The sequence below is a fragment of the Alnus glutinosa genome, chromosome 2, assembly GCF_958979055.1.
Source record: "Alnus glutinosa chromosome 2, dhAlnGlut1.1, whole genome shotgun sequence".
Lineage (NCBI taxonomy): Eukaryota > Viridiplantae > Streptophyta > Magnoliopsida > Fagales > Betulaceae > Alnus > Alnus glutinosa.
In genome coordinates, this window is record NC_084887.1 from 11,663,985 (window position 1) to 11,808,163 (window position 144,179).

Below are 144,179 nucleotides of genomic sequence, written 5' to 3' on the forward strand. Positions count from 1 at the left end.
TCAGAGCAACACCGTCCGGACACTAGGTCAAGCTTTTCTAATTTCTACACAGAGTTGGATTTCAATCAACACTATTTGGGAAGTCTCTACAAGACGTCTAGACGACGTGGCAACACATCCGGAAGCTGTCCAGCATTTCAGAATATTTTGGACTTCCTTTTCGAGGGCGAAAAGGAGTTACAGCGAAGACCGTCCAGACGCTCGGCCAAGCCGTCCAGATGTGGACCTATTATGGAAAGAATTGAGCTATTCTAGAAAGCGGTCGTAGAAGACCATCTGAACGAGGCTAACTTCCGTCCAGACGCTCGATAGCCAGAGTTTGAATTTGAACAGATTTAGGGTTTCTATAAGCCTATAAATAGAGGGCTCTGGGCTTGTAATTTGTAAGAATTTGGTATTGAATTATCTTAGCTTTCAAAGGGTGTTTAGGGAGATTTGAAGATTCGCTAGCTCTCAAGCCGTTGCCGGTGTGTGCTCAATAGTTCGTGTAAAGTCTATCTTAAGGGTCGACCCTAAGGTAAAGGAATCCATTAAAGACCCCTTCAAGTAGAAGACTTGGTTGGGAACTGTTCACGATGGGCTTCGTGTTATAGTTAAAGGTATGACTATTGCATTGGGTTTTGTGAGTACAAGTGCTTTGTAACTTGCTTTATTTTTGGATAGTGGAGTTCCTGGGTTTGGCTGCCCCGGAGTGGTTTTTCTCTTCATAGAGTTTCTACTTCGTTAACAAATATCTTGTCTTCTTTAAATTCCTTATTTAAGATATTTTGTTGAACACAAACACACACTTGGTTCTTTCAGAAGTCAATGGTTATTTTCAATTGGTATCAGAGCTTGGTACACTCTGTTTAAGATTTTTTCCTTGAGTGTGATCTTTTTTACTTCAATTTTTTTTTTATATATAATGTCTCAATCTCTTCATTTAAGTCCTGCCTTTGATGGCACGAATTATGGGTATTAGAAAGCTTGTATGTGCTTCTTTTTAAAATCTATTGATGTTTGGCAAATTGTAGAAACTGGTTGGATTAAACCAGAGGCTACAACTACCGAACTATCTGTTGCTCAAAATATTGCACAACTTTGTTAGTTTGTGATTGGCCGCATTCTGTTTGGACAAAATCACTTGTATGTAAAGATGCTTTTTCACAGGGATTCCACTATTCAGAGTGATGTCAGGAGATTCTGTACTGCTTACAAGTCAAAAGAATTTGGTTCCCTGTCAGCCGTCCGGACGACGTGTCATCCCGTCCGAACTATCATCTGTACACTGTTCCATCCGTCTGGATGACGTGCCATACCATCCGGACGTCCGACAGACCAAGCATCATTCGTCTGAACAACGTGGATTTCCGTCCGGACCCCTCAATGTATCGAGAAGCTTCTGTTCTAGCTTTCATCCGTCCGGACGTCTCAGCAGCCCGTCCCGGAAGCCTCTCAGTCGATCAAGCTTCAGATTCTTTCCAAAGTTCAAATATGGGAAGATCACCTCAACCGTCTGGACAATGTGGTATACCATCCGAACACGTGTCTCTTTAAGGCAAGTTCACAATTCAAACTCAATCGTCTGGACGACAGTCTGCCATGGTCCGGACGCACGCTCATCAGATATGGAAATTGCGTGTTGAAGATCAATCGTCTGGACGGCCATCCCCCTTGGTTCTGACGCCCGAAGCCTTATATGGAAATTACTTGCAACGGACGTGCGACCGTCCGGTCGCGGCTCTCAAACAGGAAAGATTTTCATCGAAAATCTCAAAAATTCTTGTCGTACAGTTGTCCATCCGGACGACCCATGTCCACCGTACGGACGGTGCCCGTATATTTTACTGCAGTCACCCATTTGAACCTCAGCCTATAAATAAAGGCCCCTGGGCATTAAGAACTGCAAGAATTCAATATTGAATTCCATCAGAGCTTATAGAGTATTTTGTGAGATTATTGGAGCTGATTTGTTCTCTTTCAAGCCATTGCAAGTGTGCTGTTGCTGCACTACAACTGAAGTTTATCTTAGGGGTCGGCCCTAAGGTAAAGGATTCCATTGAAGACCCCTTCAGGTAAGAGACCTGGTTGGGAGGCATTTGTGTTGGGTTACACGTTAGAGAGCAAGGTATGACCACTGAATCAGGAGTATGTGAGTGTTACTGCTTTGTATCTTGCTTTGTCTTCTAAATAGTGGATATCCTGGGTTTGGCTGCCCCGGAGTGGTTTTTCTCTTAATTGAGTTTCCACTTCGTCAACAAAATATCTGTCTCTTTTAATTCGGCATTTGATATTTTGTTGAACACTATTGCACACACTTGCTATTTATTTTTAAAAGTCAATTGCGTTTTTCAATTGGTATCAGAGCTTGGTACACTCTGTTGAGATTTATTTCTTGAGTGTTATTATTTTTTACTTCTATATTTTGATATGTCTCAAACTTTTAATTCGGTTCTTGCCTTTGATGGTACGAACTATGGCTATTGGAAAGCTCAAATGTGTTTCTTTTTAAAATCTATTGACTGCTGGAGTATTGTTAAAACTGGTTGGACTAAACCAATGGATACAACCCTCGAGGCAGTCCTTCAGAAAAACACACGGCTTTCCAATGATAAAGCCCTCCATGCTCTGTGCCAAGCACTTTCTCCATCTGAATTCGCCAAAATTACAAACTGCGAATCAGCCAAAGAAGCATGGCAAATTTTGGAAACAACATATGAAGGCACTAAACTTGTAAAATCTGCCAAACTTCAAATGTTGATTTCAAAATTTGAAGAAATTAAGATGTTGGAAGATGAGACATTTGGAGAGTTTTACTCCAAGATGAGTGACCTAAGGAACTCCATGGTGAGTCTAGGAAAGCCTATCTCGGATGTAAAACTCATCCGAAAAATTCTACGATCTTTGCCTGAGCGTTTCAGGATCAAAGTGACCACCATTGAAGAAAGCAAAGATCTAGAAGAGATAAAGATTGAAGAGTTGGTGGAATCTCATCAAACTTATGAGCTGTCTCTACCCTCGGTCAAGAAGTTGAAGACCATTTCCCTAAAAGCTTCCAAGAAGAAGGTAGAAGCTTCATCTGAAGATGACTCTGAGGAGGAAGAAAAAGACGTGGCTATGCTAGCCAAGAATTTCAGAAGACTGATGAGAGATGATCGTTTAAAAAAAAAAAGGTTTTCTGAAAAGGTGAAGAAAGCTCTCAGAGAAGCTGAACCTGAGGAAGAAGAAAAGAAAGATCCCAGATGGCCCAGATGTTTTGAATGCTCAGGTTTTGGGCATATCCGAGCCGATTGTGGGAATCTTAAGAAGGGCAAGGGGAAGGCTTACAATGTGACTCTCAGTGATGAGTCAGAAGAAGAAGCTCCAGAGTCTGAGAAATTCTTGGCCTTTGTAGCCCCACACGTAGAGGAAGAAGACTCTTTTTATTCAGAGCATAGTGATAATGGGAAAGAGCTCAAGGAGGCTTACAAGACACTCTACATAGAGTATGAGAAGCTAAGGGAAAATCGTAAGCAGCACCTTTATGATTTGAACAGTTTGCAGACTGAGAAGAGTTTATTGCTGCTCAGAATACAAGAGCTCGAGGAGAAGCTACTAGAGACTCAGCTCCAGTTAGAAAGAGTCACTGATGAGAAGCTGATTCGAATGCTGTCTATCCAAAAGAGTCCAACTGACAAGACCGATCTCGGGTATGTAGCTCCCTACTCTGAAGATAAAGGGAAGGACAAGGTCAATGATGATGTTCCAGGTGCTCAGAAGCCTCATTCGATCAGAAGACCTCCCATATGCCATCACTGCGGTCTAAGTGGGCATGTCCGTCCTCAGTGCTCCCTCCTGAAAGCACAGAAAGCCAAGGTCAAGAAAGAAGTGCCTAGACAGGCTAATCATGGCACTAGACCTACGACCCAGTTTCAGACTCCATGGTATCAGGCTCCTCATCATCATGTACCAAGATATCAAGCTCCTTGGTCTCAAGCATCGCGATACCAGGCATCTCAGCATCAGTGGCCTCAGCAGAGATTTGTGCTAGCCAATCACAGTGGAAACCCCAAGAACAAATCCAAGCAGTTTAGAAGGCCTCGAAAGGTGGAAGAAGATCAGTACCACAATGAGCCACCTATCTGGATGCAGAGCATGATGGAGTGGATGATGTCCTGCCAGCAACCGTACTCAGGAAGGCAGGCTTGGGTCAAGAAGGATGGTCACCCCATGAAGGGGAACAAACACACCTAGCAGGTTCGGGTGTTCATGCCTAGGATTTGGTTCCTAATCCTACGGCATCAGGTTTTATTGCGTATTTCTCTTGCTACATTTTATATGCAATCTAGGAACCAGTTGTGCTTTTACCCCCTATTTCTCTTGAGAGAACTCAGCAGGTATTTGTTAGGGGAAGACAGAAAAAGCAAGTCGAGTGACTGTTTTTCTATATTGGCATCATCAGGTTTGATATTGCCTTGCATATGATGTTTCTTTTCCATATTGTATGTTTTTTAATAATAATAATAATAATAAAAATTAGGGAGAATTTGCAGGGTTTTTCTTTTCTCTTGGTATATCAGATATTGCATGTGTTCTCACCTGATCTCTCAATTCTTTGTGCATTAATCTGCTCTGCTTAGATATAATTAAGAGTTTATGACTATAATCTGCCAAGTGTTTTCCTGTATATGCAAAAGTAGGATAGCTTTTTTTCTCATGTGATGAAAATGTGCACTATCCCAGACTCCCCTAAAGGTACATATTTCCTTCTCTGACTCTTTGTTTCTAGAAATACTGGATAAGAGAAGAAGTTTTTGGTAAGATGTCCAAATTGACCTCATGCTAGTTGAACCTAGAGCCTAAAAACTCTGGCACTCTTTCTAGGTTGCAGCACCATAAGGATCAAGCAGTGAAACATATGATGTCTGTTCTTTCTTTGTATAATCACTGTTTACGTACTAAATTTGCATTATACCTTGCCCTCTACATGCAAGTAAAAATTTACCTTGTCCTTCATGGTACAAGTAAAACAAATTGTGTGCTGCACCTTAAGGGGAGTGTATCAGATGAGGGTGACTAGGCCCTAGCAAGATTATAAGGTTTGACTTTTGGCTTATTTTCCACTTATTTTCTCTCATGTCTGGAAAATCTGGTTGCTATTTGTCAAAATATTGAAGGTCATACCTTATGGGCAAAGTCTTCACACAAACACGCATTGCATGAGTTGAGTTGTCTATTTAAATTTTCTATGTCCAGGAAAGTATTTGTGCAAATTGCTTTCTCAACTCTCTTTTATATCTCTGCCTAGTCTTGAGATGCTCTTTGATTGTGTTATCAGTAGATTATACATGCGTGTTCTGAAACTGACTTGAGAAAATTTGATTTCTGTGAATTTTTCTCAGTTTTCTGATGTTTCAGTGTGGAGCGTCCGGACAGTCACTCTTGACATCCGAACGGTGGAGCTTAGTCGTCCGGACGGGATCAGGATATGTCCGGAAGCGCGCGGCAACCAACAACCAGACAGTAAGGATAAATCGTCCGGACGCTCCTGACCTGTCCGCATGGTTCCGAGGTAGAGCGCGTCCGGACGGCATTATTACACCGTTTGGACGGGGACACCACAGAGGCTTTATATACCCCTGGTCGTCGCCTATCCACTCTACCCCACCATAATCTATCTTTTTGGCATCTAGTGAGTTCTTTTTGCAAGCTTTTGGAATTATCTTGTTGTTTCTTGTCTTTTTGCGCATTTTCACACATTCTAGGTATTACTTTTAGCCTTATTCTCTTCAGTTTGAATTTAAATTGTTAGAATGTTGGGTTCTATAGGAATGATGTTGAAATTATGTGATGCCTATTCTCCCATGTTTAGACTGTTTGTGGTGATACTGTAGGACTCCCATGTGATTTCTTTAGAAAAAGTCCTTTTTACTGCTGTTATTCTGCCCAATTTTTTATGTGACCTAACAAGAATATTTTTGGATTATTTTTGTAAAATTCTTGTTGGTTTCTTGTTCAAGAATCATGTCTGCTGTCAGTTCCCAGCGCAGGGTCCGCTAGAGGACAGAGGAAGAGAGGAGCGTACTACAGACTAAAATCATGGACCGCATAGTCATTGCTGAGCGCAATGCGGTTTGATCTAACATTATGGTGCCTCCGCTGGATAGTATTTATAAGACTATCCAGACTTATCACTGGGGATACCTCTACACCTGTGCCTGCATTGTCCTCACCAGGCTTGTCAGACTCTTCTATGCCAACCTAGAGGTAGCACAGGACGATGATCGTGGGTTGGTATTGCAGTCCACTGTTGACGGGCATATCATCACTGTTAATCCCCAGATCATTAGTCACTTCTTCGGCGTAGCAATCCTTGAGTTGCCTGGCAATCCTTATAATGAGGTGGTGCTTCCTCCCTCTATGGACGATCTCCGAGAGTTCTTCCATGCAGTTCCACAGGGAGAAGAGCGGGCTACTACCATCCGGATCGGCGCCTTGTCTCCCTCTCATCGCTTGCTGGCCAAGATAGTGCAGCACAACTTATGGCCAAATGTCAGGCACAATGACCTGATTTTGAAGAAGAGCCAGTTTGTTTATGCCATCCACCTCCGCTTGCCTTTCTGCTTGTGCAAGCATGTTATGAGCGTTATGTTGGAGGCCCGTGATGAGGGTAATACCGGTCTCCCCATTGGCTGCCTGCTCACTCAGATCATTCTTCAGTCAGGCATTAATATTATTGGAGAACCAAAGGTGAAGATTCAGTAGCCCATTAGCAAGCAAACTTTGATGAAGTCAAATACGCAGCTGTGGAGATATGACTTCGATAATGAGGCGCCCATCCCTGCTGCCATGCCAGTCGGCTTTCCAAACATGGCTTCATCCTCTCAGTCAGTCCCGCCCTTAGAGCCAGAGATCAACTTTTCACAGATAATGGAGGCCTTAGCTGCCATTCAGGGAGGCATGAGCACCATGCAGCAGTCCATCACCTCTATGCAGCAGGAGGTACACTCCATCAACAAGAGGGCGGAGCAAAATCAGCTGGATCTTAGGGAGTGCCTCAAGTACCATCATCCTGGTAGTAATGATGATGAGGAGGATGCACCCATGGAAGAGGGTGTTTGAGTTTCTTTGGTTGTAATTTTTTTTTGGTAGCTATCTTTTCAGTTTTTTTTTTGAGACATTTATGTTATATTTAGCTACTTTGTTAAACTTTTGGACTAATATTACTCTGTTTACCCTGGTCCTTCTAAGACCGTTAGGGTGAGTAATTTTTATTACAATCGATTTTTATTACTCTGTTTTACCCTTTGTCCTTTTGTGACAAAAAATGGGTGTAATTTTTATTTTTGGACCGAGAATGTGTTTCCAAACCGGTCAAGTGATTTTTGTCCCAGAATGTCCAAAGGGGGAGTTTGTTAGTTTGTGATTGGCCGCATTCTGTTTGGACAAAATCACTTGTATGTAAAGATGCTTTTTCACAGGGATTCCACTATTCAGAGTGATGTCAGGAGATTCTGCACTGCTTACAAGTCAAAAGAATTCGGTTCCCTGTCAGCCGTCCAGATGACGTGTCATCCCGTCCGGAGGCTCATCTATCCACTGTTCATCCACCCGGACGACGTGCCACACAGTCCGGACATCCGACAGACCAAGCATCATTCGTCCGGACGACATGGATTTCTGTTCAGACCCCTCACTGTATCGAGAAGCTTCTGTTCTAGCTTTCATTTGTTCGGACGTCTCAGCAGCCCGTCCGGATGCCTCTCAGTCGATCAAGCTTCAGATTCTTTCCAAAGTTCAAATATGGGAAGATCACCTCAACCGTTCGGACGATGTGGTATACCGTCCGGACGCGCGTCTCTTTAAGGCAAGTTCACAATTCAAACTCAACCGTCCGAACGACAGTCTGCCATGGTCCGGACGCGCGCTCATCAGATATGAAAATTGCGTGTTGAAGATCAACCGTCCGGCGGCCATCCCCCTTGGTCCGGACGCACGAAGCCTTATATGGAAATTACTTGCAGCAGACGTACGACCGTCCGGACGACAGTACCTCACCGTCCTGACGCGGCTCTCAAACAGGAAAGATTTTCAGCGAAAATCTCAAAAATTCTGGTCGCACAGTTGTCCTTACGGACGTCCCATGTCCACCGTCCGGATGGCACTCGTATATTTTACAGTAGTCGCCCATTTGAACTTCAGCCTATAAATAGAAGCCCCTGGGCATTGAGAACTGCAAGAATTCGGTATTGAATTCCATCAGAGGTTAGAGAGTATTTTGTGAGAGTATTGGAGCTGATTTGTTCTCTCTCAAGCCATTGCAAGTGTGCTATTGCTGCGCTACAACTGAAGTCTATCTTAGGGGTTGACCCTAAGGTAAAGGATTCCATTGAAGACCCCTTCAGGTAGGAGACCTGATTGGGAGGCGTTCATGTTGGGTTACACGTTAGAGAGCAAGGTACGACCACTTGATCAGGAGTATATCAGTGTTACTGCTTTGTATCTAGCTTTGTCTTCTGAATAGTGGATATCCTGGGTTTGGCTGGCCTGAAGAGGCTTTTCTCTTAATTGAGTTTCCACTTTGTCAATAAAATATCTGTCTCTTTTAATTCTGCATTGTGATATTTTGATGAACACTATTGCACACAATTGCTATTTATTTTTAGAAGTCAATTGCGTTTTTCAAACTTTCCAATGATAAAGCCCTACATGCTCTATGTCAAGCGCTTTCCCCATCTGAATTTGCAAGAATTTCAAATTGTGAATCCGCTAAAGAAGCATAGCAAATCTTAGAAACAACATATCAGGGCACTTAACTTGTTAAATCTGCCAAGCTCCAGATGTTGATTTCTAGATTTGAAGAAATTAAGATGTTAGAGAATGAGACATTCGGTGAGTTTTACACCAGGATCAACGACTTGAGAAACTCAATGGTGAGTCTCAGAAAGAAGGTCTTTGATGCAAAAATCATAAAAAAAGATTCTAAGGTCTTTGTCAGAGCGTTTCAGGATTAAAGTAACTTCCATTGAAGAAAGCAAGGACTTAGATTCTCTGAAGATTGAAGAGTTGGTGGGATCTCTTCAAACTTATGAGTATTCCCTACCCCTAGTGAAGAAAGCAAAGGGGATGGCCTTCAAAGCAACTAAAAGCAAAGTCTCATCAGATGACGACTCAGACAATGAAGAAGAGTTTGCCATGATCGCCAACAAGATCAATAAATTGATGAAGACTGATAAATTCATTGAAGGACTAAGGGAAACTCCCAGTGAAGCCAAGCCAGAAGAAGATCCTAGAGGTCAGAGATGTTGTTAGTGCTCCGGGTTTGGGCACATAAGAGCCGAATGTACAAATCTTAAGCAGGCTAAAGGGAAGGCCTACATTGCAACTCTCAGCGTTGAGTCTGAAAAAGAAGAAGAATCGCCTGAGAATATTCTAGCCTGTGTGGCTCCACATGAAGACCAGGACGATCTTCACTACTCTGAGCACAGTGACGAAAAGCTAAAAAAGGAATATTGTGTCTTGTACATAGAACTCATGAAGCTATGAAAGTCCAATCAGAAGAAGGTGATGAAGATGAACACTATAAAGACAGAAAGAGACACCTTACTTTAGAAGATCACAAAATTGGAAGATAAACTAATGGATGCATAGTTACAGTTGGAGAAGTTCTCAGACAACAAGATAACTCAGATGCTGACAGGTCAAAAGTGCTCATCTGACAAAACTGGTACGGGTATGTAACTATTGATTCCTCCAACATTGCTTCTACTTCCAGAACTGTGTCTGTGAAGGATTCAGGTTCAGAGCCTCAGAATAACAAAGGTAAGGCTATTATGGTTTCATGTGAGAATGATAATACTATACCTGCAAAATCTGAGCATTCTGCAGAGAGAAGCCTACCTACATGTCATAATTGCTGGATGGTGGGACATATTAGACCAAATTGTGGTCAGTTAAAATTCTCAAGAACTTGGAATAAGAAGAATGCTCCTAAGAAAGAAAAAGATGTTGAAGAACATTCCAAGCCAAAATATGTTCCTCCACATAGGAGACAACCCACTCAAAAGTTTGTCCCTATTTGCCATCACTGTGGGTTGAGCGGTCACATCCGACCCAAGTGCCCGCATGTACTTGTTCAGAGGTCTAAAGTGAAGAAGGAGTTGCCAAAGAAAGATTCTGCGAGCACCAGACCTCCTAGGCAGCATCATGCTCAGAGGAAACTATTAAGGTATGTTTCTGTGTACAAAACTCCCATATGTCACCAATGGGAGTTCATAATCATGTCAAACCCCGGGGTCCTCAGCCTCAGAAGGACCCACCTAGAATGTCTGGACCTCATGTAAGAAATACTGCTCCAAGGCATCAACGACAACAATAGAGGTTTGTTCCTGTAAAACAGGCATGGTTGCCAACGAAGAACAAATCTCAGCATCATTTGGAAAAGCCGCAGACGCCTAAAAAGGATCCATCCTATGAAGAATTGCCCATTGCTGGCAGCTTTATGCGGAGCTTGATTAGATATATGGGACTGCAGCCGAAGGATGGATGACAGGATAACACACTCACTTCCCAAGGGGGAGCGGACCCACCTAGTAAGTGAGGTCACATATGCCTAGGATTGTGGTTCCTAAATCCTAGTGCATGTCAGGTACACTTGCATTGCATCTTTTATATTGTCATATCCTGTTCTTGCTTTGCATAGTTGTTATGGAACCATTTTGTCTATCCCTATATAGTTTCTCTTGTTGTCTTAAGAAAATTTTGCAGGTATTTCATAGGGATGACAGACAAAGCATCGGGCGACTGCTTTTCTGTCTTGGTATAGGTAAACCTCTCTCCCTGAGGTCAGGTTTTCCCTTACCCTACATGCTTAGACTGATTGTCTTGTCTTTTCCTTTTATGCATGTTGATTTTGCAAGGTTTCTTCTAAAGTTTTCAGCTATCTCATGTATGTCTATCTGTTTTTACTGTTCTCTGTGCTTTCATAGAATATGCCTGCATATTATTGAGATTCTAAGTCAGATTTGTGCTAAGTTTTCCTGCTGCATCTTTACTAGATAGTTGCTTTTCTCATGCGATGAAAATGTGCACTATCCAAGGCTCCCTTAAGGTACATTTTTTTTTTCCTCTGATTTTCTGCTTCTGAAAATTCTTTTAAAAAGTGCTAAGATGGTCAAATTGACTAACTCGCTAGTTGAACCTAGCCCTCAAAATTATGGCTTCCTCTCTAAGTTACAGCACCAAAAAGAAACAAGAAGTTATATCTCTGAGCTTATTGTTATATGAATGAATTCACTGCTTCTATGCTGATACAACTATATATCTTGTCCTTTATGGTGCAAGTAAAATAAAAAATTAGTGCTGCATCTTAGGGGGAGAGTATCAGATGAGGGTGACTGGGCCCTAGTATGATAAGGTTTGACTTTTGACTGATCCAACTATGAAACTTCTCACTTTAGTAATTTTAGTTGCTTTAAATCATATCAGCGAAGATCATACCTTATTGAGAAAGTCTTCACACACTCACAAGCATTGCATGAATTTAGTTGACTATTGAAAAATTTCTGTCTCCAGGGAAATTTATGCTCATTGATTACTGAACTCATCTTTATATGTTTCCGTATTTTTGACGAGCTATCTGACTGTTTTCTTAGGTTCAGATACATGTGTGTGCTGATTTCTTGTTGAAGACCTAACCTTGTTCTTTTCTCTTATTTTTGTTTTGGTTATGGTTTTTCTTTATACTCTGTTTACCCTTTGTCCTTTTTTTGACAAAAAGGGAGAGTATTTTTTTGTTTTTGGACCGGGAATGTATTTACAAATCGGTCAAGTGTTTTTTGTCCCAGAATGGCAAAATGGGGAGTTTGTTAGTATGTTATGTTGGCTGACAAAAACACTTTATGTAATGGTTGTAATTTAAACAGGATGATCGGTTTCTATTCGGAGTCTTCATGTAACATGGACAGTGTTCATTTTAAGTCATGTGATTGATCACAAGTTTCTAGAAGATGTCCATAAAGATTCCATGCTGTTTCCAAGTCAAAATAGCCGGCTCCAGTGCAACCATCCGAATGGGCCTTTGAAGGCATCCGGACGCCCCGCAGTGTCTAGAAGCTTCAGCGTGGAAGACGTCCGGACGTCAGAGCGACATTGTCCGGATGCTAGGTCAAGCTTCTCCAATTTCTACATCGAGTTGGATTTCAGTCGACACTCTTTGGAAGTCTCTACAAGTCGTCCGAATGACGTGGCAACACCTCCAGACGCTGTCCAACATTTCAGAATATTTCGGACTTTCTTTTCGAATGTGAAAATGAGTTACAGCGAAGACCGTTCGGATGCTCGGCCAAGCCGTCCGGATGTGAACCTGTTATGGAATGAATTGCGCTATTCTAGAAGGCGGTCGCAGAAGACCATCTGGGCAAGGCTAACTTCCATCCGAATGCTCGATAGCCAGAGTTCGAATTTGAGCAGATTTAGGATTTCTGTAAGCGTATAAATAGAGGGCTCTAGGCTTATAATTTGTAAGAATTCGGTATTGAATTCTCTTAGCTTTGAGAGGGTGTTTAGGGAGATTTGAAGATTCGCTAGCTCTCAACCCGTTGCCGGTGTGTGCTCAACAGTTCGTGTGAAGTCTATCTTAGGGGTCGAACCTAAGGTAAAAGAATCCATCAAAGACCCCTTCAAGTAGGAGACTTGGTTGGGAAGCGTTCACGATGGACTTCGTGTTATAGTTAAATGTATGACTACTGCAATGGGTTTTGTGAGTACGAGTGCTTTGTAACTTGCTTTGTTTTTGGATAGTAGAGTTCCTAGGTTTGGCTACCCCGGAGTGGTTTTTCTCTTCATAAAGTTTCCACTTCGTCAACAAATATCTTGTCTTTTTTAAATTTCGCATTTAAGATATTTTGTTGCACACAAACATACACTTGGTTCTTTTAGAAGTCAATATTTATTTTCAGAGTGGAACATGTGTAAGTCTAGAGTTGATGCTCCTAGCTACAGAAACAATAAGTCTAGTGTTGATGCATCTGGCACAATGAGTTGTAGGGTCATAGGGTCAATGCTCTTGGTGTGCGAAATGATCCCTGCGGGTTTGATGCTTTACGGGTGGAACATGTGTAAGTCTAGAGTTGATACTCCTCGCTACAAAAATAGTAAGTCCAGTGTTGTTGTATCTGGCATAGTGAGTTGACGTTCCTGCATTCCATGTGTAAGTCTAGGTTTGATGCTCCTAGCTACAAAACAATAAGTCTAGAGTTGATGCTTTTGGCACTAGTGTAACGATCCTAGCGGATGGATGTCCTATGGGTGGAAAAGGGTGTAAGTCTAGGGTAGACGCTCTTAGCTACAGAAACTTTAAGTCCAAAGTTGATGCTCCTGGCACCAGTGAGTTGATGCTCTTGGATTCGTAAATAAAATACAGAATAAAGGGAAATAGAATAAAAGCATGCGTTGTATGGTTATGTATGATGTGATTTGAGTTAAGGTATGAGTTTGTACGTGAGTATGTTGGAATAAGAATAATATTATTATGTTATGTCTGTGTTTACTCTATCTGTTATGATGTGATTTCAAAGGACGGGTTTTCATGACTAAAACATTATTTGTTATTGTAAACAAGAGACCAAGTAAAATGCCGGTTTTACACGAAAACTTAGTGAGTTCTATACCACTGAGGCCTTGGTATTATGTACTGAGCCGGTGAACTCATACTTTCACCTGTGCGAGTGTGGTTAACCCCACATCCGTGAAGACATTGATACTTTGGCTGCAGGTACTTCGGCTGTAGTCGATGATCCCGTAGCATTGTACTTGGATTATTATGGCTGAAGCTCACCACGAGGTCATAATTGTTGGACCATGGGTTGTCCACTGTTTTAGAGGTTTTGTATATGGCTTGTGACACTTGTGTCACTTTTTCTTTGTGAAACCATTCTTGTTATATAATTAATATATTGATTAGACTTAAATGAATAGATGTTATGTGACTCTTTGTTGTAATTAATTTGTGATAGATGTATAAGTTGTGATTTCTGCAATTCAGGTTTATGTTTTCCGTTGCATGGTTAGATACATGTTATACTTTGATTTACCAGGTACATATTATAGGGTATGTACCATATATTGGCTTTGCGACGCATCGTTGTACCACCATGATAGTCCATTTTATATGTTGTAAAAAAAAAAAAAAAAAAAAAAAAAGGGTCCCCCAACATAACCCTATATAATATTGGGGTTTTACATAAACATCATATCCATCTATCATTTCTATTACAATATATATTACATCAATCCCGTATTCATGAATTCGAGAAGCAGAAAGATCCAAATAGAAACTATTAATTACACCCTAAATCTTGAGGACCCAGAGTTTTGGCATTGAACTAAATGATATAAGTAGCTATAACGTGTGCTGTTAACTCACTTCTTTATTACAAATATGATTGATTCCAGTTCTGAATTTCAGGACCAAACATCAGTAACTCATCGTTGACAGGGTTATGATGATGTTGTCCTTTGCTAGAAGGTTGATACCATCTGTGGCGAACATGATGAAAGATGAATATGAAGAGAGCAATGGTGGATGTTCCTCCAGTGATGACAAAGAGGCCCCAGAAACTATTCAGTCCAAGACTATCATGAGTATCATCAGGGTGAGCGGTGGATCCGGAGCAGTTGAGGGATGAGGTTAAAGAATGCCAAAGCTTTTGCAATTTTCCAGTTTCAGACACTCTAAGAATTGCTTCGGAAATATCAGGTAGATAAGGAGAATTCCTCGCGAAAGCCTGAGGAATGAGTATATTCTTTAAGCCCACACAAATATGTATATCCAAAAACACAATTTCATTAGAAAAGGAAGATGAAGGATTAATTCAAAGCGGTCAATGGCTCATTGAACACTCACAAATCCTAAGCCTCCAACTTTGAGTGTTGGTCCCGAAGTGGTGAAACCTTCACAATATTTGGCGAGATACATTTTAACATATGGGACCTGAAGAAAGGCTGCTTTTATCTCTCCCTTTTTAAGAGCCTCTGGATAATCATCTTCTGCACGGATTTTCACTATGTTTTTGTGATCAAAACCAACGACCGACGACAAATAATCCACAACAAAGGAATTCGCATCGCACCCAACTTTGGCTCCACTCTTTATAAGTGTCTCGATGTCGACTTTTATTGGATCATTTCTTTGAACGGTAAGCAGTGTTGTTAGACTGGCAGTGAAACTTTGTGTGAGGACTAACGCAACAAATAGCCATACTGCCATTGCCATCCGTGACAGATTGCTGTGTAATTTCTCTCCTACAAGTAAATACATAACATACGTGAGAGCATTCCATAGCTTGGACAACAAGATTCTATTTATGGATTCTCTGATGTAGTTTAATGTTATTTTGATTCGTTGTACTTGACACATCCTCCCTGTGTCACACAGAGATCGACTAGTACTGTTGATATCCTTGCTTAGTAGGTTTCAATTACTTCAAAGTATCTTAAACTCCCACGTCCTCGTTAACTCATCATTTATTTTAAAAATTTTAAATTTATAAGAAAGAATAAATTTAATTATTTAATCAATATTCTAACATTCTTGGTTTTAGAAAAAGGGCCCTATAAAAGTATCTTTATTACTATCTTTGTACTTCAATGGCTTCATATAAGTAATTAATTAAGACAAACAAAGACGGAACATAAATATGGTTACCTCTTAGTGAGAAGAGTGTTGTGAAGGATAAGGAAAGCATGGTTCCAATTTGGTTCCGTATACTGCCTCTAAAATCTGGGCGGTGATTCCGCTCTATCAACCACACCACAAATCCATTATAAACATTAATGACCCCTGTTAAGGCTCACAGATAGATGGTGAATGGTTTCTGGAACAACCAAGCTCTATCTGACTTTTTAGGTTTTATATATATTAGCATCTGGAGACCAGACTCAGCATATGGTTGCGAAAATTCTACATGTTCACAACGATGGGAAATTATGGCTGTATCTCCAACAACTGCATCAAGATTCTTCACAGACACAAGGAAAAAATTCAGTTGAGGCAACTTAAAAGGACATAAAGGTGTTCAACTTGTAAAAAGTTACCCTAACATGCCAATCAAGCATTCCTTTTTTTTTTACATCGGGGGTACGCATTTGGCCAGGGCTTCGCCCCAACTAGATCCCCGAAACACCATGCAAAGTGCCACCTATATACGGGTTGCGTAAAGTCCAGGCTTTCGCTCGCAGACGTGGTCCCAAAAAAATATTTGCACTCAGGGGAATCAAACCTTATATCTAATTATACTTCATAAGGCACTACGGCTAAGTGACTAACCACTCGAGCCAGCCCCTTAGGGTCAAATGATGCGTGTAATCATAAGGTGTAATCCTAAATGAGATCAAATAGGTTCATTTATGTGAATCTGGAACAAAGTTAATTAAGTTGCTTTCACTACAGTATTGTATTATAAAGTTCTATGTTGTAGGTGTATGGATTCAACACATGCGCGGTTAAGCTAGAACAAGTGTTTAGTACTGTACGCCTAAATTGGTATGAAGTACAGAAAGTATGCAGTAGATAAATAGTATTTCACCTGAGCATGAATTTTTTCCACCAAAGAATCATAGGTGCCTTTCAATGGTATAAAATCATATGGCAAGTGATATGGTAGAAACGCTAATGCGGCATTGAAGACTTCGATGGAAAATCCACTGATGATTGCATTTCCACCGGGACGATCATATGCTACATTCACAAATTCTTTAAATGTGCTCCCCTCAGGTACTCCTATTTTCAGTCGGTAGGCAGGACTAGTTGGTATCGCCCATCCTTTTGGCACTGGCCAGGGGCTGCCTGGCCAAAACACTTGTCCTAGAATGTTCATCGACTTGCTGTAATTGCTCGGCTTATGGATGCTCTCTGAGAAGCCCAATCCCTCCGTCCAGTATCCAAGCTTCCTGTAGCTCTTTCTGACCACATTAACTAAGCGAAAAATGTGAACTGGAGCCAATTTCCGCTCACGACTAAAATTGAATGCACCAGTCAAGCCCTCAAAATTGCTTTTCAATATGTGTTCGAACAACTCTTCTCCATTCATTTTATCCACACAACCATTCCTACTGCTTTTCGAATATGGATTTCCCTCTAATGCAAGAGCCACTGCCCATGCAGCATCATAGGCCTGCAAGGTAGAAGTTCCTGGTTCCGGAAGTGGCCCATCAGGATATTGCAAACGAAACATAACCCGAAACCTAGATTGGAAATCTTTTAAGCGTTTATTGGAGGTGGAAAAGTAGCTCTTGACTCCCAAGACACCTTGCATCGAGGAGATGGATGATGCATTAAGCGAATCTATCTGACTAGTAATATCATTGGTGGTGATCCACACAAAGTCTTTCCCCATCATTCCCATCTCACTCGCTTCCTTGAAGATTTTAGTGGCTAATGTAATGGAAGTGTGAACAATGAAAATTCTGCATTGTCCATTTTTCAGGCTCTCCAACTTTTCTGATATAGAAGGGTACGCAGAAAAAGGAAAGAGGGGCAAAAGTTCATTAATCTCCGCGTCCACTGCTTTTATAGCAGTAATGATGTTGGGAGTGATGCCACTGATAGCTGGGTTGAAGTCTTCATAGATGATGTTGACTTTCCGCCATTGCCAACTCTGAATTATAGCCGCCACAGCTTTCATCTGAGCGTCTTGGCTGCGAGCCGCGCTAACCAGGAATGGCCATTGGCAAGAGGCGCACAGTGGCGGGGCTTTATTTGCCAATGATACTATAGGGACTTGGTATTCATTGCCAAGCTGAGCAACTAAGATTGCCTCCTGCCATGTTTTGAACCCTATAATTGCCTTTGCATGATGCTTCTCGATTAGGATCTTAGCTGCAATCAAAATTTTCAGTCTACAATCCAATAACAACAATCTACTTGATGCTGAACGAAAAATAAATAATCCAATCTTAAAAGTTTTATTAATTAGTCTTTAATTTTGTTTTATTAGTCAATGTTATTTTATAATTTAACAATGCTTTAAGGTTATGATTTTTGTGTCGTTCGTTCAATAAGAATATCGTATGAGAGCTTTGTAAGTTTTGTACTTGTTATCGTACGAAAGTCAAATTAAGCTGATCATGGCCTGTATGTTGTTTAATTTTCTTGTTAATTTGGATTTTCCACATTAAAAAATTATTAGTCATATCCTTGAAGAAATCTCAAGCCTGGTTAGAGGATAATATATATTCTTAGTCATATCCTTCCTATTTTACTTAGGGAGCAAATTCTCCCTAGAGTCCTAGACCCTACTTTGGTCAGGTTTTATCAATAAAGAAGTATCCTGATTCGTTCAAATTCTCGGTCCTTTTAACAAACATGTCTCTTTTATATATATATAAGAGACAAGTTTGTTAAAAGGACCGAGAAAATAGACCATTCTAAGTTAATTTCTAACGAAGGCGTCGATGGAGGAAAAGAAAACAAAATTTCCGAACCGTCCGATCGTAGAATCCAAATTTTAGAATAGGAAATTGGTGTTCAGTCAAGAAAACGATAGAATCTAATTGTTTTCAGGCGCAAAATTTCCACCCTCATTTAAGGCCCCTGTCCTTTAATTTTTGAATTCGTTGCTTCGGATCTCTTGACTTTTGGCCGAGAATTTTGTGGAATCTTAATTCATGTGCGGTTGAAGCTAGATTCAGTGCAACGGACCTTGCACTAATAGTGAATTATGTAAAACTTAGTTTTGGCTAGAATAAATAATGAAAGTGTCAAAAAGTTCTTCATTGACTTATCTATTCAAAAGCTATAATAGATTTAGCCTCCATTTGTGAACAGTGTAACTATACATGTGGAATTTCACTACTGTTCACAAATTTATAATTATTTTCTTATTTTTTCTTTCACCTTTCACCTTTCCACTTGTTAATAAAAAATTAATAAAAAAGTAATAAAAAAAAATAAAGAAAGAATATAGAGTTAAGAATAAATAATTGGATGTATGATGTCTTTTAAAACCCATTAGCTAAACTAAATAAAGTGAGTTTTGATTAGTTATTCTAAATTGAGAAATACATAAGCCATTGTGAGTGCTATTACGATGCTCCAGCAATATCCACGGATAGACATTTACTTCAATCTCCTATCTGGTTTACAGTCTGTCGGACTATAATTACGAGAGGTTACCAATGAGGTTACAAGTTAATGCAATATATGTGATGATTATTGCGTTAACGTGCCTATATGAGTGATTATAGTTAGCCAAGCAATTATTATTTATTCATTTTTTTCTAAGAAAAAATGGTAGGTGGAAAGATCAACCGTAACTATTCTAACTGTGCTAGGAGCGTATAAGAGGGCTTAGATTGTGAGAACTGTAGGCACTCCTTCAAATTCGACTGAGCCATAATCTGACCTAACTCATCAAGACATGCATCAGTGGGACCTAAGGCAACTAATACTAATAAGATTGAGAATTCTCATTTCGTGAGTGGAACTCTCACCCTAGTACATGTCCAACCACTTTAAAAAAAGAAATAGGTTAAATATAAAAAAGCCCCATGAACTAACAGTCAATTTTAAAATAGTCTCTTAAATTTATAAGTGTGCTAAACTAACCCATCAAACAACCAACGTGTTCTAAAAAGACCATTTTTTCCCGATAATATATATCATTGCCCTCTAAAAGACAAAAACAAAAAATTAATTAAAAAACTATTTGAAAAAAAAAAAAAAAGGTGGCTCGCAGGCGACGCCCAAAATGGTTGCTGTCCAACCGGTAGCCCCCCTTTTCCTTCTTTCTATTTTTCTTTATTCTTTTATAAAAAAAGAACATAATAATAATATTTTTAGGTTAATATATTTGTATTTATTAATTAATAGCGAAATATGTCGCCATCTTATTAGTAGGAACCTCTGAGTTTATTTTGACATGCTATAGAATTAATTGTAAATCAAGTAAACCACATAATTATTTTTTTCTTTTTTTCTACTAAGAGTGACACATCTCATCATTTTATAGTACTGACATAAATATTAACGGAATCTATCAAGTGTTTTGAGTACTGGAACTAAATTATTATTTTGGCATACCCTAATGACTTCTGAATTATTTGTATACCGCAATGAGCGATTTGTAATTTAGGCCAATTATAAGGACTGATTTTTTTTATTTTTTATTTTTTATTTATTAATCCACACCTTGGTCAACATCACTAATGGTAGTTAGCCAAGCATATTGATCATAACAATATCAAGATCTTGAGATAACTATTCATATATGTATTGTGTTTATAAATGACACGCATGCATGGCATAATTGGTCTTAGATATTTATGTAAAATTATTGTTGATCTAGATCAATTAGCACCAGAGAATTCATATATTGAACTGTTGGGCGATAACTTTTTTTCCCTTTTGTCCTTTTTGTTGTAAAATAGTTTAATAGGACTTTCTTATCCCTCTCTAGACCAGTAGACCCGATAGATACTTGTGGGAAAAATGCTTGTTGAATTAAGACAAGGAAAAGTAGTTCTCACCAGAAGAGGCTGCTTGGATGAGGTCTCCTCGAGAGTTTGTCACATTTAGAGTCAGGTAATGCCGGTGACCGCTCCCCAGGGCATAAAAATCCTTAAGCGCCATCTCCATTGCTACTTTCTCCTTTTTTCCGGCAAGGGAGGTGGAATCTACAACAGCACCTAACCTGAGCTCGCAGTCAGGTTGGCGTTTCTCCAAAGCATCACCCAGTGCGTTTGACATGCCATTTGATGAACTAAATACCAAGATGATCAACAAAAACATACTGAAATAGTGGACTGCATTTGCATACAATCCTCCTGCTCTTTTGGGCATTTTAGACAGGTTAACAGACTCAGAAGCATACATTGGCTTTAGACTCAGTAGCATATATACTGCAAAGTTTAGAGAGAAGAGAGAGTTTGAAAAATGAAATTTCTATTGATCACAGAATAATAAACTTACAAGAGTCAAAGTATATATATAGTTGATTACAGAAACTTGCTCATCAAGGAAAAGAAACTTGCTCATCAAGGAAAAGACTAACCAAATATCTAACTAGCAATAAAAATATCTTTCTAACTGAGCAAAACAGAAAACTGCTATACAGCTATACAAGAAATAAAGCACGGGTAAAATGAGAAGTAATACAACTATAATATATACATTGGATTTAAGCAAAATATTAACCCAGTCAGGTAGATACTGGGTTGGAAGACTACCGCATATATAAATATATATATATATATATATATATATATATATATGTTGATTCATGTCAATCTGACTGAGGTCAATATCGCAGTGCCTTCTCCGTTATTACCATAAATTGATTGTTCCATGGACTACTTTACATTTTCTGTGCTATTTTTGCTTAAAACATTAATTGTGAGTAGATTGCTGAGTCCGAGAAGAAACCGTGCGCAATGTCAATTTTAAGAGGGATTTGATTCTTGTACAACACTAATACAACAACCTCTCACATGAGAATGGGACACAGTATGTGGAACCCACCCTCATGTGAGAGATTGTTGTACAGTTGTTGTATTGGTGTTGTAAATCTAACATTTTCCATTTTAAGAGGAGTTATTAATGTACAACGTGCAATTGTTGTACACCTTTTTAGAGATATGAGGTAAAACTCATGAAATAGGTCTCTCCAAATGGATCCCACATGAGACTCACTTATGTCTCTAGTCTCCTGCACAACCGTTTATTGGAAGTGGAAAAGTAGCTCGACTCCCGAGACACCTTGCATCGAGGAGATGGATGATGCATTAAGCGAATCTATCTGACTAGTAATATCATTGGTGGTGATCCACACAAAGTCTTTCCTCATCATTCCCATCTCACTCGCTTCCTTGAAGATTTTACTGGCTAATGTAATGGAAGTGTGAACAATGAAGACTCTGCATTGTCCATTTTGCAGGCTCTCCAACTTTTCTGATACAGAAGGGTACGCAGAAAAAGGAAAGAGGGTCAAAAGTTCATTAATCTCCGCGTCCACTACTTTCATAGCCCTAATGATGTTGGGAGTGATGCCACTGATAGCTGGGTTGAAGTCTTCATAGATGATGTTGACTTTACGCCAGGGCCGGCTCTTTTCTTAGGCGACTTAGGCGGTCGCCTAAGCCCCAGGTGAAAGAAGGCCCCAATTAGCCATTCGTGATAATATAGAATAACAAAAAATATATATATATATATATTAAGACAAGTTTGGAAAAAAAAAAAAAAAAAAAAGGCCCAATCTTTGGAGAGTCTGTAACTCCCGCATAAAAAAATCAACCCTATAAACAAAGCACACAAATCTGATTTAAAAAAAAAAATACAAAACAGCGTCTTTCCAACAAATTACTAAAATCACTACCTATAATGCACCGCATTTTGACATTTTCCTCTAGCAGCCAGAAAATAGGAGATGCAGGAACCCATCTACAATCTGCTACTCGGTACTCGTCCGCTTGACCCCCAGCATCAGCCAGCTCTACCTTCTAGCTTCTCTCTGCCTCTCTCTTGCCGTTCTCCGCTTGACACACAACACCAATGAGGTATTTGACACCCATTCGACTCTGCTATTTTTATTTAGATTTGTAGCTTGCCCTTCTAGGCATTTCTTTTTCTGAATCCTTCTATAGTCATTTCAAAGTTCAAACCATACTTGTGTTGTCAGAGATAATGATAAAAAGATGTGGTTGTGGACTTTTCTACAGTCATTTCAAGCTCTTCTTTCTTTGTTTTTTTTTTTTTTTTTTTTTTGTTCATTGCAACGTGAATTCATGAACTTTTTTTTTTTTTTTTTCCCCTAAACAATAAGGAAAAGGAGGAGGTGACTTGAGACTTAACTTTATGATTTTTTTTTTTAATAAAATAGTATTATATATATTTTCAACAAAAACGTAAATTAATAAATTAATATTAAGTATATCAAACTTTAAAACACACTAGCTAGTCCATTAATTAGTCATTGATTATCAATTATAAAGAAAAATTGTCTTTATTTATACAGGTTAAGAGTGTTAAATGATTTTATTTAAAAGTAAAGTGACTTTGAAAAACTAGGTCCAATTATTCTTTTATGTAATTTTTTTAATTATATATGTGTGTTAGAAAGATGCAAAGGATATGGAAAATTTTAAAAATACAAAAATATTGAAAAAATGAAATAAAATTATAATATATAAATTAAAAATTATTTAATATTTAAATATAAAAAAGGCCCCATTTAAAATTATCGCCTTAGGCCTCACAATGTATTGAGCCGGCCCTACTTTCCGCCATTGCCAACTATGAATTATAGCCGCCACGGCTTTCATCTGAGCGTCTAGGCTGCGAGCCGCGCTAACCAGGAATGGCCATTGGCAAGAGGCGCACAGTACTGTCGGGGCTTTATTTGCCAATGATACTATGGGGACTTTGTATTCATTGCCAAGCTGAGCAACTAAGATTGCCTCCTGCTATGTTCTGAACCCTATAATTGCCCTTGCATGATGCTTCTCGATGAGGATCTTAGCTGGAACCAAAATTTTCAATCTACAATCCAATAACAGCAACCTACTTGATGCTGCATGAACAAAAAATAAATAATCCGGTCTTAAAGTTTTATCTATGTTTTATTAATTAGTATTTAATTTTACATTTTATGAGTCAGTGTTATTTTATAATTTAAAATCATTCAAAGTAAGGTTAAGATTTTTGTGTCGTTTGTTCAATAAAAATATTGTAGGAGAGCTTTGTAAGTTTAGTACTTGTTATCAATTGCGCTAGCTAGTCGCTAGATGACATCCTGTTGTTTTTCTTTATTTGGATTTTCGACATTAAAAGATTTTCTGTCTCTGTGTGTGTGATGATGATGATGATAATAATTGCGTCAACATATCTATCTGCAGCCAGCATCTGCAATTTGAGTGGCCAAATTAAAAATAAATAAATAAATTTGAGGGGTCAAAATTAAAAAAAATAAAAAAAAAATTAGGGGTAAAATTTTTATTTTTTATTTTTTATTTTTTGGGGGGATAACTTTGGGGCTTGCTAAAAACGCAGGCGGTAAGACTAACCGTAAGTCGCTATTTTAGCTGTGCCAGGAGCATTACAAGTGGGACTAGACTATGAGAGCTGTAGCCACTTCCTCAAATTCGACTAAGCTATAGTTTGACATAACCTTATTAAGACATGCATAGTTGGACTAAGGCAACTAATACTAACAAGATTGACAATTCTCATTTCGGGATTGGAACTCTCACACTAGTACCTGACTAAAAATGTGTTAATTAAATATAAAAGGGTTGTAAACTAACAGTCAATTTTAAAATAGCCTCTTGAATTTATAAGTGCGCTAAAGTAACACATCAAACTACCATCGTGTTTCAAAAAAGCTATTTTTTTTTTCTAATAATACCCTTGTCCTCTTAAAAAACAAAAACAAAAAATTAATTAAAAAAAAAAACTTATTTTATTAAAAAAAAAAAAAAAACAAAAGGTGGCTCCCAGGCAACCCCCAAAAGGCCAGGGTGGCTGGGCAGCCACCCCTTTCCTTGTATCTATTTTTCTTTTCTTCTTTTTTTTAAAAAAAAAAAGGAAAAAAAAAAATTTAGTTTAATATATTTGTATTTCTTTTTTAATAGTGACACGTGTTGCTATCTTATTGATGCTGACATGGAACCAAACGGAATTTGAAATTTTTTTTTACGAAATTTGATTAGAATGAGTGATTTGTATTTTTGGCATACCATAGCAGGGATCTCTAAGTTCATTTTGATACCCCATAGAATTAATTGTAAATCAAGTAAACCACATAACTAATTTTGTATTTTTTCCTTATTTTTTATTTTTTATTTTTTTTTTTAATAAGAGTGACACATGTCATCATTTTATGGTACTGACATGGACATTAACGGAATCTGGCAAGTGTTTTCACTGCAGTAACTAAATTATTATTTTGGCATACCCTGATGACCTTTAAATTATTTGTATGCCGCATGAAGACTGATATTTTTTTTTTTTTTTTTGGAAAACTTCACAAAAGGGTACCCAACTATAGCTCTTTTTCACTTAAGGGTACTAATATAGCAAAACGTTCAATCGAGTGTATGAATTTATCAAAACCGTTCAATGTAGGGTATTCTGTCACCCTCCGTTCTAAATCGATGACGGAACTCAGAACACGTGCGTTTCACATGATATTTTAGCATCGAACTACCACTTTTGCCCCTCATCTAAACGTTCGGATTTTTTAAACTTAAGAACAATCGGCCGAAAAAAAAACACAACTCAAAGCATCTACTCCCTCGAACACAATTCGCCCAATTCCTTCTTGCGACTCAGAACCCTAATCTGGTGCATTCCGTTCTAAATCGATTCGGCTTGCGGCTGTATACAGAAGTGTAATACACAAAGAGTTGAGAAAGGTAATGTACCGAACTTATGTTTTAGTTTATTTATGTAACCCTAATCTGTCAAAGTTTACTATTTTGTTAATGGGTTAGTGGAATCCTGTTCAGTTATGTGATTTTTGTATGTTAATAACATCATGTTTGTAGTTGTTTGGGTTTTCACATACGTTTTCGAATATGTGGTTGACTTTGTTTGGGTACCATGTTTAGCGCCACTGTCAACAACTGGTTGTGTTTTTATGTTAATGAAAAAGGTATATTTTTTACGTTTTGTGGTCCCTCATGTTGCTGGTTTGTTGTGAGTATCTTGTTTGGGGTGTGTTGTGATTGGTGCTGCAAGCACATGGGTGGGGAAGACTGTGCAATGTGCTGGTCTGAATTTTGTATACTCTTGTGGTCCTGTGGGTCTTTTTGATGACTGTGCAATGTGTTGGTCTGAATTTTGTATACTCTTGTGGTCTCGTGGGTCTTTTTGATGACTGTGCAATGTGCTAGTTTGTTTTTGTCTGTGATGAAGTAGTCCTAATGACTTTAAATTCGTTTATTTTTGTCTGCTCATTGAATTTTCAATTTCATTTTCATTTTTGTTTTGGTCAATTTGTAGGACACATAATGTTTAATGAATGTCTTATGTTTGAGGTGCACCACGGAGGTCGGTTTAATAGGGAAAATGGGGTAGCATATGTTGGTGGGGATGTAACAAATTACCCAGACCTGTATGACAAAGATGAGCTGTCATTTTTTGAGGTGGAGACTGTAGTTAAGTGCTATGGGTATAGTCCTAGTGACATAATTTATTACAGAATACCTAACAAGAGTCTAGATGAAGGGCTACAGCTTCTGTCTTCTGACCATGATGTCATTGAAATGGTGGGGCACCATAATGGTCATGGAGTAGTAGAGTTATATGTGGTTGGGTTTATTTTGTATGATGTAGCTGTAGATTTACCTGGAGGAGAGGAAAGTGTTGATGAGGAATATGAAGAAGAATATGAGAGAAATACTGTATATAGGAGAGATCCATTTTGGAATGAGGTTCTAAGTGATGACTCCGACGCCTTAGAAGTAAATGCTGATATGGGGTATGGAGAGGCAGGAGCTTCTGTCGAAGGAGAAGATGTAGGAGTAGATCAAGAGTTTGTAGGAGAACCATCACATGCAGTAGAAGAAGAGTTGGAAGCAAAAGTAGCAGTAGCTTTAGCTGTAGCTGAAGAATCTGAAGCTGCACAAGGTGTGGGTAAGGGTAAGGGTAAGGGTGTGAGTAAAGGAAAGGGTATGGTTGAGGGTGAGGATGAGCCTGTTTCCGATGTGTCTCGGAGTGAAATACTGATCACTCCTAATAATACTAGTGGAGATGATGAGCCGGATTCTTCAAAAAGGCCGTGTGTCACCAAGAGGGTGTCATTTTCAAAATCTGATTTTGAGAAGCCGACTCTGCAGAAAGTTAATACTTTTGATAGTGTGTATGATTTCAGAAAAGCCATTAAACAGGCCAATATATTGAAGGGGAAGGACTTGGTTTACCAAAAGAATTCTAAATCGAAAGTAATTGCAGTGTGTGGAGAGAAGAATTGTAAATATAGGGTTTATGGAAGACAGTTGAAGGGTGAGGCCACATTCATGCTGATTTCGCTTAGGCCCAAACATACATGTGCTCGGAAATACAAGAATCATTTGATTACTTCCAAGTGGATTGTTGAGTGGTGCTTGGACAGTTTTAGAGATCAACCGAACATGCTTGTAGAAGTCCTGAAGAAGAAGGTGAAGAAGAAATGGAATGTTGAAATCCACCCTAGTACCCTGTATAGGGCTAGGAAGAGGGCACAAGAGTTGATTTATGAGAAGTTGAGTGAGCAGTACCATTGTCTATGGGACTATTGCGCGACAATCAGAAGCACAAATGTGGGGAGTTGTGTTCTTTTGATGGTTGAGAGACCTATGCCCGAAATGCCATGTAGATTCCAAAGGATGTACATATCCTTGGCAGCAATGAAAAATGGCTTCAAGGATGGTTGTAGGCCTGTGATAGGCCTTGATGCGTGTTTCTTGAAGGGGGTTTACAAGAGGCAGTTGATGGCAGCTATTGGAAGGGATGCCAATAATAACATGTATCCAATATCCATGGCAGTTGTAGAGGCAGAGACTAAGGATAGCTAGTCATGGTTTCTTGAGGCACTATTGGCTGATCTTGGCCCCAGTGGTGTATCTAAATGGACTTTTATTTCAGATAGACAAAAGGTATATTTCAACTTATGCTTTTTATGCTGGACATTTCATTCCAGATTATGTGGTATTTTTCTATGTGTTTGATTTGCTTTTCATGTCTGTAGGGTCTTGTACCAAGTCTTATGGAGGTGTGCCCTAATGCTGAGCATCGGATATGTGTGTGGCATTTGTACGCCAATTTCCGAAATGACAGTCACCGGGGGGTGTTACTAAAGGACTTGTTGTGGAGAGCTACTGCATCTTACACACAGAATGAGTTCTATGCTGTAATGGAAGAGCTTAAGGGCCTTAATCTGCCAGCATATGAGTACCTTTTGAAGGTTGACCCTGCAACTTGGTGTAGGAGATGGTTCAACACATATGCAAAGTTTGACCTCTTACACAACAATTTGGCCGAGTGCTTCAATTCTTGGATCACCAAGTTCAGAGATAAGACCATTTGGGCAATGTTGGAAGGCATTAGGACAAGTTTGATGAGAAGGTACCAGCGGAAAAGAGAAATTATAGCTGTGATGGAAGGCAATCTTGGGCCAAAAATTAAGGAGAAGTTGGAGATAGAGGAAGATGAGGCCGGACATTGTACGCCAACATTTGCTGGTGATGGTTTATTTGAGGTCGAGTGCAGGGGTAGAAGGTATGCTGTGAATTTACCTACCAAGACATGTGGGTGCAGAAAGTAGGATGTTTCTGGTATTCCATGTGCTCATGCCATCTCATCAATATGGCATGGTGGAGGCAACCCTGAGGATTATCTGAGCCCATACTTTGGCAAGGAGATGTACCTAAAGGCATACACACCCATCATCTACCCTGTACTCAATGAGGAGCAATGGGCTAGGACAAATTAACCCATCATTGAACCACCTAAGGCAAGGGCATCTTCGGGAAGACCTAAAAAACTGAGGAACAGAGGGGCTGATGAGACCTTAAATCCCTACACAGTTAGAAAGGGTAGTACGAAGAACCAATGTAGGATGTGCAAAAAATATGGTCACAATACTAGAACATGCACTGCGAGGATGTGACATGATGAAAGACAAGAACGTAAGCAGAATTCCTATAGAAAGCATGCAGCAGATCTTGACTGCAATCTTGACAGGGTAAGTGTTTCCTATGTTATATTTATGATTGCAAACTAGTATGTTATTAAATATTGTTTACTAACTAGTTTATTTGCTTTTGTTTGTAGTTGGATGGTTCATCCAGTGCCCCATCTGTGGTCCAATCTACTGCATCAATGCCAAGTGCCCCATCCAGTGCCACATCCAGTGCCCCATGTGTTGGTAATCCTACTCACCCAACAGGAAGTAGGGGTTAAAAGAGGAATAGAGAAGAGGGTTCAAGCAGTGCATCTGGACAAGGTCAGGAAAGGGGTGCAAGCAGTACATCTGCCCAAAGTCGAGGTTAAAGGAGCACAAGAGGAAGGGGTGCAAGCAGTACAACTACTGCACAAGGTAGGGGTCAAAAGAGCAATCTCAGGCTGGCCACCAGGACAAGAATATCTGGCAGGTTCAGAACTTATGTTTTACAAACAAGAATGCACAAGAGCAAAGGAAAACTCCTTGTCGATCTCACTGGAAACCCTGCTGGACCACCGAAAGTTCCAGGGGGTCGACCAGCATGCTCATGGGGTCCTCCTAGAAGTGCAATTGGTATCACTTTTAGAGTTGCTCCCCCTGATTTCGACATGCACAATTTGGTTGCTGCATCCACTGCCATTCCTGAACCAGAAGTACAAGGAGTTGCAAAGAAGAATGACAAAGGGAAGAAAAAGATGTGGAGAGTTTGAACAATATTTATTTTGTTATGTTAAATTGATATGAACATGGTTTATTATTATGTTAACATATGTTAAAGTGTGATGAACAAGTTTGCTAGTTATGTGAAGTTAAAGTGTGATGAGCAAGTTTGCTAGTTATGTTATGTTATGTTATGTTAAAGTGTTATGAACATGGTTTATTATCAATAATGAAGTTAAAGTGTGATGATTTATGTTAAAGTAATTGGTTATGCAGATTATGGTATGGAAATATTTAGTTGTGCAAGATTGTGGTCAAATTTGGAACAAAATTTGGTACCAAGTATTTACTGCATAACTTGGTACCAAATTTGGTTATGCTACCCACTTACAACCATTGTTGTAAATTGATTGGGCAGGTTATGGTATCAAGTGGATTTGTGCAGGTTATGGTATCATTGTGGTGGATTTGTAAATTTGGTTCCAAATTTGCAACAAAATTTGATACCAATTTTGGAAGAGCCTATTTACTGCCCATTTGCAGATTTGGTATGCCAAGTGTGCAAATTTGGTACAATTTGATACCAATTGGTTATGCTGCCCACTTGCAACCATTGTTGTAAATTGATTAGGCAGGTTATGGTATCAAGTGGATATGCGCAGGTTATGGTATCATTGTGGTGGATTTATAAATTTGGTACCAAATTTGCAACAAAATTTGATACCAATTTTGGAAGAGCCTATTTACTGCCCATTTGCAGATTTGGTATGCCAAGTGTGCAAATTTGGTACAATTTGATACCAATTTTGGAAGAGCCTATTTACTGCCCATTTGCAGATTTGGTATGCCAAGTGTGCAAAACAAAATTTGATACTAATTTTGGAAGAGCCTATTTACTGCCCATTTGCAAATTTGGTATGCCAAGTGTGCAAATTTGGTACAATTTGATACCAATTTTGGAAGAGCCTATTTACTGCCCATTTGCAGATTTGGTATGCCAAGTGTGCAAAAAAAAATTTGATACCAATTTTGGAAGAGCCTATCTATTGCCCCTTTGTGGTATGCCAAGGAAAAGAGAAATGCATAATGTTAATGCTCAAGCATATGAAGATTGTGGTCAAATTTGGTACCAAAGTTGTGGCCAAAGATGCTACAAAATTTGGTACCATATTTGCTGCACACTTGCAACCATTGCTCATAATTGAATTGTGCATAATGAATTACCATACCAAGCACATACAATGTCAACAACATCAATATTAACAATAACATTACAGAATCTTGCACTACAAAATGTTCAGAGCATTACAAAATATTACAACATTAGCATTTGATCAACAACAAAATTGATCAATTGATCATCCTACAATTGATTAGTTGTTTCACTGCAACATCATTCTTGATGGAAGAAACTCTCTGCTGTACGAAGGATATACCAGCAACCACATCAACATTACCCATGAACAGACCAATGCAATTTGGTACTTCCTCTCTACTGACCGAAACTTATCTTTTTGTCTCTGTAGTTTGAACTTGTATTTCTCAGCTTCAGCCCTGCATTTCTCAACTTCATTCTTGTACTTTCCCACTTCATCCAACCTATTTATTCGACTCAGTTCATGTTCGGCCTTCAGTGCCTTCAGATTCTCGTGCCAATCTCTCAATCTCGACACAACTCTCTGACCGTAGACGCATATTTCAGGATCACGCCATTTAAAATAATCACATCTCACCTCTGATTTCTGAATAATCGAAAATAAAATAAAATCAACCAATTTCACAGTAAGTTAGAGATAGAACCCTAAAGGAAAAAATTTGGGGGAAATAAAAAGAAAAAACTTTGGGGAAAATCAAAAGAAAAAACTTTGGGGAAAATCAAAAGGAAAAACTTTGGGGAAAATCTCTTACCTTGTAATCTACACATGAAAAAAACCTCCTACCAAAATTACTTAGGGTGAACGACGTTCAAGATGATGATATCTTTCCACATTTGCATACTGGACCATTTGATCTGGACTCTGTCGACTCACTGTCGGACATAGGCTTCATTTCACCCCAGCGCCGTAACTGCACAAATGGGTCTCCTCCAAGAACGAAAATAGGAGTGAAGTTTAGGAGGATAATGGCCAAGAATAAAAACCCACCTTTACACGGTGTTGTTCAGCTGTTGGACGTAAGTGTTTGAGCCCGATCTCTCTAGTTCGGCTGTTGTGTTGCGTTGGGAGGGAAGAAGAGTGTGTTTTGAGTTCGAGTATAACGGGTCTTTTGATCGTTTAGATGAGGGGCAAAAGTGGTAGTTCGATGCTAAAATATCACGTGAAACGCACGTGTTCTGGGTTCCGTCATCGATTTAGAACGGAGGGTGACGGAATACTCTACATTGAACGGTTTTGATAAATTCATACACTCGATTGAATGTTTTGCTACATTAGTACCCTTTTGTGAAGTTTTTCCTTTTTTTTTTGTATTAATCCACACCTTGGCCGGTCACCATCACTAATGGTAGTTAGCCAAGCATATTGATAACAATATCAAGATCATGAGATTACTATTCATGTGTATTGTGTTTATAAATGACACGCATGCATGGTATAATTGGTCTTAGATATTTATGTAAAATTATTGTTGATCTAGATCAATTAGCACCAGAGAATTCACATATATATTGATCGAACTGCATGTTGGGTGATAACTTTTTTTTCCTTGTCTTTTTTTGTTGCAATATAGTTTAATAGGACTTATTCATCGCTCTCTAGACCAGTAGACCCGATAGATACTTGTGGGAAAAATGCTTGTTGAATTAAGAAGCAAGACAAGGAAAATTAAGCATATCTAGTCAAATATTAACCATAAATAAAAAAAATAAAAAAGGCCAAATATTAACCCAGTCACGTAGATACTGGGCGGAAAAATAGCGCATGTATATATATATATATATATATATTGATTCAAGTTGACCTGACTGAGGTCAATATCACAGTGCCTTCTCCGTTATCACCGTAAAAATATATATATGGACTTGTTCAAAGTTCTTGCAAGCCTCGAGATGTAATAACAAAAAGAAGATTGCGTATGCAGAACTTTTTAAGAGTAACGCTACATATCATCTCTTTGTCTTCCTTTTATTCTTTTAAAATTGATGTGGTTCTTAAAATTACTATTAAATTTATGATAGATCATTATTAAATTTTGATCTAATGATAATTTTAAGAACCAAATCAATTTTGAAAGGATAAAAAAAAAAAAACAAATGGATGATACGTAGCATTACCTACTTTTTAAATAAGTTGACATCAAGATTTTGGTAGACAATAGATCGAGTCTGACGGAGGCCGATTCGAATCCCAATACTACCTCACTTTCGCGATGTGATTCTTCTCTCGAAGTCAATGCTAGAATATTGCAGACTATGGCACTTGTAATAGATCGAGTAACCGTTGTCGGAACTAGGGAAGACTTTATTTGCAACTACCTAGAAATACTAGGAACAGAAATGAGTACTAATACTAAATATATAAGATCGAAGTTAGAGTAAAATGATGATGGAGCGTGGCATTATTAGAAAGCTGAATCTATATATAAACACTATAACTCGATCACGATTATGACTAATAAATTTTTACACGATCCACGAACCCAACACGAAATTAATGAATTAAGGTCGAGAGGTCTAACTTGTTTAATTAAATGGATCGAGTTAGGGTTGATCTATATAGTATTATACACATGTCTCGACACGAATCGAACCCAACGTGTAACATTTAGGACTGACAATTTTGTGCACTACTCGCAAATTGGACACGAACCCAGTACAAGTTTAGAGTGTTAGGATTGAGAGATCTAACCCATATAATTAATGGGTCGAGTTAATCTATATAGTCTTATATTCATGCCTTAACATGGACGAATCCCTACATGCAAATATGAATTATTACCCCTACTTACAACCTTTCTATAAATCTTAGAAAACTCTAAAAATTATAGAAACACCGAAGTAAAATCATTTACCGAGTGTTTCTTATTGAGAAAACTATTAAATACTTCAACTCTAGTTGTCAAGCCGTTCTTATTGAGCTTAGTTACCCTAAAATGATCATTCCTATTTATTCGTTTGGTAATAACATAGCCTGGCGATTGGCTGGCTAGGCAATGGCTGACCACCCTCGAAGGCTCGATTGGGGTTCAGGGATATTATTCTATTTTTGAGGGAATACTAGCTTATATCCCTACATTTTTTTTAGAAGAATAGTTACTCCTCATTTTAAGGAAATAAATTCCTAGTAAAGGTGGCAGAGCCAAAGCACAAAAAAAATAATAATAAATAATTAATTAATTAATTATTCCAGTCCTAAGTCTATTAGTACACACCAAATGTTAGACTAAGATTGTTGTTATTTTTACTATTTGTTTTTGGTTGAAAATTGATCGATCTTGTTCCATGGAAGACATTCACGGATTCTAGTCTCTAGCTAACACTACTTCACATTTTCTGTGCTATTTCTTCTTGATTGCTGAGTCTTACAAGAAACTGCGCGCAATGCCAACTTTAAAATTAGGAGTTAGACAAAGACTAATATTAGTGCTACAAGTCTACAATTATTGTTGTCATCTAGCGTAGATGTTCAAAGTACACGAAATTGATTTCAATTTTTATTTTTGTTTTACAGTGATTATTTTGATAGGAAAAGTTGGTGAGGAAATTGATTGAAAACAGTAATAAGAAAAATCAACGTGACTTTGAGGCGTGTATGAATACTATTTTTGAGGTGATAATTGTCTTTACTTGAAAGAATTTGTTGCCGGGTTACAAGCAATTTACATTCAGGATACAATAAAGTCATCAACTGCATATATCATTTCTGAAAGTTTGTTCTTCAAGTGTTTTTTACAAAATTGTGTATTTTACTTGAAATAATGAGGCAAAATTGAGTTTCAAATCCATTTTGATGAATCTCCTATTTATAAATTTTGAAGGGGCGGTAATGAAAAAAACAATACTTTTCAACTTAGATAACTGCCGGTTAAGATTTAAAACTTGCATTTGGTTCATTTTGGATATAAGAGCGTATAGTTGGCTTAACAGTCAGGCCTTATCTCCTTTAACCAGTAGGTAGTGATTCAAAACCCCTCATCAGCATGCACCTCCTTCCTTTTTCTTCTTTTTTCTATTTTCTTTTTTTTTTCTTTTTCTTCTTCCCTTTTTTTTTTTTTTTTTTTTTTTAATTTATTCTAATTGAACAAGGATAAAAGAGCTACAGGAAAGGATATTTCTAACTGTTTATCCGAATGGACGTGAGAATGGGAGATTTTATGGAAATGCTTCCAAAAACAAGATGGAAAGCGGTCAATTTAGCTAAAGCGTGTGCACATAATTAGCACTTCGAGACACCTTCATAGCATCCAACTTTCAAAGGAGGATAACTCTACGCTAATATCATAAATACAATTAGAAAAATACCAAAAAAAAAAGAGAAGATTATTAATGGCAAGCACCACCAAAAGAGAACCATCCTCTAGAAAAAATAAATAAATAAATAAATAAATAAAATTAAAATTGAAAAAAAAAATTAAATTAATGCTCCGTTTGTTTCAGCGTAAAATGATTTTCTAGAAAATAATTTCGGCATTTTCCTGTGTTTGGTAGGGACGAAAATAATAGTCAATCGAAAAATGATTTCTGTTTGACAAAAAATGTTTAGTAAATTTCGGAAAATGATTTATGCTTTTTAAAAGCGTAAATCATTTTCCGAAGACGCTACACGCATTCAACCCTTATTAAACGACAGAGTTGACCTTCACTTCAAGCAGTTGACTATCACCTAAATCTTGCCGGTACCGAAATCCGACAGCATCCGGTCAATGTCGTCAGAATCTGGCGACGGAATCCGGTTAGCCCAGATTCCGGCGACAGTATTCCGGCCAGATCAGGCCAGAACGGCCGGTCGGCCGGATCTGGCCAGAACAGCCCGATTCCAACGGTTCTGGCAGATTCCAGGCAGTATGCTGGAGGCCGGCCGTTCTATGCCGGAATCCGGTAAAAGTGGCCGGAATCTTGTCCATCAGTAACGGAATCTCGTCTTCAGTAATTTTTATATTATTTTACATTAATATTTATATGTTTTGAATAAAAATTGATTTTTATAGGTTAATATGATTGAATAAAAATATTAAAAACATTTGTGATTTTCTGTACGCGCCAAACACCGAAAAATGCTTTCGGTGAAAAATATTTTCCAGAACAAAACTTTCCTGAAATCATTTTACGACGGAAACCATTTTAAATCGAAACAAACGGATCATAAATTAAATTACCACAACCAACCGAACAGCAAACAGAGCTGCCAACGCTTCACCTTTAAGCACATTACATTACATGAGTTCAGTTTTTGAGAGGCTGCTAAAATAATGTTACCCAAATCATCACTGATAACCGCTACAACAATTGCAAAAGAATCTCTAACCACCACATCAAAATTACCTTTGACACAGCTGAATGAGGGGGAAGCCAAAGAGAAGGCAAAGCAGCATCAGTCCATGCAGAGAGGTAAAGATCCAAGGAGATGGAAACCTGCTTCATGACTTTGGACGGCATCGGCTGAACAGAATCATGATTGAGTTTTCTCATGGACATCCAAATATTTACAATCTAAAGTGAGAGTTTTCTCATGGATCTGAGCAAGATTAAGAAGGCCATTGATTGAATTCCTTGCAACAGGCAGACAATTCCTACTGTAAAAGACAGCAGACTTGGCTACATTGATGCACTGCCCAGACCAATTAAAGTAAGAAGTAAGACAATTGAGAATAGACTGAGCTTCCCTAGCATTGGCCTGAGAGAACTTCAACACATCATCCGCAAACAAGAGGTGGGAAATAGGAGGACTCCGTCTAGCCATTTTAATACCATGAAGGCAAACCAAGTCATCTTCTCTCAAAATCAATCTTGAAAGAATCTCAGAGCCGAGAATGAACAAAAACAGTGAAAAAGGATCACTTTCTCTCAAACCACGTGAGGGGAAGAACTTACCAAAAGGGGCTGCATTAAGATGATCGAAGGGAGAAAGCAGAAGTGGTGATACATTGTCTAATCTAATGGATCCCCATGGAATTGAACCCATGCAAGGGGAGGATCTTCAACAAAAACTCCCATTCCATAGAATCAAAGCCTTTTTTCCATATCTAGCTTCAAAGCAATGAGCCCCTCTCATGAGCAAGATCAGTATTATCATGAATATATCTTCCCTTTAGAAAAGCCGATTGAGAAGGGGAAACAACTTTCTGCAAAAGGGGTTTAACTCTATTTGACGATTGAAATGATCTCTTAGTTGAAGTTTGTAAGACTAATGGGTTGAAAGTGATTCACCAAGGAAGGATTGTCCCCCTTTGGAATGAGGGCTATGCTCGTGTGATTGAATTCCTTGAGAATAAACCCACCCCTGAAAAAGGAATGACGGACACGAGGCCTTGTTTAGACCAAGATCTTTAATGGCCAACAACAATCTCATCCTCATAAGGAATAAGACAAAGATTCTTATTTTCCTCATCAGTAACTAACTCCTCCACCAAGGTAGTTAGACTAGGGTGAAACGACGTAAGAAGAGAGCTTAAATGATTCACCAATTAAGAAGAAGCCAATATTATCTCTACCGCAAATTCTGGAACCATCCGTAGATTTTAAACAAGTGATTGAATTGTACCTGCACCTACAAGCCGTCGAGGCATGAAAGAACTTAGTATTGAGATCTATACAAGTGAGCCATAATTTCCTTGATTTCTATTTCCAAATAACTTCCTCCCTCAATAGTTGTTCTTGCAAAGCCTCCTGTAGAACCACCTCCCTAGCCGCATTGACAGAGAAATAAGGATTGGACTGAATCACACTAATATCAACCATCTGAGATTTAATTTTAGCCTGAATATGCCGAAAATGATGATGGCTCCAAGACTTCAAGGCACCCTTAGTGTTCTTCTACTTCCTGCTGAACGAGAAAGCTAGAGAACCCTCCACCTCAACTGACCAAGCCTCAGCTACCATTGACTGACTAGCCTTGTCCTGCATCCAGAATGCTTCAAATCTAAAAGGCTTAGGTAGATTTTGATACGAACGAATGGTGGAAAACAAAATTGGACGGTGATCAGACTTAGTTGCAGGGAGATGATCAATCAAAGAGTTGGGGAAAAGATGCACCCAAGTTTAATTAGCCAAACCGTTATCTAGTTGCTCTTGAATATTAGCATTACCACACCGATGATTGCTCCAAGTGAATTTATTAACAACGAAACCCAAATCCACCATAGCGTTAGTCTGAACAAAATCCTTAAAATTGTCACAATTCATGAAAAATATTTCTGTTTATTTCATTGTGTTGTTTACAGAGATTAACTACGTATATATAACAACAAGAGAGTCCAATCTAATTCTAACTCATACAAATTTCATGGCTAGTATCATGGGTGTTCCTTAGAAGTAGGGATTGACAACTAATCCTGATATTATGGAATTTAAAATAGAAGCTTGATCTCATAATCTACTCTTATGATAACTCACCCCAACACTCCCCCTCAAGTTGGAGCGTATATATCTCGAATGCCCAACTTGTCAAGTGAGTTGTAAAAATCTTTGCTACAAACTGCCTTTGTGAGTACGTCTGCCAATTGGTTCTCAGACTTAACAAAGGGAAACCGAATAGTTTTGGTTTCAAGGTTTTGTTTAATGAAATGTCTATCCACCTCCACATGTTTGGTTCGATCATGTTGCACAGGATTGTGTGAGATATCAATTGCAACCTTGTTATCACAAAAAAGATCCATCTCACAATTTGGGGCAAAACCGATTTCTTTTAACAGTCTTTTAAGCCATAGAAGTTCACACAAACCCTTGGCCATCCCTTGAAACTCGGCTTCAGCACTAGAAAATGCCACCACATTCTATTTTTTACTTCTCCATGTCACAAGGTTTCCGCCAACAAACATAAAGTACCTCGACGTGGATTTCCTGTCTGAAATATTTCCTGCCCAATCTGCATCTGTATAGCCCTCAACTCTAAGATGATCATTCTTCGAGAACATAAGTCCTTTCCCTGGAGATGACTTCAAGTATCGGAGGATCCTAATCACCGTTTCCATGTGTTCCTCGCTTCGGCAATGCATAAATTGGCTTACTATACTCACAGCGTAGGCAATGTCTGGGCGAGTATGCGAGAGATAAATGAGCTTCCCTACTAACCTCTGGTATCTCTCCTTATTTGTTGGTGTCTGGTTCTGGTATTCTCCAAGCTTGTGGTTTTGGACAATTGGTGTGTCTACCAGCTTACATTCCAGTAGTCCTACTTTTGACAACAAGTCTAGGATATATTTTCGTTGAGATAAAAATATACCTTACTTTGATCTAGCCACCTCAATTCCCAAAAAATATTGAGTCCACCTACGTTCTTCATTTCAAATTCAGTCGCCAACTGCTTTTGGAGTCTTGATATTTCTTCTAAATCATCTCCTGTGATAATCATGTCGTCTACATAAATTATTAAGGCTGTGACCTTCCCCGGTCGATGTTTTAAGAATAATGTATGGTTTGAGTTACTCGGTTTGTAACCATATTTTCTCATTGCCACATTGAATCTCCCAAACCATGCTCTTGGTGACTATTTTAACCCATATAGTGCTCGTTGCAGTTTGCACACCACCTCGGTCTCGGACTTTGCTGTGTATCCTGGTGGAACATCCATGTAGACTTCCTCCTCAAGGTCACCATGGAGAAAGGCATTTTTTACATCAAACTGGTGCAGCTGCCAATCAAGGTTCACTGTAAGAGATAACAGAACTCTTACCGTGTTCAATTTGGCTACGAGTGAAAACGTCTCTTGATAATCTATCCCGTACGTTTGTGTGTATCCTTTAGCTACTAGCCTTGCTTTGTATCTGTCGATTGAGCCATCTGCTTTGTGTTTGATGGAGAATACCCATTTACACGCCATTGTCTTCTTTCCTTTGGGTAGCGGAACAAGAGTCCATGTCTCATTTTTAAGCAGTGCCTCCATTTCTTCCTTTACAGCCTGAGTCCACTTGGAGTCTTTCAAAGCTTCATAAATGTTAGTAGGGGGATGGCATGATAAGAGTTCCTGCACGAATGTCTTGAGTGGTTCAGAAAGCCTCTTTGTGGACACATAGTTGGCAATTGGATACTTTGAGCTTCGTCCTCCAGTCTCTGGGGAATATCTACTTAGTGGCTTACCACGATTATGCCTGAAAGGTAATGTATAGCCATCAAGAATACCCATATCATTAGAGTTTGAGGGTATAATAGGATTTACCTCAGGGATATTCTCAGGAGATGGATCTTCAGGTACTGAGGAGTGGGGGTTGTCATTTGTCGCTTCTGGTTCTAGTGGTGTAGAAACTTCTCTGAGACCTGTCTCAACTCTGGAAGACATATCTAATCCTGCCTGTAATGACTTTTCGTGGATTTCTGGCTCTCTCGTATTGACTTGGATTTCTGTTTCATTAGGTATTGCCCAGTCAAAACTTAATCAATTTGGCGCTTCATCATTAGTCTCCCCCTAAAGTGGAGAATTGGATAAGGGAGAAGGAAAGAATGGCTTGGACTCCAAAAAAGTGACGTCCATAGTCACATACGTACATCGATGAATTGGATCATAGCATCGATATCCCTTTTGGTGTACGGCATATCCCAAAAATAGGCAGCAGACTGCACAAGGGTCCAGTTTCGTGCGCTGGTTTTTATGGAGGTGGACAAAGGCAACACACCCAAAAATCCGAGGAGGAAGCATCAACATCGTTGGTAAGGGTACATAGGTCGAGAGAGTCTGTAGTGGAGTCTTAAAATTCAAGACTTTGGAGGGCATCCGATTGAGGAGATGCACAGCTGTGGCAACAACATCACCCCAATGTCTACTGGGCACGTGAGCTCCAATTAGAAGAGCCCGAGCAGTCTCAAGAATGTGACGATTTTTCTGCTCAGCCACACCGTTCTGCTGAGGCGTTTGTGGGCAGGAGGTTTCATGAATAAACCCGTGGCTCTTGAAATAGGCCTGAAACTGGTGATTTACAAACTCCCCACCGTTATCCGTTCTGAGAATCTTAACCTTAGCAGAGAACTGAGTTTGAACCATAGTATGGAACAACTGAAAAACACTTAGGACTTCATCTTTATGTTTCAACAAATAGAGCCAGGTTATACGAGTACAATCATCAATAAATATCACAAACCAACGAATACCAGATGCTGTGGAAACCGAGGCAGGGCCCCAGACATCAGAGTGAATTAAATCAAAAGGTACCATACTTTTATTCAAACTCAACGGATAAGAGGCTTTATGACTTTTAGCCATAATGTAGATTTCACATTTGAAATCAATTATTGATATACTCAAAAACAAATTAGGAAATAAATGCTTCATATAACCAAAGGACGGATGTCCTAACCAATGATGCCAAAGCCAAAGCTGTCGTTCTTTATTGTCAAGCGGATGATATATGTGATTTGCCCATCCCATACTAAAATCATCCACATAGTAGAGCCCACCACTCTTAGTACCACGCCCAATGATCTCCTTGGTAAGAATATCCTGAAGTAAACAAAACGTAGAGTACATTAGGACAACACAGTTCAAGGCTGTAGTAACTTGACTGACAGATAGCAGCTTATGGGACAGCGAGGGAACAAGCAGTGTATGAGTTAGGGATAAAGTAGGGGACAAATTTACAGTACCGGCCCCAGTGACCGGAGACAAAACCCCATTGGCATTGGCGATGCACGTGCGTTGTGGCTGGGATTTTTCTGTGAAGTCTGCTGGGTCAAAGGTCATGTGGTCTGATGCTCCCGAGTCAATGACCCAAGCCTTGCTGTCATCATCACGTGAAGAGCTACAAGGTTTAGATTTGTCATCACGTGGAGGACTACACATCGCAAGCTTGTCATCACGTGGGAGGAGACTACATAGTGCAGAAAAACCAGACCTGTCATCACGTGGGTCGCAAAATTCAACTCAATTGCAAGTACCTGAGTCTGTGAGGGAAGTCTCGGCAGGTGTTGAGAGAGACAGCCGTGCTTCTGCCATAGTCACCGCTGCCTGGCCCAGTTCTCCAGTCACCGCCGCTCGTGTTTCTGCCATAGCCACCGCCACCTGGCCCGGTCTTCCATCAGAGCCGGTGACATCTCGGCGTTTACGGGCCTGGAGGTCATTCCACCATTCCGGGTACCCATGCAATTTGAAGCATGTTTCCCGGGTATGTTTCTGATTTCCACAGTGGGAGCACTTCATCCCGTTGGAGGAAGCTCGGGTCTTGGGATTACCGGGTTTCCCATTGTTCCGAGATAGGACCCGAGATGGGGATGGGTTACTCTGCCCGTGCTTGATGCCTTTTGCTGCCAGAACAGCCCCTGGAGTGTCCGTGGAGTCACCGAAGATCATGACGGCTTGCCGGACTGATTCCCGGCGGACGTGGGCGTAAGCTTGTTCAATCGTAGGGAACGGGCGCATCTAAAGGATATCACCCCTGATCTTGTCAAGTCTATCGTCAAGTCCATCCAGGAAGACGTATACCCGGTCTTCTTGGATCAAGTCGTTATAATGCTGAATATCGACCACGCACTCCATTGGGTTTGGCCGGCGAAAGTCTATCTCACGCCATAAGCCCCGGAGGTCGGTAAAGTATTTTTCCAAGGATCCACCCGCTTGCCTCAAGCTGGTCACGTGTCGTCGGAGGTCATACACCTGAGAGGTATCACTACCGTCAAAATATGTCGTAGCAATGGAGTCCCACACTAGTTTTGTAGTTGGGAAGCGGATGAAATTCCCAATCAGTGCCGGGTCCATAGAATTAATCAGCCACCCTTTGACAATGGCGTTTTCCGTACGCCATTTACGGAAGGATAGATAGGTCGGTGGAGGTTGATGAATGTCTCCATTGATATATCCCAACTTGTCCTTGCCAGAGATATACATCTCGACAACTTGGGACCAAAGAGCATAGTTGGTACGGTCCAACTTGATGCCGATCGATGCAGTAGAGGTGTCGGTGATCTGGGTCTGAGCCGAAGCTTTGGTCAAGACTTCGTCCATTTTGGTGGTTAACTCGGTGAGAACATGAGAGGATTGGGGTGGTTCAGGATTAACCATTGTTGGCAGGGAAGGGATGAAACGTGGTTAGGGTGTAGTGATAGAACAGAAGGTAAGGCACAAGATCATAACATGCTCTGATACCATGTCACAATTCATGGAAAAATATTTATGTTTATTTCATTGTGTTGTTTACAGAGATTAACTACGTATATATAACAACAAGAGAGTCCAATCTAATTCTAACTCATACAAATTTCATGGCTAGTATCGTGGGTGTTCCTTAGAAGTAGGGATTGACAACTAATCCTGATATTATGGAATTTAAAATAGAAGCTTGATCTCATAATCTCCTCTTATGATAACTCACGCTAACAAAAATCAGTAGGAGAAGAGCCAAAATCACAACCTCCATGCTCCACCAAAAGAAATACCCAAATACGATAAGAAAATTCAGATGTCACAGTGCCCTTGACTAGTAGGAGGTCCATAAACACACGAAAGCAACCAAGAGCAATAAGAAGGATCATAGGAAACCAAGCAAAAGATACAATTTTTATCAAGTTGAACAAGCTCAATATCCACATCCTACTTCTAGGTCAAAAAAGCCCTCCTTTAAGACCCACCAGAGGAACTTCCAACCAAGAAGAAAAACCAAGTCAAACAATGAAGATTGAAAGTGAGAAGACGGGACCTTAGTTTCAGAAAGAAAAAGAAGATCATGCTTGTGGTGCCTAATCAATGCCCGCAAAGCACGAATAGTCGGGCCACAAGCCAAGCCCCAAAAATTCCAAGCTTAAAAGTCATTGAGACGGTAGGGGCAGATTGAAGTGTGCCACCCCGGCTGCAATAATATCCCCAGAAGCAGGCAGAAGATAAGCGACTCTTTGACAATCCCCTTCGTCATCAGAAGAAGGGTGAGTCTCAGAATCAAGTTTAGGTTTCTTGCTAAACTGATAATCTGATTGACGTATGAAAGAAATGGAACAAGTGAATTTGGCATAAAGGTGGAAGCATTTCTTAGAGGTAGGACTAGGTGGATATTTCAGAGGTTTAAGGGAAGAAAAATGGGGCAGATTTCTAGAAGGTTGGGTAGGTTCAGAAGAAGGGAGACATGTAAGATTAGTAGGAGAAAAATTTGTTGCAATGGAACCAGGAAGAACAGCATCTAGTTGAGATTCAGATACGCAAGTGAAATCATGGAATTTATGAGCTTTGATGACTTTAGGAACTATGGGCCACATTTTCTTAGATAAGTGAAGTTGAAAAGTGCGGAAAACATTGATTGGGTGAGCATTAATGGGGAGTTATTGAGCCCTAGTGAAAAGTTGACAACAGGAGACTTTTCAACTAATGCAGCCGAAGAAAAATTTGGCCTAACAGAGGACGAGTTGGTGTTGAAGTGATGCGGCAAGAGACCTAGGGGATTCGAATGGGCGTGTGATGAACTGGAAAGGTGAGTTGAACTAGGCAAGAGTAGCAGGGTTGACTCAGAGGAGATATTGGAAATAGCTAAGAGATTTTTCTGACTCACCTGGTGCAACCAACGGGTTCAAGGACCCCAGTAAGGGAATGAGGTTAACCACATGACTGGTGTTGGGAGGGCTAGCTTTCAAATTATCTCCATATCTATCATGGTCGGGAGGACGAGGTTCCACGGGACAAGTAAAGGAGAGGTGCCCTAACCTGCCACTGGCATAATAATAGTCCGAGAGGCGTTCATATTTGTATTGAATCCAAGTTGAAGGCTTCAGAGGCCGATGATGAGTGAAACCAAGAACAACAAGTTAATGGAGCTTGATAAGAACACGGAAAGTGATTGGAGGGTCAAACAGAAATAGTTTTAAGATAAAATATATATATATGTGTGTGTGTGTGTGTTTTGACGTTTGCTTTGTCAGACCACCTCGATCGAAATGAGCTTAACCAAAAACAAAACATTATTTTGTAAACAAATGCAGCTCATCAAGAAGCACTGAAGAGGGAAATAGAGTGCTTGAGGCAGGTATATCACCAACAGATCCTCAAAAAGATGGAAAATGCTGATCATGATCATGCCAATGCTTGTAACGACAAAGAGCAGCTTCTCAATGTTTGACCCCCTTCCACATACTACAATATTTACAAGGTCTAGCCAAGAACAAAAGAGAAAATCAACTGGATTTTTTTTTTTTATCATTTTTCTCTGATTATGTTACATGTGACCCATCAAAATGCTGGCTAATTACTTTCAGTAGCCACTGACCATGGAAGGGGTTTTGTTGGGAATAAGGCACGTTCTGAGCAATCACGTGATATGTTCACCTTTAAGAATTGGACCACTCAAAAGTTGCATGATTAGGCTTGCACATGTGCCTCTGTGTTTTTAAACAAAGCGAAAAAAAAAAAAATAGTGGGGGTGTAGTGATGATTGGTATTTTATAAGGCTCAGATTCTTTTAGATTCTTTTTGTTGTTTTAAGGGTTAAATACATATTTGCCCCCTGTCCTTTACGACCTTTATTTTTTGCCCCCTCAATTTCACTTTTTATCAAATTTGGTACCTGTGGTATATGAAAAGGCGGAAATGGTACCTCCGTCAAATTTCCTGTCCAAAACTAACGTCCAGCCACGTCATTCTACAGGTGTCGGCATACATGCGCGACACCTGTCTCCGTGCACACCTCAGCCAGAGATAAACATCCACGTCAGCCTCTCTCCACTGCCACATCACTTAAGAGTGAATTTTCAAAAAAATTGGAACTTTTAAAAAAAACACAGAGTAAAGATATTTCTTTTGATGTAAAAAATACCATTTTTCTTAACTTCCGATAATTTGTAGCCCTAAATCCTCAAATTCGTCTTTCTCCCCCAAATCTCTTTCATTCCTTCTCACCCCGTTCAATCTCCCCCAAAGCTAGTTCCAGCATTTAGGCCGGATTTGTTGTCGGAGGCGGCAGTTTGATTTTCCCGGAACCCACTCGGCCAACCTTCTCGGAACCCACTCACGACAGAGTACCAGCAAAAGACATAAGGTATTTCTGAGACCCGAATGTGATACTTCTTGATGCTTTGTGTGAACTTTCTTTGTGATATGCGGAAACCCAAGAAGCTTTATATAAATCTTTTGTGTTGGGGTTGGTTGTTAGGTAACTTTATATATATATATGAGTTTGGTTTTGTGGGCAAAGCATAAAGTGCCGAGCTTTATGAAGGGTCCCCAATGCACTGTGTTTTGTGTGTTTTTGTCGGTTGTAGCTTTTGGCATTTTCTGTCATGTTCTTGTCTGGATGTTGATGGAAACGATGTGTAAAGAATTGGGTTCTGGGCTTCAAAGTTTTAGGTCTTCCAACTTCCAAAAAGTTGAATGTAGTAACCTTCAGACTCTAAAAGGTCCCCACTCATTGATGCTAGTTCTGACAATGTGGGTATGGTAGGTTTAACATTATGTTTCTTAAAAGGTCTTGAATTCGTATGTGTTTTGTGGTCCCCAGTGCACTGTATTAGATTAGAATAAGAGGTAATAAAAGGTCTTGAATTCGTATGTCATATCGTCCCCAATGCACTGTGTTAGATTAGCATCCTAATCTTGCCATTACTTTACACTTAAGATTAAAATAAAGAAAGTATATATATCACATGTTATTATTGGTTGACAAAGGCTATTTAGGACAAATCTCATCCCAATCTGGCTTTTTTTCTTTTGAAACAGAGGAGACACTCTGTTGTTGTGAGTGAAAATGATTTCAAGTTTATGCTTTATTACTCTTAGTTTAGTTGTTTAATTTTATCAATATTTCTAAAAGGGAAGTAAATAATGAGAAGTGACTAGTGAGGAATGACTGATATTTTGGTTAATAGGTCCAATTTGTTAGAGTTAAGTGCCCAAGAATACAAATTCTATTAATTAAGTGGATGCTCATCCACACATTCTACTAAAAGTGTGCTAATTACTTGTTAACTTAGTGCTGCTTCAATTCTCCATAACATAATTTTTGTACTTTGTGCAGAAATGGATACAATGTTTGATCTAATCATTTACCATCATGGGTCTTTGTCCGGACACAGGATGGAGTATATAGGAGGGGACATTATGGAAATTCAACAACTGGATGCAAACAAGTTTGCCGGTTGGGACATTACAAATGTACTAGAAGGGTACTAGGGGTACTGATACAATGACATACCGGCAATGTACTACAAGTACGACAATCAAAGCAACGAAGATATACACGGTCTGAATTCAAACAAAGATTATGAAAATATGATAACTGGGATCATAAATGGTCACAGGAAGAAGTTGCATGTGTTTGTGGACCATGAAGAGGAGGAACCAGTTGAACCGGTCCCGATTGAAGTGGTGTCCCCAATGTTGCTTCTCTCTCAGACTCCTTCAGAGGTGGAGATTCAATATTCTGAGGATGATGTGCCAAAACACAGTTCACAGCCAACGGAGCAGCCTACTGTACAGCCAGCGGAGCAGCCTGCTGTGCAGCCAGCACAGTAGCCTGCCCTGAAGTCTACCCGAGCACCCAACGAGATACAATTCAAGTTTTACCTTGAGGTAATCAAAGGAATGCACCAGGGTGCATACAACTACCTTGAGAAGGTTGACCCTAAGATGTGGTCACGCCATGCTTTCAGACCGAGCAGCTGCAATGACAACATTGCGGAGAGCTTCAATGCATGGGTGATGGAAGCGAGGGACCAACCGATTCTATCTTGTTTGGAGACAATACAGAGGCAACTGATGAATCGGTTTGATAAGAAAAGGGCTGGAGCTGCAAATGCAACTAATATAATGTGCCCTAAGATCATGAAAAAGCTGGAGCGAAATAAGGAGGCTGATGATTACATATGTCACTAGAGTGATAACCTCTAGTTTGAGGTTGACCACAACCATGAGCCCAGGAGGATCGTTGACCTTGAAGCAAAAACTTGTGGATGTGGATGTGGATGTGGATGTGGCTGGTGGCAGCTAAACGGTATTCCCTGCCCTCATGCAATTTGTGCAATATAAAGAAACAGGCGATACCCTGAAGAGTACATCAGCAAATTGTACTTAATGGACACATATAGATTGTCATATGCCCCTAGTATTCATCCAATGCCTGAACCCAGTGACTGGCCTATTGACCGCGATGTAGACCCTATACAGCTACCGATTCCAAAGCCACAACGCGGTAGGCCAAAAAAGCTCAGGAGAAGAGGCATTGATGAGACAGAGCCAGATGAAAGTGTTAAGGTCACTCGAAAGGGCTACGATGTATGTTGTGGAAATTGTGGTCAAAAAGGCCATAATGCTAGAAGCTGCAGCCAACCTGAAAATCCAAACAGGAAGAAGTATCCCAAGAGGGTTAGGAAACCGAAGCCGAAGCCAACCACTGAGTTATAATATAATTTTTTTTTAACTATACGAAATAACCATAAATTGATTTATAATTGAATGTTATGTGTTTTCTATGTCCTAGGGAGGAACCTCGGAAACAGTATCTACCCCTGGAAACAGTGACCCTAGAAACACTTTTGGTCATTCAAAGTAGTGAATGTAAATTCAGTGACCCTAGATACTTATTACTTATAGCTTCGGGAAAAAAATTGAAACTCAGTGCATTAGCTGCAAGGAGGATCGTAGCAAGATTACGAAATTTATTGTGTCTTTGACATTTGGTCCATTATTGGTGTATGTAAATTTTGAGATCTAGCCATTGAATTTGAATGACTTTTTCCTTTGTGAAAGATATGGATATGTAGAGTAGTGCACAGGTTGGTCATTTTCTGAACATGTTGATGATAAACAGGTTGAGTGTGTGCAACAAGTTGGTCATTTTTTGAACAGATTTAATTGTAACAGATTATTATTAGTTTTGGTCATTCAAAGTAGTGAATGTAAATTTTGTGAATCTACACATTGAATGTGAATGAATGTGAAGTTATGAACCAGTTAGGCAGGTTGTTATTGGTTTTGGTCATTCAAAGTAGTGTATGTACGTTTTGAGATCTAGACATTGAATGTGAATGAATGTGAAGTTGTGAAACATGTGGGCATGTTATTATTGTTTTTGGTCAAGTTCTTTTTTTTTTTTGGTTTACTGCTTCAATTGTTTCATCAGGTTGGTTTCTAAACAGGTTATTTTGTGTAATTAGGTACCATTTAGGGTAAAGGTAAAAAATCGAGGTACCATTTATGATACATTTGAAAACCCCAGGTACCATTTATGACACTATGAAGTATTGCTTCAAAATGCTACTTTTTTACATTGCATGTCGCAAAACATGCAATACCAAACATAGGTAAATAATTTGGTGTAACAAGGTACCATTATTGGTAAAAGTAAAAAAAACCGAGGTACTATTTATGATACATTTGAAAAACCCAGGTACCATTTATGGCAATATGAATAATTATAATTATTCCAAAATGCTAGTTCGTGTCAAGTGTTTGTTTCAAAATGCTACTTTGTTGCAAAATTTGTTACAAAACATGTTGCAAAACATGCAACATGTTTTGGAAGCAAATAATTTTGTGTAAGTAGGTATCATTTATGCTAAAGTAACAAAGCTTAGGTACCTTTTTGGTACATTTAAAAAATTCAGGTACCATAAATGTTATATTTATAAAACTGAGGTACTATAAATGTTACATTTAAAAAGCTCAGGTACTATATGTGGCAATATGAATTTTTGTTTCAAAATGCTACTTTGCTACAACATGTTGCAAAACACAATTAAGTGGCCACACATATTGCATTGTGTTCCCAATTGTTGCATATGACTGATTGTGTCTTGTTCATTTTTTGCTTACAAATGGATTAATTGTTCCGTTTCAAAATGTTAGTTTGATACAGGACAATTCAAACTTAGATTTTCAAAACTTACATAATTCACATACATATGTCAAACTACCAAGTCACTTTAGAAGTGCAACACAAGCAACTAACAACATTGTAAACCATGACAACAACAAAGCATACATAAAAATTTTCTCTTTTGCCCTATATATGCCATTTTCCTTTTGTAGACACTTGATGATTTCCATGTGTTTATCACCCGCCTTCTCTAACTGCTTAGCCCTTTCCATGCAACTTTCCATTTCATTCTCCAAGTCTTTCATCCTTGCCACCAATGTTCCATTTTCATCCTTCACGTCATTAACCTTCTTCATAATCTGCTTTAAGACCTCCACACCCCTTGCGCAAGTTGGTTTGTCCAGCCATTTGAAAAATTTACATGCAGATTTTGTCTGCATGTTGAAGTATAGGAAGTCAGTAAGAACTCACTCAAATTATCTTATGGAAGTTCTTTAGTCATAACAACAACAAAGCATACATGAAATTGCGAGTATGAGCTTACTCTTGAGTTGTAGGTGGCGCAACCCCAAAATCTTCTCCCAGGGTTTTCCTCAGTCTAGGAGGTCTTTAATGGTGCTGGTAAATTGCAATAACATATGAACGACATCCCAGCATGCCCCACCGAGGAAGATCCAGTTGATAACTATGTTTGACTCAAATGTCAAAACAACAAAACAAAAAATAAATCCCAACTCAAAAACAAACCAATGGCTGAAGAACACACCATGTCTGAAGAACGGGAAACTTCTTTCCCCCCCGAATCTCGTAGGCGACTTGATGATGCCATTCGTCCGATTGTTCAGCAGTTGCTCGGGAGAAAAGGTCGTGCAGGACCTGTGGGACACCACAGAAATATGCGTCGGCCTTACTTGCTTCAGTTCCTAAGTTTGATTTGGGGAGATTCATCAGGCCGGAGCTGGTTAGGGTTAGGGTTTTCAGATATTTGGGGAAAAGGGGGAGGAGGAAGACGACTTGTTCAGTTTTTAAATTTCCCTCTTTTTTAAATAATTGAATGTGATTATGTGGATTTTCATAAGCACGTAGGATGGCTGAAGTGTGCATGGAGACAAGTGTCGCGCATGTACGCCGACACCTGTAGAATGACGTGGCTAGACGTCAGTTTTGGACGGGAAATTTGATGGAGGTACCATTTCCGTCTTTTCATATACCACAGGCACCAAATTTGATAAAAAGTGAAACTGAGGGGGCAAAAAATAAAGGTCGTAAAGCACAGGGGTGTACAGGACAGACTATTTAACCCTTGTTTTAATATATTAATCTTGTAAGGCAAAGGATGGTGGGTTTGTGTTGGGATGTATGAAAGAAAGCATTGTCAGGGAAGTGTTTGGTACTTTGATGTCACATTTACTGTACTTTTCTCTGTGTTTTTCTTGGTTGTATAAGAGCACTAGCAGCAGTCTCCCTACCATTTTTCCTATTTTAGGGAACAAAACCACTTTTTGCTTTTCTATAAAAATACATCTCACAATAGATTCCCTTAATTTTCCCTATATCAATTAAATACTCTTTTTTACCTTATTTTATTATTTTTTCTCTTTCTTACTTTTATTTTTAATCCATTTCTTTTCTTCTCTCACTTCTTCTCTCTCTTGCTCTCTCGTCTTCTCCAGCTGATGGCAAGAAGAAAATTGAGTCAATGGCAAAACCCTCAGTAAAATCGTCATCTCCTAGAATCATTCACAGCCCAGTCCTCACAATTATTAAATCCAGTACCACCCACCGGTTGATCAACCAAAGACCCACCGGAAATCCCCCTCTGCTTTGCCGGAAATCACCTCAACTAGGTTCACCGGTGGCAACCCACCGACGATCGGCTCCTCTGGGTTCGCGGGTTTCGGCGATCTCCCTCTCCGTCTGCATCTCTCTCTCCCGGGTTAATTCTCTCAAACTCCCGATCTCTCTCTGTCTCTCTGATCTCTTGAATTTTCTCTCAGTATCTCACGGTCTCTCTCTTTCATCTCACCTTCTGTTCTTCTTGAAAGAAAGAACGAGTAAAAGAAAGGAAACATAAAAGAAGAGAAGGAGATGAAGTGAAGGAGATGAAAAAGACGAAGTGATGCGTGAAGCGAGCTGTGAAGGAGAGAGAGTCAGAGAGATGAATTTTTTTCATTAAAAAAAGTTATTGGGAAGCTACAGTGCTACCCAACCAAAAAATGTAAATTTGGGGTATCTGCTGTGGGGTGATTTTTGTGAGATTTTGTGAAATTTTCCCTATATTTAGGGAAGGGAACCAATATAGGGAGACTGCTGCTAGTGCTATAATAATAAACTTTATTTGTTCATACCCACTCAGAAATAAGAAGAAAAAAAAAAAAAAAACTTATCCGTTGATCATAATCTTTTTTCTTTTGAATTGGATCCTGAGTCTTAATATTTGTATTTCAAATGGATTGAAGATCGATTCTAAATATGAAGAACTTAATGGATACACTTGGACAGAACTGAGAAGGTACTAATTGTATATCACCCCAAATTTTATTCTTTATAAAAATTAAAAAAAAAAAATTGAGTATAAGGCACATCCGTACGGTGATATTTTATAGATGAAATAATAGTTTTGAAAAATTGCATCATTGGTCCCTGTGGTTGACCTAAATTACAAATCACTCCATGTTGTATCAAAATTAAATTAGAGATCTCAGTGGTTGGTCTAATTTACAAATCAGTCTTTGGAGTCAAATTTCGTTAAAAAATTTGACAGATTCTATTACACGCCACGTCAGCACCAATAAGATGGTGACACGTGTCACTCTTAATAAAAAAAACATAATAATATTAAAAATATAAATGAATAAAAGGAGAAAGTACACATTACCCCCTCAAACTACCACTTCATTGTCAATGTCTCTCCTAAACTACCACTCAATTGTCAATTTTTTTTAGAGGAGGCTAGTCCATGCATTTGATTTTGTTGTGAAAAATTTGTAGATATATATCGAGGGATGTCATTTGGGGCTAAGGAGAACTCTTGGAAGTTATCATGCGAGCCATCTCCTGAATCACCCTGTTCTTTCTTTCTACTACTCCATTCTGCTGAGGAGTGATAGGAGAAGAGAATTCCTGTTTGATTCCATACGAAAGACAGAATTCTTCAAATTTGGTATTCTCAAATTCCTTTCCACGATCGATGCGGATCCTCATAATCTGGTAGTTTTGCTCAATTTGAATCTTCTTGAATAAATGTTGAGATGCATCAAAAGCATTAGATTTTTCCCGAAGAGGAATAGCCCATGTATATCGAGAGAAATCATCTACAACTACCAGTATATACTTTCTCCCAGCTAGACTAGCACTTCTAGTGGGACCCATGAGATCCATATGCAGCAATTCTAAATTTCTGGAAGTCAGAATACCTGAGGTCCTTTTTTGAGCTGCTCGAGTCTGCTTCCCTAGTTGGCAAGGACGACAGATTCCTTTCCCAATTTTCTCTATTTTAAGGAGATCTCTGACAATATCCTTGTTTACAATCTTCAACATATCTGTGAAATTTAGATGCCCCAACCTTTGATGCCATAATTCACTGTCATCTATGGTTGCCTTATTGTAGAAAATTTGAGGACTGACGTGAGACCAGGAAGACCATAGCAGTTGTCAGCAATCCTTTCTCCCCCCATAAGCCACTTGCCACTTGCCACTATTGTCAAAGATATTACATTCCTTTTCGGAGAATTTCACCACCAAATCAGTGTCACAAAATTGGCTGATGCTGAGGAGATTTGCCTTGAGCCCCTCCACATACAAAGCTTCCTGAGATGCTCCGAGACTCGGAATGTCGATGATTCCTTTTCCAATAACCTTGGATTGGCTCCCATCTCCATAGGTGATCCTTCCTCCTTTGCCTATCTGAACTTCTTTCAGTAGAGTCTTATCACCTGTCATGTGTTTAGAACAGCCACTATCCAAATATCACAAACAAGTATCAAGAATTTTAGGGCAGTATGAGCAACTAAACACATGTTATCTTCCTTTTTAACCCAGATTTGTTTGGAAGTTTTCTTTTTATTATTAACCAAGACAGATCTTTGTTCATTAGGGGTGAGGTATGCTAACTTCTCACTAATGAGTTTAACTTGATCACTTAGCTTCTTGACTTGTTCTTCAAAACCTGGTGTATCTTTCCTAGGAACATGTGATTTATTCCAAGGTTTTTGTGAACGAATCTGGAAGCAATTTGGGCGAATATGACCATTAATGCCACAATGATGACATATGGGTATAGAATGACTGGCCCTTTTATCCCCATAATTAATTTGAGTATGATTATGAGACATGCTAGGTTTAATGAACATAGTTCTATAAACAGACATAGCCTGAGAAATAGAAGCAACTTTATCAATCCTCAAATCTGACATGATATAAGCAATAGAAGTCAAACAGATAACAGTCAAGAATTTAATCTTCTCAGAGTGTACCAAGCTCTGATACCAATTGAAAAATTCAATGACTTCTAATATAAACAAGTCTGTGCAAGAATGTGTGCAGCAAAATATTAAAATGCGGAATTAAAGGAGACAGATATTTTGTTGACGAAGTGGAAACTCAGTTAAGAGAAAAACCACTCCGGGGCAGCCAAACCCAGGATATCCACTATTCAGAAGACAAGACTAGTTACAAAGCAGTAGCACTCACATAACCTTATGCAGTGGTCATACCTTGAACTCTGACGTGTAACCCAACACGAACGCCTCCCAACCAAGTCTCCTACTTTAAAGGGTCATCAATGGAATCGTTTACCCTAAGGCCAACCCCTAAGATAGACTTCAAATCAGCGCAGCAACAGCACACAACGGCAACGGCTTAAGAGAGATTAACTCAGCACAATAACTCTAAAAATATAACTCTCTAAGCACTACGGAATTCAATACCGAATTCTTGCAGTTCTCAAACCTAGGGACCTCTATTTATAGGCCGTAGGTTCAAATGAGCGTCTGGCTTGAAAAACCTAGGCACTGTCCGGACGGTAGACATAAGGCATCCAAACGGACAACTGTGTGATCGACTTTCCAAATTTTGCAGAAATTCTTTCCTCTATTAAGCTGCGTCCGGACGGTGTTTCCCTGTCGTCCGGACGGTCATACCTTAGCAGCACGCAATTTCCATATCAAGGCTTCGCGCATCTGGACCGTAGAACATGTCGTCCGGATGGTTGATCTGATGCACGCAATTTTCATATATGTATCTCGAGCATCCGGACAGGAATCCATATCGTCTGGACGGTTGTAGCTGTCTTCCCATATCTGTGTTTTGGAAAGAAATCCTATAGATGATCGAACACTGAGTGGCGTCCGGACGTGCTGCTGAAACGTCTGGACGGATGTAAGCTGGAGCAGTTCAAAGCTTCTCGACACAGAGGAAGGTCCAGACCGAAAGTTCTAGTCGTTGATATGTGTTGAATGTTATACATTCAAGCCCCTTAATTTACATATGTTAAGCTCTTAGTTTTGTTATAATTTGATGTTTTGTGTTGTTTTTGTGTTTTCTTGTATTTTACAGGTTTTAGATGAAAAACTGATTAAATTCCAAGATTATAATGAAGTCAGCAAACTCACTTTTGGATATATTCAAACTGCAAATCAATTTTGAATTTAAGGAAAGAGAAGTTGGCAAAAATTCGTTATCTTTGGAAAGAATCCAGAATGAGCATGTCTCAGTAATTTAATCATAACTTTCGGTTTAGGTATCAGATTGCAACAAAATTGATGGCGTTGGAAAGCTAATAATAAAGGAAACAAATATGTCAGAAATAGGTTTTTCCTAATTCGGATGTTTTCCATGCCAAAATCGCCCTGTAATAAAAGACCGCAAATCTGTACGAATTTTGGAATCCTTTTCCTACTTGGATAGAAATTTCAGAAAAGGAAAAGACTTGTAATTACTCTATTTGGACTAGAAGACCTACTTAGAATTGTAATAGGAATTCTAGAGCTTCTAGAGCTTATAATCCCTATAAATAGGCCTCTAGCCTCTGAAGAAAAGACATACAAGCTTTGAGGAAGAATTAAAAGCTACATCAAGAAGGAGGTTCTTTTTAATTTTTATTTTCTTTATTTATTTATTTTCTGTATGTATATAACTTTATTTTATATTAGTTGTAACTAATACTTTAGTTAGGGCTCGATTGAAGCCCTAATCATGTCTCTTTAAGTTTTTCAATTTGCTTTGCTACAATTTATATATTGATGTTTAACTTGATTAATTCTAGTTTCTTGAATTCCTTGCATGTTTATGTTTGGCCATCATATGCATGTGGTATGGATTTGTTATTTATGTCAATTTGGATGACCGAGTCCTGGGCATAATAGAGTAACGGAAGAACCCCGACACAGGTTCTTGGATTAATCAACATAAAGACAACTGGAATAGATACCATATTCCAATCTGAGTGTGTTTACCGATTTCCATAGATTTATGCTTCCTTGAAGAACAACTTAGTAGATACCATGCTAAATCCTTCAAGGAAGAAAAGAGATAGAGTAGATACCATGCCTAACTCGTTGTTTAGGGAAATCAATAGCTTTAGGAGAAGATACCATTCCCTTGTGGCTGGTAAGCATTAAGTATCATGTTATGATTGTAGTATTGTGCATATTGCGAATCTTATTTGAGTATGATTAGTGGTGGATATCGAAGCCCTACCTTTTCTTCATAGTATTTTTAATTCAATCTTTTATCCTGTCTTATTCAACATATCGCTTTTAGGAATTTCTCTTTAAAGACAATTTATACCAATCCTCGTGGGAATGATCTCGTATTTGCCTGTTATACTATTGTTTTGATCTTGTGCACTTGCGAGTAAAACGTACAAGTATTTGCCTATTTATTTAGGTAGATATTTGCACAACAGTCGTCTGGACGGATGACGCTTTGGACAGTTGGGCGTCTGGACGGTATGTCACTTCGTCCGGAAGACTGTAAGGGATCCGATTTCCCTGACTTGTAGACTGTGCAGAATCTTCTAGAAGACCTCTGAATAGCTGAATCCATGTTTAAGTGCATCATTACATAGAAGTGATTTTTTCTAACAGAATGTAGCCAATTACAAACTAACAGCCCCAGTTGTGACAGTCGCCAAAGGCTCAGCTTCTGCCCACTTGGTGAAGTAGTCCACTGCAACTACTATAAATCTACAGTTCCCTTTTCCCGTTGGCATGGGACCTATGATGTTGACGCCCCATTGAGCAAACGGCCACGGTGACGAAACCGAGCTGAGTTCTATTCGAGGATTTGTTTGAACCTTTGCAAACCTTTGACATTTGTCGCACCTTCAGACCATCTCCATTGAGTCTTGATTCATTGTGGGTCAATAGTAGCCGCTTTGTACAGCTTTCTGAGCTAACATCCGACCCCCCGAATGGCTACCACATACTCCTTCATGAATTTCTTTAAGTACATATTCTGCCTCGGCTGTTGAGAGGCACTTCAGGAGTGGAAGCGTGTAACCTCGGCGATACAGAATTTCATCGATGATAGTATACCGAGCTAACTGCATCTAGATTTTTTGAGCTTCCTTTTTGTCGTCCGGTAGTATTCCATCCTTCAGGTGTTCAACTACAGTCCTAGCCCACTCAGGGATGTCGTAGGAATCTTCGACCTGCATTACCAACTCAAAGTTGGCTATAGAAGGGTTATCCAGAACCACTACGTGCTGTTTGGAGGCTGCGATCTTCTCATCCGTTACCGATCCTAGTCTAGCCAATGCATCGGCCTTCTCATTCTTGGTCCTTTGGACTTGGGTGACTACCACTTGCTTGAAACGGTCCCAAAAACTGCAAACTTTGGCCAAGTATTTGATCATTTTTTCTCCCTTGGCTTCGTATCCACCCTGGATGTCACCGACAAGCACCTGCAAGTCACACCGGATCTCTAGGTTCCTTGCCACAAGATGTTCTGCCAGGCTGAGGCCTGCTATTACTGCTTCATACTCTGCCTCGTTGTTTGTGGTCAGGAAATTCAGTTTTAGTGCTACTGAAATCTCCTCTTTGTCTGGGGTCATCAAGGCAACTTCGTCTCCACTTCGGGACTTCATGGACGACCCATCAACATATGCTATCCACATATCTTATTCGGGAAGCTCTTCACTCTCGAGATGATTGCTATAAAGTCCGCCAAGATTTGAGCCTTGATTGTGGTCCTCGGATAAAATTCTAAATCGAATTCTTTGAGTTCCACGGCCCAATTCACCAGTCTACCCGAGAGGTCGGGTTTTTGCAATATCTTCTTCAAAGGATACTCGATGAGTACTCTTATATCATGTGCTTGAAAGTATAGCCTTAACCTCCGAGCTGAAGTGACGAGGGCAAAGGCCAACGTTTCAATTTGAGGATATCTCTCTTCCTCTCCGTGTAACGCCTTGCTTGTGAAATATACTAGTTTTTGAACTCCGGATTCTTTTCGGATTAATACCGAGCTGACAACTGATGGTGATACTGCTAGGTATAAGTAAAGGATCCCCCCTTCTTTTGGTGAGCTTAAGAGTGGTGGATTGGCTAGGTATTCCTTTAGCTGGCCCAAAGCCTCTTCACACTCGTCGCTCCAAACAAATGTCTTTCGAAGTTTCTTGAAGAAGGGCAAGCACTTATTCGTTGATTGGGAGATAAAACGGTTTAAAGCTGCAATCCTCTCGGTCAGTTGCTGTAGTTGCTTCGTTGTACGGGGAGCCTGCATTTCCAGCACAGCCTGAACTTTCTTTGGGTTCACTTCGATTCCTTTGTTTGAGACCATGAACCCCAGGAATTTACCTGACGATACGTCGAAGGTGCATTTTGCTGGGTTCAACTTTATATGATAACTCCTCAGTGTATTGAAGGTTTCTTCTAGATCGGCCATGAAAATTATTGCACTTCTAATTTTAACAAGTGTGTGTGAACAATGTGCAACAAAATATTAAATGCGGAATTAAAGGAGACAAATATTTTGTTGATGAAGTGGAAACTCAATTAAGAGAAAAACCACTCCGGGGCGGCCAAACCCAAGATATCCACTATTCAGAAGACAAGACTAGATACAAAGTAATAGCACTCACATACCTCTGATGCAGTGGTCGTACCTTGCACTATAACGTGTAGCCTAACACGATTGCCTCCTAACCAGGTCTCCTACCTAAAGGGGTCTTCAATGGAATCCTTTACCTTAGTGCCAACCCCTAAGATAGACTTCACAGCTGATCAATCACACACTGGCAAAAGCTAGAGAGCTAACAGATCTTCTATATCTCCCTAAACACCCTCTCTAAGCTGTAAGGAATTCCCTATTGAATTCTGTGTCAAATGCATGCCTACAGCCTCTTATTTATAGGCTTTAGAAGTCCTAAATCAGGTCAGAATCAGAGTCTCTGGTACACGCGTCTGGACGGTAGCCTTGGGCGTCCGGACGGGCAACTGTTTCCGTGTCCGAAAAGCAATTCTGAAAAATTCTTAAATTTTCGCAGGGCCTTCTGGGCGCTTGATGTTTCCATCCGTACGGGGGCCGTTCAGATGATTCTATTGGGCGTCCTGACCATCAAATTGCATCATTTTTCATTAGCTTTCCAATCACGCCGATTTTGTCTCAATCCGATATTTGACCAAAAAGTTATTATCAAAATACTCGAGGGTGTCCGGACGGCTTGACTGAGCGTCCGGACGGTCAACTGCAACCGCCTTTCCAAAATAGCACTGAAAGCTTCCATAACAAGGCCGCGTCCAGACGGTGTTGCCCTAACGTCCGGACGGTTGCACTTCGGCTGCACGTAATTACCATAATAAGGCTTTGAGTGTTCGGACCCTGAAAGCTGATGTCCAGACGGTTGAACTGGTGCACGCAATTTCCATTTATGATGCTTGATCGTCCGGACCATGAAGACTGACGTCCGGACGATTTGAACTTTGTATGCATGACTTGCCTTATGGAGGACATCGTCCGGATAGGATCACACATCGTCCGAACGGTTGCAGCCGTCTTCCCGTAACTTTATCTTGAGGCAGAAAACCTAATGCTTGTCAAACACTGAATGGCGTCCGAACGGTATAGCCACGTCGTCCGGACGGATTCACTTGAACGCGGGATTCTTCTTGAACTTTGAATAGCGGCCAGACGATTTGCCATTACGTCCAGACGGATGCAACCTTGAACAATTCGAAGCTTCTGGACACAGAGGGACGTCCGGACGAAAAGTTCTCATCGTCCGGACGGATGTTACTGACTGATAAGCGTCCGGACGGAATACCATGTCGTCCGGATGGATGCAAGGGAACTGAACTGACTGATTTGAATTCTGCACAGAGTCTTCTTGAAGCTCATGACTGAAGTGTAAACTTTGAATAAAACAGCATCCCTGTGAAAGCAGCAACATTACATAGAAGTGATTTTGTCCAATAGAATGCAGCCAACACAAAAACTAACAAACTCCCCCTTTGGCCATTCTGGGACAAAAATCACTTGACCGGGTTAAAAATACATTTCCGGTCCAAAACAAATATATACTCCCCCTTTTCTGTCTCAAAAGGACAAAGGGTAAACAGAGTTTAGAAAGACCACAGTAATAAAATACTCCCCCTTGATGTCTCAACAGGACAAGGGTAAACAGAGTATATAAAATCCACAGACAAAAACGTTCTAAAATCCTAAACAATAGGAAAATAGAGAAGAGTCAGCAAGTGGCCCAAAAGAGAGGAACAAAATCCTCCAAGTACCAAATCCCGCTGATCCACTTAAATCAAGTAGCGGAGAGAAATCCGTATAAAAAGCTAGATTTGTACTACTTCAGCTTCTAGCTCAGGAAGCCGATAACCATGGACTGAAAAATCTTCAATCTCTTAATTTTGCAAAGCCTAAAATTGGTTATCCGCAGATTGACATCCTCTAAGCAACTGGTCTGCAAGATAACTGAGGAGATTCACCACTGAACCTCTAACTGATAAAGATCCGAGGGAATGCTATGAAAGGCTTTGCATGAGCTAGGGGAAAGAGCTCATCTTAATCCTGAGGCTTTTGGAATTTGAACATCTGACTTCAACAATGGTCAGTTTTCCAAAGGATCCATCTGCTAGATATTGTGCTGGGAGCTGCTGGACGACATATTCCTGAAAAGATTTAAACATAAATATTTCCAAAAATAACACCACAAAGAAATATTAGATCCTGTTAGTCCCAAAAAGAAAGTGGTATTATGACAGTTGTCAATTGGATGCCCAAGTATTGCAAAAGCAGAGATCGCAATCCAAATAACACGGATATAACAATATCCACCCAACACCCAGACAGGATAGGATTTTCATACACAACATCTCAAGAGAGTATTCCAATCAACAAATATTTCAATATTCTAAAAAGCACAAAACTTTAAAAGAACAAAGGAAGACACATCAAATACCATGGAATGAGAAGAGATGTGCAGAAAATGCCAAAATCTCGGGAGAAATCTATGAGAAAAACACACAACATGACATGATAAAAATGCAGAGATGTGTGTATGGCAGAGAAAGAGACTCAAGTCTTAAACCTGTAGAGATCCTGTCCGGATATGTCACTTAACCATCCGAACGGCTACTGCTAGGACAGCGTACGGCAAGACTGCACTCGTCCAGACGTAAGAATAGGTCCGTCCGGACGCTTCACACTGAAAATCTGAAACTGGAGAAAAATTTGCAGACAAATGTTTTTCCCTAAAGTTAGCTTCAGAACATGCATGTATAATCAACTAATAAAACAGTGAAACAGCATTGCAAAAATATTCAAAGATATAAATGAGAGTTAAGTATTCAATAAACACAAATTTCCATGCAGATAGAAATTTTAAATAGATTACTCAACTCATACAATGCGTGTGTGTGTGTGTGAAGACTTTTCCCAAAAGGTATGAATTTAACTGATATAACAAAAAGCAACTAGATTTTCTAGACAAGAGAGAAAATCAATGAAAGATCAGTCAAAAGTCAAACCTTATTAATTACTAGGGCCTAGCCACCCTCATCTAATACACTCCCCCTAAGATGCAGCACCTAATTGTTTTACTTATACCATGAAGGACAAAGTAAAATTTTAGTTGCACCATGAAGGACAAGGCTTATTTCAGCACAGAAGCAGTGAATATAAGCATATAGCACAGAAAACTGAAGAGTTACTGCTTGATTCTAGTTGGTGCTGCAACCTTGAGAGAATGCTAGGGCTGTGCTCGAGATACGTTAGAGAGACTTGAACTTCTGCAGAAAATGCAGAAACAGAACTGAAAATACAATAAAAAAAAATACTTTTTTTTTGTTAGTTTATAAAAACAGAAACAAAACAACACTTACAAAGAAAAAAGATAAAATAAAATAAAATAAAATCTACCTAACTAGTAGAAAAACAAAATGAATCAAACAAAAATCAATTTTTGAACCGATTTCCCTGGCAACGACGCCAAAAACTTGTTGTGCAAATTTTAATTAACTCGTAAGCGCACGAATCGTTTGCAATATAGTGTGTGCAAGTGTGAGATCGAATCCACAGGAAAATGCATGGTCAAAAATCAATTTCTAGTTTAACTAATTCCATTTTAACCTTGTTTCAAATTTTTGGGTTTAAAAACATACAAAATTGCAAAGTAAAATTAAAGATGATGAAGAATAAAATATAAAAGGAATTAAGGCTCAAGAACCCGCGAAGCCAAATTCAACAACACACACTCTTGTTTTCTATTTAAACACCCAAAGAACATTTAAGCTTTGCATGTCATTTAAGTCCTTAACCACATATGTTAAAACCATTTAATGAATCCAACTCAATGATAAATCACAAAGAGTATCCATTTGAAATCAAATCTTCCATTGTATCTATTCAATGAACAAATCACAATGAATATCCTCTTTCAAACCGATAAATCGATGTATCCATCGGTTGAAACACATTAAATGTCCAACTACTTCAATAAATACACATTCAACCCAAGGCATAAAGCAAGAAAGTGAATGTAACTTGAATAATGTATCAATAAACAATGGAATGCACAAATAGCATAACAAGAGTGTGAGTGTTATCAATGGTGAGGTTTCATCTTCAACCTTAGTTGAGGGTTCTAGCCTCCCATGACTAAAAACACCACAAAAGCTTGAAGAACAAACATAAAATTAAACAAAACTTACAAAAGAAGTGTAAAAAAAGAAAAAGAGCTATTGAACTAAGCTACAAAAAGAGAAAAAAAATGGCCTAGCTACTGCCCTAATTCGTGCTCCAACAAGGAGGCATAGCTATAGCTTTATAAAGGGACATTAGGGTTAGAGGCCCATGCAAAATGGTACCTCTGCCCCTCTCTAGGGTTCCATCTCTTACAAAAGACGAGGAAAAATCACATGCTAGGGTTTTGGGCGTGTTCCAGCTGCAAAAATCAGAGAAAGAGGGGCATTTGTCATGAAAAAACTTATGATTGGCGTTTTGAGTACAATTCTGCGTCTGCCAGTTTTGCAGCGTGCGCTCGAGCGCACTCAGGCATTCATCAGGCGCTGCACAGCGCAGTGCACGAGCGCTGCATGCTGCTATGTGCGCATGTGTGGTTTTTCCAGCCTTCTATGCATTTTTACTTGAAAATTGCAATTTTTCTCTCAATGTCCTGCAAAACACTAAAACATTAAAACCAACCAAAAACATTATGTTACACCCCATATTTTAAGATATTGAATTTATATCTTAAAATAGGATTTAAGGCCTAATAATAGGAATAATATACATATGAATATTTGTGGAATAAATATTCATTTATTAAGAAGCATTTATAGTTTTAGTTTAATAAAAGTTCAAACAGATTAATCTTTGGAATAGCAAAAATAGGGTGAAACGAACTCCGTTTTGGTCGATTCAAAAGCCAGAACACTCATCTTAGAGTCCTCTATATACCTATAAAGTTTCATAGAAATCAGATTTTTTTAGGTTTGCCGAAACTGTCCGTGAACTTACAACCCCTGGACTGGACAACATGCATGGGTGGCAGCCCAAGATTCTCCCACGTCACCCTATTGATATTCTGATGTTTTCTTGAGTTGACAAGTGTCCTTTCTTGTCTTGTATGGTAGTTTAATAGTTACTATAAAGTCAAGTAAATATTTAAGGATAAAATTTCCTAACTATAGGATAAGGTTACTAAGATAAGGATATTCCATGAGTAATGATTATTATTCATTTTGGATAAGAGATGAGTCACTCTTAGCTATGATTAATATTCCTTTTAGATGGGTGAGTCACCTATGCTAAGTGAAGCCCTCTTCTACGCACATAACTCACTTCCTTTTATCTTCCCTTATCTTTTCTTGTGATGAGTCATAGTGTAATCATTGATATTCCTTGAAGATAAGAAATCTTATCTTTTAGAAATGATCCCTTTCCATTTGGTTAAATCCAGCCCTTGATGCTTTGGCGTTGTCTTGATCTTCACCCTTCTACGTTCTTCTCTCCTTTCTTTGATTTTTATCTAAAGTGATCATTACTAGAATAACCCATCATGATACTCTAAATGCGTTCACACTTGAATGTATTGTTTTGAAAGCTTAATCCGTGATATCTTTTCTAACAAATCATCATTGCTTGATGACTCATAGCAACACCTCATCTACCCATGTTCAAAACTCTCAACCATTGATCCAAACTTAATGCTTTAGAAACTCTCCCAACCATTAGATGAAAATTGAAGATAAGAGATATTTGGAAAAGGTGATGATTACTTGATGACTCATAAACTTGTTCTCCAAGTTGATTCCTAAGCCACTAGATGAGATTATTGTGGAAAGATCTTGGCCATTCATTCTTTTATAAATGGATGGCTTCTCTCACAAATCGCATCTTCTTCTCTCGAAGAAATTCTCTCAAAATTCTCTTGGATCTACAAGTCTCTCTTCTCTTCTCTCTCTTTTGGTTCAAGCAAAGAGAAGAACTCTCTTCTTCTTGTTTGGAGTCTCACGGAGGGTGGTGTGAAAAACAAGAAAGAATTCTTTCCCTTTGGTAAGTTCTTTCTACTTTCATCATGGTTTAATCATTCTTGTTCAACAATAAGATGAAGGAGTTTACTTCTTCTTCATGAACATATGTATATATCACCACCAATTCTCTCTTGGATCTTTACCATTTGGATTGTATCAAAAGAAACGAAGATCCTCTCCTACTTCCCTCACTCGGCCAACAGGATAAGTTCTCTCCATTTCTCTCTTTCTCTTTCTCTTTCTCTCGGGTGCCTTGCAACAAAGAAGAAAGAAGGATCTCATCTCTCTCGGGTTTTGATTAAGGTAAGAATTTCTAAGATCCTAACTACGTTATCTCTTGATTTGTAGAAAAGAAGGAAAAGGAATAGATAAGAAAATGAAAGACGTTTTAGAAACGAAAAGAATAACATGTTTTATGATTACATATGTTATAAAATATCTCAAAAGATATTTTGAGATATTTTACAAAATATCCCAGAAAATATTTTGACATATTTTACAAAATATCCCAGAAGATATTTTAAGATATTATACAAAATGTCCTAGAAGATATTTTGAGGTATTTTACAAAATATCTTAACAAGATATTTTAGATATTTTGGATAAGATTCCATCCATTAATGATTTAAGTTATGTTTTAAAATAGAATTTTCAAAGTAGAGTAATTGAAGTATAAATCATGCCATTGTGATGCCTGGGTAAAAAGGGTATTTTGGTAATTATTATGGAAAAAGGGTATTTTGGTAATTATTATGAAAAATGGTATTTTGATAATTATTATGGAAAAGGGTATTTTGGTAATTATTATGAAAAGGGTATTTTGGTAATTTTATGAAAAGGGTATTTTGGTCATTTAAATAAATATTGTTATAATGTCCATATGATATTAGTAGCATTATACTTAACTGATTATATACGCCGTTACTATATTAAAATGATAAATAGGAAATTAAGTTAAGATTAAGAAATCAGAAATGGTTATAGGAGTAAATTGTATGTTTAGTGAATTGTATTGATTCACTATTTGCTTATATCAAATTATATTGCAGTGAACGCTTGTTCGTAAATACTTTCTGAAGGAAGAACGGTAAGTATTTATTACTTACTGAGGGTGATGCTGAATTTCCATAATGTTGTAGTTTCTGCTTTATTTAATCATTTGCGCATGTGGATTTTGCATATTTTTTTATTTTATTAATGAATTTAATTATAAAGAAATTGGGAGTGACGTCTGCCAACTGATTAGGGAGTGACGTCTGCCTGAGTCAAAGTTCTTAATAAATAAAAGACTAGGGAGTTACGTCTGTCTACGGAACAGGGAGTGAAGTCTGCCTGTGCAAAAGAAATAATAATTATTAGAGGAGTGACGTCTCCTTAGACAAATTGTGAGAGGAGTGACGTCTCCTTAGAACTCGCTAAACGGGAGTTACGTCTCCTATCATTCGCTAAGCGGGAGTGACGTTTCCTATAACACGTTAGACAGGAGTTACGTCTCCTAAACTATATTAAATGAAATTATGTTTCCTTGAATCTATGTGTTAGAGTTATGTCTCTACATGATTGAATGCAAGATGATCATGATTACTTGAATAAATATGACTGTGCATATAAAACTGCCATTACTTTATATTATTACATTGTGTTGCATTTACGTTTCCTTCTTCTCTGTTCTACCCGAACACAGAGATGAGAGATTAAAAGAGATCAGAGAGAAGAGAGATCAAAGAGAGGGAGATCAAGACAGAGAGATGAGACCGAGAGATTGAGAGTGAGATCGGGAGAGTTGAGGGAGATGGAGCCCGACCCTCCGGTGGGTGGCGCCGACGAGACCAAAGAACGCCGGTGACGTGATCTCCGGTGAGCCCGTGACCCCTATGTGTGCGAAACCCGTGCAACCCGTGACCCAGTGATTCGCGACCCGTGAAACCCGACCCTCTAGAATCAGTTTTTCGGCGATTTTGGGCTGATTTCCAGTGGCTCCAGGGGATTTCCGGCGAAGACCCACTGAACCACGAAGACCCGTAGCCCAAGACCCCTCGAACTCGTGACCCGCTAACCCGAGAGGGACCCGGTTCTCCATGTGCTTTTTTTCCGGCGAGTTTTTCGGCGATCCAGTGAGCCGATTTCCGGCCTTGCTTCGGTAAGGTTTCTCTTCCCCCTGTCTTTGATTTTGGTTGAATTTCCATTTGGTTTTGTTGTTGACCGAATGAGTTGTTGGTTTGATGTAGTTTGATTCTTGATATTTAGGTTTTGATTTGGGTTGATTTTCAGGGGTTAATGTTTAAGATTTTTGGTTGCAAATCCAAATGGGGGTTTATTGGAGATCGTAGGGCTGATTTGGAATTTGATTTTAGTTGTGGCTGAATGGGTTATTGATTGTGCTTGTAGGTTAGGTTTTATACTAAGCAAAAATAGTTTGATTTTGGAAGGTCCCAATTGGGGCTTTGTTGTTGATATTCTGTTTAAATGATATTTGGATGTATTGTTGTAGGGATTGGTTTAACCAATTGGGGCTTTAATGTGATATTGAAGTTATGATTAGTTTTTATAAAAGGTTGGACCTAATGGTGTTTTTATCTTGGGATTTTGGTTTTAGTAATGCTGGAATTGTGTTTAAGGTTTTAAAATAAGTGTTGAATTTGTGGTTAGACTTCCATAATGTTTTTTGGTGGAACCCAAATCTGGTTTTTGGTTAGTAATTTGATGATGTGGTTATTAATTATGTGGAGGTTTTGGAAAGAAATGTACCATTGCCATTTATGTAATGAATTGAGTTCAATGGTATATGGGATTGTATTTTAGAAGTAGGATTTAGTAATTCCTTTTAGTGGCCGATTATATGTAGTGCTGGGTGAGAGGATATTACTTGGATTTCTGTATAAAGTCATTGGAGAATGTAGTTTCGGGAAAAATAAGTGTCTATGTAATTTTGTAGAAAATCTATGTATGTGCCTCGACCTAATCTAATATAATATAGCAAGCTTATAGGAACACATAAATTAATATGAATCCAAAAGAGGGAGACTAAGTAGCTAATCCATCTATCCATGTACACCAAGTATTTTAGAGTATCATCGGATTAGGTTCAAGCGTTGTATACATATGTATATGTATGAATGTGTATGAACCAAATATACATTGCTAACGTAAGTGAATAAATAACAAGCCATTAAGAGATTAACAATGGTAATATGATGTAATAATAGTAAGCAACTAAAATAGTAAACGTAACTTAAAGATAATTGGATGAATAAAATATGAACCAAGACCTAAACGCTAATTTAAGAATAGCTTAAGGTATCTATATAGCTTTAGAAGCGAGTAACACAACGTGTAAGCATGTAGGTAGTTAGGATGTTATAGAGTATGTGATTCAATAGCATAGTCTAATGTTATAAGTATTTGCAGGATCGTGTCATAGTTGGAGACTTCAATGGGTTCTCCAATGTAGAGTTCGAGTCGTGAGTCCAATGCAGCCAAGGTGGGTATTCCACTCACTGAGAAAATATATATTTTTATATGTATTGGATTGATAAAAAAATATATATATTTTTTATGAAACCGAACCAACCATATGATGAAATTTATGTTTTGAGATGATTTGATTAGTTTCGATTATGTTCAAATTATATCAATGATGTTTAAGAATTGATGCACGAGTGAAAGGTGTTAATGGATTTAAAGTGTTTGAGTATGTTTTGCGGTTGGGATTTAAACTATACAAGTTGTTTGAGAACATGTCATGTCGAAACTGTTTAGGTTTTATGAAACTATGTTTTGAATTTGAGAACATGTCATGTTGAAACTGTTTAGATTTTATGAAGAAAATATGTTTTGAATGATTTCAAAGTGTTGGATAAAATGTTGGATTTGTTTAGTTTTAAGAGGACGTGATTTAGCAACTGCATGATTTCAGCGTGATACAGTAGTGAAATATATACGGGTCAAGCACAAAACAATAAGCATGTAGTATAGAGCATACATACCAGCAGTATCAGTGTATCAGCAACATATCAGTATCAACAGCATAACAGTATCAGCAGCATATCCGTATCAGCAGCATAACAGTATCAGCAGCATTATTAGCCCCAGTTCATGCATATCATGTACAGCATTGTTTTATGAGTGATGTTTTTATGCTATGAGTAGTTTTGCTAGACGTATTAGTATGCATAAGAGTTTTAATGAAAAATAGCTTATGCATATTTCTATCGGATGGTCGCATGTGTTAAGATCATACATTGAACTTGAAAGTACATGGATACATGACTACCCAGGTGCGAGTAATGGCATGTCTATGAGTAGGAAGGTTGACTATTCTTGTTCATCAGGAAAAACGTGTTAGCATGATTGAGTTTAACTCTAGTGCTCTCATGATCTACTGACGTTTAAAGTACGAAGCTGGAATACGATTAGAGATGGTGTTGCGAGTGTTTTGTTGAAGGATGTTATCCTAGTACGGAAGAGTAAGATGCCATGTTCCTTGCTTAAGACCTATGTGTATACGTGATATCTGTGATGGAGTGATCGTGTGCACGTATGTTTGAGCGACCGATGAAAAGTATTATTATAGAGGGGTCTATATGTAAAAACTTCCAAGGAAGGATGACTGGAATTTCTACATATGTTCACAGCTATATAGTATGTTTTAAATGTTTTTTTGGATAGTCGGTGTTTGCTGCATTATCTATTGGTAAATTGTGGCTAATATAGTGCTCACACGACTAAAAATAAAATAGAGGTTGGTTCTTTGTGAAAACTCAGTTAGTCTTATACCACTGAGGTCTTAGTATGTTTCATGCTAAGGCAGTGAACTCATTCTTTCACCTATGCGGATGTGGATACCACCACAACCGTGTAGATGATGTTTCTTTGGCTACAGGTACTTCGATATAGTTGATGGGTTGGTAGCAGTGTACTTGGGATATTATGACTGAAGATCTCCGCGACAGTTGTAATTGTCGGAACACGGGTTGTCTACTATTTTATAGTTTGGTATGGCTTGTGACGTTTATGTCACTTATTCTTTGTAAAGTCATTATTGTTATGTAAATATTGTGTTAACAAGACTCAAACAGATAAATGTTAAATGGCTCTTTGTTGTAATTAATTTGTGATAGATGTATAAGTTGTAATTTCCGCTATTCAGATTTATGTTTTCTGTTGCATAGATAGATATATGTTATACTCTGATTATCTGGTACATTTTATGGGGCATGTGCCATATGTTGCCATATGTTGGCTTTGCGACATATCGTCGTACCACTTTAAGGACTCGTTTTACGTTTTGTATAAAATAAAAAATAAAAAAAAAAGGGTCGTCACAATAATATTCGGAGAACAATATTTATATATTTGTTGATATTTATTAATGATGCTATGAATATAATGTTTGTAAATTATCTGTGCCATATGTGGCACAAATACTATTTTATAGTGTAATTATTCAGTTACACTCTCTTATCTAATTTGAAGTACTTTTGTTAGAAGCTCTGATGTGTTATTATTAAGAAAATTATATTCCGCTGCTAATATATACTCTGATGACGTCATTGTTGATGTCTTAACGATACGTGGAAATCAAAATTTTTATTTACGCTTTTTGTAAAAAGTGGGTCGTTACACATTATGAAATAACAAAACTAAAGGATTACCTCATGCAAATTAAGGGGTATAAATATACAATATTTGGAACTCATCAACCACTAGGCACCTGCCTCCATTTTAGATTTTCAAACTCAAGCTTTCAGAATCTTCCATATTGAGTTTGAGGGGTGATATTAAAATATATTTAGAATATAATATTTTTAATTTATATTTCCTAGTCTAAGTCGATTTGTATTTCCTTGTATAAGTAGATTTAGGTTTACTTATATAGGTCGACTTATTTAACTACAAATAAGGACCTATGTATTGTAAACAATTAAGTTAATGAGTACAATGTAACCCTTAGGGTTAATTCATAGTGGTAGACGTACGTGTCTAACACCGAACCACCCATTAATTCTGTGTGTCTCTTCTCTCCTCTCGATGAGGGTCTTGGCTGCAATCAAAATTGTGAGTCTACATTCCAATAACATCAATATATCTACTTGACCTAGACAAAATTGAATCGTCAGACACAAAAGAAAATCAAATACACAAAGCTACTGCTAAATGGGAGAGGTCCCAATATTTAGCTATTTTGACTAGTAAAATCTGGTAAGTTTACTAGTTTAGATCCTATTCCATGTCAACGTTTTATTCTTTAAAAAATAATAAGAATTAAAAGAGAATAATAATAATAATAATAATAAATAAATAAGAATAAAAGAAAAGATATTTGCTACATGTATTCTGATTACATTTGGTTTCCCTTCTAGTACCCTTCTTGATTATATTTTGAAGTTTCATAAATATACATTAATTGATTGTTTTACCATTTGTTGATGACCAAATTTATACCTTTTGCAAACCACGACAGTTTGAGTGAAAATAAAAGGGTTCTTTTTCTTATGAAAATAATTTGAATTCAAGACACGAATGATCCCATCATATTCTCTAAATATATATAAGTAGTGCTTTTAACCCTATATAATATTAGGGGTTTTACATAAACATCATATCCATCTATCATTTCTATTACAATATATATTACATCAATCCCGTATTCAATTCTAGAAGCAGAAAAATCCTAATAGCTAGAAACAATTAATTACACCCTAAATCTGGAGGACCTAGAGTTTTAGCATTGAACTAAATGATATAAGTAGCTATAACGTGTGATGTTAACTCACTTCTTTGTTACAAATATGATTGATTTCGGTTCTGAATTTCAGGACCAAACATAAGTAACTCATCGTTGGCAGGGTTATGATGTGGTTGTCCTTCGCTAGAAGGTTGATACCATCTGTGGCGAACATGGTGAAAGATGAATATGAAGAGAGCAATGGTGGATGTTCCTCCAGTGATGACAAAGAGGCCCCAGAAACTATTCAGTCCAAGACTATCGTGAGTATCATCAGGCTGAGCGGTGGATCCGGAGCAGTTGAGGGATGAGGTTAAAGAATGCTCAAGCTTTTGCAATTTTCCAGTTTCGGACACTTTAAGAACTGCTTCGGAAATATCAGGTAGATAAGGAGAACTCCTCGCGAAAGCCTGAGACATGAGAATATTCTTTAAGCGCACACATAAATGAATATACAAAAACACAATTTAATTAGAAAAGGAAGATGAAGGATTAATTCAAAGCGGTGAATGGCTCATTGAACAACCACAAATCCGAAGCCTCCAACTTTGAGTGTTGGTCCCGAAGTGGTGAAACCTTCACAATATTTGGCGAGATACATTTTAACATATGGGACCTCAAGAAAGGCTGCTTTTATCTCTCCCTTTATAAGAGCCTGTCCATAATCATCTTCTGTATGCATTCCCACAATGTTTTTGGGATCGAAACGTTCGACCGTCTCCAAATAATTCCCAACAAAGGAATTCGCATCGCACCCAACTTTGGCTCCAGTCTTTATAAGTGTCTCCATGTCGACGTTTATTGGATCAAGGCTTTGAACGGTAAGCAGTGTTGTTAGACTGGCTGTAAAACTTTGTGTGAGGACTAACGCAACAAATAGCCATACTGCCATTGCCATCCGTGACAGATTGCTGTGTAATTTCTCTCCTACAAGTAAACACATAACATACATGAGAGCATTCCATAGCTTGGGCAACAAGACTCTATTTATGGATTCTCTAATGTAGTTTAATGTAATTTTGATTCATTATACTTGACACCTCCTCCCTGTCACACAAAGACTAGTGTTGATATCCTTGCTTAGTAGGTTTCAATTACTTCAAAGTATCTTAGAATCCCACGTCCCCGTTAACTTATCGCTTATTTTAAAAAGTTTAAATTTATAGGAAAGAGAGTAGATTTAATTATTTAATCAATATTCTAACATCCTTGCTTTTTAAAAAAACCGCCCCTACAAAAGTATCTTTATTACTATCTTTGTACTTTAATGGCTTAACATAAGTAATTAATTAAGACAAACAAAGAGGGAAGATAAATATAGTTACCGTTTAGTGAGAAGAGTGTTGTGAAGGATAAGGAAAGCATGGTTCCAATTTGGTTCCGTATACTGCCTCTAAAATATGGGTGGTGATTCCGCTCTATCAACCACACCACAAATCCATTATAAACATTAATGACTCCTGTCAATGCCCACAGATAGATGGTGAATGGCTTCAGGAACAACCAAGCTCTATCTGATCTTTTAGTTTTTATATATATCAGCATCTGAAGACCAGACTCAGCATATGGTTGCGAAAATTCTGCATGTACACAACGATTGGAAACTATGGCCGTATCTCCAACAACTGCATCAAGATTCTTCACATACACAAAGAAAAAATTCAGTTGAGTCAACGTAAAAAGACATAAAGGTGTTCAACTTGTAAAAATTTACCATAACATGCCAATAAAGCCTTTTTCTTTTTAACAATTGGGGTACGTATTCGACCGAAGCTTCACCCTGACTAGATCCCTGGAACACCATGCAAAGTGCCACCTCTATACGGGTCGTGTAAAGTCTGGGCTTTCGCTTGTAGACGTGGTCCCAAGGAAATGTTGGCACTCAAGGGAGTCAAACTTTATGTCTAATGCATCATAAAGCACTATGGCTAAGTGACTAACCACTCGAGCCAGCCCCTTAGGGTCAAATGAAGTCATTTTGAAATGCTTTAATCATAAGGTGAAATCCTAAATGAGATCAAATAGGTTCATTTATGCGAATCCGGAGCAAAGTTAATTAAGTTGCTTTCACTTCACAGTATTGTATTATAAAGTACGTTCTATATATGTTGCAGATGAATGGATTCAGCACATGCATGGGCGGTTACGCTAGAACAAGTGTTTAGTACTGTACGTATAAATGGGTATGAAGTAGAGAAAGTATGCAGTAGATAAATAGTATTTCACCTGAACGTGAATTTGTTCCACCAAATGATCATAGGTGCCATTCAATGGTATAAAATCATACGGCAAGTGATATGGTAGAAACGCTAATGTAGCATTGAAGACTTCGATGGAAAATCCACTGATGATCGCATTACCACCAGGACGATCAAATGTTACATTCACAAATTCTTTAAATGTGCTCCCCTCAGGTACTCCTATTTTCAGTCCGTATGCATGACTAGTTGGTATCGCCCATCCTTTTGGCACTGACCAGGGGCCGCCTGGCCAAAACACTTGTCCTAGAATGTTCATCGACTTGCTGTAATTGCTCCGCTTATTGATGCTCTCTGAGAAGCCCAATCCCTCCGTCCAGAATCCAAGTTTCCTGTAACTCTTTCCGACCACATTAACTACGCGAAAAATGTGAACTGCAGCCAATTTCCGCTCACTACTAAAATTGAATGCACCAGTCAAGCCCTCAAATTTGCTTTTCAATATGTTTTCTAACAACTCTTCTCCATTCATTTTATCCACACAACCATTCCTACTGCTTTTCGAATATGGATTTCCCTCTAATGCAAGAGCCACTGCCCATGCAGCATCATAGGCCTGGAAGGTAGAAGTTCCTGGTTCCGGAAGTGGCCCATCAGGATATTGCAAACGAAACATAACCCGAAATCTAGATTGGAAATCTTTTAAGCGTTTATTGGAGGTGGAAAAATAGCTCTTGACTCCCAAGACACCTTGCATCGAGGAGATGGATGATGCATTAAGCGAATCTATCAGACTAGTAATATCATTGGTGGTGATCCACACAAAGTCTTTCCCCATCATTCCCATCTCACTCGCTTCCTTGAAGATTTTACTGGCTAATGTAATGGAAGTGTGAACAATGAAAACTCTGCATTGTCCATTTTTCAGGCTCTCCAACTTTTCTGATATAGAAGGGTACGCAGAAAAAGGAGAGAGGGGCAAAAGTTCATTAATCTCCGCGTCCACTGCTTTTATGGCGGTAATGATGTTGGGAGTGATGCCACTGATAGCTGGGTTGAAGTCTTCATAGATGATGTTGACTTTCCGCCATTGCCAACTCTGAATTATAGCCGCCACCGCTTTCATCTGAGTGTCTAGGCTACGAGCCGCGCTAACCAGGAATGGCCATTGGCAAGAGGCGCACAGTGGCGGGGCTTTATTTGCCAATGATACTATTGGGACATGGTATTCATTGCCAAGCTGAGCAACTAAGATTGCCTCCTGCCATGTTCTGAACCCTATAATTGCCCTTGCATGATGCTTCTCGATGAGGATCTTAGCTGCAACCAAAATTTTCAGTCTACAATCCAATAACAGCAACCTACTTGATGCTGAACGAAAAATAAATAATACAGTCTTAAAAGTTTTATCTAGGTTTTATTAATTGGGTTATTAATTAGTATTTAATTTTTTTTTTATTAGTCGGTGTTATTTTATAATTTAACAATGAAAGTCAAATTAAGGTTATGATTTTTGTGTTGTTCGTTCAATAAGAATATCGTAAGTTTTGTACTTGTTATCGTATGAAAGTCAAATTAAGCTGATCATGACCTGTTGTCTTTCTTGTTTGGATTTTCCACATTAAAAAATTATCATGTGTGATGATTATTGCGTTAACGTGTCTATGTGAGTGATTACAGTTAGCCAAGTAATTATTATTATTATTATTATTATTATTTTTAGAAAACAAAAGCAGGTGGAAAGATTAACTGTAACTACTCTAACTGTACTACGAGTGTATAGGAGGGCTTAGACTGTGGGAACTGTGATGTCTCGAATATTATTTATTATTTTAAAAATAAAATTCAATGAACATGACTAAGATTAATTTGACGACTAAAAAATACAATAGAACACCCAAAGAATATTTTATGATCCAAAGAAATAAATTATATATAAGAGAAAAATAAGAAAATATTATAAAAGATAAATGAAATAATAAGAAACTAAACAAAAGATTGATTAAAAGGAAAAGAGAGATTAGATGATAAAATGAATAAAGTAAACAAAGGCCATAAAAGAGAAACATGGCATGTCGGCAAAAAGAGAAAAATTTAGAGCTGGGTGAGGAAAAGTCAAGAAGACTCAAAAAAGACAGAAGAGTAAATGAAAGACAAACCTAACATAAAATACACATACACGTGTGTTAAAGAAAAGATGAAAAGTTAATGTAGAAAAGTCAAAACAAAAAGTTAAATAAAAGAAGAATTAAATAAATAAAAAATAAGGCCATTCTCTTAAAAGGCCTGATGGCCATTCAATTAAAAGGCCATACGGCCATTAAAAAAAAAAAATATGTAGGGGCTGAATGACCCTTTTAAACCAAAGGCCATCAGGCCTTTGATTTCAACGCACGGCATTTCAAAAAAATAGGACACGGACGATATTTTCAAAAAGTCATGCACTGCATCATTTTAAAGTGGCAGGGAGCTCTTTTCACGCTATTCGTCCGGATCCCCTTCACCATTACTTATTTTTTCTTTAGTTTTATATACAAAAATCATGATCTACATAGATCTAACCGTCTAAACTTAAATCTGATTTCAGAAACGTGAGTTACGAAGTTGATCTACGTTTCTACCGATCGTTTTGAGATAAATCCATAAACTAGTATTTTTGGTATTTTTGGTTAAATCTTGGAATGTGAGTTTAATCTAGTGTTTTATTTAGGTAATTGGTTACTTGGAACTTACTTGAAGCTACCAAACCATGGGTTTTGGTTTGGTGAAGTTTTGGTGAGTTTTCTTAAATCTCAACTTTTGGGTATTTAATTTTAATTGAGTTTTTATGTGATTAACCCTTAGTAAATGCAGTTAGGTTAATAATATTGTGTTTGAGGTAGTGTTTTATAAATTATGGTTTAAAGTTTAGAAACTCTAATTTGATGGGTTAAATTAATTTAAGGTTTTTAAGTGTTTAAAACCTAGATTGTTAATTTGTGGATTAATTGTAGTTATAGTGATGATTAATCCCAAATTAGCTATGAGTTTTGTAAAAATAAATATCTATGGGCTATGTTCCAATGTTAGTAAAAATAAATAATTATGGGTATTTAATTTAAATAGTATTTGTGAGGTTAACCCTAAGATTTTCTTATGGGTTAATGTTATTTTAAATACGGTAGTGTTTTATGTAAAAGTTTAATGAATATAATTTGAAGGTTAATATTATGGAGAAAATGTTAGTGAGAAATAATTTAGAGATTTGTAAATATAATTTTAAGGATAATATTATTATAAGAGTTAATGAAAATAATTTATGGGTTAGTGAAATTAATTGCGGGTTAGTAATTAAAATTATGAGTAAATAGTTAAATAGTAATTTTAATATCTAACCCTTAGTAAATACTTTGGGTTAGTATGGTTTGAGTTTTAGTTAGTGTCTAAGATTTATGGGTAGATGTTTTGAACCCTTAAAAATATTATGAGTTTTCTAACGGTTTAGCCTTGAGCGATTCAAGTGCTAAATAGAATGTTAATTATTTAAAGTGCTAAATAGTGCAATGTGTTATTCCACAGTGATACATTGTAAGGTGATGTCTAGGAGACCTAATGATTAAATCCGCGAAGCCAAGGTGAGTATTCTATTTACTGAGAAGTATTATTTTCATATATAATGAATTGCAAAATATATATTGTTTTACAAACCTGAACCAACTGTATATTGATTATGTTTTGGATGATTTGAGTACTTTTGAGTATATTGAAATTATGATGATGTTTTGAAGTATGAATATGATATGTGGAGTTTAAATGAATGGAGTCACTGTATGTTATGGTTAGGAGTTTTGAAAACTGTGATTGCAATGGAACATGAATATGATTTTAGAGTGAGTTAAGTTATGCAAATTGTTTAAGAAATGAAATGTTGAATTTATGTTTTTATAAAGAAAGCATGTGTTAAAGGTATATATGATTCATGAAATGAAATGTATATTGTTTTAAGGCATGAGGCATATGCATAAGAACGCTAAATGTACATCGAAGTGAGGTTAATAACCCACGGGAAACTATGCTTGGGGTAACTCCCATGATGCTTGGATTAATTTCCATGATGTTCTTGGGGTAATTCCCATGAGGAAAAACAATGAGCATGTGCATTGCATGATCGTGTATAGCATGATTTTGATGAGTGTGATGTTTTTATACTATGAGTAGTTTCGCTAGACGTATTAGTATGCATAAGAGTCTCAATGGAAAAGAGCTTATGTATATTTCTATCGGATAATTGCATGATTTAAATGCTATTGTTTTTAAAGTATCACTGAATCAAAAGTATTATAGTAGGTGAAGATGTATGTAGATTTTTCAAACAATGGAACTTCTACGTATAAGCTTAGCTGCGTAGTATGCTTTAAATATTTTCTATTAGTCGGTGTTTGCTATATCAGTTATGGGGGTTTTCAAACAAAAGTTTATAAAATTGGTGGCTGTTATAGTATACGCATGACTAGAAAAGAAAAGTTGGTTCTTTGTGAAAACTCAGTGAATAATATACCTCTGAGGTCTTAGTGTATTTATTTATGCTAAGACGGTGGGCTTATAATTCCACTTGTGCGGATGCGGCAACCCCCGCAACTGTGCAGACGTTTATACTTTGGGTGCAGGTTTTGCGGATATAGATATTGACTCGTCCACCTAGCGTATGTGATGCTATGATTGGAGCATATAGCGACAGTCATAAGTCATTGACTCATGGGTAGTCCGCATTTTGAGTAATTTATTTATGGCTCATGTCTTACATGGCACATGTATTTGTTGAGCCTGTATTTTGGTATATAATTAATGTAATGTGTTTTATAAGCATTAAATAGATAGCCTTGTAAATGGCTCTTGTTGTAATTAACTGTTACGTATTAGACGTATTTCCGTTTATGATATGTGTTCCGCTACACATTGATTATTATATTCCGCTATTAGATGTAACTCTGATTATCAGGTGCATATTATGAGACATGTGACATATGTTGGCTAAACGACATGTAGTCGTGCCACTGTGAATATCCATTTGTATGTTTTTTTTTTTTTTTTAAAAAAAAAAAACGAGTCGTCATAATCAGACCTAACTCATCAAGACATGTATTAGTGGGACCTAAGGCAACTAATACTAATAAGATTGAGAATTCTCATTTCGTAAGTAGAACTCTCACCCTAGTACATGTCCAACCCCTTTAAAAAAAGAAATGTGTTAAATATAAAAAAGCCTCATGAATTAATAATCGATTTTAAAATAGCCTCTTGAATTTATAAGTGTGCTAAAGTGACTCATCAAATTAACACTATGTTTCAAAAAGGCCATTTTTCCCGATAATACCCTTGTCATCTAAACAAACAAAAAATTCATTAAAAAAACTATTTTTTTAAACAAAAAAAATAAAAAATAAAAAAGTAAATGGCTCGCAGGCGACCCCCAAAAGGGTGGCAGCCGGCCATCCCTTTCATTTTTCCTATTTTTCTTTTCCTTTTTTTTTAGAAAAAAAAAACATAATAATAATATTTTTAGTTTAATATATTTGTATTTATTGATTAATAGTGACACGTGTCGCCATCTTATTGGCGCTGACATGACACTAAACGGAATTTGTCAAATTTTTTAACAAAATTTGATTGGAATGAGTGATTTGTATTTTTAGCATACCATAGCAAGGACCTCTAAATTCGTTTTGATACCACATAAAGTTAATTGTAAATCACGTGAACTACATAATTAATTTTGCATTTTTTTCCTTTTTATGTACTAAGAGTGACACATTTCATTATTTTATAATACTAACATGAACATTAACAGAATCTGTCAAGTGTTTTGACTACTGAGAGTAAATTATTATTAATTAACGGAATGGTAGTTAGCCAAGCATATTGATAACAATATGAAGGATCTTGAGAAAACTATTCATATGTGTATTCTGTTTATAAATGACACGCATGCACGGTATAATTGGTCTTAGATATTTATGTAAAATTATTGTTGATCTAGATCAATTAGCACCAGAGAATTCATATATTGAACTGTTGGGTGATAATTTTTTTCCCTTTTGTCCTTTTTGTTGTAAAATAGTTTAATAGGACTTATTTATCCCTCTCTAGACCAGTAGACCCGATAGATACTTGTGGAAAAATGCTTGTTGAATTAAGAAGCAATTAAGACAAGGAAAAGTAGTTCTCACCAGAAGAGGCTGCTCGGATGGGGTCTCCTCGAGAGTTTCTCACATGTAGAGTCAGGTAATGCCGGAGACTGGTCCTCCGGCCATAAAAATCCTTAAGCGCCATCTCCATTGCTACTTTCTCCTTTTTTTCCGGCAAGGGAGGTGTAATCTACAACAGCACCGAAGCTGAGCGCGCAGTCAGGTTGGCGTTTCTCCAAAGCATCATCCAGTGCGTTTGACATGCCATTTGATGAACTAAATACCAAGATGATCAACAAAAAGATACTGAAATAGTGGACTGCATTTGCATACAATCCTCCTGCTCTTTTGGGCATTTTAGACAGGTTAACAGACTCAGAAGCATACATTGGCTTTAGACTCAGAAGCATATATACATTGGATTCAAGCCAAATATATATTAACCCAGCTGTCAGGTAGATACTGGGGTGGAAGAATACCGCGTATATATATATATGTTGATTCAAGTCGACCTGACTGAGGTCAATATCATAGTGCCTTCTCCGTTATCACCATAAATATATATATAGACTTGTTCAAAGTTCTTGCAATCCTTAAGATGTAATAACAAAAAGAGGATTGCGTATGCAGAACTTTTCAAATGTTACAAGAAAGGAATCAGAGTGATAATAAGTTGACATCAATATTTTGGTAGACAATTGACTGAGTCTGACGGAGGCCGATTCGAATCCCAATACTACCTCACTTTCGCGATGTGATTCTTCTCTCGATCGAAGTCAATGCTAGAATATTGCAGAGTATGGCACTTGTAATAGATCAAGTAACCGCTGTCTGAACTGGGGAATAGAAATGAGTACTAATACTAAGAATATAAGATCGAAGCTTGAATGGAATGATGATTGAGCGTGGCATAATAGAAAGCTGAATCTACAAACACTATAACTCGATCACGACTATGGCTAGTAATATTTTACATAATTCGTGAATCTAACACAAAATTAATGAGTTAGGGTTGAGAGGTCTAATATGTTTAATTAAATTGATCGAATTAGGGTTGCCTTGTATAGTATTATACACATGTCTTGATACGAACTGAACCCAACATGCGATATTTAGGGCTGACAATTTTGTACACGACTCGCGAATTGAACACGAAACCATTACAAATTTAAGGTGTTAGGATTGAAACTCTAAGAATTATAGAAACACTAAAGTAGAATCATTTACAGAGTGTTTCTTATTGAGAAAACTATTAAATACTTCAACTCTAGTTGTCAAGCCGTTCTTATTGAACTTAGATAGAAATAGGGGCCATTATCCTAAAATGACAATTCCTATTCATTCGTTTGGTAATAACATGGGAATGATCAAATTTCCTCACCGAAAAGGAATCATATTTTAGCAAAATTTTCTAAAATATCCTTACTTATAAAAATAATATCCCAAAAACCATTTTCTTTACCCTACGGCCAAAAAAAAAAATTCTTATTCGTCCTCTCTAGCATGGGTGGCCAATAAAGGGGGAGGGCAACCGGAAATGGTCATTACTAATTTTTTGGGGTGGCCGACCACCCTTGGGTGTCGAGGCATAATTATATATAAGACTATATAGGTCAAACCTAATTAACCGAATTCATTTAATTAAACGGGTCAAACACCTCAATCCTAAACCACTAATTGCGTGTTTGGTTCATATTGAGTTTTGGGTCGTGTAAAAAATTGCAGCATGAATGCCGTATATTGAGTTCGAGTCGTGCTGAGGTATAGACATAAGACTCTATAGGTCAACCATATATAATCCAACTCATTTAATTAAACGAGTTAAATTAACCCCTTGATCCTAACTCACTAATTTCGTGCTAAATTCGTGGTAGGTTCACGTACGGGCCGTGTTAAAAATTGCAAGCCTGGCGATTGGCTGGCTATGCAATGGCTGACCACCCTCAGAGGTTCGGTTGAGGTCCATGGATATTATTCCATTTACGAGGGAATACTTATTTCCCTACATTCTTTTTTTAGGAGAACAGTCATTCCTCATTTTAAAGAAACAAATTCCTAGTAAAGGTGGCAGAGCCAAAGCACAAAAAAATAATTATTCTCGTCTATTAGTACATACCAAATGACAGACTAAGATTGTTGTTATTTTTAATATTTGCTTTTGGCTGAAAATTGATCATGTTCCAAGGAAGACATTCTCGGATTCTAGCTAGTCTCTAACACTACTTTACATTTTTTGTGCTATTTGATTGCTTAGTCTTACAACAAACCACGCGCAATGTTCCAAGGAAGACATTCTCGGATTCTCGGATGTTAGTTGATTGCTGAGTCTTACAAGAAACCACGCGCAATGTCAACTTTAATATTCAGGAGTTAGACAAAGACTAATATTACAACTACAATAATAGTTAGACAAAGACTAATTATAGTCTTAAAACGTTATTAATTGTTATTGTTGTCTAGCGTAGATGTCCAAAGTACACGAATTCGATTTCAATTTTTTATTTTTTTTTAACAGTGACTATTTTGATAGGAAAAGTTGTTGAGGAAATTGAGTGGAAACAGTACTAAGAAAAATCAGTGTGAGTTTGAGGCTGACGTGCTTGAGTACTATCTTTAAGGTGATAATTGTTTTTACTTGAAAGAATTTGTTGCCGGGTTATAAGCAATTCAAATTCAGGATACAATAAAGTCATCAACTGCATACATCAATTCTGAAAGTTTGTTCAAGTTTTTTCTACAAAATTGTGTATGTTACTTGAAGTAATGAGGCAAAATTGAGTGGCAAATCCATTTTGATGAATCTCCTATTTATAGATTTTGAAGGGGCGGTTATGAAAAAACACAACTTTTTAACTTGCATAATTGTCGGTTAAGATTTAAAACTTCTATTAATTTGGTTCATTGCGGATATAAGAGAATAGTTGGCTTAACAGTTAGGCCTTATCTCCTTCAACTAATACGCAGTGATTCGAAACCCCTCATCAGCATGCGCTTCCTTCCTCTATTTTTTTTTTTTTTTGTTAATTTTAATTGAATGAGGGAAAAAGAGCTACAGGGGAGAGGATCTTTCTAAGTGTTTATCCAAATAGATAAGAGAATGAAAGATTTTATGAGAATGTTACCAAACACAAGATGAAAAGTGACCTATTTAGTTAAAGAATGTGCACAGAATTGGCAAATTGAGACATCTTCAAAGCATTAAACTTTCAAATAAGGATAACTCTAAGCTAATATCATAAATACAATTAAAAAAAAAATTCCAAAAAGAAAAAAGATAAGGATTATTAATGGCAAGTGCCACCAAAAGAGAATCACCCTAAAAAAAAATTAAAAATTAAAAAATTAAAAAAATTAAAGAAATTAAATTACCACAGCCAGAAGAGACAGCTAACCGAACAGCAAACAAAGACGCTTAACCTTGAAGCACATTAGAGGAATTCGGTTTTTGAGAGGCCGCTAAAATAAACCCAAATCATCACTGATAACCACTGCAGCAACTGCAAAGGAACTTCTAACCACCACATCAAAATTACCCCTGACACAGCCGAATGCGGGGGAAGTCAAAGAGAAGGCAAAGCAACATCAGTCCAGGCAGAGAGGTGAAGATCCAAGGAGATGGAAATCTGCTTGATGAACTTTGAACGGCACTGGCTGAACAGAATCATGATTGAGTTTTCTCGTGGACATCCAAATACAATCCAAAGTGAGAGCTACAAAAAGTTGAAATCTCCTAACTTCAGATTTAGGGATAGCCAGAAAATCAGCAAGAAAAACAATAGCTAAAATCCAATCTGAAATGGGCCTAGAGGAGAACCCAATCGTGATAAGAAGCTAAGGAGAGCTCCTCTAGAGCATACGAACTAAACCACAATCCAGAAAAATATGACACAAAGTCTCGAAAGGAGCCTCTATAGAAATGACAAACCCAAGCGTCTACCTCCACAGAGGCAACAAACCTGCAAATATTAGTTGGAGAAGGAAGAATACTCCAAGCAATTTTCTAAAGAAGATGCTAGCTTGAAGTTTAAGACCCCAAAGGGTATGCCAAGCTTCTGCAGAAAGAAGAGAAAATCTACCACTAGCAGTAGAATAAATCTCATGAGCAGATTTCATCGAAAATTACCCTACAGGAGAACGGGCCCAAATCCACCTATCAAAGAAAAAAGTCTAGGGAAGATGGATACTGAGAATATTCTGCACCGTGGTAGGGTCAAAGTGATCTGACAAGAGAAGTGAATTCCAAGACCTGCCTCTCTCCATTGTCAAATCAGCCACTGCAAAAGAAGGAAGGACCAGCAAATTGACATTCGGCCTAGGCTTGTAATTAGGCACCAAACGAATCCAAGGAGAGTCCCATACATTAACATTCATGCCATTGGAAATAGAGATACAAGCACCCAATTGAACAACCTTCGTGTTCTTCAACAACACTTTCCACATCCACAACCAAGAAGAGAGGGGTTAGAAGAAGCATTCGGAAAAGAAACAACATTTTTGAGATACCCCTAAGAGAGTCAACCAAGACTAGCAATTGGTTAGTGGTCAACTTCCAACCCAACCTAGCCGGCAGGGAATTATTCAAAAATTTCTGTTACGGTCCGCTGTAACAGGATGAGAAGTATGTGTGATATATGTGTGATAGTAGGGTATTTGAGATACTCTAAGCCTGTTAAGGTTAGGGTTATTCGAAAAACCCTAAAAACTCCAAAAGTAACTACAAGAGTTGATTATATATTTTCTTCTTGATTCTTATTTCATTCTTCAATACCCTGTTTATAAGGTTACAAATCTGAAAATACGAAAACGATAAATAAATAAATATTACTTAACCTAATGGGATAATTACTTCCCTTATTTCCTTTCTATTGGAGATATTAATTGTCACATACCTTAAGTACGTAACACTTATACCCTCTTCAAATGGACTTTGTCCTCAAGGTCCTAGAAATATGCTCCAATTGCTGCTGACGTGGAGGGTATTATTTTTTTCTTTAGATGACTCAGCATCACAGACGGTCTTCCCCAAAAAAGAATCCCTTCCTTCACGCGAATCACGCCCCTATAGCCGCTCGTCCTTCCCCCCCATAAAAAAAAAACCTTCTCCGCAAGCACGAAAGGCCTCCTCTATCCATGAAGCTGGAAATTGCTCGTCTGTCCATAGCTTGTCGGAAGAACTCCCTATTTTGGACCGCTAGGTCTGGGCTGCCGTTCTTCATGCCGGAATCTCCGTCCTTCGCGTCATCACCGTCTGGAGGGCGTCTGGGTGGCCGTGGGTACCCGAAAAAATAGCCCGGTGAAGAAGCTCACTCCGTCGGACCTCCCTCCATCGTTCCAGCTTCTAGGTCTTGCCGCCAGCCAGGGAACGGTGATCTGAGCCACGGCCCGGTCAGCTCCCCGAGCCTTTTCCTTGCTGAACGCCGAATTGCCAGCACCTTGAAGCCCCGGACGTTGTCCCGCCGCACTTGCCTCTTCTTCTTCGGTCCTCTTTTGCCCAAGCCCGGTCTTTCTTCCCATGGCCCGACCCGTTCACGCCGAACTTAGACACTGCAATGGGCTTTCTTCTCTCCATGAAATTTCTTGATTTGAAACTTTCCCATTTCCTTCTTCTTGACCAATCAGTGTGAAAGAGATTGGGTTCCAACGATGTGGGTGGTTTTTTTGGTTTGTGGGTGGTCTTGAGGTATGGGGAATGCTAGGTTGAGGAAATCGGGAAGAGGGTGGCTGGGCTTTGAGGTTTCAGGGGTTGACACTGTGGTTGACTGCGTGGCTTGTCGATGGGTGAACTTGGTGGGGTTTCTAGAGGTGATGGTGGGGGTTGGTCTTGCAGTTGTACGGACCGTGCGGTGATGGGTTCTGGGTCTCTGAATGGTGGTGGGGCTGTGGTTTTGGGCAATGATGGTTCTGCCCGGTTGATTTGTGGTGGGGTTGTGGGTTTAGGCAATTGTTCGGGTGGGTTTTCTAATGAGAAAGATGGTGGGGTTTCTTTTGTGGGCTGTTTTTCTGGAAGATTTTCTAAGGGTGAGGGTGAGAGTACCTGCGAAGAGCTTGGGTGGTGGGATGGGTCTTCTGCACGGGATTGTTTGTGGTGGGATGGGTCTTCTGCACAGGATTGTTGGAACTGGATGGAGAGGGCAGCCATCATCTCCTCCATTCTTTTGGTATGTCTTTCCTCCATAAGCTGCCAATCGGCGTTGAGAGAACTCAACTTGTTCGCTATAAGCTCTAATCTTTGGTCCACCACGTCGCAACGTGACTCTGATACCAAATTGTTACAGTCCTATGTAACGGGAGATGGACGATGGTGATTTGGATGGGAAGTACGTGTGATATAGCAGGATATTCAAAGTACCCTAAGCCTCATAAAGTTAGGGTTTTTCGAGAAACCCTAGAAACTCCAAAAGCAACTACAAGGGTTGATTATATATTTTCTTCTTGATTCTTATTTCATTCATCAATACCCTATTTATAAGGTTACAAATCTGAAAATACGGAGACGATAAATAAATAAATATTACATAAATATTACTAAACCTAATGGGATAATTACTTTCCTTATTTCCTTCCTATTGGAGATATTAATTATCCCCTTATTTCCTTCTTATTAGAGATATTTCTTTATGAGCAAGGCTCTTTATTTTCCTAATAATAATAATCTATTATTCTTTTTAAGAGACAATACGACTCTTACCTTATTAAAAACCAAACCTAATTATTCTATTAAAGAGGGCATAAATATAATTCCAATAATACCCTTGTCACATATCCTAGGTACGTAACAATTTCATAGACCTTATCCCTAATCCTCCATAGGCCCTAGGCTGACAAATAGCTTCCCAAGATAGAAAAGAGAGATTATGCTTTTTGTCCTAAGGAAACCCCACCAAAACTTTGTCAATCCAGCAATAATTTCATAGCACATGGACTTGGGCATGAGGAATAAAGACATGATATAAGTAGGGATAATATTGGCCACTGATTTCACTAGAGCGGTTCTAGTAGCTTGAGATAAAAGCTTAGCTTTCTAACCCGTGATTTTAGAGAAAATCCGATTTTAAGCTCAATAAAGAGTCCTTCCTTCTATGCATGAAAAGTGGAATTCGAAGATATTTGGCTCTAGCCAGGATCTGAGCAAGATTAAGAAGGCCATTGATTGAATTCCTAGCAACAGGCCAACAATTCCTACTGTAAAAGACATTAGACTTGGCTTCATTGATGCACTGCCCAGACCAATTAAAGTAAGAAGTAAGACAATTGAGAATAGACTGAGCTTCCCTAGCATTGGCCCGAAAGAACATCAGCACATCATCTGCAAACAATAGGTGGGAAATAGGAGGACTCTGTCTAGCCATTTCAATACCATGAAGGCTACCCAAGTCATCTTCCCTCAAAATCAATCTTGAAAGAATCTCAGAGCCGAGAATGAACAAAAATGGTGAAAGTGGATCACTTTCTCTCAAACCATGTGAGTGGAAGAACTTACCAAAAGGGGCTCCGTCAAGAAGATCGAAGGGAGAAAGCGGAAGTGGTGATACATTGTCTAATCTATTGGATCCCCATGGAATTGAACCCATGCAAGGGGAGGATCTTCAACAAAAACTCCCATTCCATAGAGTCAAAGGCTTTTTCCATATCTAGCTTCAAAGCCATGAGCCCCCCATTCCCTTTCTTTTGCTTCATGGAATGAAACAACTCATGAGCAAGATCAGTATTGTCATGAATATATCTTCCCTTTAGAAAAGCCGATTGAGAAGGGGAAACAACTTTCTGTAAAAGGTGTTTAACTCTATTTGACGATTGAAATGATCTCTTAGTTGAAGTCTGTAAGACTAATGGGTTGAAAGTGATTCACCAAGGAAGGATTGTCCACCTTTGGAATGAGGGCTATACTCAGTGTGATTGAATTCCTTGAGAATAAACCCACCCCTGAAAAAAGAAGGAAAATGTTAGATTTACAACACCAACACAACAAGAGCACAACACCACCTCACATGAGGGGGTGTTGTGTACTTGTTGTGATGGTATAGTGTAGGAATCAAATCCCAAAAAAGAATGACGGACCCGAGGCCTTGTTTAGACCAAGATCTTTAATGGCCAACAACAATCTCATCCTCATTAGGAATAAGACAAAGATTCTTATTTTCCTCATCAGGAACTAACTCCTCCACCAAGGTAGTTAGACTATCATCGAAGGAAGAGTGAAACGACGTAAGAAGAGAGCTTAAATGATTCACCAATTAAGAAGAAGCTAATATTATCTCTACCGCAAATTCTGGAACCATCCGTAGATTTTAAACAAGTGATTGAATTGTACCTGCACCTACAAGCAGTCGAGGCATGAAAGAACTTAGTATTGGATCCAGCTTCAGTGCTATAAAATAAAATAACAGCACATCTGCTGTTAAAAATGGACAGCCGAGATCTGTCGGCAAAAAAATAAAAAAGACGACGTCATTTTAAAGACCATCTACCGTTTACCTCTAACGTCTCATTTTAAAACTAACGTCTTCCTACCACTGATCAGACCACGAAGTAAAAAAAAAAAAAAAAAAAAAAAAAAAAAAAAAAAAAAAAAAAAACCCTCTGACCCAGCTCTAGGCCACATGATTTCCATAGTTAAGCAACTTAAGCATGGCAAGCTCATCCTCCACCCCAACTCGGAGCTACCCTGCAACAATAGCGTTCGAGTTTATCAGCCTCGGCTTAGCCCATGCCCCCAGGCACTCCAACAAATCACCTATGCATCCACCATTTGTGCCCTTTCATCAACCATTTTTCTCCTGTATTTTAGATCTGTAAGTGTAACAAACTTAAAGTGAAAGGCAGTAGCTAGATATGAAGAAGGAAGGTTCAATGTATGAATGTATTACCTCCCCTCAAGCCAACACACCACACAGTTAGAGAATTTAGGAGATATCATATAGCCTAAGACGTAAGCATCGAAGAAATACCTTGGACAGCAAACACAAAGAATGCTCTCTTACCACCTGGGCTCGGATACCTCCATAAAAGTCATGAGGTGCATTATTGCGACTGTGTCGTTTTAGGAAGCCAAATACAAAATATGTCGTAGATTGATGCCGAAATGAATGCTCTGTTTTAAAACATGAAAACAGAGGTGAATAGAGTGGAAAACAGATTTGGATGCATGAGCCCAAGTGACGGGATGATGTGGTCAAAATAGTTGCCTTGTAAATAGGGAGAGTTAGTGGTGGTCTTCGTGGTCTTTGATCCAACCACCATTGTGCTTGAATTTTTTGACATGCCCGAATAATTAATCAAGATGCTTCTTCCAGCTGAAAAAAGGGAGTGACTATTGGAAAGTTGCTCACATTCCAAAAGTTTATTCCACTTACTGGAGAGAGGGATGGGAGGTCGATTCCATGGAGAGTCGTAGTAAGTGGAAGAGAATATTGGGATGAGATCTATCTTATGTGGTTCAGATGGCTACAAATTCTACTAGCCTTTAACCGCACTTAAGTGGCAGGTGAGCCGGATAAACTTGAACGTTATTGTAGCAGGGTAGCTCCGAGTTGGGGTGGAGGATGAGCTTGCCAAGCTCAACCATGGAGACCATGTGGCGAATGCTGGAGCTGGGGCCATTTTTTTTTTTTTTGTTTTTCCTTTGTGTTCTAAGTAAGTGGTAGCCTGGTAGGGAAGCCGTTAGTGTTAAAAGTAAACGTTAGAGTTAGATGTTAGATGTCTTTAAAAGACGACGTCCTCTTTTTTAAATTTCTGCTATTGAATCTTAGCCGTCCGTTTTTTAACTGCAGATGTGCTATTCTTTTTTATAACAGCACTGAAGCCGAATCCCTTAGTATTGAGATCTATACAAGTGAGCCATAATTTCCTTGATTTTTGCTTCCAAATAACTTCCTCCCTCAATAGTTGTTCTTGCAAAGCCTCCCATAGAACCACTTCCCTGGCCGCATTGATAGAGAAATAAGGATTGGACTGAATCACACTAATATCAACCATCTGAGATTTAATTTTAGCCTGAATATGCCAAAAATGACGATGGCTCCAAGACTTCAAGGCACCCTTATGCTCTGTTTGTTTCGGTGTAAAATAATTTCTGGAAAATGATTTCAGCATTTTACGGTGTTTGATAGAGGCGAAAATAATGGTCTACGAAAATCATTTTCGGTTTGACTGTAAAACCATCTTTAAATTTTGGAAAACGATTTACGGTTACAAAAACCGTAAATCGTTTTCCGAAATTAAACTCTTCGTCCTTGTACACACGTTTGATATCCGATTGCCGGAATCCGACAATGGTCGGTCGTCAGAACCCAAGCAGCACTGGAATTCAGCAACATCCGGCCACCGGAATACTGCGGGCACCGGAATCCGGCCTCCGTCGCCGGATGCCGGCGAACCAGAATCCGGCCAAATCTAGCATGAATCCGGCCATGGTCAGAAGCCGGCCGGATCTGGCCAAAATCACAGGAATCTGGCCGGATCTGACAGGATCCGGCCATTGATCAGGTCGGATCTGGCTAAAATGGTCGGGATACTGCCAAATTTGGATGGATCCGGTCACTGATCCGACCGGACCTGATTTGGATGGATCCGGCCGGATTTGGCCAAAATGGCCGAGATCTGGCCGGATCTAACCGGATCCGGAGGAGTCTGGATGAAATTTGGCAATTTTGGCCTGATCTGGCCAAATGTACTCGCTGGAATCCGGCAACGGCGACAGTTTCATTTTCTCTTTTTGTAATTTTTTCGTTCGAACCAAAAGCCGAAAAATATTTTCGAGAAAATTATTTTTTTTGAAAATGATTTTGTCGAAAATATTTTATGACGAAAACCATTTTACGTCGAAACAAACGGAGGATTAGTGTTCTTCTACTTCCTGCTGAACTAGAAAGCTAGAGAACCCTCCACCTCAACTGACCAAGCCTCTGCTACCATTTAGTGACTAGACTTGTCCCGCATCCAGAATGCTTTAAATCTAAAAGGCTTAGGTAGAATTTGATAGGAACGAATGGTGGAAAACAAAATGGGACAGTGATCAGACTTGGTTGCAGGGAGATGATCAATCAAAGAGTTGGGGAAAAGATGCACCCAAGTTTAATTAGCCAAACCGTTATCCAGTTGCTCTTGAATATTAGCATTACCACACCGATGATTGCTCCAAGTGAATTTATTAACAAAGAAACCCAAATCCACCATAGTGTTAATCTGAACAAAATCCATAAAATTAGTAGGAGAAGAGCCAAAATCACAACCTCCATTCTCCACCAAAAGAAATGCCCAAATCCGACAAGAAAATTCAGATGTCACAGTGCCCTTGACTAGTAGGTGGTCCATAAACACACGAAAGCAACCAAGAGCAATAAGAAGGATCAAAGGAAACCAAGCAAAAGATACAATTTGTATCAAGTCGAACAAGCTCCATATCCACATCCTGCTTCTAGGTAAAAAAAGCCCTCCTTTAAGACCCACCAGAGGAACTTCCAACCAAGAAGAAAAACCAAGTCAAACAACGAAGATTGAAAGTGAGAAGACGGGACGTTAGTTTCAGAAAGAAAAAGAAGATCACGCTTGTGATGCCTAATCAATGTCCGCAAAGCACGAATAGTCGGGCCAAGCCCCAAAAATTCCAAGCTCAAAAGTCATTGAGACGGTAGGGGTAGATTGAAGTGTGCCACCCTGGCTGCAATAAAATCCCCAGAAGCAGGCAGAAGATAAGCGACCCTTTGACAATCCCCTTCGTCATCAGAAGAAAGGTGAGTCTTAGAATCAAGTTTAGGTTTCTTGCTAAACTGATAATCTTATTGATGTATGAAAGAAATGGAACAAGTGAATTTGGCATTAAGGTGGAAGCGTTTCTTAGAGGTAAGACTAGGTGGATATTTCGGAGGGCATCTGGCTTCAGTGCTGTAATTTTAAACTACAGCACATCTGCTGTAGAAAAATTGGGGTCCATATTTAGTTTATCCAAACACAGTCGTTTTAATTATGTAAACAAAAATGAAAAATAAAACAGACGTTTTCTACTTGACGTCGTTTGTGGAAGTGGGACTCGACCGCCTGCGAGACCGCATTGCAGACTTTTAGCGCCTTCACGACGCGATCGGGGAATTTAGGGACGAGACGGTCCTCGAGCTCCTGCTCGTACCTGGGGGAATCTTTGTCTGAGGTGGACGATAGGAGCACGGAGAAGCGGTCGATCGGGGATATTTGCAGCAAGTTACAGAATGAAAATGTTCATACTTCATAGTAGCAGCAAGTTACAAATCGATTCCTTTATTCATGCACATTCCAGAAGGAACGATGAAGAAGATGAGTTGATGATTGAACCGGATCTAATGCGTGCAAACCGGTGGAAGAAAATTCCACACTTCAAGATCTATTCACAATGACATCTTGCTAGAGAAGCTTATCAAACCGCAAAAATTAATTGTGTCTGACAAGTGACAAGACTGGTTATCAAGTTGAAAAGTTGTAACTAGTTCAACTCTTCATCAACATTCAGTTTAGATGGTTGCCTTACATACCAACCAGCTAGTTCAACACTCGGACAAAAGTGGGGCCGACGAATCTCAATACAGATCGCAAGTCTTAAAAACCCAAAAGGTCGTGGTTTAGATGCTAATTTTAAATCCAAGACTATATGTTCTCTAGCAAGCATCCAAAGCTTCTTCAATCACCTCGGAGATTTACGCACAGGCTCAAGGCCAGCAAGTCTGAGAAAGAACAATAAAGGGGAAGTTGAGGAAGTGGCTGAGAGAAAGGTTGGGGAAAAGAAGAAGTTGGTACTTGAAATAAGGAACACTGTGATAAGAGCGTAAAAGATGGCTCTTCCAACGAGATGAGTCATCATTTATATGTGAACTGTGAAGGGGGTAGGGGTTGAAAGAGACTTAAACGGCGTTAAAGTCTATTTATGGTTCAACCATTTCAAGTGTAGTGTTGGTATAGTTTTCGGTACGGTGACATGTTGCCTTGTGATTCGTTGCCTTCCTTGATATTCGCTCTCCTTGTAATCTGCAAAATAATAAACAGCTCGTCGGCTCGTGGGGGTGCCAACCATACCCCCATTCCGATGCCTAAGTCAGTTCAAACTATTTATTTTCTGGAGAGTATCAATAAATCTCAGAGTTTAGAGAATCTGCCTGTCAAAAATACCTGGCGTAGTGGTCTTATCTATAGGCTCACAGTTCATAGTTATAGAACTACTAGAATACTTGGACCATAATCTGATTAGGAGTCTGAGTCCTAGATCACAATCTTTAATCTTATCTTCATAGAATTCAAATTGGGTAGTAGAGTCCAAGCTGGGTAGGACATTACCTCTTCATCTGACGTCATACTATTAGGTACCTTATCCCGTATTTGATGGGATAAAAGTCTTATCTTGATATACTCGGAATATCCATCTTTTTGGAGATAACTACTTAGGTCTGATCTGGCCGGGCCGACCCAATGGGCTCGGCCCTCGATACTACCTTAGGCCCACGTGTCTTTGGAGCTAATTATTTCTCCAACAGTTACCCCCCAATTCTCTTATTTGAATTTAGAATGTAAGAGAATTAAGTACCTCAATTCCTAAATCTGGATCTTCCATAATCTGTATCTGACAATTATTGCCTCTTTTGAAGTAATTATGACGAATAGTGCCTCGAATCTCTGGATTGGCGTGGCGTCTGACCTAATGGATGCCAATTCAATTCTTGGGCACTTGTGATCTGTTAGAGTACTGATAGCAACTCCTCATAAATATCTTTTTCATAAATGCCTCTACATAATATTGTCGGTTGGGCCAAAGTTGTGAAGATGATCTCCTACCCTCGGAAGGAGATGGATCGGACCGATGTAGTCGATTTCACCAAGATTATGGTGAAATGTAACTCCGAAGCTTCTTCTCCGGTAGTACTTCGCAGACTGCGTCCACAAAAATCTCGGTTGGCTGCTTTTGAGGCTCAGATTGGCGCTAAGGCTTTGGTTGTTCGAGACTTACAACGGCAAGGGGCTTCTAGTGGCCCGAGGTTTTGTGCTTAGCGTACCGAATCTTCTAATCTGAACACCATGTAGCTTGGCCTTACCTGTGAATATCTTTATTTTTGAACTTTGTAATGTTTGAATTCTTTGTTATGGAAAAACTTTCCGTAACAAATCAATTCTGACTTTTCCTCTAATAACTTGAACAAACATTCGGTTTGCGTAAGTTAACTCCGAGGAGGATAGGAAAAATCTTTTGTTTCAAAAATCTTTTTGTTTCGACCTCCGGGACTAGGAGGGAAAAAATCTTTTGTTTCGACCTCCGGACTAGGAGGAAAAATCATTTTAGAATTGATGAACTTTGTTATTTTTTTTTTGTAGAGGTGGTATCCCCGTATGGTTTGTTATAGGGGTTGTCTTCCCGTAAGGTTTGTTGTAGGGGTTGTCTCCTCGTATCTTTGTCCGAGCTGCTCCTGAGAAATCTTAATTCGAGAACTTGGTGCAACTTCGGTGATTTTCCCTTTCGTAGAAGCTTTAACTTTGTTGAGCTACCCCCCATAACTTTAGTCCGCGACCGCGGGCCAAGTCGTTTGAGGCGGATAGTCAGGTCATCTTGGTATCCTAGACAATGCTTCCTGAAGCTTTGTCATCTTGAAGCTTTGTCATCCTGAAGCTTTTATCTTCCTGAAGCTTTGTCTTCCTGAAACTTTATCTTCCTGAATCTTTGCCTTCCTGAATCTTTATCATCCTGAAACTTTACCTTCATGTTTACCTTTATGAAGCTTTATCTTCCTGAAGCTTTGTCATCCTGAATCTTTATCTTCCTGGATCTTTCCTGAAGCTTTATCATTCTGAAGCTTTACCTTTCTGAAGCTTTATTTTCCTAAAGCTTTGTCATCTTGAAGCTTTTATCTTCCTAAAGCTTTGTCTTCCTGAAACTTTATCTTCCTGAATCTTTGCCTTCCTGAAACTTTATCTTCCTGAATCTTTGCCTTCCTGAATCTTTATCATCCTGAAGCTTTACCTTCATGTTTACCTTTCTGAAGCTTTATCTTCCTAAAGCTTTACTGAAGGTTTACCTTACTGAGCTACCCCCCATAACTTAAGTTACGACCACAGGCTAAGTCGTTCGAGGTGGGTAGTTAGGTCGCTAAGCTTTACCTTCCTTTGCAGCAACTTTATCTTCCCTAAGCTACCCCCCATAACTTTAGTCCGCGACCGCGGGCTAAGTCGTTCGAGGCAAATAGTCAGGTATCCTGGGTATCCCTTTTAAGTTTGAGCCTCTTCTTACGAGATTTCTGCCCGAGAGCTTGAATCAGCTTTGGTGAATTTTGCCTTTATCTCGGTCTTTGAGGAGCCATATCTTATGATGATGAAGCCTTAGATTATCCTTATCCTTATCCGATGGAAACCTCCAATCTCTCCTTGGTATCCTTTCCATAACCTTTTCGGGTTGTTCGAGGAAAGGACTCAGGCCAATTCTTAACCTTATCCCTTCGGAAACCCCTAACCGTGGGGTTTCTTCCCATTGAATCCTTTCCATGACCCCTTTGGGTTGTCCGAGGAAAGGATTCGGGCGGATTCTTATCGGGATATCCTTAACCTTATCCCTTCATAAACACCCAATCGGGAGGTTTCTTCCCTTTGTATCCTTTCCATGATCCTTTCGGGTTGTCCGAGGAATGGATTCGGGTGGATTCTTTTCTGGATATCCTTAGCCTTATCCCTTCGGAAACCCCCAACCGAGGGGTTTCTTCCCTTTGTATCCTTTCCATGACCCTTTCGGGTTGTCCGAGGAAAGGAATCGGGCGGATTCTAATCCCCATCCCTTCGGAAACCCCCAACCGAGGGGTTTCTTCCCTTTGCATCCTTTCCATGACCCTTTCGGGTTGTCCAAGGAAAGGATTCAGGCGGATTCTTCCCTGAGCATCCACACCATAACTCTTTCGAGTGGTTCGAGGGGGGGAGTCGGGTGGATGTTGATGTAGCTTGATCATATTTGGAGAAGTTTGATGAAGAAGTGCTTTTACTCTATTCCGGATTGCTGCTTTATTCTTAGCAGAGATCAATCAATACCTGGGGACTGTCTGTTCTTCCTTGCTCTCGGTGTTGGACTAATTGAGAGACTTTCCTTGTTTTCTCTGCAGGGTTGTCTCCCTGGCTCTCGGTGTTGGACTAACCGAGAGACTTTCCTTGTATGAATTGTTGTAGGGGTTGTCTTCCCATATCTTTTCTGCGAAAAGGGTTAACAAAGTACTGCATATACTAAAATCAAATAGCAGAATGCACAGTGGCACTATATTCTTTTGTCATCTGTCGGGATGATTTTATGATCCTTGCACTCACGACAGGAGTGAGGTCTTGAGACATGAGTCTACTTTGCTTAATACAACAATCCAATTCTTATGAAAGATCCGTGATGAAGAGGCAATTTTTATGGGTTGACTTCCAATAAAAAATTTATAGGCTTTCATCAAGAATCATCAAACATGAATTATTGCAATAGCACAAGAGTTCTATTTTATCAAAATATATATATTTTTCGGCAAAGTGTACAAGTGCATGTATATATATATATTTTTCCTGGTTGATAAAATAAAAGCCAACATTTATCCTTACTTTAACATGAATCATGTTTGTAAAAGAAGAGTATGAACTTATCTGGTGAATTTGATGAACTCTCTTACTTGGAATTCCTTATCTTTCACGCCACTCGATATGGGGCTCTTTGGGAGAGTTCCTCAAATTGGACCCTCGGTTCGGATTGGTCCCTCGGCATGTGATTGTGCACTTCGTAGGATGGCAAATCTGGAGGGGTCCTTAGAGTGTGCCATTTGGAACTAGAAGCTCGGGCATAGGGTCCTCGGGATAATACCCTCGGAATAATACTCTCGGTATATGTCATTTCGGTACATACTTTTCGCCTCGGTAGAACACCCTCGGGTCTAACTTTTTGGAGGGTTGCCACCTCGAGATATACTTTCTTCTTGGTAAATCACCCTCAGATCTATCTTTTGTCCTCGGTAGAATACCCTCGGGTCTAGCTTTTCTCCTCGGTAGAACACCCTCGGATCTAACTTCTCGGAGTATACTTTTCTTTTATTTCTTTCTTTCTTTCTCTTCTTTTTTTTTTTTTTTTTTTTTTGAATAGTTTGACCAAAACTCTCACTTCTTTCTTCTTGGCCGAGTCAAGGCTGAACCGCTCAGATCCTCTACCATCAGCTTGGCGAGGAGTCTAATCTCCATGTGGGCGCTATCTTTCCACTTTGATCTTCAACTTCTATATTAAAGTCTTCAACTGGTAACGAATCAGCAGCATCATTGTGGCAGCAAACACCCTAAAAATATACGTTTTGGAGGATTGCCACCTCGGGATCAAACTGGTCACACTCCTTGGACTGTGAATTTGGCAAAGATGAACGGCATTGTCAGCATAGCAGTTGTAAGAAGGTTTGCATGATTTTGAGGAGTTTCTGCTAATCCCCGAGGCTTGTGTATTCTGTACTTATACACGACAGCCTCTAAATCGAAGAAAAATTCCCATATGATGGATACTCGGGTAGCCCATTCCAATGCTAGCGATGACTCCCCATATGATTGCTGAACAATCATTTGATATGAAGCCAAATATTTCTCCTTGTGTGGAAATTGCAAGAACCAGATGCAAACAGGTCTCCAAAATATTTGGAAACCCTTTTATAACTTCTTTTTTCTTCCCTGAAGCCAAGTTCATCATATGCTGGACACTTTGAAGTAGATTCTCCTGAAGCCTGATCCTTATGAGCATCCTAAGATGCTGGACTTCCTTTCATCTCCCTCGAAAGAGCATCTATGTACTTTCCAAGCAACACAAATTCAGCATCTTGCATTCTTTCTGTACTCCCTTCAGCAGTAGAAAGTTTATTATCTTTCTCTGGAAAATTTGGATGTAGCAAAGTACATTGCATTTCTCTACATATGCAAGAGTTCATATCTTGTTCCACCGTCTCCATGGAATATACAGTCCTCTCCCTTTCATCACCGAATGTGCGTGGCACTAGAATATCCCTCTCTGCAGGGGACCAAGCCTTGACAAAATCTTTTCGGTGGTAGTAGAAACATTCTCCTTTTTTAATCGGCAAAATTGATCCCATGATGGGGGACCTTTGTCAACGAAACTCACAATCTTAGATTTCTGTAGAAGAATTAGGAATGACATGGCACCTTTGGAATCAGGATCATGGCAAAGGGAGTAAACAACATAGGCTGCCTCTACTGAATTATTTCCAACATCAGAGTTACTGAATCCTTCCCGTCTGCAGAGCATCACGTCAAGTCTGGATTTGGTGGCTGTGGTATCGAGGAACGTGGTAGGAACACCTACCACGTTGAGGCTCGGTAACTGAGAGAAGCCAAGGTTGTGATCTAATATAGCCCACTGACCCCACTGATCTGGGTTAGGCCCTTTTCTTCTCTCTTTTTTTTTTTTCCTGGACCGAAACACTACCCGAGCCCCAGTAGTTTGGCCAAAAAATCTCCATTCTTTCTCCTTGACCGAGTCACGGCCTAATCATCAGCCTAGCGAGGATTCTGACTTCCTTGGGTCGATGGGCGTTTTCTTTCCCAAAACACACAGCTGAGAAATTCGCTTCTTGGGGTGTCTAGTGGTGAGCTCGGTCTTCCACCAAAGTGAGGATCGAAGCAGTGATTTCACCAAGGCTTGAAGAGGTGCAAGCACACTGAGCCCCTTGCTAGCAGAGACCATCCCCTTCCTATGGCCGGTGAAACCCACGCAAAACCATATTCTTCATCTTTTTCATCTTTGTGCAGTTCGAAGATGTCCACCATCTGACGTCTGGCTTGAGCCTAAGGTCTACTGACTCCACTCGGTGGATTCTAGGTGGAATCTCTTCGTTGCCACTGCCTCGGAAGTCCAGAATCTTCTGGGTGAGCCTCGGAGGTTCATGGTTTTGTGGAAACTAAAGCATGGCTCAATCACCAGCCTGATGAGGATTCTGACTTGAGGTCTTTGCGAAAACCACTTCATTCTTTCTAACTCATGATGCATTCAGCACCGATCATGCCTGAGATAGCAGAGGACGTCGAAGACTTGCCCTCAGTGGCCCTCGGTGGAATCCATGACTATTAGTGGTGTGTTTGGGTCAGAACATGCACGCTACACAGCTTTCCTGTGTGTCTTGGTGAACCTGCTGGAACCCAAAGTTCCCGGGATTTCATGGGCTCCAACATCTTACTGGGCGAAGACCCGAGGTGCCGAGGAGTTCATGGGCTGTACTCGGACATTCCCAGGACCTCTGGGAGTCCGTGGGCTTGATGGAGACCAGTAGATGCCAGGAGTCTCGGAGGATTGGTCGACCTAGTCGACCTCGGATGACACGAGGGATTCAAGGGCCTTCTTAACTCGGTGGATTCTGAGTGGAGTGGAGAGTCACCGTCACCTCGGAGGTCCAAAAACACGGCTTGGTAGCTATGAAAGGCCTGGCTGCGATCTATTCATCCTTGACAGCCATGGCTCAATAGCTTAGAAAGGCCTGGCAGTAATCTAGTGTCGCCACGAGCTCCGTAAAACTATGCGGTGAGGTGCTTTAATCCCTTCTCCTGTGCTGGTGGTTCTGTATCTGGCTTCAGATTCCGGCTGGTCGCGATTAAAGCCCGGTTGTCTACTTGAATCATCTGGAGATGAGCTTGATCTCCTACCATCAATCACCATCGGCCAGAAAACTGAAGATTGGGGCAGTAAATCGTTTAGCCCTTGAAGGCCAGCGTTGATTCCGTGTGATGGCAGATCCTCCACCAACTGACTCGGCACCACCGGCAGCAAGGCCAGATCGTGATGTTCTCTAGCGGCAGAAGGGGAAGAGCCGACTAGCCGTGGGGTTCTCTGTTCTTCAGGGAAGAAACCATAACCGGACCGGGTTGGACATACCCGTTGGTTTTTTTTTTTTTTTTGTGTGGGTCGACTCCTTTCTTCCTCTTGACCCATCTTTTCTTTTCTTTGAAAGCACACATCCATAGGTCTTTTCTTTTTTCTTTGGGCCGTTGATGAAGCTTTGTAGCAACAAGGTTGCTTCTTCTCTTTTTTTGTTTTGTTTTGCTTATTGGGCCGACTTGATTGGGCTTACTGGATTAGCCCTTTTGGGTTAAAAAATCCTATCTAGATCCAAGCTTAGAGCCAGAGTCTCCTTTCTTCCTTTGGACTTCGTTTTTCTCTCGGTTCTCGATATTCAGTGGGGCTATGTAGCTAAAGAAGGCCAGTCATCAATTCTGGCACTACCCGGCTTTCATGTGTGTCACTGAAATTACCCCTGATTTCTTCTACGCCCAAATCGTGAAATAGCCATGAGATCTATGCTAACCAACATTCTAGATTTTCTTTAGAGAAGAAACCAGGATCCGGACGGGTTGGCTTCTCCTTTTTTCTTTTGAATTGTTGCAGCCCCCTGATGTCATGGTGAATGAGAAAAGCCTGGGCTGCGATCTGGTGCCACCACAGATTCCAGATCTTCGGTGGGTCACGAGACGATGGTGTAGTTCCGGGTCTTCTAGCCATCAACCGAGCCTTTCACGCTCCTGTGTCAATCTTTTTTGTCTGTCTGGCCAACCCATTAGAACGAATTGGACTAGGCTCAATCCCCCAAGCCTAAGCCAATCGACCTGATGCCTTTTTTCTTTTTTGTATAGAATGTATGTGCTGCAGCCTTTCACGTGAACTCGAGACCTAAAAAGTGGATAAGTTTTCCAAAGTTTCTATGGTTGACATGAATGGTCAAAGCTGCATCTAAGAAACCTCCAAAATTTTCACACCACTCAAGGCAAAATCATATACGGGACACATGGCAATCTCTAAAAACATAGAAAAACATGAGCTAAAGATCAAACATATCTGGTATATACGATGAGGTCCAACACTGGTTTGATGTAGATCCATGAAGTCAGAGATCTCTGTCTACTGCCAAAGAGATAGATTAACCTCGCGCGTCCACAGAGAAGAATTTTAATTTTTATTGGTGGACGCAGATCTGCTCTATGTTAATATAGATCTGAATAGATCTATCATGAACTCGTGAAGATCTTGAAGAAAGAAACCATCTGCTACTCTCGGCCATGATTTGATATGTAGTCACCGTTGCGGATTTGTTTTTTAGGAACAATGTCGAGTTCCCACAGACGGCGCCAAACTGTTGGTACAGTTTCCGGTACGGTGACATGTTGCCTTGTGATTCGTTGCCTTGCTTGATATTCGCTCTCCTCGTAATCTGCAAAATAATAAACATCTCGTCGGCTCATGGGGGTGCCGACCATATTCCCACTCTGATGCCTAAGTCAGTTCAAACTATTTATTTTCTGGAGAGTATCAATAAATCTCAGAGCTTAGAGAATTTGTCTGTCAAAAATACCTGGCGTGGTGGTCTTATTTATAGGCTCACAGTTCACAGTTATAGAACTACTAGAATACTTGGAGCATAATCTGATTAGGAGTCTGAGTCCTAGATCACATAGTCTTTAATCTTATCTTTATAGAATTCAAATTGGGTAGTAGAGTCCAAGCTGGGTAGGACATTACCTCTTCGTCTGATGTCATACTATTAGGTACCTTATCCCGTATTTTAATGGGATAAAAGTCTTATCTTGATATACTCGGAATATCCGTCTTTTTGGAGATAACTACTTAGGTCTGATCTGGTCGGGCCGACCTGATGGGCTCGACCCCCGATACTACCTTAGGCCCACGTGTCTTTGGAGCTAATTATTTCTCCAACATGTAGTAAAACGATGTGTTTAATCCAAAATAATTTGGACCCTTCAAATTTTTTTACAGGAGATGTGCTGTAGTTTTTACTACAACACTGAAGCCAGATCCTTTCGGAGGTTTAAGGGAAGAAAAATGGGGCAGATTTCTAGAAGGTTGGGTAGGTTCAGAAGAAGGGAGACATGTAAGATTAGTAGGAGCAAAATTGGTTGCAATGGAACCATGAAGAACAACATCTAGTTGAGATTCAGATACGCAAGTGGAATCATGTAATCTATGAGCTTCAATAACTTTGGGAACTGTGGGCCACCTTTTCTTAGATAAGTTAAGCTGAAACGTGCGGAAAACTTATTGATTTGGGTGACCATTAATGGGGTGTTATTGAGCCCTGGCAAAAAGTTGACAACATGAGACTTTTCAACTAATGCAGCCGAAGAAAAACTGGGCCTAATAGAGGACGAGTTGGTGTTGAAGTGATGCAGCGAGAGACCTAGGGGATTCGAATGGGCGTGTGATGAACTGGGGAGGTGAGTTGAGCTAGGCAAAAATAGCAGGGTTGACTCAAAGGAGATATTGGAAATAGCTAAGAGATTTTCTGACTCGCCTGGTGCAACCAACGGGTTCAAGGACCGCCATAAGGGAATGAGGTTAACCACATGACTGGTGTTGGGAGGGCTAGCTTTCAAATTATCTCCATATCTACCATAGTTGGGAGGACGAGGTTCCACGGGACAAGAAAGGGAGAGGTGCCCTAACCTGCCACTGGCATAATAATAGTCCGAGAGGCGTTCATATTTGTATTGAATCCAAGTTAAAGGCTTAGAGGCCGATGATGAGTGAAACCAAGAACAACAGGTTAATGGAGCTTGATAAGAACACGGAAAGTGATTGGAGGGTCAAACAAAAATAGTTGCGCGAGCGCGAGCGCTGGTGTTTTGACGTTTGCTTTGTCAGACCACCTCGATTGAAATGAGCTTAACCAAAAACAAAACATTATTTTGTAAACAAATGCAGCTCATCAAGAAGCACTGAAGAGGGAAATAGAGAGACTTGAGGCAGGTATATCACCAACAGAGCCTCAAGAAGATGGAAAATGCTGATCATGATCATGCCAACTCTTGTAACGACAAAGAGCAGCTTCTCAATGTTTGACCCTCTTCCACAGACTGCAATATTTACAAGGTCTAGCCAAGAACAAAAGAGAAAATCAACTGGATTTTTTTTTGCTGAATATGTTACATGTCACCCATCAAAATGCTGGCTAATTACTTTGAGTAGCCACTGACCATGTAAGGGGTTTTGTTGGGACTAAGGCACATTCTGAGCAATCACGTGATATGTTCACCTTTAAGAATGGGACCACTCAAAGGTTGCATGATTGGGTTTGCAGGAAAGAACATGTGCCTCTGTGTTTTTAAACAAACCCAAAAAAAAAAAAAAAATAGTGGGAGGTGTGGTGATGATTCTTTTTGTATTTTATGAGGCTCAGATTCTTTTAGATTCTTTTTTTTTTTTGTTTTAATATATTAATGTTGGAAGGCAAGGAATGGTGGGTTTGTGTTGGGATGTATGAAAGAAAGCGTTGTCAGGGAAGTGTTTGGTACTTTGATGTCACACTTACTGTACTTTTCTCTGTGTTTTTTTTGGTTGTATAATAATAAACTTCATTTGTTCATACCCACTCAGAAATAAGAAAAAAAAAAAAAAAAAACTTATCCATGGATCGTAATCTTTTTTCTTTTGAATTGGATTCTGAGTCTTAATATTTGTATTTCGAATCGATTGAATTGAAGATCGATTCTAAATATGAAGAACTTATTGGATACACTTGCACAGAATTACTGAGAAGGTACCAATTAATTGTATATCACCACAAATTTTATTCTTTAAAATTATTAAAAAATAAAATTTGAGGATAAATCACGTACATCTGTACCATGACATTTTATAGATGAAATAATAATTTAGAAAAATTGTATCATTGGTCCATGTAATTGACCGAAATTACAAATTACTCCATGTCGTATCAAAATTAAGTCAGAGATCTCTGTGGTTGGCCTAATTTACAAATCGCTCTCTGAATTCAAATTCCGTTAAAAAAAATTGACAGATCTGTTACGCGCCACGTCAGCACCAATAAGATGGCGACGCGTGTTACTCTTAATAAAAAACATAAATATATTAAAAACATAAATACATAAAAGGAGAAAGTACACATTACCCTCTCAAACTACCACCCCATCGTCAATGTCCTCCCTAAACTACCAATTGTGTCAATCTCCTCCCAAATTACCACTCAATTGTCAATTTTTTTTTAAAAAAAAATGAAAAAATAACTGAAAATTATAAACAAAATAACAAAAAAAAAAAAAAAACCAGTTTTTATTTTTTAATTTTTTTGTATAACTTTTTGTTATTTTAGATTTTTTTATTTTTTATTTTTTTTTAAAAAAAAATTGACAACTGAGTGGTAGTTTGATAGGGATATGTAAACTTTTCCCTAAATAAAACTTAAAAAATTCTTTCTTTTTTTTTAAAAAAATAAAATAAAATTTGGGAAAAAGAAAGGGGTGGTCTGGCCACCCCGGCCAATGGGTGTGGCCACGCGCCACCCCTAGGTTGCTTTTATGTATATTTTAAGTTTTATTTATTTATGTATATTTTATTTATTAAGAGTGACAAGTGCCGATATCTTATTTGTGTTGACGTAGCGCCTAACAGAATGTGTCAAAATTTTTAACGGAATTTGACTCCAGGGAGTGATTTGTAAATTAGGCCAACCACAAGGATTTTTGAATTAAGTTTGATATAACAAAGAGTGATTTGTAATTTAGATAAATCACAGGAACCAATGGTGCAATTTTTTCTAACAATTTTGGAAGACTTAATTTCATTATGGAGGATTAAATAGTAAAGAGGGTAGTTATTTAGAGTAAAAAAGATTTTTAGGAGTTTATTTTATATTTTAGGTGGTTAGTTTGGATCAAAGAAATAAGAGGAGTTCATTGATCGAGGAGGCTAGTCCAGGCATTTGATTTTGTTGTGAAAAATTTGTAGGTATATATCGAGGGATGTCAGTTGGGGCTAAGGAGAACTCTTGGAAGTTAACATGGGTTTAGAAGATTGAGAGATAAAACAAAATAATCCTGGCAAGACTTCGATCTATCAAAGCTAGATTTCATGAATTGATTGAACGAAACTAGATCGTAGAGTTGTTTGTTTAAAAGAATATGCGTCACTTGTTTTAACATATATGTAGAGTTGTTTTTTGGTTGGTTTGGTTTGATACTGTCTGTAGTATCTTTGAGTTTTCAGCTGGGAAAGGCTGATGAGTTGTAATTCTGTGTTTGGTTGTTACTAGAAAAAAAATAAAGTTCTATGTTGCAGTTGCAGAAGAATGGATTCAAAACAACTGGGCGTTAAAGCTAGAACAAGTGTTTAGTGTACTATTTAAATGGGTATGAAGTATAAAAAGTATGCAGTAGATAAATAGTATTTCACCTTAACATGAACTTGTTCCACCAAAGAATCATAGGTGCCTTCAAATGGTATAAAATGATATGGCAAGTCATATGTTGTGGAACAAGTGACTCATTTTTTTAAGGCATATAGAATACTGTTAAAATACCAGTATAGCATAGTACATGGTATTTTGAAATTTTTCAAAATACGTCAGTACAATTAGAATTTTCTTATAAATATGTTATGTTGTAATCCTAAATCATATACTAATTGAAACATAGCCGCACTCCTGTGGACGTAGGTACATTGTCGAACCACGTAAATGTGTGTTTCAATTTTCTCTTGCTCTCTTTCTTTTTGATTCCAAATTAATATTCATTATTATTATGTACAGTAACAACAATATGGTAGAAGGCTAATGTGGCATTGAAGACTTAGATGGAAAATCCATTGATGAGGATTGGATTACTACCGGCTAGGACGATCATATGTTACATTCACAAATTCTCTAAATGTGCTCCCCGCAGGTACTCCTATTTTCAATCGGTATATATGCATGACTAGCTAGTTGGCATCCCCCATCCTTTGGGCACTAGCCAGGGGCCGCCTGGCCAAAGCACTCGTCCTAGAATGCTCATCGACTTCTTGTAATTGCTTCGCTTATGGATTCTGTCTAAGAAGCCCAAACCTTCCGTCAAGTATCCAAGTTCCCTGTAACTTTTCTCCAACCAAATTAACTGTGCAAAAATGTGAACTGGAGCCAATCTTTGCTCAGTAATTATTTTTTCTAACAACTCTTCTCCATTCATTTTATCCACACTGCTTCTCGAATATGGATTTCCTTCTAATCCAAGAGCCACTGCCCATGCAGCATCATACGCCTGCAAGGTAGAAGCTAGCTCCTGGTTCCGGAAGTACTGGCCCATCATGATTTTGCTGTTTTTTTTTTTTTTTTTTTTTTTTTAAATGTGCGAAGAAGAAGAGCGGTCCACAAGGACCACTACTTCTGGCGTGCCACATGCAACTTTTCGGGTTATTGACCCACAATCGGGCCTTTTTCTGTTTCCTAGCCTTTTTCGATTTTTGCCCCACGTGCAATCGACCCCTTTTTAGTTTCTTGGCCCGCAGTCAGCCCCTTTCAATTCTTGTCCGGCCAATAGTGCTTGCCGATAACCGCCCAAGTGGGCTCATCAATTTTTTTTTTCTTCTTGGCCCGCAATCAACCCCTTTTCGGTTCTTTGACCCACAGCGCCTACCGATAGCTATCCAAGTGAGCTCATCTTTCTTTTTCTTTTTCTTTTTTCTTGGCTCGTAGTCGATCTTTTTGGTTCTTGGCCCATAGTGCCTACCGATAACTGCCCAAGTAGGCCCATCATTTTTTTTTGTTTGTTCATGGCCAATAGTCGACCCCTTTTTAGTTTTTAGCCCATTGTTGGCCCTTTATTTATTTATTTTATTTTTTTTAAAAAAAAAGGCGGATAAAAAAAAAAAAAAAAAGGCGGATCCTTTCTTTTAGTGTATTGGCCCAAGTAGGTCCTTTTTCAGTTTCAGAACCAAGTCAGCGTCCGTTAGTCGTCACCACCGGCTGTCACCTGCTGCCGTCGCTGGCCTCTAACCCACCAGCCTCCTGTAACCTTCGGCAGCGCCCGTCTGTCTGCACCACTGTTGTACAAATTTTAATTAACTTGCAAGTGATGAGTGCCAAATATTGTATAATTAGACCCCTTAATTTGCATTTGTTAAGCTTTTAGTTTTGTTATTTTCTTATATTTTTTGTTAGTTTTAGTATTTTAGTATTTTGCAAGTTTTTGCAAGAAAATGATGGTATTTATGCACTACAAAAAAAATTGTGAATACTAACCTAAGGTCAGTAACGTGAAAATGCGTTTTCACGTTAGTGAAACTCAATAACGTGGCCCCAGTAACGCAAAGCTGAGGTTAGTATCCCTTAGATTGCTAAAATGTGTATTATAGCGTAAAAATATGATACTGCGTTACTGTTCAATAACGCGACAAATGTCTCAGGTTACTGAGATCGAGTTACATGAAACTGCACGTTACTGAGTTGTTGTAACGTGCAAAAGAACAGGTTATTGAAGTTTTGTAATGCAAAATTAATTTTCAGGTTACTGAATTATTGCAACGTGAATATTTTTAGGTTAGTGAATATTGTAATGTAGAATTAATTATCACGTTACTGTAATTTATAAAGTGAATATTGTTAGGTTAGCATATGTTGTAACGCAGAACTCATCCTCACATTACTGTATTTTCTAACGTGAATATTATTAGGTTAGTGTATGTTGTAACGGAAACTCATCATCAGGTTACTGTAGTTTGTAACGTGAATATTGTTAGGTCAGTGAATGTTGTAACACACAACTAATCCTTTTGTTACTATAGTTTCTAACGTGTGAATATTGTTACGTTAGTGGATGTTGTAACGCAAAACTCATCCTCACGTTACTGTGATTTTGTAACGTGAATATTGTTAGGTTAGTGAATGTTGTAACCCACAACTAATTTTCAAGTTACTGCATTTTCTAACATGATATTTATCAGGTTATTGTATTTTAAATAGGAAAAAAAAATCTCAAATTTCTGCTCTCCCAAATATTTTTTTAGCGGTGGAAAGGGGGTTGTAGTTTACCGTCCGAACGCTTTCAGCCTACGTCAGGACACGGCCTAGGGAAATCCGAATCATACTCGTTTTAGGTATTCAAAAGCCTATAAATAAAGGCCTCTAGGCATGTATTATTTATAGAATTCGGTATTGAATTCTAGAACTTAGAGAGGTGTTTAGGTAGAAGTTGTGAAAATCTGCTAGCTCTCTAAGAGTTGTCTGATGTGTAATTTGATCGTGTGAAGTCTAACTTAGGGAGGAGCCCTAAACTAAACGAATCCATTGAAGACCCCTTTAGGTAAGAGACTTGGTTGGGAAGCGTTCGTGTATAGGTACACATCAGAGTGAAAGGTATGATCACTGCATCAGGGGTATGTGAGTGTTAGTGCTTTGTTACTAGCTTTATCTTCGGAATAGTAGAATTCCTGGGTTTGGCTGCCCCGAAGTGGTTTTTCTCTTAATTGAGTTTTTAGTTCGTTAACAAAATATATGTCTTCATTAAGTTATGCTTTTACATATTTTGTTACACATTATTCACATACATACGGTAAATTAGAAGTCTTTATTTTTTCAGTTAATGATATGGGGGAGCTTATCAATGTGCTACCCCAAAACAAACAACTCCAACAGATAATATGATGCGTCACACATGGTCTTAAGAGGGGCACCTCAACTGGGTGGCTAAATAATGGGTGTGGACGTCAAAATTTTCTTCAGGGCCCCAAATGCCTTCTTGCAATCCTCATCAAATATAAATGGGGCCTCCTTTACCAACAACTTGCACAAGGGCCTAGTGATCTTGCTAAAATCCTGGATGAATCGTCAGTAGAATCCTTCACTGCCCAGAAAAGAATGAACCTTCTTCACCGTACGTGGGGGTGGAAGATTGGAAATCAGATCCACCTTCGCTTTGTCAACCTCAATCCCTCGATGAGAAATGACGTGCCCAAGCACAATACTTTGCTTCACCAAAAAAATGGCATTTCTCCCAATAGAGCACTAGGTTCTTCTCCATGCACCGCACCAAAACCAAAGTGAGGTGGTGCAGAAACTTCTCAAATGATGATCCGAAGAGGAAAAAGTCATCCATGAATATCTCTAGGAAACGTTCTACCATATCATAAAAGATGCTGATCATGCACTGCTGAAAAGTAGTGGGTGCATTGCATAACCTATAGGGCATGAGACGGTAGGAGAACGTCCCAAAAGGACAAGTGAAAGTTGTCTTCTCCTGATCTTTGGGGTCCACAGGGACCAGGTTATATCTAGAATAACCATCCAATAAACAATAGTACTCATGCCCTGCCAAGCGTTCCACCATCTGATCAATAAATGGGAGTGAAAAATGATCCTTCCTGGTGGCGATGTTCAACTTGCGGTAGTCTATGCAAACTCTCCATCTTGACTGAATCCAAGTTGGCACCAACTCACCATCCTTGTTTTTTACGTCACTCCAACCCGCTTAGGCAAAACATGAATCGGGCTCACCCACTTGCTATCAGAAAACGGATACTTGATACCTACATCCAACATTTTAATCACTTCTCTCTCACAACTTCCTGCATAGCTGGGTTGAGCCTCCTCTGCTGCTCCCTCCATGGTTTGGCATCCTCCGCCAAATGTATCTTGTGCATCACCACTAAAGGGCTAATTCACTTGATATCTTCAATGGTCCAGCCGATAGCTTCCTTGTGCTCTCTTAAGAGCTCCAATAACTTCTCCTCTTGAGCAGCAAGTAAATCTGAAGCTATAATCACAGGAAAAGTAAATCTGAACTTATACTTAAGATTGTCCGGTAAGGGCTTAAGTTCCTTCTTGGGAGGCTCAGGTATTGCTGCCTCCTCCTCCTCATTGCTCTCCAAATGAGCAAACCCCAAAATGGCACCTGGTTGCTCAAGTAGATCGTCCAAGTCCAAATCCTCTCCAAACTGAGCAAAGGATGCCTCCAGGGGGTCCTCGATGCTTGATTCTTTGATAGCGTCCTCAATGATCTCCTCTATCAAGCATGCACTTCCGATCTCAATAGACTCCCTCGACTACTTGCTGATATCAAAGATATTCAACTCCAATGCCATATTGCCAAAAGAGATCTTCATCACCCCTTTCCTACAATTGATTAGGGCGTTAGCCCTAGCTAAGAATGGTCGCCCTAGGATAACCGGTATCTGAACTCCAACATTTTGAACCGGTTCCGTGTCGAGCACAATGAAATCCACGGGGAAGTAAAACTTGTCAACCTTAATCAAAACATCCTCAATAATTCCCCGTGGTATCTTTACTGACCTATCGGCCAACTGAAGTGTCATGGAGGTGGGCTTCAATTCTTCTAACATCAATTGCAGGTAAACCAAATAAGGTAAGAGATTGACACTTGTTCCAAGATCAAGTAAAGCCTTCACAATTCAGCTAACTCCTATCATACAAGAGATAGTAGGACACTGAGGGTTTTTGTACTTGATGGGCAGCTTGCATTGAAGGATAGAATTGACCTACTTGGTCAAACACACTTTCTTTGGGACATTGGTCTTCCTCTTAATAGTGATCAAGTCCTTCAAGAACTTGGCATAAGACGACACTTGCTGGATGGCATCCAAATACGGAATGTTGATCTGAACTTGCTTGAACACCTCCAAAATGTCTACAAATTTCCCTCATTTCTTGGGCCCCTGCAATCTGTCTGGGTAGGGCGCCTTCGGTACAAAAGACCTAGGAGGAATCTCAATAGTGGGAGTGGTTGTAGATGGCTCCGCATCTCTCTCCTCTGTGTTGCCACTCTCTTGCCTTTGAGGCACAGCAGGGTTCTCTTCAGAAAGAACCACTTGATTGTCCACTTGGCTCCCAGACTTCAGTGTGACAATGGCTTGCACATGCTCCTACCCGTGCACAACATTACACGAACTTCCCCCACTGAGCTGCAACTTCGGATTAGGCACGGGCTAACTGGGGAGCTTTCCCTTCTCTCTCTCACCCAAGTGACTAGAAACCCTATCTGGGTCTCCATCCTGGCAATTGTCTGGGTGTTCACCATGGTAGTATTCTTCATTTCATTAATAGATTGGCCTGTGAGCTACATGAAGACCTTGAGAGTGTCCTCCAAAGTAGACTGTGAAAAAGAGGTTTGGGCTTGAGTGGTTGCTTGATACGCAGATGCTGGATAAGCTGGGCGACCCTGATTATGGACCTATTGATGAAATTTAGGGGGTATTGATTATGGACATGATGAGCCCCCCCCCCCCCCCCCCCCTCCCCCCCCTTTGATTCATGGGTTGGTTCTGCTTCTATGAAAAATTAGGGTGGTTTCGCCACCTAGGATTGTAGGTCTCAGAGAAGGGTCCATTGGCTTGCTTCCTAAAATCATTGAAAGCGTTCACTTGTTCCATCGGAGATTCAACAAAAGTTTACAAAGATGGACAAGTCTGTGCTAAGTGCATAGGACTAGCACAAATGGAACATCAATCACTATGAAATGTGTTGGCAGCATTAATTGATGGACTTTCCTATTGCGAGAGCATCAACCTTTTTTGTGGGAGCATCTATCTTCATCTTTAGCTCTATGTCTTCCTTCACCTCATAGATGCCTACTTTCTTGAGGATATGGGCAGATTTTGTTAGTTTTATTGGCTGCATTCTGTTGACAAAATCACTATTTTGTAATGTTGCAGTTTTAACAAGGATGCTGTATTATTCAGAATCTCTAGTTTATTAGAGTTTATTTCTCTAACATAAAAATAGCCTTATTATGACAAGTATCAGTGTCACAAGCTTCAAGAAGGAATTTCAGAGTTCCAGGAAGATTCTGTGCATATTCAACTTAGCAAAAGTCGAATCCTTTGTTTCCGTTCGGACTGCCTAGTGATACGTCCGGACGCCCATCAGTGTCGAGAAGCTTCTGAATAGCTCCACTGTGAATACGTCCAGATGACATGGCAACACCGTCTGGAAGCCAGTTAGAGTTCGAGAAGTATTTCGATTTCCTTTTCAGACACGTTTGGAAAGACAACTTGTAACTGTCCAGATGCTAGGGCAACACCATCTGGATGCAGCCTTAATAAGGAGAGCGTGAATCGCGTTATGGAAAGGCGATTACAGAATTCAACGTCCGGACGCTCTATGCTTCCATCCGAACACAGCCTAGAGAAATCTGATTATGTGTAGAATTAAGTTTTCTAAAGCCTATAAATAGAGGCCTCTAGGCTTGTATTATTCGCAGAATACGATATTGAGTTCTCTATAGCTTAAAGATGGTGTTTAAGGAGATATTATGAAGATCTGCTAGCTGTTGCTAGTTTTTGGTTACTTTGTTCACATGAATTCTAGCTTAGGGAGGAGCCCTAAGCGAAAGGAATCCATTGAAGACCCCTTTAAGTAGGAGACTTGGTTGGGAAGCATTCACATTGGGTTATGTGTCAGAGTGCAAGGTACGATCGCTACATCGGGTATGTGAGTGTTACTGTCTTATTACTAGTTTTATCTTTTGAATAATGGAATTTCTGGGTTTGGCTGCCCTTGACTGGTTTTCCTTTTAATTGAGTTTTTCACTTCGCTAACAAAATATCTATTTCATTTAAATTTCACATTTATGATATTTTGTTACACATTGTTTACGCACACACACTGTAAATTAGAAGTCTTTAATATTTTTCAGATTTATCCTGACAACTTGAAAAATCCCACTGCTGTGAGTTGTTAGACAACTGATCTAAAGTCCTATAGGCTTCATCTCCCGTCAAACTCAAAAATGCTCCTCCCTCCATTCATTGACTCGATCATACTATGGTTGGATTGGGACAATCCTTGGTAGAAGAAGCTACATGAGTGTCTAATCGTTAAATGAATGAGCTATTCCCCATTATTGCGTATAAATCTAGGTATAACTATTTTATCATACCACTTGCGAACGAACATACCAAGTAAAACTCATACTTGAATGAGTGTTTCTAATATAGAATGCATGCTCGTATGTTCGTAAAATGATTAATGTCCAAATTTCGAGGACGAAATTTTTATAAGGAGGGAGGGATGTAATGTCCGGGATATTATTTAATAATTAAAGTATAAATTTGAGTAAATAATTGATTAAACTTAATTAGATGTATTTAAAATGCAAGAGAATATTTTTAAAGACCAAAGTTTATAAAATGAGTTTATTAGAATTAAATAAAAATAAGTCTATTTGGTATGGTAAAATAAAACAAAATGTTTTATTTTTGTCCTATGGACTTGTAAATAGTAGCCAAGAAACTAAAAATGCAAGAAAATATTGTTAAAGTCCAAAGAAAAGAAAAAGAATCAGAAAAGAGAAAATAAAAAGGATTAGAAAATAAAAAGAAAATAGAAATAAAAAAAGAATTAGAAAAGAAAAGAAAATAAATAAATAAATATATATATATATATATATATAAATAAAAAAATAAAAATGTTTGGGGCGTAAAAAAAAGTGAAGGGCTGCCTGGCCTTCACATGAGAAGAGAAAGGAAGGGCCAGATGGCCCTTCCCAATGGAAAAAAGAAAAAGAGAGGCAGAATGCCTCTCTCTATCTCTTGTCCTCTTTGGTTTTCATACAAAAACTATGATCTACGGAGATTTAATTGTCCAAACTCAAATCCATTTTCGGTAACATGATCTACAAAGCCCGATCTACGTTTCTACCGATCGTTTTGAGGTAAATAGTTAAATTCATATTTTGGGATTTTTGGTTAAACCTAGCAAAATATGAGTTTGATCTAGTGTTTTCTTTAGGTGATAGGTTACTTGGTGTAACGCCCCGCTTTTACAAAAAGCGTAAGTGAAATTTTTTTGAATTTTTCCACGTAATGTTACTAACTCATCAGAGTTAAATGTTGGGAACGGAATATATATAAATGCAATATAGACTTGGGAATTAAGTAACACTTCAGAGCTTCTACTGAAATACCTCAAGATAGATATAATAAGTAAGTCATCATAGTCATACAAATCTAGTAGTCATGCCTCACAAGGCACATATAGTAATACACACCAAGATAACTGGAGCACAAATAACAGCATAAATATAAATATTGTCTATAAGACTAAGTTAGCGAACTACATCATAGTAGTTCCCAAAAAGGGAGGCGGTCTAGCCTCAAATACTAGTGTCATGATCCATCTAAGTGTCTAGATAGTCCTGATATTCTTCTTCTTCATAACCTGATTTGACACATAATATAGAAAGAAAACAACAACACAAAAACACTAAAGTGAGTCCACTGTTTTCAATAATGATATGATTACTGATTTATTTAGGTAAATGCATCACAATGAAATAATATAAAGTAATGACAGTTTTATATGCATAGTTTTATTATAAAATAAATCATGAGCTTCTTGCATTCGATCTTATAGAGACGTAACTCTAATACATAGATTTAAGGAAACATAATTCCATTTAATAGAGTCTAAGAGACGTAACTCCTATCTAACATGTTATAGGAGACGTAACTCTCGCTTATCGAGTTATAAGAGACGTAACTCCCGTTTAGCGAGTTCTAAGGAGACGTCACTCCTCTAACAATTTATTATCTTTTTGGCACAGGCAGACGTCACTTCCTGTTTCGTAGGCAGACGTAACTCCCTACTCTGTTGTTTATTAATATTTTTGGCTAAAGCAGACGTCACTCCCTGATCCGTTGGCAGACGTCACTCCCAACTTTGTTATAATTAAATTCATTAATTAAAATAACAAAATATGCAAAATCCACATGCGCAAACAATTAAATAAAACAGAAACCACAACATTATGGAAATTCAGCATCACCCTAATAAATACTTACAATTCTTTCTTTGCTTCAAAAAAGTATTCACATAAATATTAGCTGCAGTATAATTTAATACCAATAATAGTGAATTAGTACAATTCACTTATAAACTCATATTAACACTATTTTTATTTTTAACCTTTTAAACCTTAACATAATTGTTAATATCATTTAAACATAATAACGGCATATAAAATGGTTTAATTATAATGCCACATATTCCATATGGGCTTTATAACAACATTTATAAATAATGACCAAAATACCCTTTTGCATTTTAAAATACTTATTAACATAAGAATCGTTTTACCAACACTTTTAATCATAAAAGCTATATATTTATATAACATAACCAATTCCAATTGAGTTGAGTAACAACATTAGTATTAGTAATGTCTAAAAATACTTTTAGAATATTGGGCGGCATAACGGCATAATTATGAATAATTTCCTTTACAAATTTTGGCAGAATAACGACGCTTTTATAACTGATGCTTAAAAACCTTTCAAAACTTTTGACAGCATAACAACACATTTATGGAATACCCAATTGAATTTAGGCATCATAATGGCGTGTTTGGTAAATAAGTGATCAACTTTGAACATAAACACATAATTAACATAACCAAGCTTAAACTAATGAAATCAAAACCTAAAGCATAAAATCAATGAAACTAATGATTGGAAGCTTACCAAAAGACTTCCTAGAACACACTCCAAGCCTTGGACCACACAAAAGCACACAAAACCACACTTTTCTCTCTCTTGGCCGTGGGTGTGTGTGAAGCTTGATGGATTTTTGAATCCCCTTTAGTTCTATTTATAAGGGAATGAATGGTTAGGATCAAGTAGACACTTTTTGATCTAATGGATGAGAGTTAGCCTTATCCTCCATGGCACATGGGTGTCATCATTACTAAGGTAAATATCTACATGCATTTGCATTTCATGTGTATTTTGGCACATGGGTTTCATCATTACTTAAATCAAATAAAATCAAATAATATCTAATCTAATAAATTCCATTCCAACTAAATTTGACACCCCACAAAATATCCTAAAATCTCAATCCTCTCAAAATCAAATAATATCAAATCCAATCATAGCAAATATTTCCATCCTAACTAGATTTGGTACATGTGTTTACTAAGAAATGAAACTAAGTTACAAATAGGACTAATTGGTCACAAAATATCACAAAATCAATAGGGTGACATGGCGATGACGTGGCAGAATCTACACATGCATGCTGCCCAGTCCAGGGGCAGTAGAGTCACAGACACTTTCGGCAAATCTAGAAAACTCTGATTTTTATGTAATTTTATATGTAGATAGAGGACTCCGAGACGAGCGTTCTGGCTTTTGAATCGACCAAAACGGAGTTTGTTTGACCCTATTTCCATGGTTCTAAAGTTTAAGGTTCGTTTGAACTTTTATTAAACTAAAACTATAAACACTTCTTAATACATGAATATTTATCTCCATAAATATTCATATTTATTATTTTACCTTATTATTATATCATAAATCATATTTTAAGATATTTAATATCTTAAAATACGGGGTATTACACTTGGAACTTGCTTGAAGCTACCCAAACCATTGGTCTTAGTTTGATGAAATTTTGGTAAGTTTTTCTAAAACCTAACTTTTGGGTATTTAATTTTAGTGGTGTTTTCATGTGTTTAACCATTAGTAAATGCTATGAGATTAATAATATTATGATTGAGGTGGTGATTTGGGTTTAAGAGTAGAAACCCTAATTTGATGGGTTAAATTACTTTAGGGTTTTAAAGTGTTTAAAACTTAGATTGTTAATTTGTGGTTTAATTGTAGTTATAGTAATGATTAATCCCAAATTAGTTATCAGTTTTGTAAAAAAAAAAAAAAATGAATATATGGGTATGTTCTAATGTTAGTAAAGATAAATAATTATGGGTATTTAGTTTAAATAGTATTTGTGAAGTTAACTATAAGATTTTTTTATGGGTTAATGTTATTTTAAATATGTTAATGATTTGAGTTAATAAGTTAGTAATTATTGTAAAAAGATTAGTGAATATAATTTTAGGGTTAATATTAGTATAAAAATGTTAGTGAAAATAATTTATAGGTTAATGAAATTAATTGTGGGTTAGTAATTAATATTATGAGTAAATAATTAGCTAGTGATTTTAATATCTAACCCTTAGTAAATACTTTGTGTTAGTATTTTCTGAGTTTTAGTTAGTGTCTAGGTTTATGGGTAGACGATTGGAACCTTTAAAAATATTATGGGTTTTTCAACGGTTTAGCCTTGAGCGATTCAAGTGCTAATTATGGTGTTAATTATTTAAAGTGCTAAGTAGTGCAATGTGCTATTCCTCAGTGATACATTGCTGTCTAGGAGACCTAGTGTTTAAATCCGCACAACCAAGGTGAGTATTCTACTAACTGAGAAATTATTATTTTCATATATTAATGAATTGCAAAATGTATATGATGTTTTATAAATCTGAACCGACTATATGTTGATAATATGTTTTGGATGTGTTAAGTAATTTCAATTATGTTGAAATATATCAGTGATGTTTATGAGAAATGATGTGTAATTGAAAAGTGTGATTTGAACTGATTTGAAGGATTTGATTAGGGGTGTAAATCCGGAGCGGGTTCCCGGGTATTGGGTGAAACCCGGGATCCGGCTCCGGGTCCCCGGATTTTACTTTTTTTACACCCGGCCCCGGACCCGGGTATCCCGGATATCCGGGGTGTCCGGGTACCCGGGTAAAACCGGGTACCCGGTCCGGGTTATATTTTAAAAAAAAAAAAAAAAAAATTTTGCCCAATTTTTTTGAAACTGAATGCTGTAAATAATTTCAACCGAACCCTTGTAATTGTCTAACTAGATCAGTAGCCAATAGAGTAATAAAGTCCCATTATCCTTGATGTTTTCTTAGCCAAAAACTTAGTAGTAATGCCCAGAATCAAGATTGTTATCTAATTTATCTGATTTACATAAATCTCATAATGTCATTGAAGAGGGAAAAAGAAGTAAAGAACAATGCAATAGGCATTATATTACTGATATAAAATAAATGAATTGAACCACCCCTGAATGTGTACAGAGAGAAAAGATGCAATCCACCATAATGCATTAATTCTCATAAACATATTACATATTAAAAAAGTTCAAACTTCAAACCCAAAAGTCCATAACTAAAAGTCCATAGACATTAAAAAAGTTCATAACCAAAAGTCCATAAACATATTAAAAAAGTTCAAACCCAAAAGTCCATAAACATATTAAAAAAGTTTATAACCAAAAGTCCATAAACATATTAAAAAAGTTCATAACCAAAAGTCCATAACTAAAAGTCCATAAACATATTAAAAAAATTCATAACCAAAAGTCCATAAACATATTAAAAAAGTTCATAACTAAAAGTTCCCAGCATGGTCCGGTTTCTGGCTTTTTGTAGCTTTGCCTTTGCTCTCAATCATCTACAACTACAATAGAAGGAAAAAAAGAAGAAGAGAAGAGAATTAGTTAAATGAATAAATAACTAAAATGAATTAATAATAATGAAAACTAAAATGAATTTATAAACATTTACCATGCTCATCAAACATTTCAATAAAATTCTCATACTCCAAGCCTCCATTGCTCTTTAACCAATCTTGTGTGCAAACCAAGGCCTCAACTGTCAATGGAGATAAAGAACTCCTAAAGGGATCCAATATGCGTCCTCCATTGCTGAATGCAGACTCAGATGCAACTGTAGAAATAGGAATGGCCAATATATCACGGGCTATCTCTGCGAGGATAGGATATTTAGGTGCATTAACCTTCCACCAAAGTAAGATGTCAAATTCATTTGTTGATGCTTCACACCCATCCAAAAAATAACGATCCACCTCCGACATACACTCCGAGTTGCTCTCTTCCTCAAGGTGTTTCATGAAAATCTTCATATATTTCGTCTCTGTAAGTGCATCATCATCATCATCAACATCAACACTAACATCTATAGAAGCAACACTTGAACTTTCCACACCCGCATCAAGGTTAGACAAATGCCTCCCATATAACTTATCATATTGCTCCCACAAACGGTTCAAGAGGTCTTTCACATTTGTCTCGATTTGTTTCGCCCAATCAGAGCCACTACATTTTTCCAAATAATATTGTAACGCCTTCAACTTGGTACGCGGGTCAAGGACATGAGCAATATACAACAATAAGTTAATCCTTTCCATAGTCCCCCAATACTTTTCATATTTTTTTTTCATATCCCAACTCACTACACTAATGATAGGATTACAACTCATACACCCATCGGCCAATGTCTTTATAATAATACAAAGTTGAATGAAATATGAGTTGGAGGTGACATGAGTTGAACTAGAAAACTTCAATGTGGCTTCATAAAAAGGTTTCAAAAACTTCACAAATTCCCTAGCATTTTTCCACTCATCATAGCTAGGAACAACAAAAGGATTACCATCTTCCTCCCCAAGTCGAGTAAAAGCTTTTTCGTACTTCTCAGCCGCACTCAACATTAAGTACGTAGAATTCCATCTTGTTTGAACATCTAGACACACTGTCTTCGTACTTTGAATTTTTTCACACTTTATGCATTCTTTAAACCTTGCCATTCTCTGCGGTGAAGACCTCACAAATTTCACTGCGTTCCTAATGTTAGAAACACAATCACCCAATCCTTTCAAGCCTTCATTTACAATAAGATTTAATATATGAGCGGCACACCTCATGTGAATGAATTCACCTCCCAAAATAGAACCTTTCTTGTCCTTCAACTTCCTTTTCATATAATCAATCGCCACATCATTGACTGTCGCATTATCAGCTGTAACAGTGAACACGGATTCAATCTCCCATTCTATCAATGTATTTTCCAACATTCTTCCAATATTTTCACCCCTATGACTTGAAATCAAGTTAAACTTGATTATTTTTTTATGCATTCTCCAACTAGAATCTATGTAGCTAGCGGTGACAACCATGTAGTTCAAATTTTGAAGAGATGTCCATGTATCAGTAGTGATGCAAATTCTTTTACCCCTCAAAGAAGCCTTCAATTTAAGTTTTTCTTCCTCATAAAGTTTCATGCAATCTTTTTGTAGAGTAATGCGACATGGTAAATTGAACCTTGGTTCAATTCCATTTATCAATTCTCTAAACCCATAACTCTCCACATGCCTAAAAGGTAATTCCTCCATGATGAAATATTGAACAACCAACTTCCTTATTTTAATCGGATCGTACTTCACAAATCCTAGTTGGGTGGTAGTGGTATGGGTACTACCGCTCTCTGACATTTTTTTAAATGACTGTTGCAAGAGAGTTTGACCTTTGGGTACACTGCATTTTTCCAAATCTCTAAGTGGAGAGGTTGGACAGTTATAGGTAAGGTGGTTCTTCAAAGCAGTAGTGCCATGTCTCCAGTGACACCCTAACATCTTATGGCAATGATTGCATTGTGCCTTAGGCTTTTCCTTGTCAATTGGTGTCACTTTTGTAAAGTGCAACCATACTTTTGATCGATTCATAGCTTGTGATTTGTTTTTGGAGGGATCCAATTCAGTTTGCAAGGAAGGCGAAGGGGTTTCAACATTTGTAGTTGGAGGCTTGTCATATGAATCATTGTCATTGACATTTTCCATAATAGGCCTAGTTGGAGCATAAAAACAATATTACACTTAATAGTATTGACCATACAATAAAGAACCATAATAATATAAAACAACATTAACAACATAATAATACAAAGTTTCTTGCAATCATATTCATCGATAATATGAAAAACAATAAAACATGCATAAATTTAATTGTTCTTTTTTTTTAAAACATGCATAAAAAAGCATATTTTTTTTTTATTATTTTTTTTTTCGATCAATTATCAGGGCATCAAGGCATTGCATTCTCAAATGTTTTTAAAAATGAAGTACAACCATGAAATATTACTAGTTCTTAATTTCTACAGTCTATATCAAATGTGACTAAGCATTCACAAAAAAACCATCTATTATATAGATGGTTCAACTAAGTCAGGCATCATCCAATTTTCAACCCCATTCTCATACAGAAACCCTGAAGTCACCACAAAAAGCCTACCAACATCTCTTTTTCCCAATATACTCCCACCCAATGAAATGAGTCAACCTGACGATCCAACCAATAACATTAATCATTCAAAGTCATCATCAGATTGCACAGCATAAAAAAGCATAATATACAAAGTCCTGCCCCTGGTCCTTACACCAACATCAATATTTTCATCCACAGCATAAAAAAGCATAATATACATGCATAACTATGCATAAAAAAGCATAATATGGAAAACAAAAAAGAAAGAAAAAAAGTTCTGTAAAGTTCGTTTCTTGTTAAGAGTTCTATAAAGTTTGAAGAAGAGGGTACCTTTATCTAATTTTTGGCTTTTAATTTTCTATTGTTGGAAAGAGGTACGTTTCTCTTACCGCTTTACGTATTCTTGATTTCCTTTGCTTCTTGGTTATGATATTCGTTTTTTTTTTTTTTCTTCACTTGGTAATGTTTTCAGTTCCTACCGCGCACCAGCTAGCTTTGTTTGTTGTGGGATCTAATACTCTGTCCTTTTTTGTTGAGATTTCTTTTTTCGCCCTTAAAAGTATTTAACTGTGTTTTAAGTGTTAAAGGCAAACGGTGAAAACAAGCGTTTAACTGTTTAAAGGCAATTGAAAGAAAACGTTACTCTATCTCAATTCGTTTACGTTTTGACGTGCATTTGGGTTTTCCTCAACCTACTCTGTTTTCTGAGTATCTCCACGCCCAATTCTCTCCCACTAAACAAAGACCCCCAACGTTAGCCCCTTTTGGGTCGCAAGCAAAATGACTCAGAACAAAGATTGGGACCCAGGAGAAAAATCTTGAGCTAATCGTGAAAATAAAGCAAGATGCAGGACACAAAAATCGAGTTTCCACATGAAATCAAAAGTTTGACCAACCAATCAGATTAAATTTCCTAAATGCATCCAATTGATTTTATAATTATTGTTGCTATCTACAAAAAACAGACTCAAATAACCAACACTCAGAACAACCCAACTCAGAACAAACCAAAACAGACAAGAGATATATTATTTCTTACAGTGATGCCGTGATGCCGTGATGCCGTGAGCAGGAGATGGGTTCTGAAGGTGAAGAGAAATGGAGCGGCGGCAGTGAGGCGTGAGCAGGAGACGGGTTCTGAAGGTGAAGAGAAATGGAGCGGCAGGCCGGCGGCAGTGAGGCTTGAGCAGGAGATGAGTTTTGAAGCTTTTGAAGTTTTGATACTTGATTCTTGATTTGGATGATCTGATAGCTTAGGGCGACAGTGAATCAACAGAGAATGACCAAATGGTCCTCCCCCTCTTCCTATGCATGTAGTTTTAGGATAAAAGGGCAGGGGGTAATTTTTCATTTTTTAATTAAATAACCTACCCGGAGCCGGGTACCCGGGTATATCCGGGATTTTTTGAAATAAATACCCGGCTCCGGCTCCGGGTACCCGGATCCGGGTATCCGGGTTCCAACCGGATTTCCCGGTTTCCCGGAGCCGGTTAATGCCCGGATCCGGATTCCCGGCCGGATATATCCGGTCCGGATTTACACCCCTAAATTTGATTGTGAGCTGGATTTAAATTACGGAAATATTGATTGATGAATTGATGTGTTAAATTGTTGATGGATTTATATTGAAAGTATGTGTTAAAGTGTAACACCCTAGATTTTAAGACAAGGTGTCTTAAATAGAATTTAAGACCTATGGTGATTAATTCACACTTTTAATTGCTTGATCGACATTATTCTGATAAATTGCATCTTTATGTGCTATCTGTTCCAAAACCTAAATATTTAGTAAATTGATTGGAATAATAATATCTCTAATATTATTATACAAGAATATTTTGTAGAATAATATTATTAATATATAATATTATTTTGAAATATTTACTGTACAAGATATTATTTTGATCTAATATTATTTTGTATAATAATATTATCAGTGTAATAATGTTATTCAAAAATTAACATTATTTATGAAATGAACCGGACTCAAAACGAGTTTAAAATTATACCCTAGTGAGTTATTATATGATAAAAGCCTAATGTAAGAATACCTATAGATTAACTTAATCTGTATCATGATCATAACGTGCAAATAGGAAGATTCATGAACCAGCTGTCCTAAACTCTGCGTCATCCCCTTGCATCACTACTGACTCACCCTCTACAGCTCACTCCTACAACTTATTGCCCACGCCTGGTCTGTTTCTCACGCCTATATAACAGATACTTCCTCCTTCAATTTCATCACATTTCTTTCTCCTTTCTTTCCTTCTTCATTCCTCTTTCTTGATATTGTCTGAGTAAAACAGAGAGTGAGGGAGAGAGGAAGATCAAAAGAAATTGAGAGGGAGAGAACCAGAGAGGACCCGTGACCCGACGAACCCGGAGAGCCCATGACCCGAGCCCCTTCTTTCCCCTTCCGTGATTCTTCTTTCTTCTCCTTTTTCTGTTCTTTCTTCTTTCTTCTCTTCTAAGACCGAATGACCCGAGAGAGAGAGAAGCGGATTGAGAGAGAGAGAGACTAATCGGGAGGCGGACGGAGATGGAGAACCAGGGGAGGGTCAGACCACCGGAGGTTCGATTTCCGGTGGTCGTTGCTCGAGAAACCGACGGAGAGAGGAGAGGACCCGACGGAGAAGGATCCGAAACCCAGAACAGAAGCCGGCCCTCCGGCGAGACCCAAACCCGATCCTCCATGGGTCATCGCCGGTGACGATCCCAGGGGTGATTGCCGGCGGTTCTGGCCGGAAATCTGGCGACTCCCAGTGGTGAATTTCGGTGAATTTCCCCAGCCTTAAATTCCTAACGATTTCTTGTAATTTCTGTTTGATTATTGTAGTTTTCTGTTATGTATTTGGATTTATTGGGTATTTGGATTGACCCGATTGTGTGTATTTTTCTGGGTTAGCCGTGTGTGTGTTTTGTGTGTGGGTGTTCGGCCGTGTGATCCCCTGTACCCATAGATGGGTGATTCCTAGATAGGTTTGATGTTGGGTATTTTTCTGGAAGGACTGATTTAGAATGGGTATTATGGATTATAATTTGATGTTGATTTTGAAATGGATTTGCTTAAATGTATCCCCTGTTTCTGTACAGTGTGCGTGTGTGTTGTGTTCCCTGTTTTTGTGGACTGAGCCATGTTTTGTGTCTCGGTGGTTGGTGTTTTAGCTTATTGTGGTTTGAGTTGGAATTGATGATGTAGAAGCCGTATGGATTACAGATTATGTGTATTTTTGGTGTCCTTTTTCCTCTGTCCAGATCATGTTTCCAGTATGTAGTGATGTTTGGCCAAATGGTTTTAATTAATAAATGGTGAAGATTGGGTTGATTTATGTGCGGCTATGGATAATGGTCGGATTGTGCTAAATTGATGATAGTTTTGTGAGTTGGAATAGGATGGATCTTGTGTTTTGGGTGTTGGGTGATTTATGTATCTTGGATTGGTTATGATTATAGTATTTTGGACACATGGGTATTGACTCCTGATGGCTATATTTTGATGGGTATTAGCTGAGTTGAGTTGTGGTTTTTGTAGTTGGCAGAATGATATGGGTTTTGGGTACAAATTTGTGGTGTATTGAGAAGTGTTCGGGTTTGTTGATGATTTTGGTGTAAAATGATTTTGGGTGTTAAAAGAACTGTAAATTAACTTCCAAGGTAATCAATTAATATTGTTATATGGTTTAATTAAAAATTTTGACAATAATATTGAGTTCCTTAAACTCGTGTTAAATATATATAACACGAGTAATTGTATCTATATATGTACAATTATGATCCTTGAATAATAATATTAACACTTTCTATATATAAACATATATTTATTGCAGAATATGAGCTATTATGAGAACTGCACCAAAAGGCTGTAAGTATCTCTATACTTACTGAGGACGAAGCTGGTGGATTTTTCCATGATATTGTGTTTACTGCTTTATTTATTTGTTTGCGCATGTGATCTTACATGTTTTCTATTTTTAACTAAAATGGTTAATAACAAAGCTGGTATGCAGCGGGGGGGTGATGGCTGCCAGTGGAACCTTTGGCTTCCGTGACACTTAATTAAATAAACGGGTTATGACCTTTGGCTCATAGTCTGCTGGGACCTTTGGATTCCAGTAACAAACTAATAAATGTGAGAGTTGGCTAATATAGCTGGGGTGTTGATGGTATTGCCAACTGGGACCGTTGGCTCCCGTGACACGCTAATCCGGACCGTTGGTTCCTTCACGAGAGGAGTGCATAAAATTGATAATTAAGCCTTGCATTTAAAACTGTCATATTACTGTTTTATGGTTAGGTATACATTTAATATATGACTGTGATTAGCTACCACGGTTTGTATATTGCGTATATACATGACTATAAAACCATATTTGCATTATGTGGCATTTATTAGTAAATCAGCATTCATATTATTATGGGAAACAGTGGACTCACTTAGGTTGTTTTGTGTTTTTATTTCTATATATATATATATACATTGGTGCAGGTTTATAGACAAAGATTAGAGCTCGAGTGGTCTTCAAGTTAAAGATACATAGTTTGTATTTTGTTTGTAGTCTTCTGTGTTTATAACATTTTATGTTGACAAGATTGCTAATAATTTCCATGTATTCTCTTGTGTCACTATGGACACCTGTTTCCATGTATTTGTTCTAAGTATTTTCTAATGAATGTTTAGAGGTATTTAATTTAAAAAGCTCTGATGTGTTATTTAATCCAAGTCTGTTGGATAAATTATATTCCGCTACCAATTTATAACTCTGATGTTGTAGTAATGTCACGTGAAAATCGAAATTTTCACTTACGCCTTTTTGTAAAAGGCGGGGCGTTACAGAGTGGTATCAGAGCAGTTTGCTCTGAGGACCTTAAGACTTGACCTTAGAAGTTTAGAAATAACACAAGAGCTATAAGTATAAATCATTTTTCTAAAAAAATACTTTGTGTGAATTTTGATATTGTGTGATGTATGCTTATGTATGCTTCCATCCTTGATGATGTATGAATATATGCTTTTCAATATCTTGTACTATATTGGAAAACATATTAATTTGATTTGCATACTAAGGGAAAATTTTACTAAATATGAAACTACTTTTATTAAGAAATGATTTTGAAATGAGGAAAATGTTTTAAGGATATACTTTCCACATTTATTCCCTTGATTGCTTAACAAAAATAATGTTTTGATGCTATGAAAACATCTTAAAAAGTTTGTGAAAATAACAAATACGTGCATATTTGTATTTTTGTTAAAAATAAAAAATAAAAAAATTTGTATCTGGATGAAAAATACTCTTTTATGTACTACTAATATGGTTCAAAAAGATTTTGAAATAGAGTTTTATGAAAACAAAGGAGTTAATATGAAGAAGCTTTTAAAATATATATATGGCACATAGTACCACTTTTGATTTCATTTATAAAAAAAAAAAAAAAATGTCATCAATTTCTCGTATATGACCTCGAGTTTAAAATCTATTATTTTATAAATATTGAATGGATATTGTGAGTTTATTTGATCTATCTACAAAGCTCATAGATAGATGATGGTATTAACATTTGATAAGCATTAATGTAGAGTAAACATTCTGTTATCAAGGTCTAATAGATTTAGATATCTTAGTGCAGAGATCTCTGACCCTAATGACGATCCGAGTATAAGATGGATAAGACACTTGAGGTATGTGAATAGAAGTAATTTCATGATTATGATAATTTGATATCTAGTATTATTTTGAGGTATAGTCATGAAATGCTTTTTGGAGATATAGAATTCAAATGCTCAATACTTTGACAGAACTTATGGATATTAAGTTGGTAAATTTATTAAGAACTTTACTAATATTTTTGTATTTTGAGATAATATTTTCTTGTGACCATAATAAGGATAACCTGAGAATCAAAAGATAATTTTGAGGCTTTGAGGTCTATCCGATTAACCTTAGAATGTAAGAAAAGATATGTTGTGACTATGAGTATCTATTATTCCAGATCTGGTATCTTTTGAAGATAGGTGTGTATATTGTAGATTGCTGATTTATCTATGTTTGAGGAAGTTGGTTGATCAAATGATTTGATGATATTTGGAGAGATTATTTTCCTATGCATCTGATGGATTTTGGAAAAGATGATATATTGATGAATCGTTGAGGTTTTCAAGAGTTTAAGTTAAGAATTAAATATGTGATTTATTTGTTCCCTTAGAAACCCTTGCTTGATGGACATACATGTTAATTATTAGAGTAGCGCAGCGGAAGCATGGTGGGTTGTATTATTAAATTGGATTGATATTTGGGATCTAATCTAATGACTTTCGAGGATAATAATATTTATGTAGGGATAATGAGAAGATCATGGTACTATATAAAGAAATAAGGAAATAGAGGTTTGAGGGATTATGATGATTTTATAAGACCATATTATTTTCCTCTCACATCTTTGATAAGATTGATTATATGTGATTTGGGTAATGCAATGAACTCACAATAGGAGGCCGCAATACTTTGAGGTATGGATTATTGATCATTCAGGTATTTTAGATTTACATTGCTAAAGATTTGATAAAAATCATGGTATATGCTACCCAAGAGGATATTTAGATCCGCGGATTTTGAAGTCATACAGGCAATGGGTTGCTGATTTAAATTTTGAGATTGAAATTTTGTAATTAATCATTTGAAGAGATATTGATATCCAAGCCTTTCCTTTTGAGGTATAGATTGATATAAGTGGCATATGATTTGCTTTGAGTCCTTAGTCCTACGGGATAGTAAGATGATAGGTCTCATTTTATAACTGACATTGTTTTTCTTTCCTATCACTTTAATGGTTGATTGGTTATCCTTGCCACTGTGTTTGTTTGATTGACTAATTGATTGTTCTTCGCCACAATTGAACAACGATGACAAGGAGAATAACGTCAACAAAAGGCATGCAACGTTCGGAACCAAGAAGGATTTTTCACACCATTGTTGGATAATGGAAACCCTTACGTCTTGATAAGCCGCGCCTTGAAAAGGGTGATCTTGTCTTAATCGTTGCAAACACAAACCAATGGGTTAAAGACTAGTCTAAAGAAACATCAAAAGGAAGCAATGGCCAGCAAGATCAGAATCACGCATACTCACGCTCACACCAAGAAGACTAAAAGTTGATACGAGGCAAGATTGCTATTAGTTAAGCGTACAAGGTAAGTACGTAAACCCTCTTGGTTATATTTTAAAATTGAGTATAGCTAGTACTCAATTTTTTGGATTAAGAATTTTATATCCTTAAGAAGTACAGTATTAGCATGATAGCCTTATTCATATAGGGTTAGTACTCACCCAGACTTTTGAATATATATATATATATATATATATATATATATATATATATATATATATTGAGCTATGATGTTAGTTTAATTTTGAAACTCTTGATTCCCCAGTTTTAGTTATGATAAGCTTGAGGATGAGTTAGCATTTATTCTGATGATTTTGAATTGATGCTTAGCCGTACTGATGAGTTTAAGTTGCTTTGGTTACTGAGATGTGATTATGATATTTATGAATTTTAGCCAAATGCATGGAGGAATTTCATGGTGATATAGATTTTAATTGAGGATTTGCAAATTGACTTTTGATGGGCTAAACTTGAGGATTTTCAAAGATTAAATATTGTATTCGCCCAATTATTAGAGACTTGATGATGAGTTGATAGTATTGAAGTAATCTTTAATTTCAAAGTTATGAGATATGATTCGAGTCACTGAAAGGATTTTGATGACCTTGTAGAAAGGGACTTAAGTGTTTGATATTGGAAAACAATACATGATAATAAATCCATTCTTGAAGTTCATTCGGATAGAAATTTTGTTTATAAATTTATATTTTGGAATCATGATAGAATGATTATGACAACATGGAGACTAGGTTATGATATACCGCTAATATCGATGCCCAGTTGAAATTTAGGAAAGTGAGAAATGCTACGTGGTAAATGAAGGAAGATTGTTTCTAAATCAGGTAACTGATTTTGATGTTTGATGTGATACCTTATTGATTTTGGAATGACTGATTTCTTGAATTGTCTGTTAAGTGAATGTTTGTTTACTAGTTGATCCATATCGAGGTTAAACCTTGCAATGGAATGCAAGGAGGGTGTTTAAATTATAAATTGAGGTCTATGGACTAATTTGAAGATAGAATTAAGAGACATTATTTTCTTACACCCTTTTTGTGGATAAAGAGGAGCAAGAATTAATTGAATAAGGGTTATTTGTGGCCTTACACTCCAGTTAAGGATATTATGAATTTTAAAGATAGTTGTGATTGCATAGATCAAAATACTTATGGACTAATACAATCTGAGTTCGAGATAAACTTAGTAATGTATGACAATTTGATTCATCGGACAAAAAGAAAAATACCTTAGTTCCCCTCTAAACCGCACTTGAGAATGATTGAGGTAAGTGATGCCTTGATTCGAAATTCTTGCTTAGCGTGATCTATTATCATGATATGATTTATGTTTTTAGGTTCAAAGAATTAAAGACTAATTCTTATTTGAGGAATAACTAAAGGACGAACCTTTAAACGAGACGTTGGACTTTGAATAAGATTCTTCCCTAGGATTGGGAGCTGGAATTTCAATAACGTAAGATGGAACTTTAACAATAAGAGATAAGATGAGATTCTAGCATATTATTTGAGATATTTGGAAATACAATGATCTGATCAGGTACTGCTAACACGAATGAATAAAGTTGATAAAGGTCTACAACTAGAGCAGACCTTTACGTTGAAGCAGAGAAATGGAAATGGAAATGATGTGGATGGTGAAGGTCAGATAGAAGATCATATAAGGTAAGGTATTATGGCAAGATGATAGAAATATGCACTATTTTTTTTCTTTCCTTAAAACACTTTTATGTAGTGACTGTTAGAGTAATTTATGTTCAACAATTAAGTTTTCTGTCTTAAAATCTGACCCTTGACTTTAGATTTAGAAACCTAAATCTTTGTTAAGGAAAACTTTACAGTTTTCGAATTTCGAGGACGAAATTCCGTTAAGGGGGGAGGGATGTAACACCCTAGATTTTAAGACAAGGTGTCTTAAATAGAATTTAAGACCTATGGTGATTAATTCACACTTTTAATTGCTTGATCGACATTATTCTGATAAATTGCATCTTTATGTGCTATCTGTTCCAAAACCTAAATATTTAGTAAATTGATTGGAATAATAATATCTCTAATATTATTATACAAGAATATTTTGTAGAATAATATTATTAATATATAATATTATTTTGAAATATTTACTGTACAAGATATTATTTTGATCTAATATTATTTTGTATAATAATATTATCAGTGTAATAATGTTATTCAAAAATTAACATTATTTATGAAATGAACCGGACTCAAAACGAGTTTAAAATTATACCCTAGTGAGTTATTATATGATAAAAGCCTAATGTAAGAATACCTATAGATTAACTTAATCTGTATCATGATCATAACGTGCAAATAGGAAGATTCATGAACCAGCTGTCCTAAACTCTGCGTCATCCCCTTGCATCACTACTGACTCACCCTCTACAGCTCACTCCTACAACTTATTGCCCACGCCTGGTCTGTTTCTCACGCCTATATAACAGATACTTCCTCCTTCAATTTCATCACATTTCTTTCTCCTTTCTTTCCTTCTTCATTCCTCTTTCTTGATATTGTCTGAGTAAAACAGAGAGTGAGGGAGAGAGGAAGATCAAAAGAAATTGAGAGGGAGAGAACCAGAGAGGACCCGTGACCCGACGAACCCGGAGAGCCCATGACCCGAGCCCCTTCTTTCCCCTTCCGTGATTCTTCTTTCTTCTCCTTTTTCTGTTCTTTCTTCTTTCTTCTCTTCTAAGACCGAATGACCCGAGAGAGAGAGAAGCGGATTGAGAGAGAGAGAGACTAATCGGGAGGCGGACGGAGATGGAGAACCAGGGGAGGGTCAGACCACCGGAGGTTCGATTTCCGGTGGTCGTTGCTCGAGAAACCGACGGAGAGAGGAGAGGACCCGACGGAGAAGGATCCGAAACCCAGAACAGAAGCCGGCCCTCCGGCGAGACCCAAACCCGATCCTCCATGGGTCATCGCCGGTGACGATCCCAGGGGTGATTGCCGGCGGTTCTGGCCGGAAATCCGGCGACTCCCAGTGGTGAATTTCGGTGAATTTCCCCAGCCTTAAATTCCTAACGATTTCTTGTAATTTCTGTTTGATTATTGTAGTTTTCTGTTATGTATTTGGATTTATTGGGTATTTGGATTGACCCGATTGTGTGTATTTTTCTGGGTTAGCCGTGTGTGTGTTTTGTGTGTGGGTGTTCGGCCGTGTGATCCCCTGTACCCATAGATGGGTGATTCCTAGATAGGTTTGATGTTGGGTATTTTTCTGGAAGGACTGATTTAGAATGGGTATTATGGATTATAATTTGATGTTGATTTTGAAATGGATTTGCTTAAATGTATCCCCTGTTTCTGTACAGTGTGCGTGTGTGTTGTGTTCCCTGTTTTTGTGGACTGAGCCATGTTTTGTGTCTCGGTGGTTGGTGTTTTAGCTTATTGTGGTTTGAGTTGGAATTGATGATGTAGAAGCCGTATGGATTACAGATTATGTGTATTTTTGGTGTCCTTTTTCCTCTGTCCAGATCATGTTTCCAGTATGTAGTGATGTTTGGCCAAATGGTTTTAATTAATAAATGGTGAAGATTGGGTTGATTTATGTGCGGCTATGGATAATGGTCGGATTGTGCTAAATTGATGATAGTTTTGTGAGTTGGAATAGGATGGATCTTGTGTTTTGGGTGTTGGGTGATTTATGTATCTTGGATTGGTTATGATTATAGTATTTTGGACACATGGGTATTGACTCCTGATGGCTATATTTTGATGGGTATTAGCTGAGTTGAGTTGTGGTTTTTGTAGTTGGCAGAATGATATGGGTTTTGGGTACAAATTTGTGGTGTATTGAGAAGTGTTCGGGTTTGTTGATGATTTTGGTGTAAAATGATTTTGGGTGTTAAAAGAACTGTAAATTAACTTCCAAGGTAATCAATTAATATTGTTATATGGTTTAATTAAAAATTTTGACAATAATATTGAGTTCCTTAAACTCGTGTTAAATATATATAACACGAGTAATTGTATCTATATATGTACAATTATGATCCTTGAATAATAATATTAACACTTTCTATATATAAACATATATTTATTGCAGAATATGAGCTATTATGAGAACTGCACCAAAAGGCTGTAAGTATCTCTATACTTACTGAGGACGAAGCTGGTGGATTTTTCCATGATATTGTGTTTACTGCTTTATTTATTTGTTTGCGCATGTGATCTTACATGTTTTCTATTTTTAACTAAAATGGTTAATAACAAAGCTGGTATGCAGCGGGGGGGTGATGGCTGCCAGTGGAACCTTTGGCTTCCGTGACACTTAATTAAATAAACGGGTTATGACCTTTGGCTCATAGTCTGCTGGGACCTTTGGATTCCAGTAACAAACTAATAAATGTGAGAGTTGGCTAATATAGCTGGGGTGTTGATGGTATTGCCAACTGGGACCGTTGGCTCCCGTGACACGCTAATCCGGACCGTTGGTTCCTTCACGAGAGGAGTGCATAAAATTGATAATTAAGCCTTGCATTTAAAACTGTCATATTACTGTTTTATGGTTAGGTATACATTTAATATATGACTGTGATTAGCTACCACGGTTTGTATATTGCGTATATACATGACTATAAAACCATATTTGCATTATGTGGCATTTATTAGTAAATCAGCATTCATATTATTATGGGAAACAGTGGACTCACTTAGGTTGTTTTGTGTTTTTATTTCTATATATATATATATACATTGGTGCAGGTTTATAGACAAAGATTAGAGCTCGAGTGGTCTTCAAGTTAAAGATACATAGTTTGTATTTTGTTTGTAGTCTTCTGTGTTTATAACATTTTATGTTGACAAGATTGCTAATAATTTCCATGTATTCTCTTGTGTCACTATGGACACCTGTTTCCATGTATTTGTTCTAAGTATTTTCTAATGAATGTTTAGAGGTATTTAATTTAAAAAGCTCTGATGTGTTATTTAATCCAAGTCTGTTGGATAAATTATATTCCGCTACCAATTTATAACTCTGATGTTGTAGTAATGTCACGTGAAAATCGAAATTTTCACTTACGCCTTTTTGTAAAAGGCGGGGCGTTACATAAAGGCATAATTCAAGAAATGAGATATATTATTTTAAGCATGAGGCATAAGCATATGAACACTAAATGTGCATCGAAGTGAGGTTTATAGCCCACGGGAAACTATACTTGGGGTTAGTCCCATGAGTTCTTTAATTAATTTTCATGAGGTATTTGGGTTAAATCCGATAAGACTTGGATTAATTTTCATGAGGTACTTGGGTTAAATCCCATAAGACTTGGATTAATTTTCATGAGGTACTTGGGTTAAATCCCATGAGGCTTGGATTAATTTTCATGAGGAAACTTGCATGAGCATGTATAGCATTATTTTTATGAGTGTGATGTTTTTATACTATGAATAGTTTTGCTAGACTTATTATGTGCATAAGAGTCTCAATGGAAAAGAGCTTATGTATATTTCTATCGGATGGTTGGATGATTTAAATGCTATTGTTTTCTAAGTCTCACTGAATCAAAAGTATTATAGTAGGTGAGGATGTATGTAGTTGTTTCCAACAATGGAACTTCTATGTATAAGTCTCAGCTGCATAGTATGCTTAAAATGTTTTCTATTAGTCGGTGTTTATCGTATCAACTATGGGGGTTTTTCAAACAAAAGTTTATAAAATTAGTAGCTGTTATAGTGTACGTATGACTAAAAAGAAAAAGTTAGTTCTTTGTGAAAACTCAGTGAATAGTATATCTCTGAGGTCTTAGTGTATTTATTTATGCTAAGACGGTGGGCTCATAATTCCACTTGTGCGGATGCGGCAACCCCCGTAACCGTATAGACGTTTATACATTGGTTGTAGCTTTTGCGGATATAGATATTGACTCGTCCACCTAGCATATGAGATGCTATGATTGGAACATATCGCGATAGTCATAAGTTACAGACTCATGGGTAGTCCGTATTTTTGGTATTTTATTTATGGCTCGTGTCCTACGCGGCATATGTATTTGTTGAGCCTGTATTTTAGTATGTAATTAGTGTAATATGTTTTATAAGCCTTAAATAAATAGACTTGTAAATGGCTCTTGTTGTAATTAACTATTATGTATTAGATGTATTTCTGCTTATGATATGTGTTCTGCTGCACATTGATTATTATATTCCGCTGTTACATGTAACTTTGATTATCAGGTGCATGTTATGGGGCATGTGCTATATGTTGGCTGAGCGACATATAGTTGTGCCACTGTGAAGATCCGTTTGTATGTTTTTTTTTTTTTTTTTTGTTAGAAAAAAAAAAAGGGTCGTCACATCTTATGTCCATGTGGAGGGCATTTTATCAACATCTCCTAAAACCTTTCCCAACTTTCTGAAAATTTCTCATCCTCCTCCTGAGTAAAAGTGCTTCTCTCATTTCTGTACTCATTCACTTTGGACATTGGGAAGAACTTATTATAAAACTTGTTCAGCAGGTTCTCCCAAGATGTGATAGACCCAGGCATGTTTGAGTCCAACCATGCCTTGGCTCTATCGTGAAAAGAGAAAGGAAATAATCTAAGGTGAACCGACTCCTCAGAAAAGTTTTGGAACTTGAATGTGGCACATAAGTTCTTGAACTTTTTCACATGGCTATAAGGATTTTCAAGATCTAAGCTATGAAATGAGGGTAGGAGTTGGATGACATGAGGTTTAAGATCAAAGTGGGTGGCATTGATCGGTGACAATACTATACACGAAGGGGATTTTGTCACAACGGGGGCGAACAAATCCCTAAGTGCTCTAGTATAATCCAAATTTTCTACCCTAGGCTACTCATTCTCTCTCGCATTCATGTTATCACCCATCTCAACAAATTGTCTATGCCTTCTCCTAAGAGTCTTTTCTATTTCGGGATCTAAAGATATTTAGTCTAAGTTCAAGGATCTCCTATGTGACGACCCAATTTTTTTTTTTTATATACAAAACATAAAACGAGTCATCGCAGTGGCACGACTACATGTCGCTCAGCCAACATATGACACATGCCCCATAACATGTACCTGATAATCAGAGTATAACATATATCTATCTATGCAGCGAAAAACATAAATCTGAATAGCGGAAATTACAACTTACACATCTATCACAACTTAATTACAACAAAGAGCCATTTAACATCTATCTGTTTGAGTCTTTATTAACATAATCATTACAAAATAACAATGGCTTTACAAAGAATAAGTGACACACACGTCACAAGCCATACTAGACCTATAAAATAGTGGACAACCCGTGGTCTGACAATTACAACCGTCGCGGCGAGCTTCAGTCATAATATCTCAAGTACACTGCTACCAACCCATCAACTATACCAAAGTACCTACAACCAAAGAAACATCATCTACACGGTTGTGGTGGTATTCACATCCGCATAGGTGAAAGAATGAGTTCACCGCCTTAACATGAAACATACTAAGACCTCAGTGGTATAAGACTAACTGAGTTTTCACAAAGAACCAACCCTTATTTTATTTTTAGTCGTGCGAGCACTATATTAGCCACAATTTACCAATAGCTAATGCAGCAAACACCGACTATTCAGAAATCATTTAAAACATACTATATAGCTGTGAACATATGTAGCAGTTCCAGTCATCCCTCCTTGGAAGTTTCTACATATAGACCCCTCTATAATAATACTTTTCATCGGTCGCTCAGACATATGTGCATACGATCACTCCATCACAGATATCACGCATACACATAGATCATAAGCAAGGAACATGGCATCTTACTCTTCCATACTAGGATAACATCCTTCAACAAAACACTCGCAACACCATCTCTAATCGTATTTCAGCTTCATGCCTTGACGCCAGTAGATCATGAGAGCACTAGAGTTAAACTCAATCATGCTAACACGTCTTTCCTGAAGAACAAGAACAGTCAACCTTTCTACTCATAGACATGCCATTACTTGCACCTGGGTAGTCATGTATCCATGTACTTTCAAGTTCAATGTGTGATATTAACACATGTGACCATCCCATAGAAATATACATAAGCGCTTTTCATTTAAGACACTTATGCATATCAACACGTCTAGTAAAAGCTACTCATAACATAAAAACTTCACTCATGAAACAATGCTATATATAATATGCATGACCATGGCTCATTATGACTCATTGTGCTGCTGATACTGTTCTGTTGCTGATACTGATATGCTGCTAACACTGTTACCCTGCTGATACTGTTACCATTGCTGATACTATTATTGGTGGGGTATGTATGCTCTATACTACATGCTCAATGTTCTGTGCTTGACCGGTATATATTTCACTACTGTATCACGCTGAAATCATGCAGTTGTTAAATCACGCCCTTTTAAAACTAAACAAATCCAGTATTTTATCCAACACTTTGAAATCATTCAAAACTTAGTTTCTTTCTAAAATCTATATAGTTTCAACATGACATGTTCTCAAACAATTTGCATAATTTAAGTCTCAACCGCAGAACTTAACACTTTAAATCTACTCAATACTTTTCACTCTTGCACTATCTCTTAAACATCATTGATATAGTTTAAACATAATCAAAACTAATAAATCATCTCAAACCATATACATTTCATCATATGGTCGATTCGGTTTCATAAACAATATATATATTTTTATCAATCCAATACATATAAAAATATATATTTTCTCAGTGAGTGGAATACCCACCTTGGCTGCATTGGACTCCAACTCGAACTCTACATTGGAGAACCCGTTGAAGTCTCCAACTATGACACGATCCTGCAAGTACTTATAATGTTAGACTATGCTATGAAACTCTATACTCTATGACACAAAAGCTACCCGCTTGCTCACCCGTCGCGTCACTCGCTTCGAAGGCTATCTAGATATCTTAAACTATTATTAGATTAGTCATTGGTTATAGGTTGGTGTCTTATCTTGTTTATTAACTAGAAAACGCATCTACTATTTCATTAGCTTATTTATTACTATTGTGTCACATTATTATTCCTACATATATATATATATATATATATATATATATATATATATATATATATATATATATGTACAATACTTAACAAGCTCAAGCTTAGTTCGGAGGCATACTTAAGTACGTTATTCTAATATTAGGTTATAGGATCTTAATGAATCATTGGTTGATAACTAAACTGGACCAAGTATAATTCCATTTATTTACTATATTCTTACATTTACTTTATTTACCCATTCCCTTAATTTATTTATAGTTAGGTAAATATTTCTATAACTAACTCATAAAACCTAACATTTGACACTTTACTTCTACTCATTCTTTCTTTAACTATTACATATTCATTTTATTCGGTTAGACACAACGATAATCTATTCTTTATTTTAACCGTATTTGCTATTCACACAAAGGATCTAAATAAATTAACTTCCATATCAAAGCTAGCTAATTGACTCCCTTTAAATGATTATGAACCTATAGCAAATGAATCGAAAGATTCAATTCCAAAACTACATCCTTCTCACCTAAAGCATCTCTAATTAGCCACATACATACAACCATCAACAATCTAACACAACATAACCACAAAACTCGCCCAATAGGCACCACACCAAATCAGCCCATTAAAACCCGGAAAATATAATCCAAAGTCAATGAATCCAATCTCATTCATAGACAGGATAACCAACAAACCAAACTCATAAACACACTAACTAAACCTCCTAGCACCCAAAATCACATAACCTTAATTCACAACTCAATACAAATTCATATACAATTTCCAACTAAGTGAAAGCCTCAAAACATGATCAAAACACTCATTCGAGTATAAGGAGTAACACCCATAATATATAACCTCTAAACAACCCTAAGATGCAACTCTAAATCTTGTCAAAACTTATTCCAAACCAACCCATCAAAGCCTTAACTCCTATCCGTAAGCATAATACTCAATTTATAACTCTCAAATCCAGATTCGGATTTCCATCAATATCAACAATAATATCTTCCAACCACATACCCACAAATCCAACTCCCAATTTCTAATTTAACCAAAATACACCCATTAAAATTGCATCAAAAGCCCCCAAAGAAATTCCAACATTAATTCTGCCGAGACCCCAAAGAAGAACAACAATTCCACAAACATACCCATAGAATTTACCCAATCGGTTGCTACAAAGACCTAAAGGGAAAACCCATAAATTTTTAACGCAAAAGGAACCCTAAATTCGGACCCATCCAAGAACATAGCAACCCAATCAACAAAAATCATCTAAATCAAATCCTATAAAATCCATACCCATTTTCGGATTCAACCCAAAAAGACCCACTCTAAATCAGTGAAGAACAGCAAATCATCAACACCCAATTTATTCTCCAATAACAAAAACCATATAAAACCATTAAGAATTTACCTTGATGATTTTACGTTCAATAACAAAGAAATCCGTCGGAAAAATATGCCGGAAAATCACTCCTGGAGGACCGGGTCTTCCATACAGTTCAGCGGGTCACGGGTTCGGGTTGCTCGGGTTCTCTCTTCCGGGTCTCACGGGCATTGGGTCTACAGTTCGCTGGCTCACTGGAGATCGCATCGCCGGCGTCCTCTGGTCTCGTCGGCGCCACCCACCGAAGGATCGGGCTCCATCTCCCTCAACTCTCCCGATCTCATCTCTCTCTCAGCATCTCTCGATCTCTCCCTCAATCTCTCGTCTCTCTCTCGGTCTCATCTCTCTGTCTCTCAACTCTCTCAATCTCTCGATCTCACTCTCTTATTCGGTGAAGAGAAGAAGGAGAAGAAATGAAGAACAGAGAAGAAGAAGTAGAAAGAAGAATAATAAGAAAAGAAGAAGCAATCGTGGACTACTGTCCACTGAGAAGAGAAAAAGAAAAAGGAAAAGAAAGAAAAGAAAAGGAAAAGTGAGAGGGATAAGGGACACGTGGCGAGTTGTGAATGGCTGGGAGGGATTTCCTTTTATTTAAAGCCCCCTACTACTATTAATTACAGTAGGACCCCATCTAAGTTTATTTCTATCTTTTGTCAATTAATATTCAATCCCATATTTAATTTAATTACTCTCTATCCATACACTTATTTAATTTAAATACTATAAATATCACTTAGAATCTAATTATTAACCCCATCAATTTATAAACATTATTTATTAATTGCTAAACCCCCTATTTATTTTCTTGGTCTTCACATCCTACCAAGCATACACCAAACAAAAACTTAACTATACTAAACTATAAAAAAGAAAACAAACAATAAAATAGTGTAAAACAGAAACAATATAAACTAAAAACAAACTGATTTTTTATTTTTTTTTACTTAGCTGCTTCCGGTTTGCTATTGGCTACAGCAGTGCGCTCAAGCACACTGCTTAGAGGATCGAGCCCAGGTGCTCAAGTGCTTCCTTGCCCGAATGTGCTCAAGTGCTACCTTGCCCGAATGCGCTGAAGTGTGGTCAAGCATGCTGGCAGTGGCTGAATGCGCTCAAGCGTGATAGGGCTGCGTGCGAGCAACGTTATAGAGATTTGAACTTCTGTAGAAAATGCAGAAACAAAACCAAAAACATAATAAAAAAAAAAAAAGAATTTTCTCATTCTTTTTTTTTTTTTTTGTTAGTTCATAAAAACATAAACAAAACAATACCTACATAAAACAAAAATCTACCTAACTAGTAGAAAAATAAAATCAATCAAACAAAAATCAATTTTTGAATCAATTTCCCCAGCAACGGCGCCAAAAATTTATTGTGTAAATTTTAATTAACTCGTGAGCGCACGAATCATTTGCAATATAGTGTGTGCAAGTGCGAGATCAAATCCACAGGGAAATGGTCAAAAATTAATTTCAAGTTTATCTAATTCTATTTTAACCTAGTTCCAAATTTTGGGGTTTAAAAACATGCAAAATAACAAAGTAAAATTAAAGATGATGAAGAACAAAATATAAAAAGAACTAAGGCTCAAGAATCCACCAAGTCAAATTCAACAACACACACTTTTGTTTTCTATTTAAACACCCAAAGATTATTTAAGCTTTGCTTGTCATTCAAGTCCTTAACCACATATGTTAAAACCATTTATTGAATTCAACTCAAAGATAAATCATAAAAAGTAACCATTTGAAATCAAATCATCCATTGTATCTATTCAATTAACAAATCATAATGAATATCCTCTTTCAAACCGATAAATCGATGTATCCATCGATTGAAACATATTAAATGTCCAACTACTTCAATAAGTGCACATTTAACCCAAGGCATGAAGTAAGAAAGTGAATGTAACTTGAATAATGTATCAATAAACAATGGAATGCACAAATAGCATAACACAAGTGTGAGTGTTATCAATGATGAGGTTTTATTCTCAATCTTAGTTGAGGGTTTTAGGCTCCCATGACTAAAAACACTACAGAAGCTTGAAGAACTAACATAAAATTAAACAAAACTTACAAAAGAAGAGTAACAAAAGGAAAAGAGCTACTGAACTAAGCTACAAGAAGAGAGAAAAATGGCCTAGCTACTGTCCTCATTCGTGCTCCAACAAGAAGGCATAGCTATGGCTTTATAGAGGGACATTAGGGTTAGAGGCCCATGCAAAATGGTACCTCTACCCCTCTCTAGGGTTCCATCTCTTACAAAAGACAAGGAAAAATCACATGCTAGGGTTTTGGGCATGTTCCAACTACGAAAAATAAGAGAAAGAAGGGCATTTGTCATGAGAAAATTTCTGATTGGCATTCTAAGTACAATTCTGCGTTTGCCAGTTTTGTAACTTGCGCTCGATTGCACACTTGGTGCGCTTGAGCACACTCGGGCATTCATGAGGTGCTACGCAGGGCAGTGCATGAGCGCTGCATGCTGCTGTGTGCGCATGTACTTTTTTTTTTTCAGCTTTCTATGCATTTTTACTTGAACATTGTCATTTTTCTCTCAATATCTTGCAAAACACTAAAACATTAAAACCAACAAAAAACATTAGAAAATAATAAAACTAAAGGATTAGCTCATGCAAATTAAGAGGTACAAATATATAATATTTGGCACTCATCAACCACCAGGCACCTGCCTCCATTTTAGATTTTCAAAATCAAGCTTTTAGAATCTTCCACATTGCGTTTCAAGGGGATGTTAAAATAAATTTTGAATATAATATATTTAATTTATATTTTCTAGCCTAGGTCGATTTGTGTTTCCTTGTATAAGTAGATTTAGGTTTACTTGTATAGGTCGACTTATGTAATTATAAATAAGGACCTATGTATTGTAAACAATTAAGTTAATAAGCGCAATGTAGCCCTTAGGGTTAATTCGTATTAGTAGACGTACGTATCTAACACCAAACCACTCATAAATTCTGTGTCTCTTCTCTCTTTCTCAATGAAGGTCATTGTTGCAATCAAAATTGTGAGTCTACCTTCCAATAACAGCGATATATCTACTTAACCTAGACGATATTGAATCGTCAGACACACAAGGAAATCGAATACACAAGGCTACTACTAAATGGGAGAGGTCCCAATATTTAGCTATTTGACTAGTAAAATCTGGTGATTTTACTAGTTTAGATCCTATTCCATGACACCGTTTTTTTCTTTAAAAAATAATAAGAATTAAAAGATAATAATAATAATAATAATAATAATAATAATAATAATAATAATAAATAAGAATAAAAGAAAAGATATTTGCTGCATGTACTCTGATTACATTTGGTTTCCCTTCTAGTACCTTCTTGATTCTATTTTGAAGTTTTATAATTAAATATACATTAATTAATATTTTTACCATTTGTTGATGATCGACCAAATTTATACCTTTTGCAAGCCATGACAGTTTGAGTGAAGATAGAAGAGTTCTTTTTTGTTATGAAAATAATTTGAACTCAAGACACGAATGATCACATCATATTCTCTATTTCATAAACAAAAACTAAAAGCAACAAAATATATATATATATATATATATATATATATATATATATATATATATATATATATATATATATAAGTATAAGTAGTGCTTTTAACCCTATATAATATTAGGGGTTTTACATAAACATCATATCCATCTATCATTTCTATTACAATATATATTACTTCAATCCCGTATTCAATTCTAGAAGCAGAAAAAAATCCTAATAGAAACAATTAATTACTCCCTAAATCTGGAGGACCCAGAGTTTTAGCATTGAACTAAATGATATAAGTGGCTATAACGTGTGATGTTAACTCACTTCTTTGTTACAAATATGATTGATTTCGGTTCTGAATTTCAGGACCAAACATCAGTAACTCATCGTTGGCAGGGTTATGATGTTGTTGTCCTTCGCTAGAAGGTTGATACCATCTGTGGCGAACATGATGAAAGATGAATATGAAGAGAGAAATGGTGGATGTTCCTCCAGTGATGACAAAGAGGCCCCAGAAACTATTCAGTCCAAGACTATCATGAGTATCATCAGGCTGAGCGGTGGATCCGGAGCACTTGAGGGATGAGGTTAAAGAATGCTCAAGCTTTTGCAATTTTCCAGTTTCAGACACTTTAAGAACTGCTTTGGAAATATCAGGTAGATACTGAGAATTCCTCGCGAAAGCCTGAGACATGAGTATATTCTTGAAGCCCACACAAATATGTATTTCCAAAAACACAATTTAATTAGAAAAGGAAGATGAAGGATTAATTCAAAGCGGTGAATGGCTCATTGAACACTCACAAATCCGAAGCCTCCAACTTTGAGTGTTGGTCCCGAAGTGGTGAAACCTTCACAATATTTGGCGAGATACATTTTAACATATGGGACCTCAAGAAAGGCTGCTTTTATCTCTCCCTTTTTAAGAGCCTCTGGATAATCATCTTCTGCATGGACTTCCACTATGTTTTTGGGATCAAAGCCTACGACCGACCCCAAATAATGCACAACAAAGGAATTCGCATCGCACCCAACTTTGGCTCCACTCTTTATAAGTGTCTTGATGTCGACGTTTATTGGATCAAGTCTTTGAACGGTAAGCAGTGTTGTTAGACTGGCAGTGAAACTTTGTGTGAGGACTAACGCAACAAATAGCCATACTGCCATTGCCATCCGTGACAGATTGCTGTGTAATTTCTCTCCTACAAGTAAACACATAACATACGTGAGAGCATTCCATAGCTTGGACAACAAGATTCTATTTATGGATTCTCTAATGTAGTTTAATGTTATTTTGATTCATTGTACTTGACACTTCCTCCCTGTGTCACACAGATACTAGTACTGTTGATATCCTTGCTTAGTAGGTTTCAATTACTTCAAAGTATCTTAAACTGCCACGTCCCCGTTAATTCATCATTTATTTTAAAAATTTATAAAAAATAAAAAATTTAATTATTTAATCAATATTCTAACCTCCATAGTTTTAAAAAAAAGGCCCTACAAAAGTATCTTTATTAGTATCTTTGTACTTTAATGGCTTAATTTAAGTAATTAATTAAGACAAACAAAGACGGAAGATAAATATGGTTACCCCTTAGTGAGAAGAGTGTTGTGAAGGATAAGGAAAGCATGGTTCCAATTTGGTTCCATATACTGCCTCTGAAATCCGGGTGGTGATTCCGCTCTATCAACCACACCACAAATCCATTATAAACATTAATGACCCCTGTGAAGGCCCACAGATAGATGGTGAATGGCTTCTGGAACAACCAAGCTCTATCTGATTTTTTAAGTTTTATATATATCAGCATCTGGAGACCAGACTCAGCATATGGTTGCGAAAATTCTGCATGTTCACAACGATGGGAAACTATGGCTGTATCTCCAACAACTGCATCAATATTCTTCACAGACACAAGAAAAAAATTCAGTTGAGTCAACTTAAAAAGACATAAAGGTGTTCAACTTGTAAAAAGTTACCCCAGCATGCCAATCAAGCCTCTCTTTTTTTTTTCCCCGGAACACCATGCAAAGTGCCACCTCTATACGGGTTGCGTAAAGTCCTGGCTTTCGCTCGCAAACGTGGTCCCAAAAAAATATTTGCACTCAAGGGAATCGAACCTTATATCTAATACTTCATAAGGCACTACAGCTAAGTGACTAACCACTCGAGCCAGCCCCTTAGGGTCAAATGATGCGTGTAATCATAAGGTGTAATCCTAAATGAGATCAAATAGGTTCATTTATGTAAATCTGGAGCAAAGTTAATTAAGTTGCTTTCACAACAGTATTGTGTTATAAAGTTCTATGTTGTAGGTGTATGCATGGATTCAACACATGCGCGGTTAAGCTAGAACAAGTGTATAGTACTGTACGTCTAAATGGGTATGAAGTACAGAAAGTATGCAGTAGATAAATAGTATTTCACCTGAGCATGAATTTGTTCCACCAAAGAATCATAGGTGCCTTTCAATGGTATAAAATCATATGGCAAGGGATATGGTAGAAACGCTAATGTGGCATTGAAGACTTCGATGGAAAATCCACTGATGATTGCATTTCCACCAGGACGATCATATGCTACATTCACAAATTCTTTAAATGTGCTCCCCTCAGGTACTCCTATTTTCAGTCGGTAGGCATGACTAGTTGGTATCGCCCATCCTTTTGGCACTGACCAGGGGCCGCCTGGCCAAAACACTTGTCCTAGAATGTTCATCGACTTGCTGTAATTGCTCCGCTTATGGATGCTCTCTGAGAAGCCCAATCCCTCCGTCCAGTATCCAAGCTTCCTGTAGCTCTTTCCGACCACATTAACTAAGCGAAAAATGTGAACTGGAGCCAATTTCCGCTCACTACTAAAATTGAATGCACCAGTCAAGCCCTCAAAATTGCTTTTCAATATGTGTTCGAACAACTCTTCACCATTCATTTTATCCACACAACCATTCCTACTGCTTTTCCAATCTGGATTTCCCTCTAATGCAAGAGCCACTGCCCATGCAGCATCATAGGCCTGCAAGGTAGAAGTTCCTGGTTCCGGAAGTGGCCCATCAGGATGTTGCAAACGAAACATAACCCGAAATCTAGATTGGAAACCATTTAAGCGTTTATTGGAGGTGGAAAAGTAGCTCTTGACTCCCAAGACACCTTC

At 38.0% G+C, this 144,179-nt stretch overlaps 2 protein-coding genes and 1 long non-coding RNA gene across 4 annotated transcripts in view; 1 reads left to right on the top strand and 2 right to left on the bottom strand.

The window, feature by feature from the left end:
• Positions 1-14,256: 14,256 nt before the first annotated feature.
• Positions 14,257-79,685, bottom strand: LOC133859896 (glutamate receptor 2.8-like). Of its 2 annotated transcripts, none has more exons than XM_062295471.1 (5): positions 79,300-79,685; positions 73,122-74,413; positions 72,221-72,533; positions 71,425-71,822; positions 14,257-14,744 (listed from the first exon to the last, which is right to left on the bottom strand). In XM_062295471.1, the coding sequence occupies exons 1-5, from the start codon at positions 79,406-79,408 to the stop codon at positions 14,391-14,393; spliced, it is 2,466 nt and encodes an 821-aa protein (XP_062151455.1). In that variant the 5' UTR covers positions 79,409-79,685; the 3' UTR covers positions 14,257-14,390. The 2 variants fall into 2 exon arrangements, with proteins under 2 accessions (XP_062151455.1, XP_062151454.1); XM_062295470.1 differs by lacking the exon at positions 14,257-14,744 and adding an exon at positions 70,743-71,305.
• Positions 64,056-65,255, top strand: LOC133860651 (uncharacterized). Its single transcript, XR_009898899.1, has 3 exons — positions 64,056-64,190; positions 64,332-64,471; positions 65,218-65,255. It is a non-coding gene; the product is annotated as an uncharacterized LOC133860651 (long non-coding RNA).
• A 61,450-nt stretch (positions 79,686-141,135) lies between the features above and the next one.
• The window catches only part of LOC133861751 (glutamate receptor 2.8-like), a 6,740-nt gene continuing 3,696 nt past the window's right edge, over positions 141,136-144,179 (bottom strand). The window contains exons 2-3 of the mRNA XM_062297549.1: positions 141,827-142,224; positions 141,136-141,707 (exon numbers count right to left, since the gene is read on the bottom strand). Coding sequence (XP_062153533.1) covers positions 141,354-141,707; positions 141,827-142,224 — 752 coding nt within the window. The 3' untranslated portion in view covers positions 141,136-141,353. The remainder of the gene's footprint in view (positions 141,708-141,826; positions 142,225-144,179) is intronic.

What these genes read in the sequence shown, in the direction of transcription:
- LOC133859896 (XM_062295471.1), bottom strand. Translation starts at nt 79,408, where the DNA reads ATGGAGATGGCGCTTAAGGATTTTTATGGCCGGAGGACCAGTCTCCGG. An exon ending in CATCCGAGCAGCCTCTTCTG is followed by an intron (nt 74,414 to 79,299) that starts GTGAGAACTACT and finishes TTTTGGTTGCAG; the next exon opens with CTAAGATCCTCATCGAGAAG. An exon ending in AAGTTGGAGGCTTCGGATTT is followed by an intron (nt 14,745 to 71,424) that starts GTGGTTGTTCAA and finishes CTCATTCCTCAG; the next exon opens with GCTTTCGCGAGGAATTCTCC.